This window comes from Phyllostomus discolor, chromosome 8, assembly GCF_004126475.2.
Source record: "Phyllostomus discolor isolate MPI-MPIP mPhyDis1 chromosome 8, mPhyDis1.pri.v3, whole genome shotgun sequence".
In the NCBI taxonomy this organism is placed as follows: domain Eukaryota; kingdom Metazoa; phylum Chordata; class Mammalia; order Chiroptera; family Phyllostomidae; genus Phyllostomus; species Phyllostomus discolor.
The window spans coordinates 101,514,958-101,652,021 of record NC_040910.2 but is presented as its reverse complement, the minus strand read 5'-3'; the positions used below and the strand labels follow the sequence as shown (position 1 = coordinate 101,652,021).

General features: G+C 56.8%; 6 protein-coding genes and 1 long non-coding RNA gene across 9 annotated transcripts in view; 4 read left to right on the top strand and 3 right to left on the bottom strand.

The window, feature by feature from the left end:
* Positions 1-3,531, bottom strand: part of DLX3 (distal-less homeobox 3) — a 4,743-nt gene extending 1,212 nt beyond the window's left edge. Inside the window, exons 1-2 of the mRNA XM_028520460.2 lie at positions 2,743-3,531; positions 1,495-1,685 (exon numbers count right to left, since the gene is read on the bottom strand). Of these exons, the coding sequence (XP_028376261.1) occupies positions 1,495-1,685; positions 2,743-3,067 (516 nt within the window). The 5' untranslated portion in view covers positions 3,068-3,531. The remainder of the gene's footprint in view (positions 1-1,494; positions 1,686-2,742) is intronic.
* Positions 3,532-21,053: 17,522 nt separating this feature from the next.
* Positions 21,054-21,430, top strand: LOC114504293 (transmembrane protein 230-like). Its single transcript, XM_036034450.1, has one exon. It carries the CDS (start codon positions 21,054-21,056, stop codon positions 21,399-21,401), a length of 348 nt encoding a protein of 115 aa, XP_035890343.1. The 3' UTR covers positions 21,402-21,430.
* Positions 21,431-48,228: 26,798 nt separating this feature from the next.
* Positions 48,229-77,736, top strand: ITGA3 (integrin subunit alpha 3). The gene is given in 27 exon segments (XM_036033771.1): positions 48,229-48,897; positions 55,957-55,972; positions 55,974-56,085; positions 56,403-56,482; positions 58,879-59,128; positions 60,448-60,534; positions 60,892-61,099; positions 61,558-61,754; positions 63,363-63,451; positions 63,574-63,710; positions 63,877-63,963; positions 65,086-65,153; positions 65,230-65,366; positions 65,938-66,087; positions 66,178-66,275; positions 66,608-66,755; positions 66,999-67,067; positions 67,674-67,753; positions 67,867-67,944; positions 68,711-68,813; positions 68,969-69,151; positions 69,350-69,472; positions 70,188-70,301; positions 71,512-71,610; positions 75,012-75,137; positions 75,520-75,660; positions 76,379-77,736. Coding segments are annotated over 26 exon segments (3,156 nt in total). The 5' UTR covers positions 48,229-48,691; the 3' UTR covers positions 75,631-75,660; positions 76,379-77,736.
* Positions 77,737-81,433: 3,697 nt separating this feature from the next.
* PDK2 (pyruvate dehydrogenase kinase 2) lies at positions 81,434-97,985 on the top strand. The gene is made up of 11 exons (XM_028520257.2): positions 81,434-81,747; positions 83,568-83,709; positions 92,881-92,952; positions 93,283-93,467; positions 93,739-93,828; positions 93,996-94,073; positions 95,006-95,082; positions 95,198-95,296; positions 95,487-95,594; positions 96,189-96,302; positions 96,860-97,985. Exons 1-11 carry the CDS (start codon positions 81,630-81,632, stop codon positions 96,998-97,000), a joined length of 1,224 nt encoding a protein of 407 aa, XP_028376058.1. The 5' UTR covers positions 81,434-81,629; the 3' UTR covers positions 97,001-97,985.
* Positions 97,986-98,248: 263 nt separating this feature from the next.
* SAMD14 (sterile alpha motif domain containing 14) lies at positions 98,249-114,376 on the bottom strand. 3 transcript variants are annotated; one of them, XM_028521873.2, is made up of 12 exons: positions 113,977-114,350; positions 110,615-110,669; positions 104,178-104,344; positions 103,406-103,694; positions 102,569-102,656; positions 102,389-102,463; positions 102,121-102,280; positions 102,076-102,081; positions 101,183-101,258; positions 100,981-101,102; positions 100,739-100,894; positions 98,249-99,936 (listed from the first exon to the last, which is right to left on the bottom strand). In XM_028521873.2, exons 1-12 carry the CDS (start codon positions 113,983-113,985, stop codon positions 99,781-99,783), a joined length of 1,359 nt encoding a protein of 452 aa, XP_028377674.2. In that variant the 5' UTR covers positions 113,986-114,350; the 3' UTR covers positions 98,249-99,780. The 3 variants fall into 3 exon arrangements, with proteins under 3 accessions (XP_028377674.2, XP_028377676.1, XP_028377678.1); XM_028521875.2 differs by lacking the exons at positions 101,183-101,258; positions 102,076-102,081 and having other exon boundaries at positions 100,981-101,100; positions 113,977-114,376; XM_028521877.2 differs by lacking the exons at positions 101,183-101,258; positions 102,076-102,081 and having other exon boundaries at positions 100,981-101,100; positions 104,183-104,344; positions 113,977-114,347.
* On the top strand, positions 101,072-112,679 carry LOC118502209. The gene is made up of 3 exons (XR_004904911.1): positions 101,072-101,156; positions 108,368-108,373; positions 112,668-112,679. It is a non-coding gene; the product is annotated as an uncharacterized LOC118502209 (long non-coding RNA).
* Positions 114,377-117,480: 3,104 nt separating the features above from the next.
* PPP1R9B (protein phosphatase 1 regulatory subunit 9B) lies at positions 117,481-134,079 on the bottom strand. The gene is made up of 10 exons (XM_028521872.2): positions 132,168-134,079; positions 127,960-128,092; positions 126,636-126,756; positions 124,705-124,809; positions 123,494-123,629; positions 122,767-122,919; positions 122,605-122,658; positions 119,674-119,903; positions 119,258-119,354; positions 117,481-119,082 (listed from the first exon to the last, which is right to left on the bottom strand). The coding sequence occupies exons 1-10, from the start codon at positions 133,539-133,541 to the stop codon at positions 119,029-119,031; spliced, it is 2,457 nt and encodes an 818-aa protein (XP_028377673.1). The 5' UTR covers positions 133,542-134,079; the 3' UTR covers positions 117,481-119,028.
* Positions 134,080-137,064: the final 2,985 nt, after the last annotated feature.

Sequence of the window (137,064 nt, the reverse complement as noted above, 5' to 3'; positions counted from 1 at the left end):
GGGGCATGCAGCCTGGAGAGGGCAAGGCTAGCACCCCCATGTCCCATGTCAAGACACAGGCAAAACCCCGGCATCCTGACTCCCGGGCCAGCATCCTTCTTCCCTCTGGGACAGAACGGCGGCAAGTAACTTTCAGCTGCCTGGGCCCACACTCCACTCTGCCGCTCACTAAGTGTGCGACTTGGGCAAGTTACTTAACCTCTCTAGTTCTTTCCTTCCTCACCTGCAAAATGGGATGGTCGCAGCACTCTTACTTACCTTATGGGGTCATTATGCCGCTCAAAAAAACGTTAAGACAGATAAAAACCGAGAGCAGCCTGGTATGTAGTAAGCACCCAATAAAAGGCAGCCCAGGTGGGCGATGGGCAGTTTGTGGCCTTTTGTTCACATTAGAAACTCAGAGGCACATAGATACACAGATAAACACACACCCACACAAGCATCTCCGTGTGCAGAACTTACCCACTCACAGCTTCACACACACGCACCAGGCTATAGATACACACACGCAGGCACTACTCCCAGATAAACACCCACAAGCGTGAGCACCCGTGCTCACACACCCAGGCGTGGAGGGACCTCCAGGGCTGTCTAACTCGGGTGACCTGGGGTCTCGGGAGCAGGTGAGCCTCGATTTCCCAAAGTTTCCCTGGGGTACCTCCTCCTCCCCCTGCTGCTCCCCACCCCATGACTGGTACAAACAATGAATCAGCTTCTCACCGGGTGACCCAGATTCCCGGCGGACCTGGCCCCACGCACGCAGCCGCAACCCAGGCCCGCCTGTCAACACCTGCAGGGAGCCAGGCAGCCGCCACTCCTCCCCTGAGCAGCGACAGGCTGCTGGGGGCTTTAGGGACAGGCTGAGGTGAGTCCCTGCCCGCCTTGGGTGGGAAGCTCTCCAGTGAGCTCAGGGCAGGGGAAGGGGTGGAGCATTTGGCGGCTGAGCAGCGATGCAGCATTTTGAAGCAAGAACACACTTTTGAACACGAACTCACCAAGTTCCCCAGTGTGCAGTCATGCCCATGTGCCCCTCTATCCACAAACACAGTGACCCTTGAAAGGTCACTCTCATGGGAACATTCTCACGTGGACACAGATACACTCGCATGTGTGCAATATGGCACATGTGTATGAACGAGCATGGCCCCCTCTACCCGTGCATGCCTAGCTCGAGGGGAAGCCACATGTGTGGACTCCTTTCAAGTGGGTGACCAGCACTGTGGGGACTGGGGTTTGGGGCTAGAGGGAGGAGGACACCTCTCCTGCTGACAGACATACGCGGTTGCACAGGTTCACAAATATGCATGCCCGTACATGTGCTAGTGCAGAAACTTCCGACAGAAGTTGAGAGTTGGGGGTCCCTCTACCCACAGGCAAGGGTTTCAAGGGCCTACTGGGAATTTAAAGGCCATTCAGGCTGGATACTGCCTGGGGAGTCCCGGGGTCCCGCGCGGCCCCCCAGAAGTCTCGCGATCTCGATCACCCCGAACTGACCTGCGTTTGCGTGAGGCCCAGCTGCGCCGCCAGCTCGGCGCGCTCGGGCAGTGCCAGGTACTGGGCCTTCTGGAAGCGGCGCTGCAGGGCGGCCAGCTGGTAGCTGGAGTAGATGGTGCGCGGCTTTCGGACCTTTTTGGGCTTCCCGTTCACCATCCGCACCTCGGCTTCCGGCTCCTCCTTCACCGAAACTGCGAGTAACACACCCGGCGGGGGGCGGCTCAGTCTTCGCCTGCGACCCCGGCGTCCTCCGGGGCCCTGCAGGACGCCCCACCCTCCTGCCCATTGACTCCCCCGGGATTTCCCGGCTGCGCGCCCCGCCGCCGGCGCCGCCGGAGCCCCGGGAGGGAGCGGCGGCTACAGAGCGACGGGCGGCCGCCCACGACGCGGCGCTCCCAGCTCCCAGCTCCGCGCCCGGCCCCGGAGCGCAGTCCCCGGCGCCAGCACCGCCCGGCCCGGGCCGGCCGAGGCTGCGCTCAGGACGCCTTCCCGGCTTGCCCCCCAGCTCGCAGCCCCTCGCTACCCGTACGCGGGCCAAACCCTTCTCTCCCTGTCTTGCTGTCTGTCACTCCTTTCCTCTTTCCTGTTCCCTCTTTCTTCTTTTTTAAAAACTTTTAATTTTAGGATAATTTTCTATTTTCGTTAAGTTACAAGCATAGTACAGACTCCTTCCTCCTTCCCTTCCTTCTTCCTTCCTTTTTTCCCGTCCTTTTCACCCTTCCTTTTTTCTGTCCTTTCTCTCACTTTGTCTTCACCTTTCTCTTCTGAGGCTCTTCCACTTCTCAGTCGCTGTGTCCCTGTCATTCCGGGGTGTCTCCAGGACCCCCTCACCATTCGCCCTCTCCCCAGCTCAAATCCAGAGGGTCGCTGGAGTTTCCAGTCCCTGATGCCCACCCTCAAGCCCTCTGCAGCCAGATCAAGGGCCGCCTACTGAGGTTCTCCGCGAAAGCACCTCAATGAGGAGGCTCCCTGACAATCCACGGCCCTCGCCGTGCCCCCCGCCCCCCAAGTCTCCCCGATCCTCACCGGAGACCGCAGCGCACAGCGAGCAACGCGGCGCGTGGTGGTCTCAGGGACCGAAAGGTAGTCTGTACCGCCTGGGGCCCTGTAGCCCACCTTCTCTAACTCCAGACAGTACGTGTTTTTTTTCCTCGACGCTCCCCTAGATTTCTGTTTCAATTCCCCGCCTTTCTCTCCCAGGAGAACCTTCCCGAGTCGCCCACTGTCCCGCGACCCCGCGGTCCTCACCTGGGTCCTGGGCGGGCAGCGGCTGCTCGCGGTAGGCTCCGTACTGGCGGTAGGAGGTTCCATAGGTATACTCCGACTTGGGCGAGTAAGCGCCCGTGCCTGCAAGCCCGTTGAGATTGAACTGGTGGTGGTAGGTGTAGGGGTTCACCGTCTGGCCGTAGGGCTGGCCGGAGTAGTAGTCGTGCTGCGGGGCGCTGTAGTAGCCCAGGTCAGTGACGGAAGACTCGGGCAGGGTGGGTGAGTCCTTGGAGCCCGCATGGCAGCTGAGCGAGCTGGAGATATCGGTGAGGATGCTGCTGAGCTTGCGATCGAAGGAGCCACTCATCCTGGCGGGAGCCGCGCCACCACCGGGCTGGCCTCGGCCGCGGGCTGGGGCGCGGAAGAGGCGGAGGAGCCGAGCGCGGGGTGTGTGTGTGTCCGCAGGGCGGGAGGAGGGTCCCGCAGCGTTTCGGGGGAGGGCAGGCCGGGGGGCGCTTAGACGAGCGCCGGCCTTCGGACGGTCGCTGCGCGCCTCTCGTCGCGTCCCAAGCCACAGTCAAATGCTGCCAGCTCCGCCCGGCCAGCCGGTTATAGACTCAGAGGAGTCGCGGAGGGAGGCTCCAGCGCTCTGATTGGCTGCAAGTCTTGCCTTCGAGGCAAAACACGCTCCTGCGTTCGCTCGCTCTCCGCTCTCCTCCATTCTTTGTTGTAACCAAAACACACACACACACACACACACACACGCACACGCACACACCTCTCGCTCCTTCTCTGGTGTTTTTGCCCCCCAGCCCCGATAAACACTGTCTCTGAAGGAAGGAGTGGAGGTGGGGGAGGTGACTGTATAGGGCTTCCAGGATCTGTCAGTCGGTCTGCCTGCCTGACTGGGGGGGTGGAAGGTGGGCTCAGGTGCAAGGAGGAAGGAGCGGAATTTGCCCATTGGGTATTTGTGGAGGGAGGGGTTACAAGGGATGTGTGTAACTGTGTGCACGCGCCCAGTGCAAATGACAGGCACACAGACCTATCCAAATGAGAAAGATCCAGGGCTCATGAAAATATTTTAATTTCTTTTAAAATCAAAGGAAAGGAAAAAAAGAAAATTTAGGTTGAAGAAAATGTTTGAATATATGCTACTACTATGCTATTCAAGTGTTGTCTTTACAACAGTGCAGTAATAAAATGTAATTTTAAAACATTTTTTCTTAATGGAGGAAGGGATCCATCAGGCAATTGTGCCTTGGGCTTACAAAAGTTATAATCCCGCCACGGAGGGCGCCGTTGGAGAGGACCTAGGGGGGTTGGTGTGTGTGGATGTAGGGGCTTATGGGGAGGTTGGGGGTGCCCAGTCTGTCTGTCTGTAGTGATATTAGAGCTGTCTCTGAAACTATGTGTGTGCAGCTTCAGAGGTCACCCAGGAGCAGGGGACCTGGGGTCCACGTGAAGTTGGGTGGGGCACAGGCTGGCTTCTGCGTGTTTCAGTGAATTTGGGGGTGATCCCGTGCATGTGGGACAGCGCTGGCCTCAGGTGTCTGGGACGGGTGGACTCGGGGTATGTGACGTGAGATTTGCTGTGTTCTGCAGAATTCAGGGGTGTATGTGAGTGCAGGAATGTGTGTGAGAATGCGTGTGTGGGGTGTGTAAGCCCTGGGAAGGTGTGTGTATGTGTGGTTGTATGCAAAGGTGTATAAAACTCTCAGCTCCTTCCCTAGCCCCAGTGCCTGGAAACCATGATGCTCTTTGAACCCCATCCCCACCCACAAAAGGCCCTAAAGAAGAGGCTCCCTTCCCTGGGGACTCTCCCCAAAGATCCTACTCTTGTTTGGCCCACAGGGCCAGGCGTTTAGGTCATCCGAGTTGTTCCCAACACCTAGCCCATTTCTCCATTCAACTCCCAGTTCTTTCTCGCCTGTCGTTGGGAGGAGAAGGAGCTCCCCCAAAACTCAATTCCTAGCCACATGCAACCTTCACACAAGGCTGCCGTGTCCCTTTTTCCCTGCTTGACCCATCCTAGGACAAACAATGCCAGCGCGCCACCTTGTGGTCACCTCTGGGATCGACAGCCTTCCAGACTTCTCCAAGGCGTGGGGAGGGGGTCTCCCTGGTAGACAGTCAGGCGGGCTCTGAGCACTTCTCCAAAGTCAGACTCCTGGGGCAGCCTGCCAGGGGTTCCAAGGGCTTTGAGAGCTGCAGTTGGTGGAGACTGAGGGTCGCAGTCTGTGTGCCGAGGGGCAGGAGTGCCCGCCAGGTCTGCGCGGCTCCGGGGAGGCCTCGGCATGGGAAAGGTGGGGGCGGGGGCCAGGCGAAAGGAGTGCTATCTGTCTGTCTATCTCCGCGTCCCCCCAGCGCCTATCGTCCGCCGCTCCGAGCCCTTGGCGGGGCGAGTTGCCACCCGCTCTGGATGCCCTCTGTTCTGTTGCCAAGAGGGCGCCAAGAGAGCCCGCGGCGTCGGGGGCAGGAAGGGCACTGGGCAGGCCGGTTCCCCTCCCAGGATGGGAGCAGGGGAGGCGGGTAGGGCCTGTTTTGGAGCCCCAGCTCCCCACAGAGAAGGGGCAGCGTCGGACAAGGCCCTTCTCCGGCGCTCATTCATTCTTTCTCTCAGCAGCCTTCTCAAAGGGGGCCGGGGGATTCAGAGATGGCACGGGGATCTACTCCTGAGGTCCTCACCCACCCCTCACTTCTCCCTCCTCATTCCCACCCATCCCTCTGGCTCTCAGCGAAGTGAATGAATGAGCACTGGACTGGGAGTCCAGGAATCATGAAAAAATCATCACGTTGGTGGTGGGTTACATTAGAATAATTTCTATGCTCCATTTTGCTCTGAAAGGCTGAGTTCTAGAAATGGACAAAAAACCACAGCATCAGTGACTTGAGTGAGCAGGTCGTAGTGGGAGGTTAGCGTCGGGTTCCCGGTGGCACTGTGTGCTCTGCGACACCAGGGGCTGTATCCTTCCAGTTCACTGCTACCGTCCAGATCCGAGGGCAGGTCCTGGCACACACCACCTCAGTGCTAACTGGTGTTTGATGAATGAATAAGTGAGACTCCCTGATGCTGGAGAGCAGCTGATTCATCTCAGCTGGGTTGGCTTTGCAGGGTCAGCAAAAGGGGAGGCATGGCGCAGGCACTGCTCTCCGGCGGCCCCACTCCGGGTAGGGGCAGGAGCAGATTCCCAGAGGAGGCCACCACAGCCTGAAAGGGGCCTGTCTGGCCGTGGTACTGGAGCACCAGCAGCTGGGCGGGCACCTGCGGCCCAGGGTGGCTGAGGTTGCTGGAGGATGCAGTGGGACCAGTGCCACCCACCACGCCTTGTCTGGGCCAACAAGATGAGCAGGTGTGGGCCTGATCAGAGTCCTGCCCCCGGTGGCCGGGTGATGCAGGGCAGTCTGCAAGGGCCTCTGGGAGGCGGGCAGGAGGGAGTAGGGGCAGTGTCGGTCAATGCCCGGGTAAGGGTCCATTACCCACTCTCTACCAGGCATGAGAAAAGGTACATTGTTGAAGCGAGCTGTTTCCTGGATTCCAAGTATCATGCCACCCGAGCACGGCTGCGGTAACTGGGTTCACAGAATGCCAGGTCTAGGGAGAAAGTCAGGACAAGGATGGAAGGAGAGGGTGAACAGGCCAGCCTTGCCCTCTCTGTTTCCTGGGGGTCTGGCGCCATCTAGTGGTCATTGTAAAGAGGCCGCAGTCCAGCTCCACTGGGTAGACCTGGGCAGGGGACCACACGCAGGGGCCTTGCCATCCTCCCCAGAAGGAATATTATCTTGATGTCTTTTAGGAGCCCTAGCAGCACTCAAGGTTCACTTTAATCAATACCTTGCCTTACTCTGCAGCTTCTGCCTCTCCTTCCTCTCACTCATCCTTCATCCTTGTCCAGCCAGTGGCTCCTTCCTTGAGGCTTCTCATTTGTCAATCAACAAGTGTCCTCCGAGGCCCCTTCAAGCTCTGATGTTCTCTGATTTTAAATTCTAGGACTTCTGGTAGGAGAAGGTACCTGCCCCCCCAGGCCTCCAGCACTTTGCAGCCTGGACCTCCCTAATTCAATGAGTATTTTCTGAGCCTCTGCTATGCCAGCTGCTGAGGATGAGTGATGAGCAAGACAGACACGATGTCCCCTCCATGGAGTCTGAGGCCCAGTAGGATGTGTCGAGGGGGGGGGCAAACACCCACCGCTGTAAGCCCTTCATGCAGGCGGTGGGGGGGGGTGGCACTGAAGATCTGGGGGGCTTGGTCAGGAAAAGCAGGGAGGAGGGGCAGGAGAGGGCTCCCAGCCACAGGGAAAGCCTGTGCAGAGGCTCCTGGGACGGCCGGGGACAGAGCATCGGGGGAAGGGCGCCCGGGGGTAAAGTCAGAGTGGACCTGGGACCCACAAGCAGCAGGAGAATGGGCTGTACCTGGAGGGTGTGGGGGAAAGCCGAAAGCCTTCAACCGGGGGGTGGAGGGGAGACATGACTGGTTTTTCACTCTCGAGGGGTCCCCCTACCTGCTGTGTGGGGGTGAGTCAGAGGGGATAAGCCTGGAGGCTGAGAAGCTACTGCAGAGAAGGCCAAGCAGGAGGGGAAGTGGGTCTGGGCTGAGGAAGAGGCGGCGGAGGTGCCCAGAAGTGGTGGGTCTGAGAGACAGAAGGAGGTCCGGTGATGGAGAGGGGAGCCGCTGGGAATAGCCCCAACTTCTGACGTGGGCACCTGCGTGGGAAGTTGGGAACCTGCCTGAGAGAGAACACTAGGACGGGGGTGGGGGTGCCTGATGGGGAAGAAGATGTATCTTTTTTTTTTAACTTTTCATTTGAATATGACATACACGCAGAAAAATGCAGAAATCATAATCAGTGAATCCGCATACACCCAACCCAGCTGTGGAACTAGCTGGGGAGATTTGCAGGTCCCCCCCTTTCAGCACGGGATGTGGGCATTCCATCCTGTGAATAGGCCACCACCTGTTTATCTGCTTTCCTGCCGATGGGCGTCGGGGCAGTTTTCTGTTTGGGGCAGTTTTCTGTTTGGGGCTATCATGAATAGTGTTGCTGGGAGCGCCCTTGCACGTGGCATTGGTGTACACACACACACACACACACACACACACACATATGGCTGTTGGGTGTCTGAGGGTGTGATTGTGGGCCACCGGGGGTGTGTGTGTTCAGCTTTAGGAGGTAGTGCCGATTAATTCTCCAAAGCGGTTGTGCCATGAGCTCAGTTTCGATCGTGTTTGAGTTTGTGCGTCTTTGAAACAACTAGGAGGAGCTGTCCAGCAGAAGCTGGCTATGTGGACTGAAAAATCAATAAAAGAAGCTGGGGCTGGAGATGTAACTTGGGGATCATTAATATCTCGTGGTAAGCCAAGCCACATGTGTGGGCAAGGTGGTCCAGGAGGGGAGGGAGAGAACAGAGGGCCAAGGAGGGTCCCAGGGCAGCACCTGTGAGACCGTGGCCAGAGAGGAGAGGGAGCTGGGAGAGCATTGCAAGAAGGAGGGGGTCAAATCATGTGGTGGACATGTGGTCCGGACAGAATGAAGGGGGCGATATGCTCACTGGCCTGCAACCCAGGCATGTGCCCTGACTGGGAATCGAACCTGCGATGCTTTGGTTCGCAGCCCGAGCTCAATCCATTGAGCTATGCCAGCTCACTGGACAGCATCTCAAGGAAGCATGTGGTGCCATCAGGAAGAGTGGTCTCCTGGAGGGGAAGCTGGAAGCTGTTTACCTGGCTGAGGGGCGAGTGGGAGGGGAGGGAACGGGGAGAACAAGTGCGGGCAAGGCAGCAGGGAGCAGAGAGGGCGGTGGCCGGAGGGCATTTGGCATCTCCAGAGGGGTGTGTGTGAGTGTGTTTTAAATGGGAGCAAGCCTGTTTAGATATCAATGACAGCAGCCAGCAGAGAGAGGTTAATCAAGAGTGCGGTCCCTGAGTAGGTGGGAGGGGAAGGATCTGGAACCCCGCCCGGGAGGTTAGCCTTGCAACGGACTCTCTCTTCCGTTGAGTCAGGAGGGAAGATGAAACAATAAATGCTGGCTTTCCTTCTTTTTTAAAAAAAGATTTTATTTATTTACTGTTCAGAGAGGGGGCAGGGAGGGAGAAGGAGACAGAGGTAGAGAAACATCTATATGCAATAGATATATCAATCAGTCGCCTCTTGCATGCCCCCGATGAGGGACTTGCCCCGCAACCCACGCATGTGACTGGGAATGGAACTGGTGACCTTCCGGTTCACAGGCTGGCGCTAAATCTACTGATCCATACCAGCCAGGGCCACATGCTGGCTTTCACTGAGCATTCGCTACGTGTCAGGCTCTATTTGAAACATTCTACACGTATGAATTAATACAGTCCCAACACCACCCTATGAGGTGGGCATGCTCATTTCTGTCTTTTGACAAAGGGGGAAACTGAGGCACAGAGAAAATAAGTAAGTGCTAGGTTTAAGATTTGAACCCAAGCAGTCCGACGGTTACCCTCTATGGGGTGGGCAGATTTGTTTGCGGGTTTGGGGGTCAGAAGATAATTCAATAGAGTTGGGTGCCGGACATACGGGTGTTTGCTATGCCATTCTCTGTATTTTCTGGATATTTGAAACATTTCAGAGTAAACAGAATTGTTCAAGATGTTTGGGGGTCCCTGTATGGGTGTGTACACAAAGGAGGTGTGAAGTTAATGGCTGAGGAGAGGGGAGGTGGTGGGACCAGAAGTTTAAGGAGAATGGGAGGAATTCCAGTCAAGATGGCAGCATAGCTAAACGGGGCTCGTCCCCCCACACCACATCAAAATTACAGCTAAAATATAGAACAGCCATCACTGAGAACTATCAGAAATTGAGTTGAACAGAAGTCTGACAACTACAAACTGAAAGAAACCACATCTATCCAAACTGGTAGGAGGGGCACAGACGTGGAACAGGCTGGTCCCTCACCCACATATGGTGGATAAAACTTCGGGAGGGAGCCCTGGTTGGCGTAGCTCAGTGGACTGAGCGCAGGCCATGAACCAAAGTGCCGCAGGTTCAATTCCCAGTCAAGGCACATGCCTGGGTTGCAGGCCACAGCCCTCAGCAACCGCACATTGATGTTTCTCTCTCTCTCTTTCTCCCTCCCTTCCCTCTCTAAAAATAAATAAATAAAATCTTTTAAAAAAAACACTTCAGGAGGGATATCTCAGGAGCAAGGAGTCTTGGCCCCACACAAGCCCCCAAGCCCAGGGTTCCAGGTGCCAGGAAGATAAGTCCCCACAACTTTTGGCTGCAAAAAACCAGTGGGGATTGAGCTGGTGGAAGGAACTTCTGGAATCCAAGCAGTTCCTCTTAAAGAACCCACACATGGTTGTACTTAGACTCACTCCCTCCGAGCTCCAGCACTGGGATAGCAGCTTGAAAGGCACCAGTGTCATACAGGGAGAAACTGAAGTGTCTGGCTTCAAGGCAGGAGCTGGGGGACAGCTTTCTCCCAGACAGAAAGACAGGCAGAGGCCATTGTCCCTTTTCTGGGCCCTTTCCCCACACAGCCACAGGTCTGGCAGGTGGGTGCCGTATCTGAGACTCCATCAACCTGGCTAACACTGTTTGTCCCACCTTGGAGATCACCTGAGACTCTGTCCCACCCAAATTAAGGGCCCACCCAAACTGTTAACCATGACTTTTCCATACGAATGGCTGGCCTTGGCTCATGCTTCACAACTTCCTAAATCCTATCAAACAAGCAACAGCTGGCTTCAGTGAGCCCCAGGCCCAGCACTAGCAGCCAGTCTAGATTCACAGCTCGGCTTCACCTGGGAATCTCCAAGCCCAGCACAAGTAGCAGCCATCTCATATTGCTTTATAGCTCAGGCAGGGTGCACTGGGTAAAACACAGGTGAGGGCTGATCTTGGCCTGCACCAGCATGGAAATCCCCAGGACGAGCACACCCAGTGGACAGCTACAGACCACGTCAGAGCACCACCACCCTGCCCTTGCACAGTTGCTTCTCCATGGAGGGTGGAGACTGGTGGTTAATGGTCACAGCCAGTCCTTGCAGCTGACTATCCTAGGTACATCCCTTCCATTCACCTGCCAACAGCAACCACGTCCCAACTGCAAGAGGAGGGTGTACTCAGACCACATGGAGGGCGCACCTCGAGTACCCAGCTTGAGTGGTAGGGCAGGCTGTGCCACTGGACCCTACAGGACACCTACTACATTAGGCCACGCTACCAAGACAGGGAGTCATAGCAGCTCTACCTAATACATAGAAACAAACACAGGGAGCCTGTCAAAATGAGGAGACAAATAAGCATGGCCCAAATGAAAAAAACAGATAAAAAACTCCAGAAAAAGAACTAAACAAAAGGGAGATAATCAACCTATCAGATGCAGCTCAAAACACTGGTTATAAGGATGCTCAAGGAACTTTGTGAGGACCTCAACAGCATAAAAAAGATTCAGTCAGAAATGAAGGGTACATGAACTGAAATAAAGATTAATGTAGCCCTGACTGGTGTGGCTCAGTCGATTGAGTGCCAGCTTGCAAACCAAAGGGTTTCTGGTTCGATTCCCATTTGAGGCACATGCCTGGCTTGCAGGCCAGGTCCCCAGGAGGGGGCTCATGAGGGGCAACCACACATTGATGTTTCTCTCCGTCCCTTCCCCTCTCTCTAAAAATAAATAAATAAATAAATAAAATTAGTTTACAGGTAAACAACAGTAGAGTGGATGAAGCTGAGAATCAAATCAATGATCTCGAACATAAAGGGACAACAAACGGCTAATCAGAACAAGAAGAAGAAGGGAGAATCCAAAAAAATGAGGATGGAGAAAGCAGCCTCTGGGACAAGTGTTCCAACATTTGTATCACAGGGGTGCCAGAAGGAGAAGAGAAAGAGCAAGAAATCAGAACTCTATTTGAAAAAATAATGTAAAAAACCTGCCATAATTTGGTGAAGGAAATAGACATGCAAATGCAGGAAGCACAGAGTCTTGTGCCCAGTAGGGGGCACAAGAGAGGCAACCACACATTGCTGTTTCCCTTTTTTCCTCCCTCCCATTCCCCTCTAAAACGAAATAAAATCTTAAAAAAAAAGTCCAATACCACTTGCAGTTTCTAATAAAAAAGAATAGAGAAAGAGTAATACATAGGTGCAAGTCTAAGCAACCGTGTAAGCAACCGTGTGCAGGGCCGCTAGTGTTTGCAACCGTGACATGCAGGCTATTGTCACCGCATCACTCGGAGGGACGGCCCGAAGTTGCGACTTCAGCGATGGCGACTTGAGTCGCCTTTGGCCTGTGGATTGGGATGACGCCAGTCTGATTTTTCACGTGGACACTGGGAGCGTGTTTCCTCAGAAATCAGATCGTGAAAGTGAGAAAGACGATAACATGATGCAACCCCAACGTCATCACGAAGACAAAAGGGCAGGATGGCTGTCGTTGTCATGACAGGTGAAAGGACACACAGCGCTGAATTGAGGAGGTGCACACCCCAGACAGAGAGGGCCGTACCATCTGCTGGAAAGAATCTGGGCTCAGCCCCCAGGAGGGAGGCGCTCGGGAGTGTGTATGGAGATTCGCACACGGGGAACCTCCCAAATGCAGGATGAGACGGACAAGCGCTCCTAAGTCGATCAAAATGCTTGTCATCACCCCAAAGACACCAATCCTCAGTCAGAACCAGTGGCTGCTGAATCAGCCTGGGCATAGCACACGGAGGAGCGCGCGACATCGCCCCATTTTCTTGATCGCTCTATGAAGCCGAGTGAAGTTACATTGTTCCGTTCGCAAGTCGCAGCCGAAATGCCGCGTGGGAGAACAAGGTGCGGAGGAGTGATAACACAGTGGCGAGCCCATGTCGTCGTCATCTGGCGCCAACAATTGCGCTGCTGCTCACGGCACCTCAAGTCCAAATCGTGGCCACAAAAGAGGTACCCCCCTCCCCGCAGCTCTCAAGTGCCTTGATTTGAAAAACGGAGTTTCGAACGGTCATCTTGGTTTCTCTGAAGATTTGAACAAATCCACTGAAAACACAAAACATGGGTGGTTGATACCCAAGTACACACCAACCTTGTTCACCTATCAGGCCTGTTCAGCAGACAGGGCAAGTGTACATTTTAGCAAACTCCATTCAGTCTATAAACTTCTTACCCAGAATGGGAGAGATCTTGTCTGCTCAAGGACCTGCGGGTTCTGTGCGCGGCGCTGCTCCGCAGAGCGCGCGTTACTGATCTGGGCGCTGAGGGTTTCCTAAGGAATGTTTTCCGTCACTCTTCAGCTCCCTCCACCGGCGCGGCGCGGGAAGCACTTAAAGAGATTATTGGCTTTCCGTAAATGGTAAATGGAAGGAGAGCCTCCTTGGCCCTGTGCCTACAAGAAGATGACTCAGTGTGTGTGTGTGTGGGGGGGGGGGGGGGGGGGGGGGCAGAGGTGTAAAATGTTGACCTTCCGTAAAGCCGTATTTTTAAAGGATGAGACAAAAAGAACACCCTTCCCTAATTTGGAAGTCCGTTAAAGTTGAGCACGGAGGAAGGGATTATAACAAAACAGAAGTTTATGTGCTGTGTTCCCAAAACTCTTTGATGATCTTTGCAGAGGCCGTAAGGAGCCTGGAGAAGGATGCACTGACTGCATCTGATTTGTTCAATGTCCTGTGGGGCCCGTGACAAAAACTCACGCAGGGAAAAAAAAAGACGTATTTGGGAAGTAAGGCTGCTATAGAATTAAAAAAAAAAATCTTATCGGAAAAGAACCTCCAAGTTAAATGAGGCTTTCTTAATTTTTTACTAACACTGTAGCTTACTTGAAATCTATATTAGTCTGGGTTTCCCAGAGAAACAGAACCACAGGAGGGAGGTATATACATGTATTTACTGTAAGAAATTGGCTCGTGTGGTTACAGACGTTGAGGAGTCTTGGCATCTGTCGTCAGCAAGCTGCAGACCCCAGAGAGCTGACGGTGTGATTCCAGCCTGAGTCTCCTGCGGCCCAGGAGAGCAGACAGTGGAAGTTCTAGTTCAAGCCTGCTACTCAGGCCTTCCAAAGACTGGATGAGCCTCCCACCCCACCCCCACCTTGGGGAGGGCAATCTGCCTCACCCAGTCTACTGATTCACACGTTGATCTCCTCCAGAAACACCTGCACAGACTCACCCAGAATAAAGCCTAACCACGTATCCGAGCACCCCATGACCCCATCTGACTGGCACGTAAAATTAACCATTGAAGATTCCGAGTTCCATTTCACCAGTGCAAACTACCTCTGTGCTTTAAAGCCACCTTCCCTGAGAAAGAAGTGAAATTGCCGATGACATTCCAGTGTTGAGAAATGAAGGACGTTTTAGACACTGACAGCGTACGTGAGGAAATTCCCAGACGCGAAGGACCCGGGTGATGAGCAGCTGGTCTGCGGCTCCAGAGTGGCCAGACCTTTCCGAAGAGCCGTAGCGTCCACGAGGCCGCAGACCGGCTGTCGCCACAAGTAAGCTCCCAAGGATTCCGTGCCCCGCGGCTTTTGTGGAGAGGATGTTCAGTTTGACGTCATCGCGCTGGACCAGCGCAAGGAACCAGCACCACGTGGGCTTGATAAGAGCAGAGCTGTAGGTCACAGCGAATGCTGAGTTCAACGGTCTGCTGCAGAGGAAAGGAAGCTGTCCTAAGTAAAGGCTGAGGGCAGTGCAGGGAGTGTTATTGGGAGAGAAAACAGAAAAAGTCAAATTATCCTACCATGTCATGGGACAGAGAGAAATGGGTCATTGCTCTTTTTAAAAATTAAATATGGGTAGTATCTGTTTGATTTGTCCTATTACATTTATATTCTCTTTAGAAATTTTTTAAAGATTGTGTTTATTTATTTTTAGAGAGGGAAGGGAGGGAGAGAGAGAGAAACATCAATGTGCGGTTGCTGGGGGCCGTGGCCTGCAACCTAGGCATGTGCCCTGACTGGGAATCGAACCTGTGATGCTTTGGTTTGCAGCCCGAGCTCAATCCACTGAGCTACTCCAGCCAGGTTAGAAATTTTTTATGTATTGATTTTAGAGAGAGAGGAGCAGGAAGAGGGAGAGAGAGAGATTGATTTATTGTTCCGCTTATTTATTTATTTATTCATTCATTGGTTGCTTCTTGTATGTGTCCTGACCGGGAATCGAACCTGCCCAGAGCTTCCTGGTCTCTTTTTCAGTAGGTCTTACATTTAGGAACCTTAAGAATACAAAAGAATATAACTAACAGGATTTAAATATCCAATACAGAAGTTTAAGGAGTTAAAATATGTTGAATCAATATGAAGTACCTCTGAAACTAATAAAATATTGTATGGCAATGCTAATTAAAAATAAATTTTACGAGAGTTAAAATAGATTTGTACAATCGTCTCAGAGGACAAAGAGAGATGTCACAAAGATACTGTTATATCTTTCTCCCACGTATATTTTTAATCAGTCCCACGGCCCATTAGTACGAATTGCTTCTTTCAACTGGTCCTATTGTCCTTTTGTTTAAACAGCAGCATTTATGGACCAGAAAAACAATAGAGAATAGCGTATAACTTCAAATAAGTACCTATTCTCATGTTGTTATGTTAAAGTCATAACACAGCTACACGTTACGTATTATATTGTCTGTGTGTGTGTGTCTGGATGGCTCTGTCCCAGACTGGCCTCTGAAGAGTGCACCGCAGTGGGGGAGGGGTTCGCTGCCTGAAGAAAGCCAGGCCCTGGACGCACTTCACAGAATTCAAATGATGTCACCGGGTCCACCCTGCCACGGTCTGTCGGCTTCCTGCGGCCCCCCTCCGCGCCCAGCTGACACGGTCCTCTCCCAGCAGTCTTAGCCGGAAAGCACTTCCCCAGACAACAGGCCTGGGTATGAGTCTCAGCCGGTGCCCTTGGGTCACATGCTTGCCCTTGAACTGCTTGCTGTGTTTAAAGGGAACGGCTCAGCCCGGGTCCTGCACTCGCCCCAGAGTGGAAGGGAGCGCTGGAGGGAGGCAGCTCCCTCAAACACACGTCGAGAGAGTGGAGGATGGATCCCTAAAGAGGGGCTTTTACCAGAAGAGGGAACAGACGCTGTGCAGGCAGAAGCCTTCTCGGCTGTCCATTACCCCCTCGGCGGGGAGCCAAAGTGCTTTCCGCTAAATTGTTTTTGGCCAGATCCCTGGAGCCAAGCAAACATGCATCCACTTTATCACTTCCCATATTGTATGAGATGATCTATTAGCATGTCTCTCTTATCGTTGAACAGGGAGTTTCTCAAGGACAGGGGCCGTGTCTGATTCCTGCTCCTGCCCAGCACTTGGGCTCAGCCAGGGCATCCCAGGATGATTCCCTGGGACCCTGCTCCTGCTCTCAGTTCAAGTGTTGCCCGAACCCTTATGGCCTTTAGAGCCATAGTTCGGGCACAGGCCTTCCCCTGAGTCCAGGGCTGGCAGTCCTAGAGTTTTCTGGATGTTCTACCTTGGACGTCCCACAGGCAGCTGAGCCGCCATCTGTTGGGAATTGAACTTGCCGTCTTCATCCCAAAACATTCTCTTCCGCTGCTCCCCCTCTTAGCAACAGCACCGTCAGCTACTCAGTTTACTACCCTCCCATGGGCCACAATCAGTCAATTCCCAAGTGTTACTGATCCCACCTCCCAAATACCCCTCCATCCCCCTTCCTTCCCCACCTCGCTGCCCTACCCCGCCCAGACCTCGCCTCCCTCTCCGGGCCAGTCCCTTCCTTGTTTTATTTAGAGCTGCTGAGCTCCCTGCGGGCGGGCTCTCGTGCGTCCCCATCGTGCCCTGCTCTGTGTGGTGAATGGCGGAGTGTGGCTCCGGGCCCCTGGAGGCCCCCTGGGGCTGTCCAGGCCCCTCACAGCAGTCTGGAATCTGTCCTCCTTCCTCTTAGGAGGAAGAGGTCAAGTTTCCCCACATTAATTGAGAAGCAGATGTGAACGACCCATCCTGGCACAAACCAACCAACTGAATGCCTCTGTAAGTGGGGGAAGAGGCAGTCAGACAGACACATAGACAGACAGACAGAATTCCTGCCAGGCCAGGCTGACCTCCTCCGGCTGGCCGCCCTGTCTGAGTGAGGGGAGGGGGGCCCTCTCCTTCTCTCCCTGCCTCGAGGACAAGGAAGGATGTGGGGGGCGGACATAAAGGGGAGGCCACAGGTGGTGAGCCTGAACGAGGAGCAAAGGTGAGGGAGGAACTCTTTCCCTGGAGGCTTTAAAAAGTGGCAGAAGACTGCCGGGAGTGTGCCGGGAAACAAGGTGGTGTGGGCTGGGGCAGGGAGGGGGCAGAGGTGGTCTCTGGATCAGTCTCTTCTTCTTCTCCTTCTCCTTCTAACATTCAATATTATTTCGTATTAGTGTCAGATGTAGAACGTAGTGGTTAGACAATTATATACTTTACCAAGTGACTCCACCAGTATTTCAAGTCCCCACCTGGCACCACACACGGTCATCACAGTGCTACTGACTGTATTCCCTGGGCGGCACTTGAGATCCCCGTGGCTGCTCTGTGACTGCCCATCCGTGCCACGCCCTCCCTGTACCCAGCCCCCTGACACCCCTGCCCTCTGGCAGCCAGCAGTCCGCCCTCTGTACCTGTGAGTCTGTTTCTGTTTTGTTTGGTTATTTCGTTCTTTAGGCTCCACATATGAGTGAGATCCTGTGGTATTTGTCTTCCTCTGTCCGCCTTACTTCACTTAGCATCATACCCTCTAGGTTCCTCCCTGCTGCCACAAATGGCAAGATTGGTTTTCCTTTTGATTGAGTGTGGCGAGGTGACACTGGCTAACAAAATCATCCAGGTTTCAGGTGCGCAAGTCCACAGCACATGGTCGCCCGCCGTGTGGCGTGCCCGCCACCCCAAACCAAGCCTCCGCCCATCCCCATTTATCCCCCCCTACCCTCCTCCACCTCCTTGATCAGTCAAGCCCCCCACCCTGTAATCACCACGCTGTTGTTCGTGTCCATGAGTTTCTCTTTTATCTTTGTTGTTCCATCCCTCCCCCCTCCCACCCAGCCCCCACCGCCAGCTGGCAGCCTGCTCTCCATCTATGAGTCTGTCACTGTTTTGCTTGTCGGTTCATTTTGTTCATTAGATTCCACATATGAGTGAAATCATATGGTGCTTGTCTTTTTCTGACTGGCTTGTTTCCCACTTAACATAATGCTCCAGGTCCATCCAAGCTGTCGCAAAGGGTAGTATTTCATTCCTTTTTATGGCCAAGTAACAGCTTGTTGTATATGTGTACCAGTACTTTTTTTGTGTGTGGATCAGTGTGAGTGGTTGCCGTTCAGGGGGTTAGCCCTGGGGAGAGGGCGATGCCGGGCGCGGACCATGAACTGCAGTTATCTCAATCGCCACCAGGTGGCAGGCCTGCCCATTTCTAACAGGCGGGAACTCTGGCTGCTGGGAACTCAGATTGGCTGATGAATTTGTTTATTCATCCATCATTTATTCATTCATGGTTTTTATTCCCCAAGCACTTTGGACTCCTTATATGCGCCAGCAGGCATTATGCTGGGTGTGAGGAGGAAACAAAAGTGGCCAATACGAGGCCTCTGTTCTACAGCCTTAGCACAACTTCTCCATACTCTGCAGCGGGTCATGCGCTCTGGCCAGGGTCGGGAACGGCTGAATGGTGGCTGTGGGTCAGGCTGCTGCTTGGGTCTGTTCCCGCTGCAACCGTGCGGGGTGGTGCCCCTGCCCTCTGTTCTGCAGCGAGAGCCAGCAGGCAGTGGGCCCTGGGCACGGTTTGGGTTTCCTCCCACCGGGTCTCAGGGAGACAGGCAGCAGGTCACAGGTGTAGCCACATGGTGATTCTGGGGCTGAGGTTTTCTCTACCTCTGCCCCTCCTCCAAACAGGTCAACCCTCAAACCACCAGCCCCCCAGGCTCCCCCCACACTCCTTTCCCTTTGCTCTGTTCTGGCAACCTGCCTCAGAAATGTCCATCCAAGGAACAGAGAATGGGTACCTGGAGCAAGCCCGGGTCCCAGGGGCCTTGAGGCTGTACCCTTCCCGCCCGCCTTTCTCAAGCCTTGTTCTCTCCCCTCTCTGCTTCCTCCGGGCTCCCAGTGCCGGTGTTTCCTGCCGGAGCATGTGCTGGAGTCATCCATGCCTTGGCTATTTGCTCTGTCCCCTGAAGTACAGCCTCAGGAAGGCAGGAACAGCCGCCTCGCTCACCATCAAAGCCCCAGGACCTGGCACAGTGCCTGGTGTGTAGTAGGGCTCAACAAGCATGGGCTGAAGTTCTCAGCGGAGGTGAGGAAACCCACGGAGCCACAGGAAGGCAGGGTGGGCAGGGGTAAGGACACATCTGGATGTGTCCGTGTGCCCAAGTAACTGCCTTGGATGGAACTACAGGACCCCACCTCAATGAGGACCACAGGAGCCCTACTCTGCTTCTTAGGGACTGGAACTCCAGACCCAGTGCGGGTGGGGCAGCACCCACGGCGGTCACTCTTTGGACAGGGCTCTAGATGGCTTCCTTGGAAGAGTGCCAGCCAATGGCTCTGCCTTGCTGCCCTCTCCCCTCTGCCCCTGCTGCCCTGGCAGTCGGGAACCCTTTCCTTCACCCAGGCCCCGTGCCTTCTGAGTCACAGTGCAGCTCAGCTGGGAAGCATCTGGCCGTGCCCATGGCCCTGGCAGCTGGCCCATTAGCCCTGCAAGAGGAGCACCCCACCCTCAGACCTTCCATGAACTTCTCCTTTAGGATATGGCCATCGAAAACTTCCTCACTGCCCCCAAAATCCCCTCCAATAAGTGGGGGTGGCAAAGCACCCCACCCGAAGTGCTTGGTGCCAGGTGGAGTGGGAGTCCCAATCTTATCAGCTCATCACATTCCGCACATTCCCCTCGGGTGGGGGAGGGGTGCCGGAGAGGAGAATGCTGCCCGACTCGGGTGTTCTGTGTCTCCGTTTGCTTGTCTCTCCCCAGCCCTGACGCGGGCCACAGGCTCAGTTCACCCCATGGGCCTCCCGGGCCCTTGCACCTTGGATTCACGTCTATGTCCTCGCTCTTTCTTTTTCTGGTCTGTTCTGTCCTTCTTTCCCCTCCAGCTCCTCTTTTGCTTCTGATCCCTCTTCTCTCTGTCACCCTACAGTCTCTTGTAGGAAGTGGGGGGACCAGGCCAGGGCTCTCTGCTGGGACTCTGTCTCTGTTCCAGGCATCCAAGAACTCCGGGTTTGACCCGCCCCCAGGTCCACACCACCGCGCTGTGTGTCTTCAGTCCAGGAATTGCCCTCTCTGGCCATTGGCTCTTCCCACTCACGGGATCCCTGAGCTCCTGGTGTCCAAGTGCTTGGCCTCGATGGCCCTTCCAGGCTGATGGTCTGAGTCCTACCTGGAGAAAGTTCCCCAAAGCCTTCTTCTAAACGGCACAGGGATAGAAATGAGGGCCAGCGCTTCCACCTGCCCCCACCTCCATGAGCCCTGAGTCCCCTTCCTCTCTGGCTGAAGGAGGCGCTGCCTGCTCACCTTCTTTACACAGAGACTGCGGGTCTTGGGCCCAGTGCTTGGACCAAGTTGTCCAGTTCCTGGAACTCTTACGCGCACATTGTTTTGCCCTCTGGCCGTCTCCCAAATCCTGACCATAGAGCCGTGGCCGGAGAGGGGCTGGCTCTTCATTCTTACTCCGACTCTGTCACTAACTTGCTGTGTGACCTGAGATTAGTCATTCCCCTGGTGGAAGTTTCAGTTTCCCTGAGGAACGACAGAAATAGATCGCTGGCCTCCTGTTCCAGAGCCAAAGGGGCGAACCCACTGACCCCCTCTACTGGACTGAAGTTTTAGCCAAGTTCTGATGGAGGATGTGGAGCAGAGTCGTCATGGAGTTGTTCCCCCTTTGGAGACAAGTCTGTTTTGTTTTCCGGGTGACGAGCAGGACCCTCCCGGGGGGTCCCCCAGCCCCTGCCCCCTGCCCCGTGCTCCTCAGACCATTCTCTTAGAAAAGTGTGTCTGAAAAAGCAGTGCTGTGAAAAAGATCTCCAGACAGCACACACACACACACGCAGAGTCAGCGCGAAGCTTAATAGTGGAACACGGACAGCTTTGCTGCTGAGATCGGGGACCACCCCAGGATCTGTCTATCACCACTTCCGCACTGCAGTGGAGGTCCCAGGCAGAGCAATAAGACAAGAAAAAAAAAGTTAAGAGAATTCTAAAGGGAGAAATAAAACGGTCAATGTGTAGATGGCATGATGGTGCACAGAGAAAACCCCCCAAACGTAAAAACTATTAGAACCCAGACGAGGATTTCTGGCGCTGACCTGGTCTGGGTGGGGTGGGGCGGTAGCAGGTGGGTGAGTCAGGAGCGGCTCTGTTTCCAGCAGCGAGTGCGCTGTTGGCTCGCCGGGGACTTGGCATGGTGCTCCCGCGCTAGCTGTGTCAGCGCGTTCCGATGCCATCTCGCACCGGCCTGGCTAAAGGAATCCCCATCAGGAAAGCGAAACACCCAAGGCTCTCCAGCACTAATAATGGCTACACTGACTTTCAGTTGAAGAAAAGCCATCCTCCTAAGGTCCCATATAAGGCCACTGGGCTTGGTGCAGTGCTGTTTTTGATTGGTGCCTTTCTCATTATTGTAGACTGCCTCCTGCTGGCAGGCTCTATCAGCAAAGGGGTGGGGGGGCAGACTGCCATCCCCATCCTGGTGACTGGCATCCCGGTGTTCCTGCCAGGAGTCTACCACCTGCGCATGCATTGCTGGCTGTGCATCCAAAGGCCGCTGGGGTTACTCCTACGGTGACATTCCAGACTTTGATGACTTGTACCCGCTTCAGCCCCGAGGAACAGACACTGAGCTCAATTTTAAGACATTGAGCAGAAACTCTGGCTAAGGGCTGAGGAATTCTGCGGTTTGCAGATGTTTAACAAAACAATGGCCAGGTTTTATGGGTCCATCGTGAAGATGTTAACAGCTTACAATTAGCTGAGTAGGGCATGCTCTGTTTTTCACCTCCTGGCCCAGGCAAAATGCTGACAAGCTTTTCCACGTGAACCTGTATCATAGAAGAATAGCAAATGTTAATCATATGGAAAAGCAGAGGTTATTCTATAGGGGGAAGTGTTGCTGCCACCACTCTGTTTAGGGTTGAGTATTTCTCTTTTTTTAAAGATTTATTTATTTATTCTTAGAGAGAAGGGAGGAGGAAAGAAAGAGGGAGAGAAACATCAATGTGTAGTTGCCTCTCACACCCCCAACTGGAGACCTGGCCTGCAACCCAGACATGTGCCCTGACTGGGAATTGAACCAGCAACCCTCTGGTTTGCAGACTGACACTCAGTCCACTGAGCCACACCAGCCAGGGCAGCATTTCTTTTAAATTGTCTTTATTGTCAGTTTGTTCTTGTGGCAAATGGAAGAATGCAGTATGCCAATTTTCTTATTACTGAGTAATTTATTTTGAAAATATCTAAGTATCTTATCCCCTATGCTCTAACTTCATGGTCTAGTGGAAGACCTTGGCAAAACCCAGTATTAGTGTGGATGCAGCTGTAATATCTTTTACTTGCTTTCTTATTACGAGCTATCAGGAACTTTAAAACCTCAGAGCAAGTTTTGAAAATGTAAACACTTCCTTGGTTCATCACTCCTTGGTCAGCTCTGAGCTGGTTCATCAAGTAATCTGGGGAATTCTACCCATTCTAGATGAAGGTGTTTTGTATATCATTGCTCTTAAGGACTGGGCTTTCGACTGTTTTCTAAGGAAAATGTAGGTAAGTGGTTGTTATTTAGAGTTTGCAGCCCTTTTCTTAGCGCCTTGTATTGTGATGTCATTTTGCTGAAGATCACAAGATTTGGCCTGGAGCCCTAGGGAACCAGACTACCTTAGTTTGCTTCCGTTTCCTAGCTTGCAAAAAGTGACTTATGTTCAAAAGAAATTAAAATATCAAAATCTAAAAAAATGAATAAATAAGTAAATGTAGTAAGGTCACTAGATACAAGGATATAAGATCAGTATGAGAAAGTAGCCCCTGCCAGTGTGGCTCAGCCAGTGTGGCCCGGCCAGTGTGGCTCAGTTGGTTGAACATCATCCCTTGTCCCTTAAACCAAAAGCTCAGCAGGTTTGACTGCCCGATTCCTCCCTGCGCCGCCCCACTTCCTGATTCCCCGCATGCCTGAGTTCCAGGTTCAGTTCCCCCAGGGCACATACAGAAGTCGACCAGCCCATGTTTTGCACCCTCTCTTTCTCCCTCCCACCCTCTCTAAAATAAAACGTAAAATATTTTGTTGTTGTTTGATTTTCTTTTTTTATTATATTTTATTGATTATGCTATTACAGTTGTCCCATTTCCCTCCCTTTATTCCCCTCCACCCTGCACATCCCTCCCACCCACATTCCCCCCTTTAGTTCATGTCCATGGGTCGTACTTATAAAGTTCTTTGGCTTCTTCTACATTTCCTATACTATTCTTACCTTCCCCCTGTCTATTTTCTACCTACCATCTATGCTACTTATTCTCGGTGTCTTTTCCCCCTCCCACCCCCCTGTTGCTAACCCTCCGTGTGATCGCCATTTCTGTGGTTCTGTTCCTGTTCTAGTTGTTTGCTTAGTTTGCTTTTCTTTTTGTTTTAGGTGTGGTTGTTAATAATTGTGAGTTTGCTGTCATTTTACTGTTCATTTTTTTATCTTCTTTTTCTTAGACAAATCCTTATAACATTTCATACAATAAGGGTTTGCTGATGATGGACTCCTTTAACTTGACCTTATCTGAGAAGCACTTTATCTGCCCTTCCATTCTCAATGATAGCTTTGCTGGATAGAGCAATCTGGGATGTAGGTTCCTTGCCTTTCATGATTTGGAATACTTGTTTCTAGCCGCTTCTTGCCTGCAAATTCTCTTTGGGGAAAACAGCGGACAGTCTTATGGGAACTCCTTTGAGATAACTGTCTCCTTTTCTCTTGCTGCTTCTAGGATTCTCTCCTTAGTTTTAATCTTGGCTAATATAATTATTATACGCCTTAGTGTGTTCCTCCCTGGGTCCAACTTCTTTGGGACTCTCTGAGCTTCCTGGATTTCCTGGAAGTCTATTTCCTTTGCCAGACTGGGAAAAGTTCTCCTTGATTATTTGTTCAAATAAGTGTTCCACTTGTTGCTCTTCCTCTTCTCCTTCTGGTACCCCTATAATTCAGATGTTGGAACGTTTAAAGATATCCTGGAGGTTCCTAAGCCTCTCCTCATTTTTTTGAATTCTTGTTACTTCATTCTTTTCTGGTTGAATGTTTCTTTCTTCCTTCTGGTCCACACTGTTGATCAGAGTCCCAGTTTCCTTCTCATCACTGTTGGTTCTCTGTACATTTTCCTTTATTTCACTTAGCATTGCCTTCATTTTTCATCTAATTTGCGACCAGATTCAACCAACCCTGTGAGCATCCTGATTACCAGAGTTTTGAACTGTGCATCTGATAGGTTGGCTATCTCTTCATCACTTAGTTGTATTTTTTTCTGGAGCTTTGCTCTGTTCTTTCATTTGGGCCTTTTTTGTTTTTGTTTTTGCTTTTTTGTTTTTTTTTTTGTTTGTTTCAGCATACGTATTACGTATAAGGGGCAGAGCCTTAGGTGTTCATCAGGGCAGGGCAGGGCAACCCACACGGCTGCTTTGTGACGCTGTATGTGAGGGAAGGGGTTGAGAGGGAACAATGGCACTTGCTCCACTCTCTGCTGGCTTTCACTCGCTTCTCCTGCTACCCATAAGCAAAGTGGGCCCTTCTGGTGCTGATTCCCGTGTGTGTGGGTTTGTGTACATTCTAGGACCCTGTGTGTCTCTCCAACAAATTCTCCTGTGATGCTGGGAGTTTCTCCCGGCACCTCAACCCCCACAGGTGTTTTCAATCGGTGGTTTGAGGCTTTATCACCGTGCTGGAACCCCAAGTTGCGCGGTCTGTCTTGCTCCCCAGACATTCATCTCAGTTTATCTACACATGAATGTGGGACCACCACCACCTTGCTGGTCCACCAGGTGCTGCCTTACCGGCCAGCTGCAGCCTTGCCTGCCCCACTCCATAATCTACTGCTTCGCTGGGCCCACCAGCCACCACCTTGCCCACACTGACCCTCCACCGCTGCTTTACTGCGAGTCCTCTCTGCCCCGGCTGCCCATCTCTGCCCCTCCTATTGGACTGGATGAATATTTCTTCTTATCTCCTTGGTTGTCAGACTTCCTATTTCCTGGCAGTTCCGGTTGTTTTTTGTTTTTAAATTGTTGTCCTTCTTTTGGCACACTGTGTCTACCTATGCCTCCATCTTGGCCGGAAGTTAAAACATAAAATATTTTTTAAAAAGAAATCAAATGTTCTTCAATATACTTCCAATGCATATTTATGGAAATGGATTAAAAACACAATCTTTTACAAATTTGCCAAAATTTGTAGTGACAATTTATAAGTTCTAAAATTGATATGGAAATGCAAAAGACTAAGAATAGCCAAGACACTCTTGAAGAAGAGCAAAGCTGGAGGATGTCTAGCATTAGGTATTAAGACAGTGTTGTATTCGTACAAAGATAGACCAGTAGAACAGAACAGAAAGCCCCGAAACAGATCCACACAAATATGGGCACTTGATTTCTGACACAGATGATACTGCCATGAATACTGGGAAAAGAATCTTCTTTTCAATAAATGATGCTGGGTCAATTGGATATTCATATGGAAAAAGTCATCTTGATCCCTACTTCATACCATGGCAAAAATAAATTTCAGATCAATTAAGATTTAAATAAAAATGATAAAATGACTAGATGAAAATATAGATTATTTTTATGGCTTTGACATAAGCAAAGATTTCTTAAACAGAACACAAAAGTACTAAGCATAAAGGAAAAAAATGTGATGGATTATTCTTCATTAACTTGAACAACTTCTGCTTTTCAAAAGTCATCACTAAGAAAGTAAAAGGGGATGTTGACTTCCGGCCAAGATGGAGGCATAGGTAGATACACTTTGTCTCCTTGCATAACCAAAGGAGCACAATCACAAATTTAAAAACAAAAAACAACCAGAACTGCCACAAAATTGAACTGTATGAAAGTCTGACAACCAAGGAATTAAAGAAGAAACATCCATCCAGACTGGTAGGAGGGGCAGAGATGGGCAGCTAGGGTCAGAGAGGACATGAGGCAAGGCCGTAGACTGGGCAGGTGAGGTGGCAGCTGGTGACCCCACATTTGCCTATGGATAAGCCAGGGAGAGCAAGACAGATTACACAACCCAGGGTTCCAACACGGGAAACTAAAGTCTCAAAAACTCTAGCTGTAAAAAATGTGGAGGTTGTGGTGGTGTAAGAAACTTCCAGCCTCACAGGAGAGTTTATTGGAGACACCCACAGGGTCCTAGAAGGTACACAAACCCACCCACAGGGGAATCACCACCAGGAGGGCCCAACTCACATGTGGGTAGCAGGGGAAGTGACTGAAAGTGGGGCAGGAGTCCAGCAAGCATCAGTGTTCCCTTTTGGACCCCTCCCACACACATATGCAGCCCACAATGCAGCCCACCCTGGTGAATATCTAAGGCTCTGCCCCTTACAGTATAACAGGTGCACTAAGACAAAGAAATATGGCCCAAATGAAAGAACAGAACAAAGCTCTAGAAAAAGAACTAAGTGACAAGGAGATAGCTAACCTATCCAAAACACTGGTAATCAGGATGTTCATAGAAATGATTCAGTATAGACACAAAATAGAGGAATAAGTGAAGGCTGTGCAAATTGAAATTAAGAAAAATATATACAGGGAGCCAATAGTTCAATCAACAATTTGGAACACAATGAAGAAACGAGAATTCAAAAAAATGAGGAGAGGCATAGGAAGCATTGGGATGACTTTAAACGTTCCAATGTCTGAATCATAGGGGTGCCAGAAGGAAAAGAAGAAGAGCAAGAAATTGAAAATTTATTTGAAAAAATAATGAAGGAAAAATTCCCCAATTTGATGAAGAAGATAGATTTCTAGGAAGTCCAGAAAGCTCAGAGAATCCCCAAAAAATTGGACCTAAGGAGAAACACACCAAGACAATCATAATTGCATTAGTCAAGATTAAAGATAAAGAGAGAATCTTAAAAGCAGCAAGAGAAAAGGAAACAGTTACCCACAAAGGAGTTCCCATAAGGCTGTCAGCTGATTTCTCAGAAGAAACCTTGCAGGCAAGAAGGGACTGGAAAGAAGTATTCTAAGTCATGAAAAGCTAGTATCCAAGATTACTCTATCCAGCAAAGCTATCACTGAGAATGGAAGGGCAGATAAAGTGCTTCTCAGATAAGGTCAAGTTAAAGGAGTTCATCATCACCAAGCCCTTATTTTATGAAATGTTAAAAGGACTTATCTAAGAAAAAGAAGAAGGTCAACATTATGAATAGTAAAATGACGACAAACTCACAACTATCAACAGCTGAACCTCAAAAAACAAAAATGAAAACAAACTAAGCAAACAACTAGAACAGGAACAGAATCACAGACATGGAGATCACATGGAGGGTTATCAGTGGGGTGGGGGCAGGGGAAGAATGGGAGAAAAGGCACAGGGAACAAGAAGCATAAAAGGTAGGCACAGAATAGAGAGTGGGAGGTTAAGAATAGTATAGGAAATGGAGAAGCCAAAGAACTTATATGTACAACCCATGGACATGAACCAACCTATGGTGGGAGGGGTGGTGCAAGGTGGAAGGGGTCAAAGGGGAGAAAAAAATGGGACAACTGTAATAGCATAATCAATAAAATATACTTTAAAAGATTAAAAAACTAAACAAAGGATAAAAAAGAAAGTGAAAGGTGCCCTGACTGATGTGCCTTAATTGGCTGGGTGTTGTCCCTGCAAAGTGAAAGGATATCAGTTCGATTCCTGGTCAGTGAACACATCTAGGTTGCGAGTTTGGGGACAAGAGGCAACCAATCGATGTTTCTTTCCCGCTCTTCCCCTCTCCCAAATAAATAAATAAATAAATAAATAAATATTTAAAAAGAAAGTAAAAGGCAAGACACAGAGTGGGTGATGCTATTAGAAATACAAAGAGCTTGTATCCAGAATATATAAATAACCCTTACAGATCAATAGGAACAAAATGGACCCTCCAACAGAAAACAGGGGAGAGGCTTGAACAGACCTCTCACAAACAAGGCTTTCCAAACAACCTGCCAACAGATGGGAGGATGTGTGATATTACCCGTCACCAAGGAAATGCAAAACCCACATGAGCTAAAATGAAGATGACTGACACTGCTAAATACTGGCAGGAGTGCGAAGCTTGTAGCACTCCGGGACCCAGCTGGTGGGAGTGTAAGTTGGCACAACTGACTTCGGAAAACTGTGTGACAACATCACCTAAAGCTGAACATACTCGATAGCCATGCCCCAGCAATTCTACATCACCTGGGCACGCATCCAACAGGAAAGCAGGCGTTGTGCTCCAAAGACACACAAGAGAATGTTCACCACAGCGTTGTGGTCAGCAGCCCCAAACTGAAGGAAATCAGGTGCCCATCGGCAGTAGAACAGATAAGTAGGGGGAGGCCCAGTCCTATGTCGATATACTATACGGCGATGGGAAGGAGCAGACGGCAGCTACGAGAACAACACAGATGGATCTCACAAGCTTAATGAGAATACAAAGTAACACATATTATATGCTCTGTTGATAGAAAGTTCAAAAACAGGCAAAACTACTGTGTAGGGGGGAGAAGTCAGAATGGTAGTTAACCTTCCGGGGAAAGCAGAGATGGGGAGGAGGCCCGAGGGAGTGTGGGGGGCCCTGGAAGTATTCCGTTTTTCAGTCTGGATCTGGTTACACACATGTGTGTGTTTTGTGAAAACCCACCCACTCCTCTGTCTGTATGTGACACTTCAATAAAACCTTCAAGCACAATAAAATACAATAAAATAGTGGTCCAGAGAGACTCATTAGCTTGCCTAGAGTCTGCCACCGCTTTGAGGCCAGTAAAAGTCCCCGATTCTTATTCTTGCTTTGTTGCTCACTGTGGAAGGCCCTTGGCAAGGCATTTTCTCTTTGGGGGCTCAGCGTTCCCATCTAAGGGGATCGGAAAGAATAAAAAAAATCACATTTGCTATTGTAAGAGCTGGCAGCAGAATTCCTCAGAGGGAGGGAGCTCTGCCTGGGAAAATACTTTGCTGGGCTCTCTCTGGATTTGAAATGAAGAGAAGTGTGGCTCCAGCTAATAGCCTGGGAGCGTGCTGGGTTTCAGGAGAGAGTTCTTGACGGAAGATGTGGGATGAGGGGAAGCAAAGCATGGAGAAGAGATAGAACGAGAGGGAGGGAGAGAGAGAGAGAGAGAAAGAAGAGTGGCTGAGAACCAACAAGACGGTAGGAGAGGGGGGGAGAGAGAGAGAGAGAGGAGTGGCTGAGAACCAACAAGACGGTAGGAGATGGGGAGAGAGAGAGAGAGAGAGAGAGAGAGAGAGAGAGAGAGGGAGGGAGAGAGAGAGAGGAGTGGTTGAGAACCAACCAGAGGGTAGGTAGCAACCCGGGCGAGATGAAAACACGGCCCTGTGAGGACAGGGCGCTGCAGCACTTGAAGATCGGTGGTGTCTTATATTCAGTAGGCCTCCTCCCTCCTCCATCAGCCCCACCCCTCAGGAACGATCCTCTAGCCTCACTACCTCGGCTGAATAGTATTTAAGGAGGAATTAAAGGGGGGGGGGGTTGCATTCCACACCTGGGCTGACAAAGCACAGAGCCAACAGCCCACAGGTGAGACGCAGAGACTTGGAGAGTTCGGCAAAAGCCAGAATCAGAGGGAAAGGGGAGCACCCGGGGCCTTCAGGGTGCAGGGGGTGGGGGGCTCAAGCTTAAAACCACAATATGGTTTGAGTCCTTGACAGTGAACTTCCCTCAAGCTCCTTCCTGCGCTGGCGCAGGCTGCAGAAGCTCAGCCCCTCTCAGCCAGACAGACACAGACGTGTGGCCAAAGGCCAATGTCGTCAGAGGAGGCCACAGAGATTCACCTCACTGATATCCAAAGGCTGGAAGGAGAGACTATTAGGGTGGCGGGTGACACAAGCTGTGAACGAATTCACAAAGAGAAGCGAGTGCAGAGGGCAAAGTTCTTTAATTTTTACCTTTCTAAGGGAGGAAAAAAGCTGGGTGTGAAGATATGCACCAGCCCAGCACGGAGGGGCTAGGGCTTTGAGTTTTTACTGGGTAATGGGGTGGTCGTGGAGCAGGGTGTTTCTGTTGGGCTGCAGCTTGTTTCAATGTCATCTCTGAGTGCAGGGTTTGGTGGTCCTTGCGGTCTGGTGTGTCCTGTTTCAGGGGTTCCCAGAGCCTTGGCAGCTTCCAGGCATTTCCAGTAAATTTCTAGCCCTGAGCATAAAGGCCCAGAAAACAATTAGGGTCAGTCATGCTTTATGGGGTTCAGCCAGCTCTGGGAAAGAGGGCCTGAAAAGGGGGCTTATGTCCTATTATTCCCCGCTCTGGTTTTTGAGGTGAATTTATTCTTTTTTTTTAAGTTTCTTCTTTTTTTAAAGATTTTATTTATTTATTTTTAGAGAGGGAAGGGAGGGAGAAAGAGAGAGAGAGAGAAACATCAATGTGCGGTTGCTGGGGGTCATGGCCTGCAACCCAGGCATGTACCCTGACTGGGAATTGAACCTGCGACACTTTGGTTTGCAGCCCGCGCTCAATCCACTGAGCTATGCCAGCTGGGGCTAGAGATGAATTTATTCCTAATGACCTAGACCTGTTCTGGTTCTGGGGTATAGGGATGAAAGTCTTTTCTTCTAGAAATACTTCCTGCAGATTGTGGACATAGTCCCTGCCCGTGGGCCTAGGTGTGGGTCAGTAGGAGGGAGAGGGTGTTAAAGCATCAGGCGAAGGGGCAGCAAAGCAGCTTGGGTTTAAGGTGCCACTTTTTTCTCTGCATCAGGAGGCAGGCCCAGTTCCCAGGACTGAGCAGCGCCCAGGTCTCCAGAGAGGCAACTCAGGGTATTTTGTGTTTTATAGTCTGCGGGGGAGAGGGTTGGAGGGAAGCAAATTTGACCGAGAGGCATGGTTAGGAGAAAGAGGCCTGGAATCCCCAGCATTCCTGCTGAAGGTTAGAGTCTTGCCTGCTCTTGAGAACAAAACCTAAGTACGGGATCCAGAAGGCAACGATAAAGGTCAACTTGGAGGACAGTACTGGAGTGAAGAAACCTGTCCACGGGCCGGACATCCTGGTCGCCCAGTTCGTGTGGAGGCCGGGCAGCACTGCAACAGACAACCGAGCGCTTGGGCTTCGGTCGGTAAGTCCCAGAGCCTGCACGCTCTTAAGCAGACATCCCGGTGGGGAGTCCCTGGGCAGGGCCAACGGAGTGTTGCCCATGATGAGAACCACAGAAAAGGGGAGGATATCCCAGGGATGAGAACAGCTGAGTGTGGGTGGCGGGGGGAAGGTTTGAGAAGGGCGTCCCCAACCCAAATGACCCAGAGGTCTGCGGCCAGAGCTGAGCATCCTTGAGCCTGAGGGCAGACCGAGCGTGAGGGTCTGCCCTAGAGCCAGGCACCCCTGGACCCCGGGGGCAGATGGAACCTGCAGGGAGACGGTCGGAGGTGTCCCTCCCAGCCGACACCCTGTGCACGTGGTAGTCCCAGCACCAGGGTTTAGGACAACAAGACAAGGGGATAAGCTATCCCTATGATAGGATGTTTTTGTCCCGAGATTCAGAGAGACTTGCCGATCGCTGGCTGTGAAGGCGGGTGAGGAGGAGGCTGTCTGCAGAGTCCCGAGAGATGGTGAGGGGTTAAAACCCTCTCTCCAAACCTCACAGAGACAGGGTTAGGGGGTTATGTCCTATTAGAGACCCCCTTCTCAACCCCCTTTCCAGGCCGGTCCTTGGGGGGAAGGATTCAGATCCCAAAGAAACAAAGGGTTAAATGCTGATTCCAGGAGAGAGTCAGCCCTGAAGAGCTGGGAACAGTGACCTTGACCTTGGGGGCAGCTGGTGATGGGGAGCTGAGACTGAAGGCCAGGGGTCCTTAGCTCCCCTACAGCCAGTGGGGGATAAGGACATTTACCTGCAGCATCTCATTTCCCTCTCCCAAGGTGGAGTGCCCAACCCTCTGCTGTCTCTGCTGCCTCCCCACGGGCCCAGGTGTCCAGAGGGGTTACGTCAAGCGGGCCTCGCTTCTCACGGAACTGTTGGCAGCATGACCCCAGTGCATCAGTAGGAAGACCATGAGAGGCAGCATTTTACTCCGTCTCACACATGGGGCTGCAGAGGTTCCATCCCAGACTCCGGGTGCAGGCTGGGAGGCGTGGTGGAGGAGGTAGGGGCTGCAGACAAGAGGCGGTGCCCTGGGTGAGCCGGCGGGAGGCTGTGGAGCGTGCTTTGCTCCCAGTGGTTAAGGAGGCTTCTGGTCAGGACGGGAGTGAGGGGCCTCCAGGGGTGGACCTAGACACCGAGAGAGAGGTTCCTCCTTGCCAAGGCCTGTCTCCAAAAGCCACCTCCTCCAGCAAGCCATCCCTGATGCCTTCCTCCAAGAGACTGTCCCCTTCTTCATCCTCACCCCCCAACCTCCCAGAACATAGGCCACCCCAGCCGCCACCTTGAGGGGGGGGCCTGTTCTGCCTTGTCTCCCCACTTAATACTGACTGACATCTGAGCTACAGAGGTGGGGGCCCCTCTGGGTCTCCCCCGAGGCGCCCGAGTAAGCTTGCCCCAAGGAGGTGCTCACCAGCACTTGGTGAGTCAACCAGAGAGGGGTCAGTTCCTCCTAGAAGATTTCCCGAGGGGGTGGGGAGCCTTTGAGTTCAGGAGTGGTGGGAGGGTCTTCCAGAGGTTGGGGGAAAAAGAAAGGAAAAAAGAGGGAGCTTAGCTCAGGCCAGAGCAGCTTGGTTGAGTGTCATCCAGCAAACCGAAAGGTCTCAGGTTTGACTCCCCGTCAGAGCACGTGCCTAGGTTGCAGGTTCAGTCCCTGGTTGGAGGCAAATGATCAATGTCTCCCTCGCTCTCTCTCTCTCCCTCCCTTCCCATCTTTCTAAAATCAATAAGCAGGTCCTCAGGTGAGAATAAAAACATAAAAATAACTTTAAAACAATTTTAAAATAAAGGAAAAGAGGCAGTTCTGCTCTTCCACGGGCACCCCATTTCGCCCCCCACACCCTGTCTCTAAGGTGGACCTGCCCTTGCTGGCCTGGCTGGGAGCCCCAAAAGGTGTGGAAAGACCAGCCCAGTCTGCTGATCGGTCCCAGACAGGGAAGCCCAGGTCTGGGAGAGGAGGGGCTGTGACGGGGCAGAGGGTCCATCCCTTACTGGAGACCTTCACGCCAACCTCCACCCCCCACCCCCACCCCCGGGGTCTGGAGTCTCTCAGGCCATCGACGGCCCCTCCTCGCACTGGCTGAGAGCAGAAAGAGGTCTGTGCAAGGAGACAGGTGGGGCCGCCTCCCTCGCAGTCTCAGGGGCATTTGTTGGGAAGTGTGGCCTTGGGAGAGAGGGCAGCAGATGTTTACCTGGCTGGGAGAGGCTTGGCTAAAGTTCAAGCTTAGCTACTTAAACCACACCAAGAGGGCGAGAAGTGCGGTCTGTTCCTACGCTGCCGCCCCAGACCTTTCGGGGTGCGGGCGAGGACTGGAAGGGAGACGGAAGGCTGGTAGGCTGGGCTCTCAGTGCTGACCACGACCACTTCTCCTGGCCGAGACCCCCTCCTCCCACCAAACCCCTTCTAGGTGGGCGGCACCTGGATTCCTTCCTGCCCCAGCCTGTCTGTTCAGAGATGAAAGACAAGGAGAGAGAGAGGACGGAGAGAGAGACAGAGGGAGACAGGACAAGGGGGCAGAGGGGGGTGATGGCAACACAGGAGGGGGCAAGGGAGGAGGCCCCAGAAGGGCCCTGGGAGTGGGGCAGGCTGCCTGTGTGCTGCTCCGGAGGGAGGGAGCTACGCTGGGTGGCTCCCGGGACGTGGTCCAGACGGTATCTTAACTCCATACCCGCGGGTAGCCCTGGGTGTGTGTCTAAGAGCTGCTGTGTGCATGTGACGTGATGGTGAGCTCTGGGAGGTGGCTGCTTGTCAAGCAAGGGAGTGACAGGCCCAGGGCAGAGCCCCCACCCCTGTCAAGCTCCTCCATTATTTTTTCCTGTCGGCTCTGCCTCCAGGGACTGCTTCCCGCCCAGGATGTCAGGCAGGCCACAGCTTGTCTGACCCAGCCTGGACCTGGGGCAGTCCAGCTCTTGGGGGGCTGGATAATCCGAGCCAGGGGAAGAAAGATGAGCGACTGCCCCCACCCCCATCCTGGGCGCCTGGGAGGGCTCCTCCCTGCCTCCAGTTTCTCAGCCTCTCCTCCGAGAGCAGGCTCCAGCCTTTGGGATGCAGCCAGATTCCTGCCAGGCGGGTGGGCTGTGGGAGGGATCCGCAGGCAAGGCTACTGTTCTGCATGGCCCATCCCCCCAGCAGGGCGAGCCAGGCTCCCGCCTCCTCCCGCCTCCCCTCCCTGTGTCCAGGGCCTGCTTGCCTGAGTGAGACAAGAGTAATGGACGCAGTCAGGGCCTGACCCAAGGGCCTTGGCTGTAGGCCCAGCGCTAGGAACACAGTCCGTAAATATTTGGGGAGTGAATGGTGCCCACCCCTCCACACACAGCCGACTCTTTCCTGCAGGCGCAGAAGGCTTGCAGGGGGTGGAGAGGGGAAGGAGGCCATGACGTCCATCCCTTCGCCACTGAGCTGGGATCAGCATCAAAGACCCTGGGGTCCAGCTTGCTGGGCCCTCAGCCAGGTCCAGCCACCGACCGGAACACCGTTTCTTCATTGCCCAGGGCAGCTCCGCTCCAGCCCCCCCCCCCCACCTCTAGTGTCAGCTGCAGCCCGGGGACCCCAAGCCTTGTCTTTCGGGCACAGAACCAATCCTCAGGGAAGTTCTTTCTGCAACATAGCTTCCGTCCTGGCGGGACCCCTGTATTTGGCCTTGGGACGGAAACAAACCCTGTCCGACGTTTGGAAAGTTAACAGTGGCCCCTCTCACCCTGCTCTTCTGGACCCTGGTCCAAGGCTGTCACTGGTTCTGAAAGGGCTCAGCTTGGGGGTTCACTTCCCCATCCCCCCGGGAGCCTGGAGGGGTACACACAACCCTTAACCTTCCCTGATTTTTCCTCTCTTCGGCTCAGATTGAGACAAGGTGTCTTTTGAGGAAGTCAGCAGCTCGCGCACCAGGAAGCTGGGAATGGAGGGAACCGCCAGCCGCCTGCTGCGGGGAGCTGGCTGAAGGAGCCTTCTGCCCCCACGCCCAGGGCCTGGGGAGAGGCTGTGGAGCAGGGAAGCCAGGGTCGGGGCTGGGAAGAGAGCAGTCGGGCCCGCTTTTCCAACCCTGGTCTACAACTGGATATCTCATCTCTTTTCATGAGAGCCCCACGGCTTGTTGTGTAATAGCAGGGCAAGTTATTGCAATCCTCTGGGGCTCAGTTTCCTTATCTGTAAAGTGGGAATAGTAATGGTTCCCACTGCACAGGGTTGTTTGAAGGCTCGGATGAGCTGATGCTCACAGGGCACTCAGCATGGGAGAAAGCAGAGAGTAAGGGCTCAATAAATGTTAGCCCTGTGATGAAGACTTTTAAGACTTAAGGGTCAAGTTTTCCAGGTTCTCTCGGCCCTGAACTCGGAGTATGTTTCTCAGTGCCTGGGGGGAGGAAGGGTGTGTGGGAAATAATGTGCTCTGGGACCAGATAGATCCTGCTTCAACCTGCCTGGCCCTGGCCAGGCCAACCTGCTCCCACCCCCTATTACCCTCCCCACGGGGTTCTCACGGGCCCACCCCCTCCCTCCGGCCCGGCCAGGCTGGTGCCCATCCCGCTTCCCGGAAGAGGGACATAAACACAGCCCACACGGCTCGGATGGACGAAGGCCCCTGGCATCCTCTCCGGAAGCAGCAGGGTGGTCAGAACTGCAGTCTGGGTCAGGGACAGAGGCTGGGAGTCCTTGGGTCTTAGGTCACAGAGCCCAGGGAGGTGGGGGGAGCACCCTTTTAGAAGCTATGGGGGGAGGGGCAGGGGGTAACCCCCAAGTTCATGCCCAGACCCTGCCATCCCCGCCTGCATGCCTGGTGTGCATGAAGCGATCTCACTGCGGTTTCGGTTTGCATTTCCCTGATGACTGAAGATGTTGACCATCGTTTTAAGCACTTTTAAGTGCGTATTGGCCATTGATCTATATCTTCTCTAGAGCAACGTCTGTTCAAGTGCTTTTCAACCACCTTGCTGGACCCAAGCCCCTGGGTCGTCCTCCCTGCTTCATTCCCCCCCGCCCACACACAGCCCCTCTTCCCTCCGGGTGCAGCAGCAGCCAGGCCCTTAAACCCCTGCTCCAGCCCCCACGGCTCCCCATGGCTCGCAGCCAAACCTGCCAAATTGGGCTCCGTGGACAATGTTTTGCGAGAGGCTAGGAGAGGTTCCCCTGAAGATGGTTCCATGGTCAGATGACGGTCAAGGTTTTGGGAAATACTGCATATTCTAATCCACTCCAGGAATTTGGCAATGCATGTTGTCCCAGAGAATTATCCACCCCCCCCCCCAGCCAAAAAACAGTCCCCTCTATAACCCAGCACTTCCCCAGTGAATGTGATGATAAAGTCATACCCTTCCCTTTATATCTGCTTTTGCACAGCTTTATTGAGGTATAAGTCGAGTATCAACAATAAACTCATCTATGGTATACAGTTCAATGGTCTACAGTACATTGGGGGTCAGGCAGCCATCACTGCAAGTGATTCTAGAACATTTCCATCATCTCCCCACCCCAAACTCCACACCTGTAGCTCTCACTTCCCCCTGTGCCCCTTCCTGTCTCCCTCTCAGCCCTAGGCAACTGCTAACCTGCTCTCTGTTGATATTTGCTTGTCCCGGACATTTCTCATCAATGGAAGCACACTATAGGCAGCCCTTTTGTGAATGGCTTCCTTCACTCAGCAGTGTGTGTTCGCAGTTCATCCGTATCAGTGTGTATCAGTGCCTCGTTCCTTGTCTGTGGCCAAGTAACAGCCACTGTGTGGATTAGCTACCTTTCGTACATCCGTTCATCAGCCAGTGGACATTCGGGGTGGTTTTACTTTTGGACTATTGTGGATAATGTTGCTATAAATATTCATGTGCAAGTTTCTGTGTGGATACATGATTTCATTCTTTTGGGTGTATACCTGGGAGTGGAATTGCTGGGTCAAACAGTAACTCCGTGTTTAGCTGTTTGAGGAAATTCCAGACTTATTATTTTTTTTTTTTTAGCCATTGCATCATTTTACATTCCTGCCCGCCGTGCATGGTGGCTTCAGTTCTGCCCTGTCTGTCTTCACGTGTCTGACCGCTCGGTTCTGGCCGTCCTGGCGGGTGTGAGGGGGCATCTCACTGTGGTTTGGATTCGCCCTGCCCCAAAGATTGGTGATGTTGAGCATTTTTTATGTGCTTATTGGACGTTTGTACGTCTTCTTTGGAGAAATCTCTATTCAGATCCTTTGCCCATTTTTAAACTGGGTTTTGTTTGTCTGTTTTTTTAAGATTTTAAAAAAGATTTTATTTATTTATTTTTAGAGAGGGAAGGGAGGGAGAAAGAGAGAGAGAAACATCAATGTGCAGTCTCTGGGGGCTGTGGCCTGCAACCCAGGCATGTGCCCTGGCTGGGAATCGAACCTGCGATGCTTTGGTTTGCCGCAGCCCGTGCTCAATCCACTGAGCTATGCCAGCCAGGGCTGTTTGTCTTTTTAATTATTGAGTTGTAAGAGTTCTTTATGTATTTTAGACACAAATCCCGTATCAGAGGTATGATCTATAAATATTTCATTCCTTTCTATGGTTATCTTGGAGGTTTCTTGAAGATGTCCTTTGAAGCACAAGTTGTTTTTTTTTTTTTAAGCACAATAGTTTTAAATTTTGATGAAGTTCAGTGTCTTAATTCATTTGGGCTGCTATAAAAATTGTAGCTTATACACAACAGAAGTTTATATTTCATAGTTCTGGAGGCTGGAAGTGTAAGATCAGGGTGCTGGCAGGGCTGGGCAAGAGCCTTCTGGGCCTTGAACTTGAAAATTATATGCATATAAATATACATATAATTTTTTTTTGCTTAATCCTTTCACCTTTCATCCAGTCCCCCAACGCCCCTCCCCTTGGACAGCTGTCAGTCTGTCCCACGTGTTCCTGCCTCTGTTTCCGTTTTGCTCATTAGCTTCCACAGCACTGACCCCAGTCCTGAGGGCCTTGCTCTCATGATCGAATAACCTCCCAAAGGTCCCATCTCTTAAAACCATTACCTTGGGGATTAGGACTTCAACATGTGAGTTTGGAGGGGACACCAACATTCAGACCATAGCATCCTGTTCCTCTATTTTGTTTCTTTTGTTGCTTATGCTTTGGGTGTGATATCTAAGAATCCATTGCCAAATCCAAAACCACAAAGATGTAACCCTATTCCTGGCTCAGTTGGTTAGAGCATCGACCCAATACGCCAAGGTTGTAAGTTCCATCCCCAGTCAGGGCACATACAAGAATCAACCAAGGAATGCATAAATACGTGGAACAACAAATCGATCTTTCTCTTTCTCTTCCTCTCTTTCTCTCCAATCAATAAATAAAAATTAGCCCTATGTTTTCTTCTAAGAGTGTTATAGGTCCCGTTCTTGCATTTAGATCCATTTCGAGTTCCTTCTTATATATGATCTGAGGTAGAGAACCAAGTTTATTCTTCTGCATGTGGACAGGCAGTCCTCCCTGCACCTCCCTTGTATGTGCACAGAACCTCCAGCAGCACCTCATGTGACACCGACTGGGAACCGCCCACCAACTGGGAACCGCCTGCCAATGAGATCAGGCCCAGGTTTTCCGTCTGGGCATGGCCTCTCAACATCTGCCCCACCACTCGCCTTCTCCCCATGTATCTGGGCTGGCTTCTTGGGGTTCCGCAGACTTGCCTTGTTCCCACGCTCTTTACCCCCACCCCCCACACACCACCCACCTTCGCTTGATGAAATCCACTGTCCTCCAAGGAATAGTAATAGTTTTCTATGTATCAGACATTTTCATAAGCACTGTATGTGTGTCATCTCATTTACTTCTTATACTAACCCAGGTATTATATGCCCCTATTACCCCCATCTTACAGGTGAGGAAGCTGAAGTTCAACATGGTTAAGTAACTTGCTCAGGGTCACGCAGCGAGCAAGTAACGGGGGGAGCATTTGATGCCCGTGTCCCTGCTCTCGACAAACCCCTCCCCTGCTGTCAGCATCGGCTGTTCACCACCGCTCTGCTCACCACTTCATTGGCACCGAAACATATTTACTGAGCTCCACTGCATGTTTCGCTGAAATAACAAGTTAGCAAGTGAGTAGAAGAATTAATAGAACTGCGTTGTTGGGGCTGGAAAGGACCCAAGCGGAGGCTCATTCCAGGGTAACGGCTCGATCTGATGCAACGGGAGGCTCTGTGGCATCTCCACAGTCGCCAGGTGGTGCGGGGGCCATGCCAGGGCCAGGTCTCTGCTCCTGCCAGGTGGCTCTGACACCCCGCCTGCTGCCTCTCTGTTCAACTCCCATTTATTGAGTGTCTCCCTGCGCCAGGCCCCAATCCAAGCTCCGTCTGAGGCAAACGGAGCAAGAACCTTGGAGCCCTGCCCTGTCTCTCTCTGCAGATAACCCTGGCTTAGGCCTGGCAGGGTCCTTCCTCCTGGCCTACAAGACCTTCCTGACCTGTCCCCCGTGCAGGGCCATCCTCTGGGCTTCGAGGACGTCACTGTTCCCTTGGAGGGAGCACTGGGAATGGGAGGCAGCCAGCAGCCGGCCAGGGGCACAGGGCGGGCCGGGAGGAAGGGCCCTGGGTAGGGTTCATTTCCTGGCACCCTTGTTTGCCGCGTGCCCCTGGCTTCTGGTGGCTGTTTCCGCCCCGCCCGCGGCCTCCCTGGCTGAATGGGCAGCTGGCCTAGGCCTGGAATTCCCCACCATCCTCAGTTTTAGCTCCCTCTCAGCTGGGCCCTCTCCCTGGAGCCCAACAGACCTGGGTGAGAATCCTCTCCCCCCCCCCCAGCAGCTGTGTGACCTTGGGCATGTCTCTTTGCCAGTCTGGGCCTTTCTTTCCTCTTTAGAGAAGTGGATAATTGACTGACCTCCCAGGCTTGTGGTGGGGAATAAAGGACATAATTTACATAAAAGGCTTGGCACAACGAGACTCTCAGTATAAACCATTATCCCTTTTCTCTGCCTAGCTCTTCCCATTTTCCTCCTTTAGGAAGGCTTCCAGGATGTCCACTTTCTCCTGTCTCCCCATTCCCATGTTGGGTCCCCGTGTGAACCCCGGGGGATGCCTGTGGTGGGGATGATACGGTGCGATTCCCCAGGTGCTGATACTTCCCCCAGCTCTTGGGTGTCCGTTTCCCTGACATAGACATGCCCGTGTCCCACGGTGAATGGGACCGAAGGGGACCCTCAGGGAGCCTCATCAGTTTTTCAATGGACCAGATTCAGTTTGATGCATAACCCTGCCCTCCGCTCCAAACAGAGCACTGTAGTGGGAGCTGCTGGCACAGTGGAGCAGGGGCGGGGTCTGAGCTTGGTCTTCCCGGAGAACAGGGCTGCGGAGGCTGTCTCTGTAGCCACTGCCACTGCCCCCCGCCCTCCGATAAAAAATAACGTTGATTGAGCCATCGCTATGTGGCGGGCACTGTGCAGCTTCTCCTTTACTCTCCACAACGACTCTATGATTAGGGTACAATTAAAAGAAATTTTTAAAAATCCTTATCCGAGGATATGTTCATCGACTCTAGAGAGAGAGGGAGAGTAAAACATCGATGTGAGAGAGAAGCACCCACTGGTTTCCTCCCATACGTGCCCCAGCTGGGGAGCGAGCCCACAGCCTCGGTCTGTGCCCTGACCAGGAGGCACACCCGCCATCTTGGGGGTACGGGGTGACGCTCCAACCAGGTGAACCACCTGGCCAGGGTTAGGGTACAGTTTTTAACTCACTTTTAAAGATAGAGAAACAGAGGCACCAAGAGCTTAAGCAACTTTGCTGGAGCTAAAAGGTGGCATCTGGCCAAATGGGACAAGTGCTCTATCAGAGGGAGACACGGGGTTATGTTGGAGCAAAAAGCACCTGTTGAGACCCGGACACCTGGGGAGGGGGAAGGGGAGCTGTCGATGGACAGGAAGAAGCTGGGGCGTTGTTTGCAGGCAAAGGCCTAGAGAAAGGGGCCAGCAGACATTTGGGGGATGATGGCCCACCCTGTGACTGTAGGGGAGGATGCGGGTGTGGGGGACAAGGGCCGAAGGTAAGCAGGCAGTCACAGAGGACCTCAAGCCCTGCGCTAAGGAGCTGGCCGAGGCATCCAAGGTTGGGTTTTGGGTGGAGTCAGATCAGAGGCAAGGAGGAGAGCCTCCTGGGGCCAGGCGACAGTCGTCTCAGGGAAGAGAGGGGAGGGCCCAGCGTGCAGCCTGGTGCCTGCTGCTCCCTTATACGATCTCAGTTCACCTTCCTACAGCTCCCAGGTTAGGCACCATCATCTCTGCTTTACAAATAAAGAAACTGGGGCTCAGATCTGACCAGAGGTGAGTTAGAGTCACTGAGGTAGGGGGACCCCACTATCTGGGATGGGGTCAGGGCCCAAGACATGTTTGCGCACTGGCACCGGAGGTGGGCGCACAGTGCTATGGGGTCCTCTCAGTGCATCCGCAGCTGCAAAGAGGAGGGTGGGCATGGAGTGAATGAGGGGGGCCCCTGGGGCTATACCTGGGTCACAAAAAACGCTAGGGCAATAATGGTGCTGGAAGGAAGGAAGGAAAGAAGGAAGGGCAGAGCTGAGGGGCTGGAGCCCAGGTTCAGGGGGTGGGCAGCCCGGGGTAGGTGGGGCCCCGGGGCTGTCTTGGGTGAGCCGGCTGTGGGTCCATCTGGATCTGGAACCGGGCTGGAGTGTTCTGGTCGACATCAAAGCCAAGGCTGGTGCTCCTGCTGGTGGGTTTGGGGGGCACCACCTTGGGATCCCTCCAGAGCTCTGATCTCCTTATCTATCGCCACCCTTGTCCTGGGGCCTCAGGCAGTTTACCAGCCACAGCTGCACCTCCACCCTGGAGGCCCTATAGAGGTCCCAAGACTCTCCAGCTGTCCTCGATGCTGACCTGTCCCCTGCATCCCACAGCCACCAGCTCCAGCCCCCACCCCTCTCCCACATACCTCTCAAGTCCATCTATAGCTCTACAACAGGGCAGCCCTCCCTCCTTCTCATTTGCATCCCTGGATCGACCCCAGACAGGTCTCCTGGACTCCAACCAGATGGAGAAAGCTTTTGAACCCACAAAGCCTATCAGCTCACTCTTGGGTGTGAACCCATCAGTTCCCTCTGATCCAAGGCCAGCGGGCTGGAGCCCTAAGTCCTGGCCCTAGGGCTTTCTGGGCCGTTCCGCACAGCTGGTTGCGCTGTGGCTGCTGCCCCACTGCCCTGGCATCTCCCTGCCCTCTTGCGCCCTCAGCGTATCTGGCCGTCCCCTCTCCCCCCAGAGTCCCCTTCTGAGCAGTGGAGGGGGCTGCACCCTCACTCTGCCTCACAGCCATGCCTGTCCTGGGCTGCCCAGAGCAGTTCTGCCACTGAAGGAGTGGCCCGACACCCCCCAACCCCCGACTCCTTCCCTTGGAGGAGCCCCTAATGTACAGGACAAGTTGGGGGAAGGGGGCCCACAGAGGGAACAGGACAAGACCCTGGGGGTTCGTTGTGCAGGAAAGTGGAATGTCCTTCATGCCACACCCATCACGCTCCCAGGGAAGCGGGCAGGGCCAGAGGCCTGTCTGGACCCCTGCCCGCCCCACCCACCTGCACTAAATCATTCTTTGTCCGGCTCTTCCCTCAGCACCCTTTCCTTCCCTGCCCCCGCCCCCACATGTGCCTGAGTCATTTATACCTCAGGGCCCTGGATTCTAAGGGTGATGTTGTCATAGGCTCCCCACCCCTGCCAGGTAGGGCTGCCTGCATTTCAGCAGGGACATTCTGGGGAGGAAGCCTTAAACTTTGCAGGGCTGGCCAACCATGAGAATTTCTGTGATCCCCCTCAGGAGAAGAAGGGGTCACTACCGCTGTCCCTGCCAAGATCAAATTCCAGAAGGGTGCTCTGCTTGCTCACCAGAGAGTGGAGCTGGTGTCTCCCCATCGGCCCTGTAAACTACTCCTCAGCTCACGAGCAGGTTTCAAATAGATGGTAACTGGCTTTGCTCCCCTTCTGCTCCTGGTCCCTCACAGCAGACATCTAGGATGAAGAGCTAGGGGTGGGGGGTGGCCAGGATGAGGGGCGAGGGTAGAGAGGAAGCTACAACCTGTGTTACTCAGGGCCCTGGCCCGTCCGTCCGGAGTGGGTGTGGAGGAGGAAGTGAGTCAGTGGGCACAGCGATTCATGCCTCAGAACCCTGACTTTCCTTTTCAACCCACTAAGCCAAGACATTTGTCCCAACAGGATCCCATGTGGCGGGGGGGGGGGGGGGATGGGAGCAAGAAGCTATTTACAAGGCAGAGGTGGCCTCCCATTCACCCACTGAGTTCCCTTTTTAGGAGCATAAAGGCTATGCGGCAGCTGGACACACAGTGATTGCAGACCTGCCGTGCAGGAGGGCATGTCACGGCTGCTGGAAATACTGGTGTAATCAACGCTGAGCACAACTACCAGGTCCCAGTTCTCCTTCTCAACGTACCTGTAGTTGCCATCTTTAGGTCCAATGTACAGTGAGGAAACTGAGGCTAGGAGAGGTGAAGGGGCTTGTCCAAGGTCGCAGCCCTGCCAGTCTAGAATCACACTAAAAGCCCAGGTTACGAGCCAGTGCCAGGCCTGGAATCTTCAAGAGGTACTCTGCGCAAGGGGCGGGGCTGGGGGAGTGCAGGTGACGTGGGGGCTCAGGAGTGCGGGAGGAATATGAAACCTCATAAAAGTTTTCAAAGAGCAAGTGGATATTTTCCAAGTATACAAGCGGGTAAAGGGCACTCCAGGCAGAGGGACCAGCATGTGCACAGGTCATGTGACATGACTGGCCCCGGTGTGTTTGTGGAATCCTGCTGGAGGCGAATTGCCGCTGCAGGAGAGGAGGCTGTGGGACCAGGAGGAGATGCTGAGCCCGTTCTACACACACTCAGCATCTGAGGAGCCTGCGGGTGGCCAGCCAAGTGGCTGGTGAGAGCTGAACATCAAGGCTGGAGCCTGGCTCTGGCCGGGTAGCTCAGTTGATTAGATCATTGCCCCGATATGCCAAGGTTACAGGTTCGATTCCCGGTCAGGGTGCATACAAGAATCAACCAATGAATGCATAAATAATTGGAACAACTCAGCTATTGGCTGGCAGGGAAATTTACCGATATTTGGGGTCTGCACACCAGGTCCCTCTGGGGGTCACTGCCCATTTACTCCCAGAACCCCTCTGTTCTTTCCCTCTCCCACCCTCCACATGCCCTACCACACCTGCACCTGAAGTCCAAGTCAAATCTGACCCGGGGCCTTCTCAAGCACGCTCTCTCCCTCCACCCCTTGCCCACGTTACTACAGCAGCCCCTCCCTGCTGGCTCGGTCTCTCTTAGCAATGCTAACTCCGTGCTGTAGTCACAACGTTCTTTCTAACGCCACCCATTGCCCCACCAGTGAGGCAGAGGTGGCCTCCATTTCACCCACTGAGAGCCCTAAAATACAATGTAACGTGGGTTTAGCCTCATTAAATCTGAGAGCTTTCAGAACTTGAGGCCAGGATGACTCCCTGGCCTCTGGAACGTGCTCTGGTTCATCTCTGACACCCCTGGGGGTCCCCAGCTCCGTGCAGGTAGACAGTAGTTCGTCCTTGAGTGTTTGAGGCTGACAGGTTCTGAGCAGGGACGTTGCCAGCACTCAGCACCTGCCCCACCCACCCCAGGCCTGTATCTGGGTCATTGGAAAGAGGAAATCTGATAAACCCATTCAAGCTTCACAGCTCCTCCTTATCGCCTCAGTTATTTGCATTTTCAATTCAAGTCAGAGATAGAGACCTGAGTCTTAGTTCAACAGAAGTTATTTGGTTCACTTAGTTCAACAAACACTAGGGGACTTGGGACACAAGGGATACCGTTAGAGAAATAATGAAATAATTTCTCTAGCCCTTTCCTTTCACTGAGGAGAAAATCGAGGCCTGGAGCAGGAAGGTAACCTGCCCAAGGTGAGAGGGTAGAAGGTAGTTCACATTAGACCCCTGTGGCGCTGCCGCAACCCCACTCTCTGTTCACTGACTGCCTGTGCGCATCACATCCGCGCCCTGGCCTTCCTGTGAGAAGCAAGTGAGCAAGTGGCGTGGTCTGGGCTCTGGGAGAGCGAGATGGGGTGTGTGGGGGAGGCCGGCGGAGCCAGGCTGGTGTGAACACGGCAAACACTGAAGAAACAAAGGTGCTTCTATGGGATTTTGACATCGTTGTTGCAACTGGGAACACTTCAGCCCCAACAGGGCCCCAGCTCTTCTGTTTCCTTCTTTCCTGTGGCCCCCTCTTGCTGGTCCTTTCCTTCTCCCTTATCCAGATACTCCTCCTCCAGGAAGCCTCCCTGACCCCGCAGCAGCATCCACAGTTGCACGTTGTTGTGGTCACCTGCAGAGGTAGATAGACCCCATCCAAGATTTGGTTCAATGTCAAGACTGATGATGCCCCATACATACCAGGAGTGTGTGATGAATTTTATTTACATAACTGAGGTCTCTGGGGGAGCAGAGCCAGCCTCTCCAGCAGGTCTTAAATGGCCGGAGAGAGCCAAGAAAGGAGATTGGCCCAGGATTTTTACTGTGGTTAGGGAATGAGGTCAGGGTGAGCATTTGTGTGGGACGGGCTTGCATGGTTCAAACCTCCCACGGATGCCAGAGGAGGGAGCGCAGCGCCCAGGCTTCGTCAGCTTTGCCAGGCACAAGGGGGAGAGGGAGAGGTGACAGCTTAAAAGCCGTTAGCAGCCAGGCATCAAACACTGGACTGAGACTCCTCGTTACATGTTTTATTCATGTGCCTTTATTTCTCTCTCTCTGTGTCTACATTTCTAGGTGAATCCCCTCTCCGTGGGGAAGAGTTGACAGGATGGAGCCACTGAGGGATGAGGCGAGGGATGAGATTCAGGACGATGCCACTGAAACTAGAGCATTTTAGGTGTTTGGCACGAACTCCCCAGCCCAGAGGCCTTTCCGGCTTCGAAGCCTCGCTCCGTCTCCCTCCGCCATCCCATCTCCATCCGATCTGCCCGATGCTCCCCCACATTCCTCAGCTGCGGCCCTCCCCCTACCAGGCGCTCAAGCTCCCGCTCCCACATTCCCTCTGGACACTCCCCTGGAGTGGAAAAACCATCCCTCATCCCTTTCCTGCTCCCAGCCCTGGGATCGGACATGCCGGCCGTTCCCGCTGGGCATGGCCAAAGAGATAAGGTTTGGCATGGAGCCCGCCGTGTCATCGCAGGGCTCTTGAAGCTGTTTCAGGCGGGACCCCGGCCCACACTGAGTGTCCACCCTGGCCGCTGAGTTCCTGGCCCTGGATGACTCCCTTTCTCCCAGGACAAGGTGGAGGACCCAGTGGCCAGACAGAAGGAGAACAAATTAATTGTTTAACTTCCAGCCAAGTCGGCTTCCTGTTCCTTGACCCTCAATATCTCCTAACTCCTGGAGGCCCAGCCACAGGTGGACCGTGGAGAAAGGCTGGGTGCTTCTGGGGGTCACAGCTTGGGAACAAAAGCTCTCTTAAGGGCAGAAAAGGACCTCAAAGTCACCGAGAACAGTGTTAGCTCAGCTGCTTTAGTTTAGGCATATCTGGCTGTCGGATCGACCTCTGCCTGGAGCTTGCCTCTTGCAGACACAGCTGTGGGAAGTGGCTTCCCGTCCTAACTGCCTCCATGAGCCTCGTGATCTTGGACATCCAGGTCCCCTCATAAATCACGTGGAGATGATAATCCTGACTTCACAGGGAGGCCGGGGAGATGAAACGAGTCTGCGTGTGAAATGAGTCATCACGTTGGGCCCCGGCCCTTCCCGAGCTCTGACTCTAATTTTGTATTCTTAATTCTTTATTCTTTTCTTTAAAGAGGGCTCCAAATTGTACAAGCCCTGAGTATCATACAAAAACGTTAATTATTAGCTTAAGTGGTTGAGAAAAGCTCTGGGGTCAGATGACACGGGATTAAAATCTGGGCCGTGTGGCCTTCACCAAGTTGCTTAACCTCCCCAAGCCTCAGTGCGCTTCCCTGACAGCAGAGATAACACCTAATCAGTGGTTGTGAGGATTTTATTTAGTCGTATTTGTAAAGCAGCTGGCATAGTTCCGGCTGCATAAGGACACCACATGTGAGTTTCTTTTTTTATTTTTAAAGTATTTTTTAAAGACTTATTTATTTATTTTCGGAGAGAGAGAGAGGAAGAGAAACATTGACATGTGAGACAAACATCAGCCAGTTGCCTCAGGCACACTCCCAAATGGGGACGTGGCCCTGCAACCCACGCATGTGTCCTGACAGGGAATTGAACCACAGACCCTTCGGTCTGCAGGCCGGCACTCCATCCACTGAGCCACACCAGCCAGGGCGGCATTTTTCTTACGATTACAAACTCTCAGAGATAGGAATACGAAACTGAATTTGAAGGGAGTGAGCGTGGAGGGCTGAACTCCTGGACCAAAATAGGAAAGCTCCTTTAGCGTAGTGAAAAGAATGCTCTCGGGAAATGGGTCTTCATGTTGTAATAAGGGAAATCTGAGTTAGACGGCATAGTGACCGTTTCAAGTTCCCTTTCAGTAGATTCTTTGCAAATAACCTTTAGGCCCCGCCCACCTAACTCCAACTGGCACCACCCACTACACACCTGTCGGGGCTGGCATCCCCGCCTAGTCTCCACTCGCCTAGTCTGAGCCCGGGTGGGAGAAGGGCAGCTTTGGGATTCTGCTGGGCTAGTCCCTGGAGGCAGGGGTGGTTGAGAAATGGCTGCAGTCTGGGTCCAGTCCCCTGGCCACGCAGGGCACGCTTAGGAGAAGGGATTCATTTCCACATCGATAGGCTTATAAGGGATGCCAGAAAGTGGGGTCTTTCGGGAGAAACGCTGTCTTGTTGCCAATACTAAGAATGCTTGGTGAGTTACCACTGCTAAATATCAGTCTGGCTTTGCTGAGGGACCATTCCCAGCTGGGATCAGGGCGGATGCGGGCGGGTGGGCAAAAGAAACAAAAAATCTCGACGAGGACAGAGAGGGGGCTGCGTACCAGAAAGAATGCCCAGAGACCGCCAGCAGCCTCTCAGAAACTCACAGCACCGCAGAGAGGAGTCGGACATTCCAGGCAGCGGCGCGCGGAGCTCAGTTCGCCCGCGCTCTCCAGCCAGGCGGGCAGAGGTGGCCGCGCCTGCAACGGCCTTTGCAGCAGCAGTAGCTGCCGCAGCAAACCGTCTGGACGAATACCAATCCCGGCCCCGCCCGTCCAATCTATCTTGCTCAAAAATGCGACGCTTCTCAGGAGACGCAAGGGGCGGGGAGGGGAAATCCTAGCCTTTGGGGGCCCTGGACAGGTGTTTGGGGGAGAGGGCGGAGCCATTTGGGGGAGGATGAGGAGGGAGGGGCGGTGCTGCCCCTTTAAGAGGCGGTGGCGGAGCCGGGACCTTTTCTCTTTCCCCGGAAGGAGAGCGGAGCCGCGGTTGGGAGCGCAAGGTGGGGAGGTGCGGAGCTGGGCGTGGAGAGGCGGGGCACGAGCGGGGGCACCCCTCCCTCCCGCCCTCCTTGCGGTCTACCGGTCTGCCTGCCCAGCCAGATCCGCCACGGAGCCAGGATCGAAGGCGACAGTGCAGCCAAGGGGGCGCGGCTGGGACGAGCTGTGAGGCATGGTGTCCGGGGCAGGGGCGCGGTGACCCAACGCGGGGCCGGCGGGCGAATAGATCCGCGGATCTCGGAGGGGAATCTGAGGGCGCAGACCTTGAGCGGACGTGAAGCCGACCAGGGCTGGGAGCCAAAAACTATCAGCGTTACGGGGCTTAACGACGCGGCGGGCCAGACTGTCTTCCAGTGGTGGCGAGAGCAGGTGGACAGGTCCTCACTCCCGCTCCACGTCCTCACGCTCGCTCGCCCCGGCTCCGCTCCCGCTCGCAGCCATGGGCCCCCGTCCCCGCCGCACCGTCCGTGTCCTGCGGGCGATGTTCTGCGCGCTCGCCTGGATGGTGGCCCCTGGCGGTCACCTCGCCTCTGCCTTCAACCTGGACACCCGATTCCTGGTGGTGAAGGAGGCCGGGAACCCGGGCAGCCTTTTCGGCTACTCGGTCGCCCTCCATCGGCAGACGGAGCAGGAGCTGCGCTACCTGTGAGTGAGGCTGGCGGGGGTGGGGAGAGAGAGAGCGAGGGAGAGAGAGAGAGAGAGAGAGAGAGAGAGAGAGAGAGAGGGAGGGAGCGCGCGAGAGCGTGAGCTGGGTGCGGATCCGGAGGTGAGTCGCGGGCCGCCGGCTACTGTGCACGAGGATTAAGGGGGCGGGGACCTGGGCGCCCTCCTGTTGCCGAGGTTTGGCGGGAAGTGGAGTGATTAGGCGTGGGAGGAGGGGGGGGGCAGTAATCATTGGCAAGCGCTGACCCAGCCAGAACCTGCCTAGACTCAGCCCCTCTGGAGAGCAGCACTGGGGTCCCGCTTTCCCGAGCCCCCCTTCCTTTCTCTGAATTGAGTACCTCTTCTCTCCAGGGGTGGGAGCTGGGGGAAACTGTAAGATAAACACGTAGTAGCTCCCCCTTACTCGTTTCCCGGGAAGAACCTATGGGCGCACGCATTTAAGCTCTCTCCCTTTACACCTCGCATTTAGTCTGCGGCCACGTCAGCCACACCCTTTGCCGAGCTAGACTGGAGGGGTTCTCAGCCCTTGGTGGTTGGAGGGTGAGGTGATGAGTCTGGGTGTTTGGAGCTGTCCAGGGGCTCCCTCTGCTCCTGGAGGCAGGGGAATAGAAGAGAGAGGAGGGGCTGTCCCAAATCCCGCTCATCTCCTGCCCCTCCAACCCAGCAGTGACACCCTCCCACCAGATAGCTTTCTTGCATTCCACAGATTCATGTTGGATCTTCAACCCTGAGTGTGTTTGTTTGGTTTCAAGAGGGAAATGGTGTTTTTCTCTCTCTTCTCCTCTCCTTCCCCGACAGCTGCAGAAAGAAGGGGAAGAGCTAGGCACAGGAGAGCGAGGGGAAGGTGACTGCATCCAAATGCTTGTGTCCCCTGCCCCCCACTGCCATCATGCACGCTTACGCCCAGAGGGGTATGTCCAGGTGTCAGATGTTTCTCTGCCATAGACTCATGAGATCAGCAGGTCGGGAAAAGGACAGCTGGGGGAGGTGAGGCTGTCCCTGGAGGGAAGGTGGTTAGGACAGGTCAAGCAGGCCCTATCACTTTGAGCTGGGTGACCTCCTAGCCGTCTGCCCCTAACCGGTGTCTGACTCCTGCTGAGCAAGAGGATACGGTCAGAAAAACGGTGTGTCGAAACCTCTCCCAACTCTGGCTGGGGCCTACAGAAACCTGAGGAAGGCTGGAATGCCCAAACTCCAAACTTGGCCCCTTCCCTGCTGGCCTAGCCCTGCCCAGTCTACCTATCTGAACTTGGCCTCCATTCCATTTAGCTTCTGCAGAGGCTAGGGCCACCACGCCCTTCCCAGCCTGGCCCCACGAACTTCGGTCTGGCCTTAACCAATCCTCCATCTTTTGGAGGCTCTAAGTAACCATCAACACAAGTTCCTATATTAGTGCTCTTTCTGCCCCCTTCCAGAAAAAGGTGTTCCATTCGAAGGCAACACCGTGTTAAGAGAAGATCAGGAAAGCGAGAGGAAGGGGGCAGGGGGTTGTTTTTGCTATATGACCTTGAGCAAGGTACTTCTCTCCTCTGGGCCAGTTTTCCCCAAAGAGGGGTTGGGCCTGGATCTATACGCTCCTTCCTGCCTCAGTTGCCCTATAAGAGGCAACTTGGCATTGTGGAGAGAGAAGAAAGCTTCAGCGTTCCACTGCCGATGTCACTAATACCTGAGCCTTAGTTTCCTCAGGTGCCAGGGCAAGGGGAACAACACACCTTCTGCAGGGGGCGATAGTGCGGCTCCAGTGAAATAATGTGTATAAAACGCTCTGCATATGCCAAGGCCCAGCAGAGGGCTCTTGTACCAAAGCCAGGACCTGGAGGTACCCTCACTACCCATGGGCCTCGCCCAAGACGGCTGAGCAGAGAAGTCCTGCTTTCCTTCCTGGGCAGTAGAGATGGCATTAGGCCTGATGGGAGCCCAGAGGCTCTGAAACTGAGGAACCCCAGAGAGGCAGGCAGTTGTAGACAGACTTCTGGGCCACTCTCCCCCGTCTCCTCCGTCGTTCCCACGGGCGGTTCGAGACCTTGGCTCATCCCCTCGTCTCATTGAATTCTGCTCCGTGGCCCTTGGCGAGAGCCAACTGGCCCAGCTGGGCTTCGCTGCAGCCAGCTGCATAGCCAGATGTGAGCAGCTGCCTGGGTGCACAGCTCAGGGGAACCAGCAACTCGGATCTCAGTTGGGTGCCTCTTAGCCTCAGAGCCCCTTTGGGAAGGAAGGCAAGGATTCATGGCTCTGAACAAACTCTTAGCCCGGGGTTCACAGGAGGTTTTCTGGCCGTGTAGGGACCCCTGAAAGCATATGTTAAATCGCGTGTGTCTGTGCATGTTCCAGGGGCGGGAGCAGGGGAGAGCATAGCTTTCAACAGGTTCTCAAAGAAGGCCTCATTCCAGAAATGCTTAAAAGCCCAGGTGTGGGCCTCTTTTGTTCCCCATCACCCCCATCTCTGGACTGGGGTTCCCTGCCCGCAACATCAGAGGCTTTCCCCACCCCAGGCTACAGTTTCTCTGTCTCTTGATGTGAGGGACGGTGAGTAGGGCAGGGGGCCAAGGTGCACTGGGCTTCTCAGCGACATGCATGAGGCCCCCCCGGGGAGTAGAGGGACTGTCCCCCAGGGAGACGGCTACTGACTGACTCCCGAGCCCCCAGCCCCTGCTCTTTATTCCCTCCCGGGAGTCCAGGTGCCCTGGTCTGGCTGAGCTTTTGGGCTATAGGAGGAACCTCTGGGGCCCTCTCTCCCTTTCACCCTGGACTGGCCACGAGGGTTTCTGGGAAGTCTGCGGTGGGGGTGGCTGGGGCTCCTGGAAGATGAGGTCATACCCGAGGGAGGCAGGAACAAGGATTACCTGCTGTGCTCTCCTGAAACATGTTTCCCCGGGCGGACTAGCCACCTGGCGGCCTCCAGGGCTCCCGCCTAAGGAGACGTGCAGGGCAGCTGTGGCCGCAGGCAGAAGGCCTGCAATCCCAGTGGCCTTTGCCTCTGACACTCCGCGACAAACAGCCCAGGCCAAGGAGCTTTAAACTGGGCCGGAGGCAGGGGAAGCCTGATCTTGTAGCAGAAGAAAGGGGCTTGGTCAGAGTCGAACAAAGGAGGAGGAGGAGGAGGGCGTCCATTGCAGCAAGAGGAATTGAGGTTAGATGACATGAAGAATGCCCTAAGGGATCAAATATGGAAAAAATACTAAGGAGCAAGGGAGAGGGAGAAGCAAGGAGAAAAACAGCCTTGTTCTCTTTTTATCTGAGGCTTCGGCCAAGGCCTCTTTCTCCTGTTCACTCTCATTCTATCGCTTTCTCCAGCTTGTTGCTCTGGTTCTAGGGCTGAGTCACCAGAGGGGAGAGGGGGCTGGGTGGGCGGCATGAGAAGTAGGGGGAGGACAGAAAGGGCTGCAGTTTCAGCTACCACAGGAGCGGCCTCTGGGGAGACGTCTAATTTGGGCAGCAGGGTTGGCACAGAGCTGGGATCCAGGCATCTGAGAACGGCCACCACCCCACCCCCCGGGCTCTGAGCTGGGGCAGCCCCTTCCCCAACCTGCTCCCCATCCTGAGGTGGAAGGGAACCCTGAAGAGTAAGGCATAGGGGGCCCGTTGGCTTGAGGGCTGGACCCTCTGGGCCTCTGCAGGTTAACTGAAATCTCCCCACTGGAGCTACACCAGTGCCCTGCTGAGGTTGGGGGTCTGGGAGGTTAAGTCTTACAGGCTGTTTCTCTGAGCATCACCCCACCCCTGTGCTCCCAGGGGGCCGCCTTCTCTTTGGGGTGCGCCAGCCTGCTGCCCTGACCCCCATGGGCCTCGTACCCCAGCCCCTTCCCCTTCTACTGCTTTCTAGTTGGCTGTTGCATTAGCCTTGAACTGAGCCATGGGGCCTCGCAAGGAAGTGCTTTTCCAGAACCTGGAGCTCAGTGGGCCCCCCAGAGGCCGGGAGGGACTGTCTGGCTGGAGTCAGAGGAGAGGGTGAAGAGGCAGCTGGCTGTCCGAAAGCCCTTAAGAGGTCATTTTACCCACCCACCTACCTCCCGCAGGGGCTCGCTGCCCACCCAAGCCCCTGCACCCCCCCCACCCCGCAGCTCAGCCTGAGTCCAGGAGAGGTTTGGTCTGATCTTTCTTCCTTGCTCCAAGACGTGGGCAAAGCCTCCCACCTAGCCTCCTCCCTTCTGACTGCTGCTGTGGGGCTGGGCTCATTGGTGCTCTAGAACAGATCAGCTTTTAGATTCTCTGATCTGGACCAGATCCCACGGTGAGCGGCCTCGTTTGCATATTAATTTTCATGTCGGTAAGGTCTCTCCCACCCTCTGGGTTCTCCCCACACCTGGCTGTGGCTGGAGGCGGCTGGACCTGACCCTCCACACACCCATCTCCCCACATCCCCTCCTAGCCCTCTGGCTGTAGACCCATTGGATCCCGGGCTGGGAGCCAGAGGGCCTTAAAGGGCCTCTGAACAGGCCAAGTTGGAGCTAAAAATACTCCAGGGGGGTGGAGGGGGGGCGCTCCCTGTGGAATCTCTGGGGAGGGAAGGGTTTAGGATGCGGGCCTGGGATTAGGGCATCGGCTCTGCCCACCGCCCATCAGTAGGCACAAGACAGGGGTGGGGAGGGTTGTAGACGGTGAGGGGATTTATTTCAGTCCAGTTTCCATTTGCGCTCAGCTCTGCCTGCTCGGTTCCCCAGGAGGCTAAAGGGAGGGTCCCTCAGCCCATACCCTTGGACATCTCGGGTAGGCGGCAGTGGAAGCAGCAACACGTCCATTTCATTGCACGCTCGGGAAGCAGCCTGGGCGCCTCTCGCCCGCGGAGGCCTGGACCCACCCCTTCACGGTCATTGTAGCAAGCCTCTAGCCTCTACTTCCAGCCAACTTGAAAACCCCACTGTAGAATGACTCTAGCCGCCAGGGCCCCACACCCACCTTAGTGGCTGCCTGGTCTCCTCTCCTTAGGCATTGGGAATGCTACCGTGTCCCATCCTCTGCTCCATCTAAATAACCAGATTAGTCTGCTATTTGCCCTCTGCCTCAGGCCTCCTAACGGGGGCGGGGGAGGGGGGAGCAGAAATTCCTGGGTTCCTGGAGGGAGACCTAGGGCTGTGCTTAGGGCCAGTCCTGATGTCTCAGGAATCAGAACGACAGTGTTCATGCTGACCATGGCTTTGTGGTCAGAGAGCCCTTTCAGAGAAAGAACCCATCTCCCCCCAACAACCCTGGGGGAACTCAGGGCTTGCACCGGCCCCTCGAGGCAGAACAAACCTTACAACCGGGCCCTTAGGCTTCCAGGCTGAGATGTCTCTTTCCTGGGTCTTCCTTCTCTCACCTGTCAGGCCCCCCAGGGGTGGCTGTCCGTGGGTGGTCAGGCAGCCACTCACCAGGCACCCTCCTGAGCCTCGAAGAGGGTGACTACCTGGGCCTGGCTGCCTCACTGGCCCCCTGCCAACCTTTCTGGCTAGCAGTGCCTAGCAGTGCCTAGCACTTCCCCAGGCCAGAGTGAGGTCTGAGCAGAGGTATAATGTACAGGCAGAGGTCCCACCCCTTTCCCTGCACCCCCAGGCTGTGCATTCCTGACACCCAGTGGGCGGAGGCACCCAGGCCCTGGCATGCCTAGGCCCCCACCCTGCCCACTCCCTGCCTCCCTGCAACCTTCACTCCCAGGTCCCAGGTAGGAGCAGCAGGTGGGGTATGGCTCGGCACTGCCAGACTCTGGCAGGCGGCCTGGAGCCCGAGTTCTGAGCTGGGAGCCGCATTGTGACAGCGTTGTTGGGGCCAGGTGGAGGGGTTCTTAGGAGGTGCCTGCCACCAGGAGGCTGGGTCCTGCAGGATCAAGGCGGCGATCCTGGGAGGAGGTCCGCAGGCTGCCAAGAGAGGACACGGTGCTGGGAGAGCAAGGAGTGGGGGACCCGGGTCCTCAAACTGGGTGTAGGCCCAGGTCTGCAAAATGCAGGCGCCAGAGCTCCACCCCCGTTCGGTTCAGGTGGCCTGTGATGGGCTGAAGACTGTGCCCTTTTAACACATACCCCAGTGATTTCTGGTGCGGGTGGTCTGAGGACCCTCTAGAGATGTTATTCCAAGGCTGGTCCCCTTTCTGTCCTCTGGTCACCTCTCTGGTATGGGATGGGTTGCCGGGATCCTAAGCAACCTTGTAGGAACTTGCGGTCAGTGTCTCTAACGATGGACAGGCTGGGAACAAGGTGATAGTCCTCACCCGTCCCCACTCTCACGCCCCCCTCCCAAGAACGCTGCCCTGGGGCCACATTGTCCAAAACGCCGGGCACCCGGTCCCACCCAATGCCTGTGTGCCTGTCTTAAGGGGGTAGTGTGGGGGGTGAACATCACCCAGATCACTCCGGGGTCCATGTCTCCTAGATCTAAGTCCTCGGATGGCTTAGAGTGGAAGGACCCAAGAACACACCCCGCCCCACCCGACCCCACCCCTCGTATGTTGTCCCCTGGGGCCGCCTGGAAGTTGAACCCTGTGCCAGGATTCTTCCAGTCTTACTCTCTCTGGGTCTGCCTTCATCTCAGAGGCTGCAGCATTCCTTCCAAAACTCAGATCTGACCGCGTCATGCCCTTGCATAGCCTCCCGCCAAGGCTCCCCCTCGGCCCGTCCCACCCTGCCCTCTCCTCCCGCTCCAGGTGCCTGGATTCCAGTGGTCTCAGGGCCCTGCAGATCCCTACGTCACCCTGCCTGCTCACGCCTTCCGGCCTGTGCACATGCCGGCCACGTGCCTGAAGTGCCCTCCCTCCCCTTCCCCGGTGGACCCTGGTCATCAGACTCAGGCCTCGTCCCTTCGCCCTGACTGCTCCTTGTGCAGAGTCTGGGCTGGTTGGTTCTCCGCTCTCCTCTCACGAGGCACCCGCTGCGGAGGGCTGCTTCCTTGCCGGCCTTCCCCTGCCCAGGTGCTGCCGGAGGGCGGCGGCTGGGATCCGTTCACCTCCCAATCCCAGAGCCCGGTGCAGAGCCTGGCAGAGCAGGTGCTCAGTAAGTGCACGTTAAACAGCGAGTTGTTTGAAATGGGCTCTGGGAAGTCTGAGCCCCGCCCCCCTACCTCCTTGGCCCCCAGGCTCCTGGTTGGTGCCCCCCCGGGACCTCGCCGTGCCTGATGGCTACACCAACCGGACCGGTGCTGTGTACCTGTGCCCACTCACTGCCCAGAAGGACGACTGCGAGAGGATGGACATCACAGAGAAAAGTGAGGGGAAGGGGCCAGGGAGCACCACCGGACCAGGAGCCCAGGGGGGGCAGGTAGTCGAGAGAAGAAGGACCTGGAGGGGATAAAAGGCTTGTCTGGGCTGTTTCTAGTCACTTCTTGAACAAACGGGAAGAGGGGATCCCAGAGGAGAGTGGGACCCTGTGGGGTTTGTGGGGCTCAGACCACGAGGGGCTGGAGAAGGGGAGTGGGGGTGGCTGCAGTGCTGGAGGGGAGGGTCCATGAGGGGCCAACCCCTGCCTTCTGCAGGCTCTAGGCACTGGGGGGATGGGGTGCCTGGCTCATGATCCCACCCACAGGTGACCCTGACCATCACATCATTGAGGACATGTGGCTTGGGGTGACTGTGGCCAGCCAGGGCCCTGCAGGCAGAGTCCTGGTAAGTGGGCACTCAAGTCGCCTCCCCTCCCCGATCCAGCCCTCTCCTTCATCTCCCCCGGGCTGGGGTGGGAGGCTGGGGTGGGGAAGCAGAGGACAGAGGGGTTCCTCAGTGCATGAGCTGGGCGTTTGCAAACATCCATTTCTGTGGCTATCTGCATCCCTCAATCCTGCCTTTGTGGGGGGCGGGGTCTGGCACACTGCCAGACCCAGCATGGCCTGGGTCGTGTCTGAATCACACTTCCTCCCTGCCCCACCCCTGCCCCGCGTTGAGTTGCTCACCCTTCGTGTGAAGGAGCTGAGCTGAGCTGCTGGATCTGCAAGAGGAAAGGGCAGATCGGGCCCCGGGCGGTGTGGCCTGATTTCACCCCTCCCTGGGAGGCTGGCCGGCCCCAAGAGGCACAGTCCTCCTGACCCCAGCTCACTGGGACTGGGTTTAAGGGCCACTTCCTGTTGTCAGTTGTCACCTCCTGCCTGCATTTTTCAGTGCTGGCCCCCTGGTGGGGGGGGGGGGGTCTCAATTTCTGAGTCCCAGATAGACAATTTTTAAAAATTGATGTAAAATTTACATACAGTGAAATGTACAGATTTTAGGTTTCAATGAGTTTTGAAAAGTATACACCTGTGTAACCAAGATCCATGAAAGAAATAGCATCTGTACTTCACTCTGGAAAGTCTGCCCCTTTAAACCCGTCATCACTCCTACCGCCAGGGCGCAGCCCTTGCTGCTGTGCTCTGTCACATCCGAACACTGTGAAGTTCCGGGTTTGCATCCATTCACTCAGGCACCTCTTCAGGCCACGGTCATGGGCGGTGTGCGTCTAGGGCCCACTGAAGGCGGTTCTAGATCCTGGGTCCTTCAGCATTGGCAGCTCATTCCTTCAACAAGTTTTTTTTTAAAGATTGATTGATTAGCCCTGGCTGGCATAGCTCAGTGGATTGAGCGCGGGCTGTGAACCAAAGCATTGCAGGTTCCATTCCCAGCCAGGGCACATGCCTGGGTTGCAGGCCATGACCCCCAGCAACCGCACATTGATGTTTCTCTCTCCCTGTCTTTCTCCCTCCTTTCCCTCTCTAAAAATAAATAAATAAAATCTTAAAAAAAAGATTGATTGATTTTTACAGAGGAAGGGAGAGAGATAGAGAGGAGGAGAACCATCAGTGTGTGGTTGCCTCTCGAGTGCCCCCTACTGGGGACCTGGCCCACAACCGAGCATGTGCCCCGACTGGGAAGTGAACTGGCGACCTTTCAGTGTGCAGGCTGGCACTCAGTCCACTGATCCACACCAGCCAGGGCCCTTTGACAGGTTTTTAGTGAGCATCTACTGTGTGCTGTGCACGGTGCCAGCACTAGGAGCTTAGTGGTGACGGTTCCGGCTCGGCCGGTGGGAGTGAAGCTCACAGTTGGAAGGGGCAGAAGGAGTAAGCCGGCAAGAACTAGGCCCGGTGCTGGATTTCTGCCTGGCCCTTGGCTGTTTTACAAACACCCTATTCTGACTGATTTGCCCAGTAACTATTTATCGAGCCCCTCCAGCCTGCAGGGGAAAGTGCGAGGCAGGCAGCCCGGCCCAGTGCTGAACAGCTTAGACTTCAGAGCCGGACGGCCTTGTTCGAACATCCCCTGCCCCTCTCCAGGTGTGAGACCTTGGGCAGAGACTTAGTCTCTGTGCCTCAGCCTCCCTGTCTAAAGGGGAGGAAGCAATTGTCCCTACTCCGTAGTGTTGTTAGGAGGCTTGAAAAGGTTAATATGCGAAGAGCTGACAACTGTGCCTGACATGTAGTAAGCACTCAGTTTTAGCTGTGGTTGTTGTTATTGTTGTTGTTGTCAGTGGTCCTTTCAGTCAGAGGGCAGGGTTAAGCCCTGGCTGGTGTGACTCAGTGGCTTGAGCGCTGGCCTGCAAACTGAAAGGTTGCTGGTTCGATTCCTGGTCAGAGCATAAGCCTGGGTTGCTGACTAGGTCCCCAGAGGCAACTGATATCTCTCCCTCTCTTCCCCTCTCTCTAAAATAAAATAAAATCTTAAAAAAAAGAGGGCGAGGTTATAGGGAGACAGCAGAGAAGCAAGTCCCTTAATTCGCTCGGTATCCAGCTCCTTTTTGACCAGCGAGCCTGAACCCACACCCCCTCATCCGTTCCCGTTGTGTTTTGCCAAGATCTCTGAGCCCCTCTCCAATCCAGTAATGTTTGTCCTTCTAAAAGGTGTTTCCAACTTTCAGAGCAGACTTCTAAATTCTGGAAAGGAGATGCAGGTCCAGGCATAGCTGTAGGAAGACAAAAAAGCTAGGAGACACCTTTCAGTGCCTCCCCCGCAAAGCCAGAGGTGCCCAGGACCCAGGAGACAGCTGGCCCTGGGTCCCCGCTGCAGGCTCAGGCTGCCTGTTGGGGTGGGGCCCCCAGGTCTGCGCCCACCGCTACACCCAGGTGCTGTGGTCGGGGTTGGAGGACCAGCGGCGCATGGTGGGCAAGTGCTACGTGCGGGGCAACGACCTGGAGCTGGACGCCAGCGACGACTGGCAGACCTACCACAACGAGATGTGCAACAGCAACACCGACTACCTGGAGACCGGCATGTGCCAGCTGGGCACCAGCGGCGGCTTCACCCAGAACACCGTGTACTTCGGCGCTCCGGGGGCCTACAACTGGAAAGGTGAGGACCGTGAGGGAAGAGGAGGCACAGAGACTGCCTACCCTAGTTAGCCGCTGGAACGGCTGGCCGAGACTCTCCACACCGGGGGGCAGGGGGGTGGGGACAGGGAGGGACAGAAGAGACGGGACCCTCTTGCCCAAGTCAGCAACCACCACCACTTCTACTACTTGAAAGCAGTTCATAGGTGCCGGAGGCTTTACACGTATCATCTTATTAATCTTAAAAGACTCTGTGAGGCAGGTATTACTATACCCATTTTGCAGAAAACTGAGCCTCAGAGAAGTGAATAAATTGCTCAAGCCAAGAGCAAGTTATGAGACGTGAGTTAGAACGCAAGTCCATCGGACTCCAGTTTAACCACTAAAAACTGATGCAGAGAATGAAACACACTCCTGGTACAACTACGAAACGGTCCAGGAGGATGTGGTAAAGTAAAGAGTAAAAGCACCCATCCTCTCACCCCTGCCCCTCCCTCCCATCTCCATCGTCCCATTTCCCAGTGTGTATTGATTCTTGTGGCTCATCCAGAACTTAGAATACACAGCTACCTTTAAACACACACACAAAGAGAATCGCATGGAACATGCTGTTCTACTTCCTCTTTTCACTTTTCAATACACTGTGAGCCCTTTCTTTCATGTCAGTGCTATAGGGCTATCCTGTGGGAGCTGCGAAGTGTTTCCTTGTATCCTTGCTTTTCGTAACAGCCACAGCACACGCCCCTCCATCTCTGCTTCCCTCCACCACACAGGTTGTGACAACAGCGATCCCTTAACTGCAGCCTGTAGTAGAATCAACAGGTAGGGGGAGCCCGGAGCCTCGCCCTCCCGGCGAAGGTGTAATCACAGCTCTAGACTCCCTTGAGGCTGAGGCCTCTGCCCGCTGCAATGACCTGCCCTGGTCCTTCAGAACCTTGGCAGGGGGGCAGGTACTCTACAGCAGCAGCCCCGGGCGGCAGGGGCCAGGAGGCAGCCCGAATGTGCGGGCGGGTCCAGGAGGAGATAATGGCCTGAGGTCTGGCCTCAGGTGTCGAGACTGGGGGAAGTGTCACCTAGCAGCCAGGAGCCTGGTTGACCGGATTCCAGCCGTGTCTCTGCAACCAGCTCCCCCTGTCCCTAAGCCTCACTGTTCTCATCTGCAAAACAAGGGCCATGATTCTACCTCACAAACTTATTAAAGGAAATAGGAAGTGATTTGCACATGGCAAAGTGCTCACAAATTTTTAAAAAGGTCATTAACATCCTCTTCCGGGGAGGGGCCTGGACGTGGTGGAGGAGAGGGTGGTGACTTACGCTCCCTCTCCCCAAATCCTTGTGAAGGAAACAGCTACATGATTCAGCGGAAGGACTGGGATTTGTCTGAATACAGTTACAAGGACCCAGAGGACCAAGGGAACCTCTATATTGGTGAGTCCAGTTGTGGTGGCCCGATGGGTGGAAGAGGAGGGGGTGCTCAGTCCCTGGCACACTGGCCCTCTCCCCGTCGGTGCCTGATGGAACAGTGAGGCCAGGGTGCCAGTGTGAATAGCGGTATTTAGTTCAACTAGCACCTCATGAGCGCCAAGATGCGAAGTCCCTGCCCTCATGGAGCTCACAGTCCAGTGTGCAGAGAGGGCTGGGGATGGGCATCCAGAAGTCACTTGTTTGCCCAACTTAGAATAGAGGAGAAGAGGATCAGGGGGTGGCGACCCCCAGAGTGGGTCCAGAGTAGAAAGCAACAACATTTACTAGGGCATTGATTGACCACCTTCCCCCCCATCCCAGGCTACACGGTGCAGGTGGGAAGCGCCATCCTGCACCCTACAGACATCACCATTGTGACGGGTGCCCCGCGGCACCAGCATATAGGTGCAGTCTTCTTGCTGAGCCAGGAGGTAGGCGGAGACCTGCGGAGGAGGCAGGTGCTGGAGGGCACACAGGTGGGCGCCTATTTTGGCAGCGCCATTGCCCTGGCAGACCTGAACAATGATGGGTGAGAATCCAGGCACGTTCTCTGGGGCCAGGGAGAATGGTGAGGGGGGCAGGCTTGCCAAGGCAGAGATCCAGAGGCTTGCGTTTGTGTGCTTGTTTGCGTGCTATTGCGGGGATTTGCAAATCAGTTGTGCTTGTTGATTTGCCGTCAGACTCTGTGGGATTCTGGGTACTTGCATGTCAGTTGCATGGCACCTGCATCTCTGTCTATGTCTGTCATTTCTATGGCCCGAGTGGGTGTGGGCTGTTTGGGTGTGATCTGTACCTGCGTGGCTTCCCCCCTGTGTTTTCTATTAGATGGTCGTGCTCGAATTTCCTTGGCTTTCCCAAGACCTGTGGCCAGAGGTGCCGCCTGTACAGCCATGCACCCTGGCACACTGTGCCTGCTGAACAGGAGTTGCGCTGCCTGTTGCAAGCTCAGCTCACACTCCCGTTTCCCCCTCCTTCTCTCCTGTGCAGGTGGCAGGACCTCCTGGTGGGTGCCCCCTACTACTTTGAGCGGAAGAAGGAGGTAGGGGGCGCCATCTACGTCTTCATGAACCAGGCAGGCACCTCCTTCCCTGCCCACCCCAACCTCCTTCTCCACGGCCCCAGTCGCTCCGCCTTTGGCTTCTCCGTGGCCAGCATTGGTGACGTCAACCAGGATGGATTCCAGGGTATGAGCTAGCACTCCCTCCCAGCAAACCCCGCCCCCGCCACCGAGTGCCCGCTGCGTGCCAGGCTTGACAGGGCTCCGAGAGGAGATGGGATGGGGCCCAGGCCCTGAGACGCTCACAGACGTGCTAGAGAGAGGAGGGTGTGTAGGGGGAGCGTCCGTGGGTGAGGGGTGAACCTACTGATGGGCATCAAGGCTGGGCTGAGTGTGCACGACGGAGGCAAGCAGAAGGGGCACAATATGAGGGTGGGGTGCTTGCCCGGTATGCCCAAATCGAGCGAGTGTGCGGTGCTCGTTTGAGATGAGACTAGGGAGGTAGTGTGGGGTGGGGAACTGGGGCTTTCTGTTTGGGTAACAGCAGAGGGGTGTCCAGAGAGGGTCTGGGGGCAAGGATATTGATATGATAGCTTGGTAGCTGGGCACCCTGTTACCCTGAGAGGTCATTGTGGAAAGGGTTGTGGGATGGATGGGGGAGCAAGGCTGTGGTGTTAAAATCAAGGGTGTAGTGCATCAGTGGGGGAAAGTATGGGCTGGGACAAGGTGGGAGCCCTGGGGATAGAGGAAGCCATCAGAACTCTGCAGCACTTAGGGACCAGTCAGACGTGCATGTTGGAGAGAGGGACAGATCACGGGGCCGGGCCTGGTTATCATGAGAGCGCTGGGCTTATCGGGAAGTCGCTTCTCTGGCATCCTCAGTTTCCCGGAACATAGTGGAGAACCCAGGGGAGGCCATGGAGTCGCTAAAGAGTCGGAACAGGTGACAGAGTTCGGTTAACAAAGCGCCTTCTGACACGCGCCGTCCAGCTTCCACGCAGGACCTACGGGTTCTTCCCGAGCATACTTTTTTAACAAGCTTGGCATTCTGGTTACTTAGTCCTCGTCAGGTCAAAAGCTGCACACGAAGAGTTGAGTAAAGCTTAAGAAGCGAAAACATTTTGGATTGATGTGTGGAAATAATGGTTAGAATTTTAGAAGTCTGGACATTTTCACAAGTAAAGTTCCCTACAGTGTTTTGATTACAATCGCAGCCCCCCACGTGAGACAGACAGGGGCTTCCGTCGCCTGTCCTCTGCTCACTAGCTGTGTGGCTTCGGGATTTCCCAGTTCGTTTCCTCCTCCATAACGTGGGGACAGCAGTACTCACAGCCAGCACCCTTGGGAGGGTTAAACGAGATGAGTACTTGACAACCGCCTGGCACAGTCACCAAAGGGACACCTGCCTTTGTGCCCCGGCTGGTGCAGGACACTGGAAGGACCAGGTGTTTGCAGGGGAAACTGGGGGGGGCCAGGGCAGGCACTGGGATAGGGGAGAACGAACACCAGGCGGTGGTGAGGAATCTGGGGTGTGGGCTGCCTGAGACACTGACCTGCTGCGTAACTGGGTCACTTCCCTCTCCTGGACCCACTCTTCCACGTATAAAAGGAGGCCTTTGGGTGCCCGATGGTCCCAGTTTTAATCGGAGCCACAGGGCTCTGTTCCCTGATGGTGTGAGTACCGTCTGGCAGGGTGAGGTCAAGGGCATGCTGGGCTCGGTGGCTGGAGCACAGGGCTGGGGAGACGGGGGGCCCACAGTCCCTGTGGTGACCCCCTTCTGCCTCTGCTCCCCAGACATTGCCGTGGGAGCCCCATTTGAGGGCTTGGGCACCGTGTACATCTACCATGGCAGCTCCAGGGGTCTCCTCCAGCAGCCCCAGCAGGTATGAATGGACGGGGACTGGGGGCCTCTCCTCTTCTGGCTCACTCGCCCCCTCCTTCCCCATGGTCCTGACTCCCCAGCGCTGCCCTAGAGCCTGTCTTCAGTGCTTCCCCCCGCCCCCAGGTAATCCACGGAGAGGACCTGAGACTACCTGGCTTGGCCTCCTTTGGCTACTCCCTGAGCGGAAAGATGGATGTGGATGAGAACTTCTACCCAGACCTGCTAGTAGGGAGCCTGTCAGACCGCATCGTGCTGCTGCGGTGAGCCAAGGCGACGGTGAATAGGGGCCGTTCTCTCTTCCAGCCCTGCCTGCGTGGAGCCCCGTCTCTGTCCACCTTCACCACCAGGTCCACGCAAGCCTGAGCCCTAGCCTTGCCTGGCCTGGGGCAGGCAGGAGGTGCTGAGGTCTGCGTGTCTTCCCCACAGGGCCAGGCCTGTCATCAACATCCTGCACAGGACCTTGGAGGCCAGGCCGTCTGTGCTGGACCCTGCGCTCTGCACAGCCACCTCCTGGTGAGACTCTCTGTCCTTCCTCTGCCCACCCATTCCTCTTTACGTACGGACGAACCAGGAGGGGCCCTGGCTCCCAAACCTCTCCCCTGGCAACCCCTGGTACCCCACCATGAGGGGGTTGGTTCTTGGGGTAAGCATTGTCCAGCCTACCCAACCTCATTAAAAAGCAAAATTCCTTGCAGGAGGTAATGGATGAATGGGGGGAGGGCATGGTGGTTAGGAGGGGGAGCTCTGGACCTCCTGCTTCAAATACAGCTTTGCCCGCTGTAGGGGTACAGGTGGGCTCTGGGGGTGAGATCCCAGGGGAGGAGGAACAAGGGAGACACTTAGGATGTAGGGAAGAAGAGAGCCACTTTTAGCAAATGATTAATCTTTCTGAGTCTCAGATTCTTTTTTTTTTTAAAAAAAGCATTTTATTTATTTATTTATAGAGAGAGGGGAAGCGAGGAAGAGAAACATCAATGTGTGGTTGCCTCTCATGCGCCCCCTACTGGGGACCTGGCCTGCAACCAGACCTGTGCCCTGACTGGGAATTGAACCAGTGACCCTTTGGTTCGCAGGCTGGTACTCAATCCACTGGGCCACACCAGCCAGGACAGATACTGTGCCTATAAAACAAAGTTAATAATAGCCAATTCGAAGGATTGTTTTGGTAATTAAATGAGATAATGTACAAAAAGCCCTTAGCATGGCACCCTGTATACCTTAAATGCTCAAAGCACGTTAGTTGCTAAGACGGTGACTCGAAGTCTTCGTGTGCACCAGGGGGTTGGATCAGAAGGCAGAGGGAGGCAGAGCAGAGCGGAGGGGCGGTGAGAGGAGAGCTGGACCGGAGACCGGGCTGGGCCACAGCTTCGGGCAGCTCCTTCTGCTCTCAGGGCCTTGGTTTCCCCACCGGTGACTTCTCTCCCTATTCTGTGGCTCTAACTGGAGTGGGGAGGCAAGAAGCCAGGGACACCCCAGACCGGTTCTGTGGGTTCCCCGGTTTTGCCCCTGCCTTTCCCCTGAAGGGCCCTGTGTCCCCTTGCCCAGGAAAAGAAGTAAGAGCTAGGGCCTGGATATCCAGATCCCACTGTGACCAGGTCCTCCTGTATGTCCCCTGCCCCCCCCAACCCCTAACAGTGTGCAGGTGGAGCTGTGCTTTGCTTACAAACAGAGTGCCGGGAACCCCAGCTACAGGCGAAACATCAGTGAGTGCCGGGGTGCAGGGTGAGGAGGGGCACGCTCACCTGCTCACTGGCTGACCACCCTGTGCTCCGCCCACAGCCCTGGCTTACACCCTGGAGGCCGACCGGGACCGCCGCCCGCCCCGGCTGCGCTTTGCACAGAGCCAGTCGGCCATTCTCCACGGCCTCTTCTCCATGCCCGAGATGCGCTGCCAGAAGCTAGAGCTGCTCCTGATGGTGAGCGAGCCATCCCTCCAAGGCATAGCCAGCTCCCCCCCGGGTCAAGGGCGAGGGACTGGAGTCTCCCCGGTGACAGCGATGGGGGAGGTTGCCTGGAAGGCCACAGGTCTCGAGGGGGACAGTGCACGGCATCCAGCATGTGGTAGAGGAGAGACCCTTGGAGTGGGGATGGGGCCAAAGGTCCCCTCACCTCTGAGAAGAGTGAGGGCTGTGAGACTCAGCTCAGCTCTGGGGGAAAGGGGTCCAAGAGTGGGGGGCAAGCTTAGCCACTCTCTGGGACATCAGAGTGGACAGGGAGAGTTCAACCTGCAGATCCCTGGGATGAAGGGGGACTCGAACCTCTTCAAAAAGATCTCTGGGGAGGACGAGCTCCATCTCCTCACTTGTCGATCAAGGTGGTAGGAAGGGGGTCAATTTGGTAATAGGACAAGAGGAGGTTCAGCCATACTGGGTGGCTTTCGAGGTGGAGGGGAGACCTAGGCTTTTCCCTGGGGCCTCAGGATGGTGTGAGGTTTCAACTGGGCAGGGAGGGCAGGGCAGATAATGGCTCAGCTTGCGTCTTTCCCAGGACAACATCCGCGACAAACTCCATCCCATCGTTATCTCCATGAACTACTCTTTACCCCTGCATTTGCCGGAGCGCCCCCGGCTGGGGCTGCGGTCCCTGGACGCTTACCCAGTCCTCAACCAGGCACAGGCTCTGGAGAACCACACCGAGGTGGGTGGGACCAGCAGGGCCGGGCCGGAAGGGCTGTGGGAGGAGAAGGTGCTGTGGGTGGTGCGCTCCTCACACCACTGGCCACCCCAGGTCCAGTTCCAGAAGGAGTGCGGGCAGGACAACAAGTGCGACAGCAACTTGCAGATGCAGGCGGCCTTCGTGTCGGAGCAGGGGCAGCAGCTGAGCAGGTGCACTCCGGGCCGCACCGATTGGCCAAGGGTGGGAGGCCTTCATTGGCTAATGGGAATTGAGGGGCGGAGATCTGAGGGGTGGGGCTTCATTGAGAGTGGGGGGGGCCTCAGAAAGAGGCGAGTCTAAGAGGCTGGACTTTTATTGACCAGGTAGAATGTGTGAGGCTGACCTTCACTGACTACAAAGTGGTTTTTGTTTATTTTTTCACTAGGTGGGACTAGAGGGTGAGGCCTGGGTGTCTAGAGAAGGGGCTTTCCTGACCTAGTAGACCCGAGGGGCGGGTCCGGGGCGGGGCTTTGGGCTCAGTCCTTGGCTCCTCCCTTTCCAGGCTCCAGTACAGTAAAGACCTCAGGAGACTGCTTCTGAGCATCAACGTGACCAACACCCGAAGCTCGGAGCGGCTTGGGGAAGATGCCCACGAGGCGCTGCTCACCCTGGCAGTTCCCCCCTCCCTGCTGCTGTCCTCAGTGCGCCCTGTGAGTGCCCAGCCCGGGCTCTGCCGCGCATTTGCGTCCTTGTATGCGTGTTATTTACAGCGTTGTCATTTGTCTTGTGGCCCCTCTTCTCTGGCCTGGGCCCCTCAGGTGCCTACGGCATCTCTGGTGCTAGGGGAATCCTGTTCTCAAGCATCTGGGGCTTCAGACAGACCCCGAGCCAAAGGGAAGGGGAGGGTCAAGCTCTACTCTGACCACCCAGACCTGATTATCTTCTTTCCTCAGGCTGGAACTTGCCAGGCCAACGAGACCATCCTCTGTGAGCTGGGGAATCCCTTCAAACAGAACCAGAGGGTAAGCCCTGGCCACGCCCACCCAGACTACTTATTCTTCTTGCTTCTGCCTGCCTGCCTGCTTCCTGGCTTTCCTTGAAACAAAGAGTCAGAGTGGGTGGGAGAGGAGGAGGAGGTAAAGTAAGGGGTGGGGAGAGATCCAGAGAGGGAGAAAACTGCAGCTGCTAGGGAGCAATGCACAAAGACACAAAGCGAGAGGAGGTAGAGGTAAGGAGCCAGTTTTGCTGAGCACCTACTATATGCCACACCCCAAGCCCAGCACTTTGCTTCTTCTATGATATAATTCTCACAACCTTCTGAGGTGGTAGATGCTGTTTTACAGAAAGGAAACAGGCTTAGAAAGTTGTAGTGACTTGCTTAAGGTCACACAGCTCAAAAGTAGTAAAGTTGTTATTGACAGAGAAGGGGGAGAGGGAAGCAAAGAGGAGACCCGGGAGGTAAAACAATGGAGATGGGTGGGGAGGTGGAGACCCCTCACCCAGAATGGGGCGGGGAGAGGAGGCCAGAGAACCAACTCTCTAGCATAGTACTCAGCACCCCCCGCCCCATGGCTTCACCCCTGCCTGGCCCCAAACACCCCTCCCGACCTCACTGGCCCTCATGGCAGATGGAGCTGCTCATCGCCTTTGAGGTCACTGGGGTGACCCTGCACACAAGGGAACTCCAGGCGCAGCTGCAGCTCTCCACGTAAGTGACTTTGCAAAGCCAGTCTGTGTTGGGGCTGAGGTGTCCTGGGGCCTCCCCCAGTCCCAGCCTCGGCTGCCGCATCTCCTTACCGACTCCCTGCACTTCCTTCCCAGGTCCAGTCACCAGGACGACCTGCGGCCCATGACCCTGACTCTGCTGGTGGACTACACGCTCCAGGCCTCACTCAGCATGTGGGTACCCCACCCCCACCCCCCACCCCCCACCCCGCCAGTCTGCTCCTCCTGAGCTAGGGCCTCCCTGTCCTCATGGGATCTCCCAGGCTTCTCTGACACACCTCCCTTGGCCTGGTGTCCTTAGGCCTGCACTTCCCCTGGGTCATCCCTCCCCAGAACGACAACCACCACTGTCATTACTGTTATTCTCGTTCCCCCTGTGAAGCTGGCAGCAGTGGGGGAATCGGCCACTCTGGGGAGTGCAGTGTTAGTGTGGAGCTGCCATCTCTTGGCCGCTCATTGTGCTAAGGATTTTACATACATCCTCTCCTTGACTTTTTACAACAGCCCACGATATAGCAATGATTATTAAACCCCTTTTCTAAAAGATTTTATTTATTTATTTTTAGAGAGAGGGGAAGGGAAGGAGAAAGAGAGGGAGAGAAACACCGATGTGTGTTTGCTTCCCATGCACCACCCCATACTGGGGACCTGGCCCGCAACCCAGGCATGTGCCCCGACTAGGAATCAAACCAGCAACCCTTTGGTTCGCAGGCTCAAGCTCAATCCACTGAGCTACGCCAGCCAGGGCTAAATCCCTTTAACAGAGAGGAAGCTGAGGCTCAAAATGGATAAACAGCTTGCTTGGGGCCGCACAGCTATGGTGGGGCCGGGATCTATCTCAGGTCTGCCTGGTGTCAGAGGCAGTTAACCAGCTACGGTGCCCACCCCTCTGCCAGAGCCCCCCCTGTTTCCTGTGACTCCCGAGTCTTTCTTACTGTAGGGTGAGTCACCGGCTACAAAGCTACTTTGGGGGAACAGTGATGGGTGAGTCTGGCATGAAAACTGTGGAGGACGTGGGAAGCCCCCTCAAGTATGAGTTCCAGGTAAGGGGACCGCTGGAAGACTGGGCTGGAGACTCCTGGGAAGGGTGATGGGGTGTTCTTTCTGGGTCTGGGGTCTCAGGTTGTGAGGTTGGGGGCTGGTGAGATGGAGGTGGTTTTCTATGAGACAGTAGCCTTGACACCCCTTGTGCCCACAGGTGGGCCCAATGGGAGATGGGCTGGCATCCCTGGGGACCCTGGTCCTAGGGCTGGAGTGGCCCTATGAAGTCGCCAATGGCAAGTGGCTGCTGTACCCCACGGAGATCACCGTCCAAGGCAATGGGTCCTGGCCCTGCAGACCACCAGGAGACCTCATTAACCCTCTCAACCTCACTCTCTCTGTAAGGACACCACAGGGATCTTTCATTTGCATCTCATTTGCATTGTATCTCATTTGCATGCTACAAGGCAGAAAGGCCAGTGTCTTCCATCCCTCCCCTCACACCCTTAGGGAACCTGCCTCTCCCCTTGCCCTTTCTTTCTCTCCTCCCCTCTGCTCTCGTTCCCTCCTCCCAGCAAAGCTCCTCTTCTCTCTTCAGGTCCCTGGGGACAGACAGTCATCTCCACAGCGCAGGCGGCGACAGCTGGACCCAGGGGGAGGCCAGGGCCCCCCACCTGTTACTCTGGCTGCTGCCAAAAAAGCCAAGTCTGAGACCCAGCTGGTGAGTGGCCTGGCTGGAGAGGATGACGTCCGCACGCTCAGGAGGCATGCAAAGCTCGGGGTTAGGGGCTGCTCACCAGAAGACCCCAGTCTGATGAAGGGATGTGCCTCCTGCCCTCGGGAACCCCCAGCCAGCATGGGCAGGCTCACCTCCTGTCCTCAGAGGGAACCTCAGTGCCCTTGCCCTGGGGAGCAGCCAATACAGTGGACCAAAGGAGGCGACACGGGCTCTGTTCCCAGCAGGAGCCCCAACCCATTGGGGTGATACAGCTGTTCAAAGCCTTGAACATTAGGGCTGGGGAGTGGAAAGAGCAGGACAGGGCAAGCCAGAAAGAGGCCTGGGAAGTAAGCTGAGGCCTAGCCGGGTGGAGAGGTAGCCGTCAGTCCATGTCCTAGGTGGAGGGAACTGGCATGAACACGGGCCCAGCAGGGGAGGGGCCTGGGAAGGGGATGTTGTGGATTGGGTCCACGAGCAGGGGTCAGATGTTATGTTATCCGCATCCCTGGCATCTGTATGTACTTGACCCAAAGAAGGTGCCTCACGTGTGTAAGTATGGGGGGCGGGGCATGTGGCTGAGCTGAAGAGATGCGGTCGGGCTCCCTGGAGTCACCCCTGGGTGAGACGAAGCCAGGGGAGGCATCAGAGGCAAGGGGCGAAGCGTGAGGAATCCAGAGGCCCGGCCTGTCTCACGCGCCGTGTTCCTCGCCCGCCTCAGAGCTGCGGCAGTGCCCACGCCCGCTGCGTGTGGCTGGAGTGCCCCATCCCCGACGCCCCCGTCACCACCAACGTGACCGTGCAGGCCCGAGTGTGGAACAGCACCTTCATCGAGGTCAGTGCCGGGTTGGGAGGTCTCCACCCTGGTGGAGAAGACAGCGGGGAGAGGGTGGGGCCAGGGCCACAGCAAGGTCTCGTGTGTGTGTGTGTGTGTGTGTGAGGGACAGCACTGTGTTTTATGTGTGACCAGTTACACACCTGTCACTCATGCTGTGTTAGTCTGTGCACCTGTGTGCGGACGTGACATGTTTGCCTGCAGACAGAATGACCTTCTCCCACGTGTCCCTTGTTCTGCATGTGTCCACGGCTTTCCCACCTGTGCCTCTGACATGCGGCTCCTTCCCCCTGGAATGCCAGGTCCCCCTCTCTTATCTCTCCATGCAAACTCCTATTCGGCTTTTTTAAAAAAGATATTTGTTTATTTTTAGAGAGAGGGGAAGGGAGGGAGAAAGAGAAGGAGAGAAACATCCATGTGTGGTTACCTCTCGCACACCCGCACCTGGGGACCTGACCCGCAACCCACGCATGTGCCCTGACTGGGAATTGAGCCGGCGACCCTTTGGTTTGCAGGCTGGCACTCAGTGTACTGAGCCACACCAGCCAGGGCTCCTGTTCAGCTTTAAATGTCTCCCTAAGGTGCTTCCCCACCAGTGAGGTCTTTTCTAGCTGAAAATGATCTCTCCTCCTAGATTATAAGCATCTTCAGCTCTGTGGGCCGTACAGTTTCTGTTGCAACTGCTCTGTTCTGCCATTGTAGCACAAAGCTGCCATAGACTGTAGTCAATGATTGGGCGTGGCTGTGTGCTCAAAATACTTTATTTACAAAAGGAGGTGGCCCCTGGCCTGGTAGCTCAGTTGGTTAGAGCATCGTCCTGACACGCCAAGGTTTCGGGTTCAATCCCTCATCAGGCATATACACGTATCAGCCAATGAATGCATACGTAAGTGGGACAGCAAATCACTCTTTCTCTGTCTCTCTCAAATCAATAAAATTTTTTTAAAAAGCAGGTGGTAGGCCAGATTTAGCCCACACACCTGACCTAGACTGTGACCTTCATTGTGTCTGTTGTCCTCAGCATCCGACACAGGATCCGATGTGCAAATGAACGAATGCTGTGCATTTGTGTGCGGGGAGGTCTGGGTGTCAGATCTTTTGGGATGCTGCTTAAGGATGCGGTGTGGTGGGAGGGTTCCCTGAGGGATGGGAAGCTGAGGCTGGGAGGGAGGCTCAGCTGCTTTTTTTGACCCACCCCTTTGCCCTCCAGGACTACAGAGACTTCGACCGAGTCAGGGTAGCCAGCTGGGCCACGCTGTTCCTCCGAACCAGCATCCCCACCATCAACATGGAGAACAAGACCGTGCCGGTGAGTGAGCGTGTCAGCTGGCCGGGGCAAGGGAGCGCAGGGCATCTGTTTGGAGCACTTTCACACGCTACAGCCACGTGGTTCTCAACCTTGGCAGCACATTGGGATCCTCTGGAGGACTTCTGGTGTCTGGACCACAACCCTGAGCGATGAAATCTGAGTCTGTGGAGCTGGGATCCAGTATTGTTGGCTTGTTTCAAAGCTTCTCTTACGCCGACCCTAATGGGCAGCCATGGTTGAGAACCTCTGCTTGAGCCGAATTTGATCCACATGACATCTTCATGAGATGTCCTGTCTCCATGGCAACTTGAAAAAAACTTCCCGAACTTGATTCTGAGTTATATCTGGAAGAATACATATGAAAAAGTTGCCAATAATTTGTCGTGAAAAGGATGTAAATGTAGATATATGGGAACTACATACAGAGGACGAATGGAAGGTTGGTTAAATAGGTTGTGGTACATTTCCTAAAATAAGGTACTGGAGGAAGGGCCAGAAAGACTGATGGAACAGTATAGAAATTTTATTATACAGATGGTATTTAAAATTTTTATTTATTTATTTTTAGAGAGAGGGGAAGGGAGGGAGAAATAGAGGGAGAGAAATATCGATGTGCAGTTGCCTCTCGTGCCCACCCCCAACCCAGGACCTGGCCCGCAACCCAGGCATGTGCCCCAACTAGGAATCGAACCAGCGATCCTTTAGTTCACAGGCTGGCACTCAATCCACTGAGCCACAGCCTCCAGGGCTACAGATAGCATTTTTAATCAGTAGAGAAAGCTGGATTATTAAGTCGTGATAGGGGAACACATTTGGAAGGTAAAGATAAACCCCTACCTCACACCATAAACAAAAGTACCTTTGAATTGGATTAAATATTTAACATAGGGAATAAAACTTAATATACCAGAAGAAAATTCAGAAAGCAATTTAATGATAATCTTTAATTATGTGGAGAGGGAGTTCCTTTACCAAACCCAGAAGTCCCAAAGGGAAAATGTGAAAAACGAGACTAGATGAAATTTTAGAGCTAGATGCAGACACTCCTTGGAGACGCTGCAGGTTCCGTCCCGGACCACCCCCATAAAGCAAGTAAAGTGAGATAGATAAAGCATGATCAAGGGAGCCACACGAATATTTTGGCTTCCCAGGGCACAGAAAAGTCCTGTTTACACGGTTCTGCAATCCACTCAGGGTGCACTAGCATTGTATCCAAAAACACAATGTACCTGCCTTAATTAAAAACTACTTTATTGCTAAAAATGGTAACTGTCTTCAGAGCCTGTTGGAGACATGGTGCTGAGAGACCTCCAGAGGCAGGGTTGCCACCCACCTTCAATTTGTAAAAAACGTAATAAATATCTGCAAAGTGTAAGAACGTGACTCGCACGCACACGCAGCATGCCTGGACAGCGTAGAGGCAGTGAGGAGACCCACAGGACACAGGGCACGTGATGCGCTGCTTCTTAAAACATCTGCAGCACCTAGGGCAAAGTATGGATGCGTGTTTCACACACAAAGGGCAACATAAAAACAAACAGACATCGCACCTATTGCAAAACACAAACGTATCACTAATAGCAAAGAAATAAAAATGACAGCAGCAAGACTTTTTTATCCTGTCAGGCTGGCAAATATGAGAGAGAATGATGCCGTCTGGTGCTGATGAGGCGGGAAGAAATGCTTTTGATTGGAGTGTATGTTGATGGATTCTTTTTGGAGACGAATTTGTCAATATCTGTTAACATTTCAGATGCCCATTTCCTTTGACCAGCACATGACAGTGTACCTTAAGGAGCTAATAGGACAAGTATGTGAACATAAATATAAATATATGGGGATATTTCAAAATTTTTATAATGGCATAAAGTTGGAAACAATGTAAGTGTTTTTCAGTGGATTGGTTCAATAAATTATGGTACATATCTAAGTGACTATACAGATAGCAGAAGAGATTAGGTTGGCCTTTATTAATTGGCATCCAGAGATAATGATATTAAGTGAAAAGGGAAGCAGGTTGCCGAACAGCGTGTGCAGTGTACATAGATCCCATTTATGTGGAAGAAAAAAGTATATATTTAACATATGCATTAAAAATATGGAGAGAGCCCTGGCTGGTGTGGCTCAGTGGACTGAGCACCAGCCTGCAAACAAAGGTCGTGGTTCGATTCCCAGTCAGGGCACATGCCTGGGTTGCGGGACAGGTCCCCAGCAGGGGGCATGTGAGAGGCAACCGATTGATTCCATGTTTCCCTCTCTTTCTCCCTCCCTCCCTCTGTCTAAAAATAAAATAAATAAAATCTTTAAAAAAAATATGGAGAGAGATTCACTAATATGTTGAAGATAGTTATTTCTCAGGAGTAAAATTACTAGCAATCTGATTTTCTTTAATGTATTTGTATTTTAGCGCTGGCCGGTGTGGCTCAGTGGATTGAGAGCTGGCCTGTGAACCAAAGGGTCACCAGTTTGATTCCAAAGGGCCTCTCACGCCCCACCTACCAGGGACCTGGCCTGAAACCCTGGCTCGTGCCCTGATTGGGAATTAAACCAGCAGCCCTTTGTTCGCAGGCCCGCGATCAATCCACTGAGCCACACCAGCCAGGGCGAACGTCTGTATTTTATGAAATAGCAATCAAAGTAATTTTAAAGAAATGATCATGACTAGTCAGGAAAAACTTTCTGTCTGTATATAAAGTACATCATAATACAAGAACCATATAAATATATTTCATATATATCTCCATTGTAGAGGAAGAAAAAAAGTAGTGCTATACATTATGTGTTCTTTATTTTCTCGTAAATATTTATGGACCACTTGCTGTGCTCCAGGCATTGCTCAAAGCAGTTCACTCATGTTAAATCATTTAATCCTCCCAGCAACCTACTAGGTAGGTATTATTATACAAGTCCCCCTTTTACAGATGAACAGAGAGGTGAAGCAATTTACCCAAGGAAACACAGCTAGTGAATTGCACAGCTGGGACTTGAACACAGATAGTCTGGCTCCAGAACACATGCTTTTGGCCACTCAGTTACATATTATGAAGCAGGCATTATGATCTTCTTATCAGAGACCATGAAGTGGAGATTCAGAGAGGTGAAGTTACTTGTTCGAGGTCACACAGCTGGTCAGGAGTGGAGCTGGTACCCAGTCCTGGGTGTGTGGGTCACAAAGCCAGGCTCCAGGCTGCCTCTCGGGTCTGAGGCTGCTCCTTCGGAGAAACAGAGGATGGATTGATCTACTGCTGCCAGTGGTCAGACAGGCGCCCTTTCCAGTCCCTGAGTACCGCCTACTGGCGGCAGGTCAAACGGCAGCGTTGGAGACCAGGCCGGGACAGGAAGGAAGAGCGTGGGGTCTCCGGTGGCAGACACAGGGCTGAGCCTCTTCTCACCCTCTCCAGTTCTCGGTGGACATTGACTCTGAGCTGGTGGAGGAGCTGCCCGCTGAGATCGAGCTGTGGCTGGTGCTTGTGTCTGTGGGCGCCGGGCTGCTGCTGCTGGGGATCATCATCCTCCTGCTGTGGAAGGTCAGGACCCAGCCCCTGCCTGGACTCCTGCTTTGGGACCTCCTGCCGGCAGACCCTCAGCCACTCGCCCTTCCTCCCATTCCTCATATCCACCCTCCCCCACCCTTCTCCCATGCCCTCCCACCTTCTCCCCAGCTTTTAGTCTCACCCCCTGCCCATCGTCACCTCACCCACTGGGATGCTTCTGCCCGGGTTGATGGGGGGACCAGCAGGCTGGAATGGGGAATCCAGGAACTCTGGCTCCTGGCCACACCACCCATCTGGGGCCTGGAACCCAGGCCTCCAGGCTCCCCAACTCTAAGCCCCAGTCCATGAGTGTTGCTGGCAAGGACCCCCCAGCATCTCCCCCTGATGGCCCCTCCCCGCCTCCTCCCCTCCGTAGTGCGGCTTCTTCAAGCGAGCCCGCACTCGCGCCCTGTATGAAGCTAAGAGGCAGAAGGCGGAGATGAAGAGCCAGCCGTCAGAGACAGAGAGGCTGACGGAGGACTACTGAGGGGGCGGCCCCTGCCCCCATCCCACCTGGGTAACGTGGCCTCCGGGCCCTCTTTCCTGAGCCCCCCAGCTGGCCGGGGCCTCTCACTCTGTCCTGTCTGCTCCTCCTCCTTCATGGGACCTCTCTGCACCTCGCTCTGTCCCCAGAGAGCACCACCACCCCAAAGAGCAGGCCGCTCCGTCTGCTTCCCCTCCACACCCTGCGAGCTCGGGGTGTCCTCTCTGACCAGCCTCCCCACGGAGCTCCTCAAGGACTTAGGACCCCCACAGGCAGCCATAAAACCCTCCCCATGCTTTCTGGGAACTGGAAAAGTGTCAGGACTAAGGCTAGACCCCGTCTCTGTCATTCACAAGGCAAATTTCTGGAGTGCTTCTACACCCCCATTCCCACCTCCAGAGAAGGAGGGGACTCGTAGAGTCCTTCCTCCTGGGACCCCCCGCCAGGGTGAACCCCCACCAGGGTGAAACCGACCCCTCCCCACACAGGTCCGGATAGATCACCACCCACCCTCGCCATCCCATCAGCCACCTCAGCGGCTGCCCCTACCTCCACCCGCTTCCCCGTCTCCTCTCGGCCTTCCTCAGCTCCTCCTTCCTCTGGGGACTGGCGTGCGGAACCTCATCCTCTGTCTCAGGCGTGTGTCTGCATCAGAGGTCCTGGCTTTGAGGACCTCTGGGGGCGGGGCTTATCTTCCAACCCACTCCAGAGCCAGACGCTGATGTCTTTCCCCTTCTCCCCCCACCTCCAGTGTGACTTCTTTAAGCGGACCCGCTATTACCAGATCATGCCCAAGTACCACGCGGTGCGGATCCGGGAGGAGGAACGCTACCCACCTCCGGGGGGGACCCTGCCCCCCAAGAAGCACTGGGTGACCAGCTGGCAGACATGGGATCAATACTACTGATGTCCTCCCAGATCCCACCCCTGCACCCCCAGTGTCCCCTTCTTCTGTTTATCATGAGTTATGCCCCAACAGCCCACGGGGCCACTGCCTTTGGCTGGCACCGGTAGGTTCCGGCGTACACACCTCTCCGAGTACATGCACATGCCCCCCTGGCCATGGGCTTCCCCCTGCAGGAGGGCTGGGGCCGTGGCCCTCGCTATGCCGAGCATACCGCAGCCCCGTGTGCCGGACACGTGTGGACAAATGTGGGTCCCAGTCTTTGTGGACTGCGCTCGTGCCCCACGGATGGTGTGTGGACATGCGTGTCCCCGCCGTTGCCTATGCCAAAACCAAGCCAAAGGGCCTCTGCCAGAGGAGCCAGGAGGAAAAGGCCTCCGAAGTGGTGACACCTCCCCCATTTACACTGGCCCCGTCTTGAGCCACAGTCACTGGATGGACTCTGCTCTCGGGATGAAACTACTGACACGGAAGAGCCCTCCAGGCCTCCAGCTGCAGTTCCCGGCACCTGTGCCGGAGGACAGGGGTGGGGGTCTGCCTGAGTTTGTCCGGGACCTGGCCTGCTCAGACTTGAGAGCAGAATGAACTAGGAAGAAGGCCCCCAGGGCGGCTTTGTGCCATGGATCGCCGCGAAGCCTCTGTCCGCAGCCATAGCATGCACTAATGGGGAATGCAGCCTAAAGGAGCAAACCGCGGGACAGCCGGGGCACGCCGCCCTGGGAGCGCAGTGGAATCCTCAGCAGAGGAGGGGACCGGTCCTGGGCTGAGGAGATGTTGGAAGGACACAGCAGAAATACCACTGCTCACCTACCACTATCCTCCTGGCCTCTGGAGGGCCTGGAGAGACCCCCAGGAGACCGCAGAGGGAGCGACACTTGAATGTAGGACAGGGAGGGAGCCCTGTCCCTGCCCCGTTGGCCAAATTCCACTCTCTCCCCACTGACCACGGGTTAGAAGCCTAGAAGTGGGATTCTTGGCTGTCCTTGGCTTTCATCACCAACTGGCTCTGCCTTCTCCCCAATGGGCAGAGTCCCGAGGCCCATTCTAGACGTTGAAGCTGGTTCCAGAAACCCTCTCCTGCCCGCTGCCTGCTGGCGGGCCTCCTGCCCCTTCCACGGTACTGTAGCAGGGGAGCTCCCTCCCCCCCTCGTGCCTTCTTTGTATATAGGCTTCTCACATCAGCCAATAAACAGCCCCCCGTTTGTTTGTACGCACTGCATCTGCCTCCACCCCTGCGCCCCTCACCAGCCTCGCTCGTTCTGAAGGATAACGAGCCCCAGGTGGACAAAGCCTGATGCGGGGGGGGGGGGCGGCGCTGGGAGCTGGGGAGGGTGGAGATCTAGGGCGCAGATCCTGGTCCCTGCCCTCAGGGAGGCCCCAGTCCCAGGGCTGGTCATAGACGGAACTGAAATGCAGAACATGGGATGAGGGGAGAGACCTGAGTAGACTGGATGGAATCAAAAGTGGCTTCTCCGTGGCCAGCGAGCTGGCTCTGGGGAAGGGGGAGGGGAGAGGGTGATATGCCGGGTCGGGAAGAGGAGTTCTACATAGCGGGGGAGGGAGACTGGGTGCAGGGGTGGGCAGCCGAGAGTCCCAGCCTGGGGGCTGAATTCTGGTAAGAACCTGCTCTTCTGCCTCACATTTTCCGCCACCACCTACAGGTATCCTGGTGAGTAGATAGTTAATCATAAGGTGACCAAGTGACTCTAGATGGAAGGTCCCAAAGGTCATAGTTCTGTTCCCCAGCCTCCAGGCCGGAGTGCCTGGAGCCCTAGTCCCCGGGGAACTCCCGCAGGGGAGCCTCAGTTGTGAGCCCACGGAGCCACCCCCCACCCCCCAGCATTGGCTCAAGCCCTCCATTTCCTCCTCTGTGCTGAGGTTGTCCCCTCCAGGCCTAGGGAATGGGGCAGGGCTGCTATTCCCATGACTTCATCCTAAACAGTGGTAGCAGGTCCTTCTGTTAATTTTCCCCAAGGCTGTGACCTTTGGCAAGATTTTATTACCCAGAGACGTCTAGAGACAGGTCTTCAATTAAGCTGCTCCGAGAGAGCCCGCAGACCCAGGCCAGTCTCCCGGGAGCTGCTCCTGCTGTCTGCCTGGGTATCTCCCAGCCCTCCTCGATGTGGCCGCTGCCTGCACTCTCCCCCCTTCAGGAGAACCCACCTTGCACAGAGTCATGGGCCCAGCGGCCCACTCCTCTTGCCGTGCTGGAATCTGCTCCTTCCCGGGTTGGCTGACGGTGGAAGGCCCAGCTCCCCTAGGGAAGGAAAACCTCAGCCCCCACCCAGAGCTCTCAAAACCAGTCATAGCAGGTCTCGGTCTGTTTTCCAGAATCTGTGTTACTCACTCGGTCAGCAACAACACTACATGTAGGTCATCAAAGTCCAGCTCTGGCTGCGCCAGCTCCGTCCAGTTCTTCCCAGCCACCTTCTCTTAAGAAAAAGGTGAGATCTATATATATCCCTCTGGCCAGCCTCAGAGGCCCAGCCCCGGTCTCCCATGAGCAGCTGTGTGGATGAGCACACTGTCACACACGCACGTACACATGCTCTCTCGTGAGAATACGTATTCACTTTTGGATTTGGTGTCTCTAGGCTTTTGTGCAAAAAAACATTATGGCAGACACGCAACAACGCCCACTTCCTACAACAGGACCCTCTGCTCGAGCTCCTGGAGCTGCGGCACCTCCCGGGTGTCCCAGAAGAGGGTCTTGGCTCTCGTATCACCGAAAGGCCTATGCTGAGACAAAGCTTCTGTTGGTCTGAGTCCCAACCCATGTTGTACACATAGCCGGGAATTTGGGGTTGCGGAGGTGATGCTGGTCCCCTCGGCATCACCTAGCCTGGCTGACCGATCCAGCACACCGCACCACTTCTGTTACTACCCTGCAGCGATCTCCGCAGAAGGAATTGTAGTCAAAGCACAGGGCCCACATCATGGAAGTCCAGCTCTAAGGGGAGGATCGTGGGAAACCTCTGTCCCTCTCCCACACCTGCCTCTGAGATGACTGCCTTTTCCTCGTCACTTTAGTTTTGACAGTGATAGTAGTAATAACTGTCATTTATTGGTTGTTTACTATGAGCCAGGCACATGGCTGGGCTTTTATATATAGTATCCCATCTACTCTTCTGGGCAACTTCAAGACTGCACTCACCGACATCATCAATGACCCAATTGCTAGCTGGAGGGATGTTTGGTGGTCCTCCCAATACCTCTATGGCATGTCTCCCTGGTGACCCCAACTCTTTTTTTTTACCTTCTTTGCCCTTCTCTGTGCTGAGTGCAGCTCCTGGTGCTGGAGACAGTGCAGTGAATAAGACAGACACAGCCCTGCCCTCCTGGAGCTCAAAGTCTAGTGGGGCAGATAGATCAGTCGGCAGCTGATTACGACTCAGGGTGATAAGAGCTACAATGGCGCTGAGTTCAAGAGGTCTAAGGAACCCTTGGAGGGAGCCCATAACCCAGGCCGGTAGGGTCAGGGACCTGAAGAATGGGAAGCTGAAGGTGAGATAAAAGAATGATCCAGAAAGGAGAGACAGCATTTTGCAATAGCTGGGAGGTTGGAGGCTGACTCAAGGCAGTGGAGAAGCATGGCCTGCAGCTGAGCAGGACAGTGCGGAGAAATGAGGCTGGAGAGTTAAGCCAAAGCAGATCGTGTGAGAACTTGAAAGGCTCCAGTAAAAAGTGGACAGTCAGAGAGAGAGAGAGGGAGAGAGGGGGGTGGGGGGAGAGGAGGGGAGAGAGGAGTCACTGAAACGCTGTCAGCAAGGGAAGTCAACAAGTTCCGATTTGCTGTTTACTGAGCCTCGCTTCCCTCATCGATAAGATGGAGATACTAATAGCACTGTAAAGCTGTCTGGAGAATTCAATGAGAACACGCACCAGTGCCTGGCACATAGGTTATTATTCATTCAGTTAAAGCCTCTTCCATGTGAAGCCTTGAACATAGCTCAGTGTTGTCTGTAATCACATTCTGTTATAATGATTCGTCTGATTATTTACTTATGCAGCTATTTCCAAAATAAGGAATGACAGGATCGAGGGAAGAGACCGTGCCTTAATCCTGTGCGTGTTGCCTGCTCCCAGCACAAAGCCTAACACGCATTAGGATCTTGGCAAGTGCCGGCGGCTGACTCAACAGTGAAACAGCAAAAACAACAAGAGGGAGTCAGAGGAGGAGACATACCACGTCCGACCGCAAGAGGGCGCACTACGCCCCTACCAGAGAGCAGGTGCGGCTGGGGAAAGGGGGACTCCCAGGCCTTCAGCACCAATCACCTTTTAGGACCTTTCTCCAAGGGAGCCTAGTGAGGAGAAGATTGCTTTCTCAAGTCAAAGGAGCTAGGGAATAATAAAAGGTGTTTTGAAAACTGCACTCGTAGCACTGATGGTAGAGCACTGATGGCACTCGCTCCACCTTCCTTTGTGAGTGGATCTAGTGGAATGAGTAGGCTGAGTCTGTATGAGAGAGTACATGGGCTTGCATCCTGATCCTGAATCCTGAGCAAGTTAGAAACGTTCATAGTCACTGTCATCTGCACTGGGAACCCACTGAAGCAGAACAGGTAGGGGACCAGGACAGGTGACACAGGACCCTCTGGGAGCACAGGGATTCTTTGAAAGCTACCAGGACAATTGAAGGGGAGGCAAGTGATGGAGATTCGGGGAAGGAGCGAGGAAAGGAAGAAGTGTTGAAGCAGGATGAATAATAATAGGCTTCTGGAAGGGAGGGGTTAACTCGGTTGGACCCCTGGCAGGAGGGAAGAGGGCGGGGTGAGCCGAGGGGGCGGGGCTCTCCGCGCGGTCTCAAGAAAACAACAGGCCTCCTCCAGCCAACCCGGGTGAACGGGGTGGGCCGGGGGAAGCCACGTGCCGGAGCGGGAGGCTATAGGCTGTCCCAGAGTTGTTTGTGAGCGGCCATTGGCGGCGTCAGGGAGCCGCCTCCAGCCGATTGGCCAGGTTCTGGAGGACGGCCAGGGCCGGGAGGGGAGGAGGCGGTGAAACCGCTAGGCCGGGCGAGGCTGGGCCGAGCCGAGGCGAGCGCGAGAGCCACCTGCACGGGCACAGGAGCCCGAACTCGAGCCGCGGTTCCGCCACCATGCGCTGGATCCGCGCGCTGTTGAAGAATGCGTCCCTGGCAGGGGCGCCCAAGTACATCGAGCATTTCAGCAAGTTCTCCCCCTCCCCGCTGTCCATGAAGCAGTTTCTGGACTTCGGTATGGAGTGGGCAGGGGGCGGCTGGACGCCGGGCCCCACGGGGGCTTGGGTGGGGCGAATGTAGGGATCTTGGCCTAGAAGGATGAAGGGAGAAGTCACAAGGAAGGGTTGCTTGGAGGGGAACAGGCAGGAAAGGGTTACCAGGGAGGAAAGGAGCCCTGGGCCTGAAAGGGTTTGGGGTACCCCAGCTGTAGAAACTCTCCACTGGACTATTAATGGGAAGTGAGGGGCATTGCATAGGAGCTTTCTGAGGTGTCTTCCTAGGCTTCGTGAGGGGTCTCCGAGAGTAAGGGGCAGCGAAGTGGTGATACTAAGGGCAGGAAGGGAGTAGGATGTGTTCAGGCATAACGGATCCTGTGGATTCTTACGAGTGGGAGACCGAGGAAGTGGGGGGATTGCTGGTGGGAGTAACAAGGCAGCCTGGGAGGTGCAGCCACCTGGCAGGAGACCTAGGCTGGGCCCCCAAGGGGTCAGTTGGAGAAAATGCACCCAGGAGAGAGGCGCTGACCAGGATACCTCCACCCATTGAAGGAGCCAGCCCCCAGCTGTCACAGTGGGCAAGGACACTTGAAGATCAAATTCCCTCAGTCCTGACTGCTTGTTCTCAGCTGGGCAGGGGCCCAGGGCATCATGAGATGGAGTCAGGTGGCTTGTACCCACCCTCGACTGCCCCTGGGTTCCTCTGCCAGGATCACCCACCATCAGCATCCTGGGGGTGGCTCTGGAGCAGGAGCAAGGATGTGCCAGTCAGTGTGGTGACTGAAACAGACACTGTGTGCGCCCTGTCTGTCCACGTGCTATTTTCATAGTGCCACGAGGGGATTAGGAGGGGATGCCCAGGACTCTCCAGAGTTGAGGAGACAGCATCTGGCTCAAGTTACAGCTGCGTCATTGATGGGAGGGGGCAGGGAGGCGGCCGCGGGGACACAGAGTACCTGTTTCCCTGGCCTTGGCGGCCTGCCCTCTGCCCTGTTTGAGCTGCCCCCATGTAGGAAAGCCTCTTGTGCCCCCTCCTAGCAGCTGATGAGTCCAGATTGGGTGGACCCCAATTACAGAAATGTCACCGCTGGGAGGGGCTCACAGTGGAGTTTCGTCCACTTATAGTACAGTGGGGGATACTGAGACTTTTAGAAGGATGGTGGCATGTCCTGGGTGACAGGGTTGGAAACAGAACCTGGACTAGAACCTAAGTGTCCTGACGCTGGCCTGTGGCCTCATTCAATCCATCACCCTCTTCATCTTGAAGCCAGGCCGAGGACCAAGCTATGTGGGTTGCCATCCTTTGTTCCTGTCTGCCTCGCAGGTGGGTGGGTATTAATACAAGGCAGGCAGCTCTACCATGGGCATCAAGACCAGCCTGGATGAAGATGGGCCAGGCCAGAGATGATGCTGAGAGCTTGCAGCTGCGGTGGTCCAGGGCTTAGCTCCCCTCGACCATCACCCAGCCCTGGGGAGGGATGGATTTCCCAGGCTGCTCTGCCCTCCTGGATCAACTTCCCCAAAGGGGGGGTCTGCTGGATGGGAAACAAAGAGAAGTGAGGTGACTTAGCGCCTGGGAGTGGCCCTGCCCCCTAGAGCTGCGGGAAACTGGGGTTCAGCTGGGAGTAAGGAGAGGATGCAACTCCCCGAAGGGTTAGACTGGGTGATGGGGAGGTCAGAACACTGCAGGGCCTCGCTGCCTGCTCTGTGCCCCCTGGTCACTTCTCCTCTGAACCCTCAGGCAATGAAGGATTTTATCAACCTGACCCCTGAGATGTCCTCCGGCTTTGATGGTTTGCAGCTATGTGGGCTCACCCCTCTCCCCCCTCCCCCCCACCAGGCTCCAGTAATGCCTGTGAGAAAACCTCATTCACCTTCCTCCGGCAAGAGCTGCCTGTGCGCCTGGCCAACATCATGAAAGAGATCAACCTGCTTCCTGACCGGGTGCTGAGCACACCCTCGGTGCAGCTGGTGCAGAGCTGGTGAGACCCCTGGCTAGGTCCCCACACCTCCCACTCCATCGCCAGAGGCCCCGGGCTCAGAGATGGAGGCTCCATGCTCCCAGCAGCCTTGACGGAGGCGGGGACAGAGGGGAGGCACAGGACTTAGGGAGGCTTGACTCAAAGTCACGCAAAATGCTAGGCCAGAGCAGGGACGAAGATCACGCTCTTAGCCTTGTGTCTGGGGGATGGCCCCACACTCACCACCCTCCTTTCTGTGGAAACCCCAGATCCACCTAGAAAATCGTTCTCACAGCCAAAACCCCAAAGCAGGCTCAGGTCAGCCCATTCGCCCTCAGCCCTGGTCCCGAAAACCCAGCTTCTGCGGGGTAGTATTTACCTGAGGCAGCTTTATGGGAAACAGAAAACCAGGAAGAAGCAAATCTTCAAACGTTACCATCCTGCCTACGGGTCAGACCGTTTTGGATGTCAGAAAGCACTCAGATAGACAGAGGACCCACGCCCAAAGGGTTTCCGAGGGCAAAGATCAGACGTTTATGGCACACAGCGGCAGTCGTGGAGGAAAATTCTCAGTAAAGCTCACTGCAGAACTCTGTCCAGGGTTAAGTAACTGGATGACATGAGCCCATGCCAGTCATATGAAAAGCAAACACGTTTGCTCTGTAGCTGGGCATGCTCGTGGCTAAACGCGGTCAGCCCTTAGCAGCACCTGTGCAGAAATCTCTTCCTGGTCCTGGCCGTAGTGGGTGTGGCCCGGCTGGGTTTCCTTCTGGGCTCGGGACTCCACTCCGCCTCTGAGCCCAAGGGCAGACTGAGGGAGTCTGCAATTTCCAAGGGAGAGTAAGAGAAGGTGCAGTAAGTGCTGCATGGACAGTGGTAGGAGCAGTGAGCTGCCGAAGAGTTAGTTTTACTTAAATTAAGAATAAAAGCATTATTTAAAGGTAACATCGATTGGGGTTTTTCCCGCCTCATCGAGGAAGCGTAACACGTTCACTTTGACATTTGGAAAACAAAGGAAAGCAGATAGAAGAGAACGCCAACCACTACCAGCCGAACACTGTTAAGGCTCCGTAAGGTTTTGTTGGTGCTCTTCCAGCATTTTTTCTGTGCGCGGATCTGTATACGCACGGCATGCTGATTAAATGAGATATGGGAGGGAGAGCGTTTTGCGTGCAGTGAATGTTAGTTGGACCAGAAAGTTGCGGGGAAGCTGACACGGATATGAAATTCGTAGGGGAGGCCACGTGTCCCTGGGCCTGACAGGGTGCCTCGGTGAGCCAGACTGAGAAGGAAGGGCAGGGCAGTCCGGGCCAGAGGAACTGGGTGTGCAGAGGCGTGGAGGCAGGACAGTGCCCAGCTAGGGCATCGGAGAGCTTGCTTTGTTCATATGGTGCGATAAGGGAAAGCTGCGGAGGTGGGGCTGGGGGGCAGAGATGATCTTCATGTGGCCCAACCAGGTCACCCCTCGCTGAGCCCGGTCCCTCACAGGTGCAAGACCTCCGCACTCACCAGCTTTCCCCACGGGGGGGGGCGGTGTGGCAGTCGTGGGGAGGAGACAGAAGGTGCCATCTGTTCTCCCTGCCGCTTCTCTGTTTCTGTCCGGCTGATGGACGTGGCTGCCTCTCCAGCTGGTCCCTGACTCCAGGACATGGCTTCTCAGGCTCCTCCGTGGACACAGCCTTCCTGGGAGAACCAGGGGACTGCGGGGAGGGTGGGGCGGGGAGCTGCTGGACCGCCCATGATGTCCCTCAGCCCCCGCAAAGTCCCTTCCTGGAAATGTTCCACATGTGGAGGCTCGGCCCAACTTACTCCCCTCTCGGTAATGCCAGCCAGCAGCAGGAGGGAGTGGAGTTAGACAAGAGAGGGCACTTCCCAGTGGGAGACTCTGCTCGGAGGAGAACAGGCGAAGGGATTGCTGCAGTGTCTGACCCACTGAAGAGACAGCCGGCCGGCATTGTTTCCAGAATGGGCATCCGCTGCAGCCAGAGAGACCGAGGTGTGAGGGAAGGAGGGACTGCCTGACAGGGACGAGGCGGCTGCCCTGAGAGAGTGCAGACCTCCTTCTGCAGGAGATGCCCGGCCAGCTTGGGTGATGGAGGCGGCGGAGGTGGGCAGAGTGTGCATGCAAGGAGGAAGATGACCTGCTCGGGAGTCTGGCAAGAGGGCCTTGGCTCAGAGTCTGATGAATAAGGAACAAAACCTCCCCTTTGGAACATGGGAAGGTCCTATACGACTGCCAGTAGGGGTGGTTAATAGTCAGTATGGGGTAGTAGCTAATGCAGTTTCTGCTCAGCTGGGGAGGGGCGCTGGGCGGGAGCCACTGCCAGCAAGTGGAGAATTCCTGCTTGTAAATGAACCTGATAAGCTACCTCAGCTGGACAAACTTGGCGTAGGGAGACCCTCTTTTAGAAGTGACCGGAAGGTGGTGGGAAGCCCTGGGTGTGGCATCGGCATGCTTGACTTTGAGGCTTGGCTTTGCTGCTTGGACCCTGAGTCCTTGGCCAACCGTGTGGCCTCTGCGAGCCTCGGTCTCCTCGTCTGTAAAATGGGGATCCAGGCTGTTTGCAAGGGCCCAATGCCACCACTCGATGTGAAAGTGCCGGGAAGTCTCTAAACACGAGGGACGTCCCCAGCATCACTTCTGGGCCACACCACCTCCAGGCCGGGGAGGATGAGGTCGAGCAGAAGTTCTCTTTGACAGTGTCCAAGCAAACACACCTGGAGGGCCTGCTGCGCATCAGAAACCGTCCCAGGTGTGGCCACGTATTAACTGTTTCACCTTCAGAGCAGCCTGAGGGAGCAGGCCTCACTATTATCCCCATTTTATAGATGAGTGACTGGGGTTCGGAGGGATTAAGAGCCTTGTCTGAGATCACTCGGAGAGTGGGGGGGGGAGGGGGGCGGGATTCCAGCCCCGGCTGTGTGAGCCGGAGGGCAAGGCCGAGCGCTGCATGCTGGGGCAGTGGCCTGGAGTCAGAGATCCCGCTCACAGGTCTGCGGGAAAGCAGGACTCACATCACAGAATTTCGTGTGATGGCGGGTGTCGCTGGGGCATGAAAGGGGCGACTTTGACTCCTCCTAGGAGCAAGAGACAGCCTGAGGGAGGGTGTGAACCCGGTGGGGATGTGCACCTGAGGGAGAGCTGTGGAGTAGAACCCAGTGACAGCCAGTCACTCCTGTCACCAATAAGAGTGTTTGTAGGGGTCGTAAGGAGAGGGTGGGGGGCCATATCGCATGGTCAGCACCTTCTTAGGGACCTTCTTTGCCTGCCAGCTAGAAGTATAGACCCCAAGCCCCGCCCAGGGAGGACCCCCATCCCACCCTGCAGGAACGAGCCCTTGCCCTTAGAAAGAATAACCACCAGCAGCACACAGGCTCCCAGCGTCCAGAGCCCGCTCCGCCAGGCACAGAGCTGGGATTTCAGCCAAACCCTCCCATTGGCTCCCTCCGCCGCTGCTTACACAATCAGAGTGGAGACTGGCAACGTGCATCGCCTCCGCCGAGTGCCGACTGCCGTGGACCCCATTCTACACATGGGGACCTGAGCGGCTCAGGGGCCTCTTCAGGGCCCAGCCAGCTACGGGGCACAGGTGTGCCTGGCTCAGGGCCCCCTTCTTCCCTTCCACACCACCCTTCTGCAGGGTGGCTTCCAGATGCAGGACACACCTGTCACCTCTCCCCTTCTGGCACGGCCATCGCCTGATCCACATCCTCATCCCAGTGGCTATGTACACTAGTGCATGGTGCACACACACTCGCATACACCTGTGGCACACAGAATATGCACACGCCTCCAGTCACTCAGTGCTCCCTCCTGCGTCCATACGAGCCTCTGCACACCTCCTCCCCACAGTGCTTGCTCATTCCAGCATTCCTACACACACACGCACACACACGCATGCCCACACTCACTCCTCCTCCTCCTCCCCTGCATTCCACCCCTCCCGCCTCCCCAGTCCAGGGCTCTGGACTGGCTCGAAAGCCTCAAAAGGCAGGGTTTAGGGGCTGGGGTGGGTGGAGCTCCAGATCTCATCAAGGGAGTCTTGGGAGGCCTTGCTTACTGCGGGGTTGGCCGGCCCAGGCCTTCCCCACACATGCACGCACGGTGTCAGGGCCCCACTGCCTGCTCTGCCTGCCCAGGGCATGTATAAACCTGAAGTGACTCCTCTGTCATTGCACCACTGCTCCCAGGCCTCCCGTGTCTGAGGGCTGTTCTTTCTCTGGCCCTCCGCGGTCCGTGTCGCCCAGTCAGTGTGGCTCCAGCCCCAGGGACTGTCCCCTTACAGCCAAGATCTGGCCTTTAGCCTTGGGTGTGCCAGGCCCATGGCGGGGCTTCAGGCCAGGACTGGAGTCCCCTGGGAGAATCCTTCTCATCCTCTGCTCCCCCTTCCTAGAGGATCCGAGCACTACTCCCCTGCAGGCACCGCCCTATGAGGGAGCTGGGCCAGGACCCTAAACCCTGCTTCACAGCCCCGGAGCCGGAGGCCAGGGGCTGGCAGCTCTCCCCATACCTGCACCGGCAGGCACTGCCTGCTGCCAGTCCACCCTGGTGCCCTTTGCTGCACTTCCCTGGCCACGTGACCGGGCCCTGTTTCTGTCCTCTCGGGTTCACTAGGCAGACACGGAGGGGTGGTGCTAGCAGCCAGAACAGTTACACACACACACCCTTGGGTGCTGGGACTTTGACCCCACCCCGCTCCCTGCACCTGGTCAAGCATCACCGAGCTGGGCAAGGCCTCCTGGCTCCTACCCCTCTCTCTCTGCCTGCCCTCTGGGTCTCAGGAATGGGTTCCGGGACCCCCACTCTCCAGCTGGTCTGCTCGCCTTTCCCTCTCTACTTGCCCCCAGCATTGCACACTTGTAGGTCCTCCCCCCAAACCCCCTCTCCCTCCAAGAATCACGTGAGCACAAGCTTTATCCTGGGCAGGATCAGGGAACAAGGCATCGGAGTCACACATGCCTGAGAGAGAGAATCCTCACTTTACAGGATAACTTCCTCATCTGTAAACTGGGGCTACCAGTAGCACCCACCTTACAGGGTAATGGTGGAGGAGGAAGTGGGGGAGCAGGGGAGCATGGAGCAGCACCCTGGCACAAGGCCGGTGCCCAGGAAATGCTGCCTGCCATGACCATTGACATCAGCGTCACTGTTGGGGGCCAGCGCAGACGACGAACAGTTGGCCGTGTGCTGTGGGCCTGACATCAGACAGACCTGGGTTTGAATCCCGGCACAGCTGCTGACTCTGTGGCCCGGGGCCTATCCCCTGCCCTCTCGGAGCTGGTCTCCTTGTCTGCAGAAAGGGGACTATACTGCAGGTCCTCGGAAACCATTGCTGCATTCTGTGTCATTTCATTATGACATGGATGAGATGCTGTAGGAATTCAACTCTTGTTTACCTCGGTCAGCCTGTGGTAAACTGGTTTTGCTACCATGTTTTGCTTAAAGTCACAGACAATGTAACCACGTTAAGTGAAGACTTCCTGGGCTGTACGCTCATCAAGACGACCCATCAAGACAACCCGGAGATGAGCAGCCCAGGGTAGATTCTGAGACAGGTGGGCACTGATGGATACTATGTAACTATTGGCTGTCATTATCCTCCAGGAGGCAAGGCTCTAGGAGTGCCACTGTGTCTGCTGGGGCTGCAGGGAAGGTGGGGGCTGCCGAGGGGAACCCGATCTCGCCTGCTCTCTGGGCTTCCCCCATCAGTGTGTGTGCTGCCCCCTGTCAGGGGTGGGGCGCACCAGGACTGGGACAGCACCGTTCCCGACACCAATGGCCGGCTGGAGCACGATGGATAAAACACGGCATGATTCACTGGTCAAGACGGAGGCGTAGTTAGACATGTGCTTCGCCTCCTTGCACAACCACAGAAAGAATTACAACTAGAGCGCAAAACAAATTAACACCCGGAACCGTCAGAATATTGAGCTATGTGGAAGTCCGGACACAGCCGAGGATTTAAAGAAAACACGTTCATCCAGATGGGTAGGAGGGGCAGAGTCATGGCAGGAGGCAGAGAGGGGCGGAGACTCTGTGTGGCCCGGAGAGGCAGAGGCAGGATGGATGATCGCATATCTGCGAATGGTGGGTGAGTATCAGGAGAGAGACCTTGGGAGCAAGCAGTCCCAGCCCCAAGCTAGAAGGAGAAACTGACAGATTTTCGGGAGACTCAGCTTAAAGGGCCCGCGCAGGCTTAGAACATATGTAAACCCACCCACTCTGGGATCCACCAGCAGGGCAACAGCTGGAAGTGTGCCAGTCGCATATGGAAAGTGGGCGAAGCGACTGGAAACGGTGTGAGTGCCGGGCACTCCTCCAGAAGCCAGGCAGCGGCACTGTCCCCTCTCCACGTCTTCCCCCCACACAGAGCCGTAAAGTGGTGAAGCAGGTTGCTCCACCCTGGCGATGACCTAAGGCTACACCCCACACACTTTGCAGGTGTCTTTTCTACAACAGGCCACGCTACTAAGACAAGGAGTCAAAGCAGCTCTGCCTAATACACAGAAACAAACACAGGGAGGCTGCCAAGTTGAGGACACAAAGAAATATGGCCCAAATGAAAGAACAGAACAAAGCCCCAGGAAAAAGAACTGAACAAGATGGAGATAACCGACCTTCAGATGCCGAGTTCAAAACACTGGTGGTCAGGACGCTCAAAGACCTCATTGAGTGTGGCAGCAACACAGAGGAAGAAATGAAGGTCACACTAAGTGAAATAAAAATCTACAGGGAACCATCAGTGGAGTGGGGGGGGCAGGATTCAAATCAATGATTTGGAACATGAGGAAGAAATAAGCATTCAACCAGAACAGCAAGGAGAAAAAAGAATTTTTTAGAAAACAAGGATAGTATAAGGACTCTCTGGGACATTTCCAAACCTACCAACTTCTGAATCAGGGATGCAAGAAGAAGAGGAAGAGCAAGAAATTGAAAACTTACTTGAAGAAATCATGAAAGAAAACTTCCCTCATTTGGTGAAGGAAATAGACATACAAGTCCCGGAGGTATAGAGAATCCCAAACGAATTGGACCCAAAGAGGACCACATCAAGACACATCATAATCAAAATGCCAAAGGTTAAAGATAAGGAGAGAATTCTAAGAGCAGCAAGAGAAAAGCAGAGAGTTACCTACAAAGGAGTTCCTGTAAGACTGTCAGCTGATTTCTCAAAAGAAACTTTGCAGGCAAGAAAGGACTGGCAAGAAGTATTCAAAGTGATGAAAAGCAAGGACCTACCACCTAGATCACTCTACCCAGCAAAGCTATCATTTAGAATGGAAGGGCAGATAAAGTGCTTCCAGGACAAAGTAAAGCTGAAGGAGTTCATCATCACCAAGCCCTCATCATATGAAATGTTAAAGGGACTTACTTAAGAAAAAGAAGAAGATCAAAACTATGAACATTAAAATGGCAACAAATTCACAACTATCAACAGCTGAATCTAAAAAAAACAAACTAAGCAAGCAACAAAAACAGGAACAGAATTACAGAAATGGGGATCATTTGGAGGTTTATCAGCTGGGAGCGGGAAGGGGGAGAATGGAAGAAAAGGTGCAGGGATTAAGAAGCATAAATGGAAGGTACAAAATAGACACGGGATGTTGAGAACAGTATAGGAAATAGAGAAGCCAAAAAACTTACATGCATGACCCATAGACATGTACTGGGGGGGGGGGTTGCTGGAGGGAAAGGTGGGTACCAGGTAGAAGGAGGCAAAGGGGGGAAAATTGGGATAACTGTAATAGCATAATCGATAAATATATTAGAAAAGAATAAAACATGGTGTGATTCAGAGCCTGTGCCCAGTACATTCAGGAGGAAGGTGTCACATGCCACCTGGGGACTCAGAGGATGCACTCAGCTGTTGACAATGTTTGAGCCACCATTCGTAACAAGAGCAAACTTTTAGAGAGTGCTCACTGTGTACTAGGCATTGTGCTGCTGATCACATTCAGTCCTCACCAAAAAGCAGCGATAGCAGTAAGTCTAAAACCGTCCCTTTTCCTGATGAGGAAACTCAGGCCCAGAGAGGTTCCATGACTTCCCCAGGGCCACACAGCTCAAGGTGGAAGAGGGAGGACTGGGACCCAGCAGAGCCAGCTTCAAAACGAGCTCTCTCACCCTCTTCTCTCCTGTCTTAAGCAAGAGAGGGTAGGGCCTTTTCTAGAGAGACTGGTAAGCCCCAGGGGCCCTCCCTGCTCAGGGCTGCAGGCAGCTGCTCCTTCCTATTGTCTCAAGTGTTCCTGCCCCAGAGGCTCAGCTCTCCGGCCTTCTGCAGTAGAACAAGCTGCAAGCTGGGCGTGTTATCCGGGAAGGGTGGGTGTCCTGGCTCAGGGGGGTGGGGGCATGGTTCCAGGTTGTTACCACCGGCTGCCTGGGTAGGCCTGACTCCCTTGCAGAAGGTAGTAGCCTCCTGCTGCCTGAGAGTCAGGGCTTCCCTGCACTCCCTTTGGTTGGCCCGCCCTTTTCTAGATCCTGACCAGGCCTACCGCAGGAGGGGCGCAGGGAGCGAGCCTATCCCTGCTGGGTCCTTTGGAGTAGAGCGAGCCCTCGGGCCTGCAGAGCTGGGCCTGCAGAGCTGGGCCCTCCCACCCCACCCTGGGTCCTTCCTGCCTGCCATTTAACCCAGCGCCCTAGGCAGATGGCACGACTCTGGTGTCCAGCCCAGACCCACCCTGTCCGGAGTCAGGGGTGTGGTCTGCCATCCTCCTCCCTGAATCTCTGCTCTGGGGGGGCCCTGGGCTGGCCACGCTGCCTGCTGTGCCCATGGCATGCAGCAGCCTGTCGGACAGTGAGATCTGTTCCCCTGACGGCGCTCGGGGAGGTAGAGTGACTTGCCTCCACCTTCTCTCACTGCTGGCCCTCGGTCAAGTGTCCCCTGCCCCATCTGGGCCTGTCTGCTCCTCCGACACCCCGTGGATGGCATGGTCTGCAAGGCCCTTCTAAGACTCCCATTCTGGGATTCCAAAGCCAGGGCCCTCTAAGGGGATGACCACATCGGAGGTTTTCTCGCCTGCCTCGCTGTGCCGTCAGGGAGACCCACACTCAGATGGTGGAGAGGGAGAGAATTTGTGTGCAGCTGGCGATCAGCCGGTGCAGCTCTGGGTGGTGCCCACAGGAGGGGCACAGCCGAGCCAGGTGGGCAGGGGGCCCGCTCAGAGCTGAGGCCATGTCCCTCTCTGCCCCAGGTATGTCCAGAGTCTCCTGGACATCATGGAGTTCCTGGACAAGGACCCAGAGGACCATCATACCCTGAACCAGTGAGTGAGGGCCCTGGTTGGGGACAGGGTGGGCAGGTGCACACGAGCGGCATCTGCGACCCCAGTCCCAGGGGCAGAGGTGCCAGTGCGATGAAAGAAATGACCCCTGCCCCTGGGGAGCCCCCCGTCTCTCAGGCAGGCAGTGGGAGAGTCAGGGTGGGCTTGGAGTGGGGGGAATGGGGTGGGCGCTGCGTGATCGTCTTTGGGGTGGGAAGGGTCGAGTGGGTGAAGACGCCGTGCGGAGGGGGTCAGAAGTGGAAGAGAGTTCGAGGGGCGTCCCCAGGCCCAGGACTGGGCCTGGGTAGGGGCCGACGTCTGCCCTCCCCCCAGGTTCACCGAGGCCCTGGTCACCATCCGGAACCGCCACAATGACGTGGTGCCCACCATGGCGCAGGGCGTGCTGGAGTACAAGGACGCCTACGGCGACGACCCCGTGTCCAACCAGAACATCCAGTACTTCCTGGACCGCTTCTACCTCAGCCGCATCTCCATCCGCATGCTCATCAACCAGCACAGTGAGCCGGCGGGCGGCCCCCACAGTCACCGCTTTCACTGTTGACAGAACGCGAAACGGCGTCCCCTTTAAAAAGTGTTCAGTGTGGCAGACACAAAACTCCTATGGGAGGGGTCAGGGTTAGAGGAGAGAGCGGGAGGGTGGGGAGGGGATGCCACTCAGGGTCAGAGGCGTTAGGAATAGCGGTGGAGGGGGAGAGCCCCGGGGGGGAGGAGGAGGAGGAGCAGGATGGCTCTGCACCCCCGGCGGCAGCACCCTCCTTCCCGCCGCAGCCCTGATCTTCGACGGCAGCACCAACCCGGCCCACCCCAAACACATCGGCAGCATTGACCCCAACTGCAACATCTCCAACGTGGTGAAAGGTAAGCCGTCCCGGGCGTGCCCGGCTGGAAGGTAGCCCATTCTTCAGCGGGCGGGCGTGGGGCCTTGTCCCCGTGGGCTTACTGCAGGTGATGCCTAGTGGTGCTGCCGAGAGGACCACGTGCCAGTGGGCCACCCCATCCCCTGAGTGGCCTCTCTCTCCTCGTAGATGCCTATGACATGGCCAAGCTCCTGTGTGACAAGTATTACATGGCCTCACCTGACCTGGAGATCCAGGAGATCAATGGTGAGCGAGCAGGGCTCTGTGTGTGTGTGTGTGTGTGTGTGTGTGTGTCTGTCTGACACAGTCAGACAGGTAGGTGCCCGCCTGTCCCAGCTGCACCTCTGTGTCGCACTGTGTGAGTTACAAGGGACCAAGACTGACGGGCAGAGATAGGCCACTTTCTAGACTTGAGTTTCTAAGGGGGTAGGGCTGAATGTGGTGTATCTTTCTGTCCCCACCGCCCAACACAGGGCTTGAGAGTCAGTCCTTCACTCACCCATCCTCGGCACTTTTGTCGAGCTCCTGCTGCCCACAAAGCTCTGTGCCAGACACCAGGAAGATGTGGTCCCTAACTCAAAGAAACCCCAGGCTAGTGTGATTCCCGGGGAGCAGGAGCCTGGGGGCGGAATCCCCTGTGCAGTCCCCCTGCCTGCCCCCCGCAGGGTGCAGGAGCTCTCCAGGGGATGCTAGTGTCCAGGCGAAGGGTAGTAGGCTGGATGGAGTACAGACAGATCCTGCTGGAATGTGTGAATGGTGAATAGATGGGTGGGTAAACGGGGTGAATGGAAGCACGGATGTGGACTCTGAATGGATAGGTGGGTGGTGAGGGTAGATGTCTGAACAGATGCTCAGACTGAAGGACCATTGGATGGTTGAGTGGACACTGGATAGGTGGGTAGCGGAGTTAATGGATATTGAATGGACACAATGGGTGGATAGACGGACGCACGGATGGACATTGTGTACTGGACAGTGAACATTGTATAGTGGATAGATGGTCAATGGGCCCTGAGTGAGTGCGTAAGTGGAGCAGTGAGTGCTGGGTGCACGGATGAGCCGGTGGATAGCTGACAGGTGGTGGCTGAGTGCTGGGTGCCAGCTGCTGAGTGAGTGAGTGCTGATTGGTGACCTCTTGACAATCTCCTGATCAATGAATGGCCTTGACTTCCCGGCAGCATCCAACTCCAAACAGCCAATTCACATGGTTTATGTCCCGTCCCACCTCTACCACATGCTTTTTGAGCTCTTCAAGGTGAGGAGGCCGGGGATGGCGCTTTGTGGTAGTGGTGGGGAGCTTGGCCTGGGGTGGGGGCGGGGCAGTCAAGGCTGGGCTTCTCTCACCCCTCTCTTACCCCTTCCCTCCCCAGAATGCCATGCGAGCAACTGTGGAAAGTCATGAGTCCAGCCTTGTTCTCCCACCGGTCAAGGTCATGGTGGCCTTGGGCGAGGAGGATCTGTCCATCAAAGTATGTGTCCCTGGACTTCAGAGGCCAGAGAGCAGTGGTGGGGGTTGGTGGTGGGGCTTCCCTCCTGCCAGGAGATGGACTCGGGAGGACTCTGGGGGCTAGGAAACCCAGCAGAAGGTCAAGGGGCTGAGGGGCGGAGCTACGTGGCACGTGGGTCTGGAGAGCCCCTGACTCGTCTCTTCTCCCCCAGATGAGTGACCGCGGCGGGGGTGTCCCCTTGAGGAAGATCGAACAGCTCTTCAGCTACATGTACTCCACAGCACCCACCCCCCAGCCCGGCACCGGGGGGACCCCGCTGGTGAGGCGGCTTTCTTCCAACTCCCTTCCTGCCTCCTGCAGGGTGCCCGCCTGTCTCTTCGTCTCTTCTTTTCCAGTTGTCACTCTTCCCCGTCTCTTGCTTCCTTCTCTCCTGTGGTCTCTCCATTCTCACATGGCCGTGCGATGTCAGTCGCCTCTGCCCAGCCTGCCCCACCTGTCTGGGGGGGTCTGTCTCTGACCTTCCCTTAGCTCTCCCCATCTCCCCCACAAAGTCCCTGATCATTGTTCACTAACATCTCCCTGTCCGTGCACCGGGGAGTAGAGCTGGGTCTAGGAGGATGAGACTCAGAGGAGCCCGAGACCCACCCAGACGCCCTCTCCCTGCCCTGCTAACTCCCCTGACCCCCGCTGTGCCTCCCCAGCTTGCCTCCTTCCCCCCTGCCCCCTGACTGACTTCCCTCATCCCAGGGCTCCCCTCTTGCCTCTCTTGCCTCGGAGCCTTCCCTCCTGGTGTCCTCTCGCCCCGCCCCGCCCCGCCCGGTTCTGGGAACCCCCCTGCACTCCGTTCAGTGTACCCACCACCCACCACTGCAGCGCCAGCCTCCTCATTGCGCTCCCTTCCTGCCCCCTGCAGGCTGGCTTTGGGTATGGGCTCCCCATTTCCCGCCTCTACGCCAAGTACTTCCAGGGGGACCTGCAGCTCTTCTCCATGGAGGGCTTCGGGACGGACGCCGTCATCTATCTCAAGGTGAGGGGCCTGGCCCGCGGCCAGCGGGGCTTGCTGATGGGTCCAGCAGGGTCGGCCTGCTGGCAGATCTCTTTGCCGTCCCTGCGGCCCCTTCCCGATTCCGGACTGAGACCCAGAGCAGAGCTGCAGGCCCCAGCCCCCAGGCGCTCCGGGGTTGGCAGGCACCGCCAGGGAGCTCACAGTCCGTGACTGAGACCCCTGTTCTGGGAGCCCAGAGGGAAGGGGGAACCGTGGAGAATTTGTCACTCAGCTCAGGAGGAGATGCAGGCCCGGAGTTGGTGGCCTGCAGGAATACGCTGCCCAGCCTCCTCCCTCTCCCTCCTTGACCCTTTAAGTGAGCAGCCACCTTGAGTGGGCGGGAGCAAGACTCAGAGGGACAGGCCCTTCTGAGGGCCTTCCTGGGTCAAGGTTGGGAGTCTCAGCCAGGGTCTCCCACTTGGTGGGGCTGCCGCACGGGCCGCAGTCAGAGGCTGCCGCAGCCCACCTGGGGGCCAGGGTGGCGTGCTGGGTGGGCAGAGCACAGGGCCGTGGGAGAGGCTGAGCCTGCTGCTCCCCAGGCCCTGTCCACGGACTCGGTGGAGCGCCTGCCCGTCTACAACAAGTCAGCCTGGCGCCACTACCAGACCATCCAGGAGGCGGGCGACTGGTGTGTGCCCAGCACGGAGCCCAAGAACACGTCCACGTACCGTGTCAGCTAGGAGTCGCCCTGCTCTTCCGCAGCGGCGAGGATGGACTGCTTGCCGTCTCTGGGACCAGCCGCCGCGGTTACCCTCCCCACCCCACCCCAGGTCGGGGAGACTCCTCCTGGTGACCAGCTTCTGTCTCTGTGGAAGTCACTGCAGTGACCAGTTGGTGGTAGCCCCTAAGTGCCAATCTGCGTCTCTGTGGAGATCCTCAGGTGGTCTCCCCAGTGTCCGATCTCTGTGAGCAGTCCCTGAGGGTCGGGGGATGTGTCCACCCTGCTGAGGTGTCCCAGAGATACGTTTCCACGGCAGTCCCCCTCTCTGAGACCAGTGTTGCCACTGTCCTGCCAGGGGTCCTGGGTCCCCCTCACTGCCCTCCACAGCCGGGTCTTCCAAACAGATGCCCCTACTTGCCTTACTCCCTTAGTGTGCCCAGGTACCCCAGGTACCCCAGCCCGGTCCCGTGTCAGTGTTAGTTACAGAGGCGCTCGGCGGGTGGGGAAAGGCATTGCACCCTTGGGCCCCAGGCAGGGCAGGGACCTGGAGTGCCAGCCACTCCCTCCTTGACCTCTGAGCTTCAGGTCAAGATCAGGAGGGAGGGGGGGAGTTCTTACCAGGACCTCACCCTTGAAGTGGAAGAACCTGGGAAGACCCAGAGGTACGCGCCCAGCCAGGCTGCTTGCAGCCCCGCAGGCGGCCCCCCCAGTGTGTCTGCAGCCCCCCAAGCCCTTCCTCGAACGTCCTCATGTGCACACACCCGCCTGCCCACCTCACATCCCCACCGTCCGCCTGAGCCCCAGACCCCAACTCCCACCGTGCCCGGACACGTGCGTGCATGGGGGGGCCCCTCTCCCTAGAATGCTCTGTGTACATAGCTAGTTTTATAGCCCCCGAGTGCCCCTGTCCCTCCCCTTAGCACACAGGGGGTTGAAGTTGTGTGCCCCTCCCAGTGGCTGTGATGGTGACAGTGACATCCACAGTAAAGAGGAGAGCCAATGAGCATTTGGCCTGGCTGCCTTCCTGGGGGCCGGGAGATCCACGACAAAAGACCAACGTAAGCGGACCACAGTCCCCGTGACCAGCATGTGACCCGTGCATGCTCCAGACACCCTGACGGGGCGAGACTCAGAGTGCCACGAGCGCAGCAGCTGCCGCACAGCCGCCTGTTCAGGACAGACGCCCGACAGCACAGTCACCCCGCCACACTCGGGGCGTGGCGTAGCCCTGCCCCCAGCCAGCCCCTGCCTAGGACAGACAGACAGATCACTGGCACGTCGTAAGTGTTTATTGAAAGAAACTCAGTACTGCCTCCCCCCTTCACATGCACGTGGGCACCCACCAGCTCCTGGTAGTTTCAAGGACCCAGGTGCCCTCCAACCTTCCCTCCAGCCCCTCCGCCGGGCCCGGGTCATGCCGGTGCCCCCATATCTCGGTTTCCCTCTATCTCAGTTCCCCTCGAAAGCCCCTCTCCCAGCCCAGAGGGCAAAGAAGAGGAAAGGGCTGGGTCTCAGGGACAGGGGTGGCCCTCAAGCCACAGGCCCTGGGCAGGAACGAGGGGAGTCAGCATGCACTGGGTCCTGTCTACCCCTCCGGGCCGATGGGAGGACGTGGAGGGGGACTTCTAATCGGAGGCCCCATTGGTAACTGGCCAGCGCTCCAGAAGCAGGGCTAGCTGCTGGCCAGCACAACACCTGATTCGCCTTCCCTGCAAGGACGAATGCCACCCACAGGCTGCTGGGACTCGCTCCATGCCCACAGGGGTTGGCCTGGCCCCACCCCTCCTTGTAGTCAGAGCTTGCAACTTCCAGTTCCGGAGCTCACTGAGACCTCGCTGGGGCCAGGGCCGGTGGGGGAGGGCTGGCAAACCCTTCCTGGATTTGCCTCTGCCTGGCTGCGGTGAGGATTCCCTAGTTCAGGCCCACACAGGCGTCGGTGCATTGGTAGGGGGTGCTTTCATCTCTGCCAGCTCCTAAGTTTGTTCTGTGCCCATGGGGGAGGGCTCAGGTACCTTCTGAGGGCAGGAGGAGAGGTGGGCCTGCCTTAGTGGGCCTGACGGGGCCCCAGGAGGGGCAGGCCCGTAGGGATGTCGTCTCGCCATTGGGACCACAGGACAGGGAAGGGAAAAGAAGGAGGGCTTCACCCTCCCTTCTCCTGAAGTCCTACAAAGACCGCGTGGGATGATCGTGCTGCTTCCTCTGCTCTCCCGTTGAGGAGGCAGACCGGGAGTCTACTCTGAGTGCAGCGTGCTGCCAAGCCCACCAGCCTCCCTGGGAACAGAGCGGAGCTCTCCGCACACACAGCCACCTGGGAGAGCTGGAGAGGAACGTCTCCATCCGCCTACTCCTGCCGAGACGCTCAGCCCCCTCTCTGAGCCCTGTGTCCCTGGCCCCATGGCAGGGCCTCTGGAGGGCAGACAGGCAGGCGTCCCAGCTCACTGCCCGCCCCCGCACCACTGTGACCCCAGGACAGAGCGTCAGACCAACCCAGGGGCCTCTGGGCTCCCGGGCTGGCTTCAGCCCTCGCCTCTCTGCCCTCTTCCCATAATCCGCTACCTCCCCCAGGAACTCCGTGCCGGAAGTCCTCGAAATTGATTTATTACTGGGCCCTCTCCCTGGGGTCTCCCTTCCTGGGGGATCTTGGTCCAGGGTGACGAGGTGAGATAGGCCAAGTACCCCTGAGAGCATGGGGCCAGGCCAGCCCAAGCTGGGTGCCCGGGCCCTGCTTCCCTGGGGAGGCCTGTGCCCACCGAGCCGGCCGCTGCCCGTGCCTGGGCGCCATGCCCGCCTCACGCTCCTCTAGCTCTTCTTGGCCTCCTGCTCCCTGCGCCGGAGCTTCTCGCGCTGCCGTGCAGCCTTCTCCTGGGCCTTGCGCTCCTTCTCAGCAGCCGCTGCCAGTTCCTTCACCTTCCGCTTCACCAGCGCCCGGTCATGCGAGCTGCTGAGCCCCAGGCTCTGGGGGAGGAAACTGAGGGTGAGGGAAAGCACCCCAGGTCCTTTGTGCCCCGGCTGTACCCTCTCTGGAGCTCTACCTGCCCTCTCCTCCCAGACTTGCCAATGGATCAGACCCTTCAGAGCAAGAATTCTGAATGGGAGGAGCTGGGGGAGATGAGGGTGGAGAGTACCAGGCCCGTGACCACCACCGCCCACCATCCCCTGCTTCCCATAATCCTTGGCTCCCATTCCTGTACTCACTTCACTTTGGGCATACACAGCCAACCCCCTGATGCCCAGTGATGGGGAGCAACTTGCCCAAAGTCACATAGCTGGTCACTTGGTAAGGCCCCTCCCCACTCCAGAGACTTCCTGGGGGGACTCTCCTCTCGACTCCTTCCCCAAGCAACCCAGCAGGGGGCGGAAACAGACCAGAAACCTTCTAGCACAGAGGCCAGGAGCCCCCTCTGATCCACCCCCCCACTACTACCCCCCTCCAAGACTGAGAATCAAATAAGGTGACCCAGGGAGAGGCCTGCTTCCCATGGTACCAGAGGACTCATCAGAGTCAAGAGTCAGATGATATGAAATCCTAGAGGTCAAGGTCTGGAGCTTGAAGGTCAAACTGAAGAATTGGGCTTGAGTTTTAAGTCAGACTGAGCACCCATGCCCGAGGACAGAGATTGGGCCAAGGACTTTGCCCAGAGGTCAGAGGTCAGGGGCAGTGGCCTCAGAGGAGTGACAAGGTCAGGCTGAGGGGATCCCAGTCCTTGAAGGCTGCCTCGGGCTCCGGCCGGCCTGGGGCCCTCTCACCCCCACCCACCTTCAGTTTGCTTCCATCCAGCTGCAGCAGCTGCGGCCCGTCCACCTGCCGCGCGGCAAACTCAGTGGCGTACTGCTCCAGGTTGAGGCTGTGCAGCCACTGGCCCACCTGCTGACTGGTCCAGTGGTGGATCGTGGGGAGAGGCTCATCCAGGAACTGGGGAGGAGACCGAGGAGGGCGAGGGGGATGACGCGGCCTGTGGCCCGCACACAGGGCAGAGCCGGGGGCCGGAGCTCACTCACCTCGTCCGAAGACTGGGACAGCGTGTGGTAGGGGTAGGAGCACTTGGCCTCCTGCCGGGGGCCGCTCGGGATCTTGGGGCTGCTGCTGGGGGGCGTGGAGTCGTCGCTCAGGGTGGATTCCTAGACAGGAGGGAGTGCATGCTGCTGAGGAGAAAGCTTGCCCCCAGCCCAAGGGGGTACCTACCCCCCATACACCCACCCCCACCTAGATGGATGGAGATGAGGTCCTGGATTAGGCACCAGGAGTTGTGCAGTGCACCCTGTGCATGAGCCAGGAGCTGGGCAGGCACATATGACAGGGTGATTCGTGTGAGCGTGAGGAGCTGAGGCCTCGGGGAAGACAAGGGGCCAGAACTGAGCCAGGCACAATCATTAGCAGGAATGGAGGAGGTCTCAGGCCAGGTGTCCATTCCTACAGGGAGTCAGCCAGGCTTCCCCAGGCTGCGTCAGATGTGTCTGCCTTCTGCTTCTCCCCCATGGCCTCCGGTTCCCTGGCTGTAGGTACCCGATTAGAGGTCCCTGTCCTCACTAGACTGTGAGCTCTCTGAGGGCCTGGGCTGTGTCCGTTCCCTGGGGTACCCCCAGGGCCCAGCACAAGGAAGGAAGAAAGGGAGGGCATGCTAGGAAGGAGGAAAGAAGGCAGTCTTGGGTGAGAAGGGATCCCTTCTCCCCTGAATTCCTAGCATCCCGACCTCCTCTGCCCCAGCTGCATGCAGGGAACAGAACCATAGACCCAGCACTGGGCTGGGGGGTCTAGAGCCTGGCAACTCGTCCATGCACGTGTGTGTGGGCAAGTCCCTTCTCCTCGGACAGGATATGGGGCTGGAACTGAGCCAGGCAGAAAAGTTAGTGGGAATGCAGGAGACCTCAGGCTGGGTATCCGCTAGGGGAACCACAGTGCTCAGTGACGTGTGCTCAGTGGATGAAGCAATGAATAAATGAGCAGATGAACCGCTCAGAGTATAGACGTGTGAACAAGTGAATGCACAAACTCAGAGGTGGATAAACGAATGAATCACTGAATGGCTCAGCGGACAGACTGTCGGAATGCCTGGGTGCCAGCCCAAGCCAGGCTGGAATATGCCCTCATGTCACCTGAGCCTAAGGGCCACTACACGGACAAGAAGGCCATGGACTTACCTGAGAAGCTGACTTCTTAGGGCTGAAGCTCTCGTGTTTAGGCGAGCAGGCAGGGGAGGTGGTGCTGCCAGAGGACGCCGAGCCCTTGCCGCTGTCCGTGAACCAGGAAAAGGGCAGGAACGGGGAGCCCCCTGACCTGCCGGACCCCTCCACCGACTCCCTGTGGACAGAGCGCCCTGCATGGGTGTGGGCACTGAGGGGAGGGCCAGGCCCGAGGGGACTCCAGGGTGGAAGCTGGGCTGAGGCGCTCGCCATGAGCACCTCTTACCTGCTGCCCATGGACAGGCGGTTGCTGCCCTTCTCCTTCCGGCTCTTGCTAGTGGATGCTCGGCGTAAGGTGACCCTGTGGGGAGGGGAGGGGGTCGTGGGGCAGTGCTGCCCACTGCACTACCCTGTTCCCCTCCCCGCACAGCTCCAAGCCTGTGGTTCCGGCCTCTCCTGCACTCACCCCAGGTCCAGGAACTTCCGGCGAGTCTTCTTATCCAGGCCAATGGTGGGGCTAGCAGGCTCAGGTGGGCTGGCGTCTCGGCTGTCATCTTTTGGGGAAGAGGGAAGGAAACAGCCAGTGAAATAGCCTCCTTCAGTAGCCGGTGTGGGGTGGGAGAAATTCTCTTCACTTAGAACCATGCAACCTGGCCCTGGTGCCCTTCACCAGCTGTGTGACCTAGGACACGTCACTTTAACTCTCTGAGCTTCCTTCGTCTCAAATACGGGGATAATAGCACCTGCCTCTCTCACGGGACCGACTGGGATGTTGATGAAAGCCCTAAACAAGCCATAAACCACTCTGAAAAGGGAAGGACCACTGCTACTGAGTGTTAATTTTATCTTGGCCAACTTCTAACCAGCCTTCCAACCTGTTGGTTGTCACATGTCACTTCCTCGGGGAAGCCTTCCAGGATGCTCTCAACTAGGCCTTTTCACCCTTATATGTGCTTCCCCACCACCGTGCTCTTTTCTCACACAGCACTTACTACAGCTTGTAACTATACGTTTAATTAAGGGATGATCTGATTCCTTCCCCCGCCCCCACTATAAGGAATTATTTCTTTGTTCCTCCGGGGAACTACAAGCCCCCTGAGAATGAGAACTGCATCTGTTTGCTCGCTTATGTGCCGAGTGCCCAGCAGTGCCTGGCACATCGTGGGCGTTCAGTAGATGAATGAATGAAGCGCGGTGTTAACTCCCCGCAAGCCACCACTTCCCACTCGGTCCCGCCCTGCGCTTCGGGGCCGCCGCAGTCCCCGCACGCACCAGCAGGGGGCACCGGGTGGGCCGCGCTCACCTTCGCTGTGCGGCTCTGCACGCAGGTGGCGGCGCACAAAGCTGGGCGAGCTGTCAGAGGAGGGCGCGGAGCGAGGCGGAGAGCTGGAGGCGGCGGCCAGGCCCTCGTGCGAAGCGGCGTTGTGCAGGGGCCGGTAGCGGGTGAGCGGCGAGGGTGGTGGCTCGTCTTCGTCTAGGCTGCGCCGCAGCCCCGGAGGATCCAGGCAGAACGAGCCCACAGCCGGAGACCCCGGACTCGAGTGCAAAGGCGAGCGCAGCCGGTGCAGGGGGCTCCCGCAGCCGTCGGTCACCTGCGGGAGGGGGCAGCCGCTCACTGCCATCCCTCCTGCCCGCCTCCCGGAGGGGCTGGGAGCCTGGTTCACCCAGTAAGCGGCAAGGGAGCCTCCGGATGCATGGAGCCCAGACTCCTGGTCTTTCTGGGAACTGGAAGGAGGGTTTCCCCGAGTGACATAGAGTGGTGGCTGGGCAGTGAAAGGTGGGAAAACCGGGGACTTTCAGCCACAGAAGCTGGGATTGAATCCCACCTCTTTTACTGTGTGGCTTTGTTTACGGAAACCCTAAGCCTCAGTTTTCTCATCTGTAACATGGGGATGATAATCCCTTCCACGAGAGGATGAAATGAGCCAGAAGTGAAGGCAGCTGAAGTTTGTGAGCATCATCATGTCAGAAGCCTGGGGGGTGGGGGTGGTTTCCCTGGAAGAGCAGTTTGGAGGGACTACCCAGGGGCAAGAAGAGTGCGTGGGGGTATGTGTGATTGCGTGGGTTGCCCCAACCTTGCCTCCAGGCCCGTCGGAGCCTTCGCCATCCTCCGCAGAGCTGGCGCTGTCCCGGAGCCTGGAGCGGGAAGGCCGATGTCTGCGGCCCTTGGCCAGCAGCTGGGCCCGGGCTTTGTGTAAACTGCTGTCCAGTCTGACAGTCTCTGGCACGGCCAAGTCCAGGTCTACGAACCGGGTGAAGGGGGCAGAGAACAGACACGTGAGGTCAGCAAGCCCAGAGGCCCACCGGCCACCTGCGCTCACACCCCAGACAGTCCCCAGATGTCTCCGAGTGCCGGGCACTGGGAGTGCAGCTGAAATGGGAAGCAGTATCTCTCTGTCTCCAGGGAGCCAGACATGTCAGCACAGAGACACGGCAGTGCGATGGGACCTCTCCCAGGCCCAGAGGGGGACAGGACCACCCTGTGTTGATGGGTCAGAGAAGGACACGCTGAAGTTGGGTCTTAGGGTCTGAGTGGGAGTTTATGAGAGAGGAGGTTAGCAAGACTGGGAAGTAGGGAAGCGGGGTAAAGGGGGTGTCCCAGGGCAATTGGAGGGTAGGTTTGTGGAGGGGAGAGCTGGGGGATGAGGCTGGAGAGATCACGGAGATAAGGGCTGCCACTGAAGAAGTGCCTACTATGCTCCAGACAATGTATACATATATCACCTTGTCTACCCAAACCCAGCCGACTAGGGACAGTTATGCATATTTTAGAGCTGAGCAAACTGAGGCTCAGAGAGGTTAAGCCTCTTGGCTGAAGCTGCCAGCTAGCAATGGTCTGGGATTTGAGCTTGGCTAGTCTGGCTCCAGGGACTGGCCCCGCTGGGGACATTGGCTTGCTGTGCCATGCTCACATGCTCAGGGTCACACTCAGAGAAGCACTATTGAGCACCTGGAGGGCTCTCCGTTGAATGGAGTGGAGGGATTCCCTCTCCCCCCCCACCCCCACCATACACACACCCAGGCCGGTGGCAGTGGCAGGGAGGAAAACCCTCAGTCCCCTGAAGCCTGTGTCTCCTGTCCTGGGGACCGCGGCCCAGGGCTAGATCCAGGATGAGGACATGGAGGCACAGTGGGCAAACCCAGAGGATCGTGCACAAACCCCACCGCTCCTCCGCTCCTGGTTTCCCAAGCCCTCACTGTGCACGGGGGTCTCCAGGCAGAAAGGGTTCTTCCCAGACTCCAGCTTGTGTTAAGACCTTCCTTCCCCACCCCACCCCCAGCAATCTCGGGGACCCCCACCCCATCACCCATGCCCATTCTGAGTTGCCTGCTCCTCCTCTGGTCCGAAGATACCCTCTAAGCCACCCTGGCGGCTCTCCTGGTTTAGCTACTGTCCACATCTATTTCCAGCCCTGACCCCTCCCTCCCCTGAATTCCAAGCCTGGCACCTCAACACCTGCCAGGGAACTTGTCATATCGAGGCACCCAGAACCTAAAACTGAACCCATCACCTTGCCTCAAACTGGCTTCTCCTCTGTTCCCTGCTTCAGAGGAAGGCCCCATCCTCCACCCAGCCACCCCATTCAGACAGCACTAAGCTGCCCTGCTCCCCCGTAGCCCCAGACCCCATTGGTCATTCGTGTGTCCAGCTGCCTACTTGACATCTCCACTTAGATGTCCAACGGGCGTCTTCAACGTGCGTGCCAAAGCTGGATGCCCCACCCCCAGCTGCTCTCCCAGGCTGCCCAGCTCAGCAAATGGCAGTTTCATCCTTACAGTTGCCCAGACCAAACCCCCGGAGTCATCGCTGGCTCCTCTTTCTCCCTCCCGCCCGACAGACCGATCCGATCCATCCACAGTTCCTATTAGCGCTGCTTCTGAAATATAGCTAGATGTACTGAAATATTTATGGTGAAATGACAAGATGTTTTGGATTCGGTTCAAAATAATCCAGGGGAAGAGAGGTGAGCGTGCGAGGGAACGGAGACGGAACGGGACTGGCCGGGAGCTGACGACGGTTGAGGCTGAGTGACCAGGGCGTGTGTACAGTGGCGGGTGAGGGCTACTCTCCCCACTTCTGATTTCCCACACGAAAATATTGTTCATCTGTGTCTGTGTTATTCTCACACATGAATATGCACGGGGAGGGAGAGGAGAGAGGGTGTACAGGAGAGGAGGGGAGAAGGAGGTGAGAAGAGAAGCAGGAAGGCGGGGTGGGGAGGGGAGGGGGCATGAGAAAGAACTCACAGCCTGTCTAGGTCACCGTTGCCTCTTGCCTCGCAGCTGGTATTCCCTCCTCCTTTTCCCATTTACAGTCTATTTCCAACACGGCGGCCAGGGTGATCCTGATGAAACCTGTCAGCCGGGGTCACTCCTCGGTTCAGAATCCCCCAGGGACTTCCGTCTCTCTCAGACTAAGAACACAAGTCTCCCAGTGGCCTGCAGGTTGAGTCCTGGCCGCCTTCTGAGCTTCCGCTCCCTCCCTCCACTCCAGCCATCAGGCCTCCTGGCTCTTCCTCCTGCAAGCCCGACCCACACCTCAGGGCCTTTGCACGTCCCCCTCCTGTCCTGCAAGACTCGAGCCACAGATTTCTGCATGGCCCTCCCCCCACCTCCTTCAGGTCTTGGCTGAAATACTTTCACTGGTAACTTCCCTGACCAGCCAACTTACAATACGCCCAGAATCTTCGCACCTGTTTCTCCTCTGTCATTTATCATTCCTTAGCTCATTAGCTATTTTACTTACTCAGTGTGTTGTCTCTCTCCCACCCTCTAGAATGTCAGCTCCACTAGGGCAGATGGCTCTAGTTTGTTCACCGCTCTAACACAGGCGTAGAGCAGTGCCTGGTACACAGTGGTTAGTAAAGGTTATTTTAATGAAAGAACAGATTTGCCTGCTCACATCCCTGGAACCCAGCCTCTCCTCCCCAGTAGGACTGAACGGCCTCAGCTCAGGCCTGCACCAGCTGCTCACCCTGCCTCGCCCTCCCCCACCCCCGCCGAGCGTGGCCTCAGCATCGGTCCGTTCTTAGTGCCCTGCTCCCAGTGCGTGCCAGGCTCTGTCCTGCCTCCCTACCCACTCTCCCGAAGCTAGAAGAAACTCCCTAAAGCGCATTCCTGACTGTGTTTCATACTCTCCAGCTTTCAAACCCCCCAGCAGAGGGTCAGGGGTCGGGGTGAGGAGCCTAGTCCCAACATCAAGTTTGAGCCCCTAAGCCTTCCACTCAAGCCCTGAGGGGCCCACACCCTCACGTATGGCCCACAGCCCTTCCTGTGCACAGCACGCTCTTAGATGCGCGTCTCTGTTAAGAGCAGAAGCCCTGGAGCCAGCCGGCCTGGGCGGAATCCAGCTCTGCCACTTGCTGCCTTACATTTAGCTAACAGCTTCCTTATCCGTAAAGTGGGGTCATCATAGCAGTTCCGTCCCTACAGGGTTGTTGCGAGCACTAAGAAAGATAATCCACAAAAAGTGCTTCGCCGTAATGCCTGCGACTTGGCAAATGTGCCCAGGCGCTGGCTGCCGGTGGCGACAGTGGGAATGGCAGGAAACCGCCTGGATACCCGCCTCTACCTTTGTTTCCGCCTCCTTCCCCGTGTTCCTGCTGCTCCCTCTGCTCCGTCACTCTCCCCCCACCCCCCTTGTCTGGCCCTCAACTCCAACCTGTCACCTCGCCACCTCCCCCCACTCTGGACAGCCACACCTCCTCAGGCTCCCCCCTCTGATCTGGGGAACGGAGTCCCCCACGCCAGTCTGCACAGCAGAGGCTGGCACCCTTGGCTGTCCACCGGGTACCCTGAGGGCCTGGCGCGGGGCCTGGCGCGGGGCCTGGCAGAGGGTAGGTGCTCGGTAGGTGCTTGACAGATTGAAGCAGGGCCGCACTTCCGAGGACTCCATACACACACGGGTGCCCGGCGAGGGTCATGATGAGCATGCGCCTGAGTCCCATCCCATGCCACATTCTCGTCCTCGGCACAGCACTCCTCCCACCTGACATTTCCTTGCTTAGTCACGCGTGCCACAGTGTCGGCCCCCTGCGGGCCCCTGTGCTAGAATTCGAGCTCTGTGAGGGCAGTGACTGTGCCTGGCTCGTTCCGTGCTGTCTCCCCAGGGCCTAGGACAGAGGGGCGCACAACAGAAGCTCTCATGTTTGTCCAACGGAGGAAGAGGACAGGGAGTGACTATGGGGAACTGCTGTGTCAGATGAGGTAGCCAGGCCAAGGCCCGGGAGACAAGAAGGAGCCTAGGTTGTGGAAAGAACAAGAGGGGACCGTGTGGTCACGGGCTGGGAGTGTGGAGGGTCAGCAGGGGCCGGTGCAGCCAGCAAGGGGAGGGGACTGGCCTGGCTGAAGGGGAGGGCGGCCAGACAGGCAGGTGTCCAGGAGCAGCTGGCAGTGGCATGGACAGAGGAGCAGTCCTGCCAGAGGCCTGCTGCTGTCTTGCACTCCCGGGTGGACCCCACTGCTCTGGCCCCTCAGCCGCCCCTGCTTCCGGTCTGCTGTTTCCAGGCCCCGGGGCCGAGCCAGGGGGGAGGTGCCTTCTGCCCCCTGACACGGAATCTCCAGGCACTGCCTAGAGGCATCGAGGAGTGAGGACGGAGGGCTGACGACAGAACAGTGGCCATCACTTCCTCAGTTCTCACTGTGCTGGGCACCAGTCTTCACAAGTGCCAGCTCGCCCAAACCTGACCACAGCCCCGTGAGGAAGAGGCCCCGGAATCCCCGGGCAGCCTTGATGTGGCTGGTGAAGAGCGGGCTGAGGTTGCAGGCAGCCTGGCTGCAAGGGGCCCAGCGTGTAACTACCGAGCCCCCGCTACCTCCTCTGAGTCCCAGGTGGGGCTGAACCTCTGAGCCCAAATCCTCGTTTTACAGGTGGGGAAACTGAGGCTGGGAGAGGAAAGGTTTGACCCAGGGTGCAGAGGTCATTAAGGCAGCGCCTTTGCCTCTCTGGGGGAGGTGCCAGGACCAAGCTGGTGCCTGGCCACCCCGAATTACACGGTGGCCGTCTCTCTACTCTTGATTTCCCACAATAAAATGTTGCTCCTGCGTGTCTGCATCACACAGACTCACACATGTGCACACTATGGGGAGAATGAGGAGGGCCGGGGAGAAGGGCCCGTTTCTCCTGACTCTGGGCCACACCGGGACCCTGGTCATCTTACCTGGGAGCATCTAGGGAGCAAGGTGGGGCCAGTCTCTCCCCAGTCCCTTGGTCTGCCAGGCCCCCCTTACCCACTTCCGTCCTTCCCTGTTCCCTGCGGACCCCTCCTCCCCACTCCCACTGGGAGTTGCTCTGTCCCAGAGCAGTGGGAAATCTTGAATATTTAATTGCCTTTCTCATCAGGAAGCAGGCAGGGCTGGTGCTGCTACCTCAGCAGGTTGGAGAGAAGGAAAACAGGAAGGGGTGGGTCGGGACGAGGGGGAATGGAGGCCGAAAAGCCCCACAAAGCGGAGCTCATCTGTGTCAGGCCAGAGGTCAGGCCAGGCCTGCGTGGAGAGACAGCGGCTCAGAGCCTGAGAGGCCCAGCGGCAGTTCATGACTGGGGGAGTCCCAGAGGCCAGCCCTGCACCCCGCAGGCCCCAGGGAGGGTGAGTGGAAAGCAGCGATCCCCAGGAGCTCCTGGGGAGCTGGGAGGAGGCAGCAGTTCCTGGCATCCCCAGGGCATGCGGTGGAGCCAGGGGAGAATGAGGGAGCAGGGGAGGGGCAGGAGGAAAGGGGAAGGGAAGTGGAGGTGAATAGGGGAGGAGAAGCTGGGAGGCCCTGTGGCTTCCACATGCAGGAGCCCCTCAAGGTCATGCACGCAGGGTAAGTCCCGAAAGCCGCACACACGTTACAGGCTTTAGGCGCTTCTTTCTGTCTCCTCCAGGTCCCTCCATGCTGCTTTGCTCACTGACTCCTCCACCCAATCCAGTTGGGAAACAGCCTCTCTACCCCACTGCATGCTGGGAACTATGCCCGGCCTGGAGGTTTTTCTCCAATCCAGGGCGCAGGCAGGTGTGTGCCTGCACCTCAGCGTGTGCTGAGGCTGAGTGCATGTCATATATTTGATTTCTCTGCACGGCCCTGCTGATGGAGGTTCCTTATTTGTGCAACTGAGAAGTAACTGTCGCGGGTACCGGGGGACACAGGTGGCCAGCACGGAGGCTGAGAGCAGGGAGTCGGGCAGTCTGGTGTCCCAGCTCTGCCGCTCACCTGCCGTGTGGTCTCTGAATCAAGTCCCGCCAGCATTCAGTGCGCTGGGGGGCTCCTTGCCTGTGAAGCAGACACGCGTCTTCACGTGACTGTGGGGACTCGATGGGACAATGCGTGTGAGGTGGGGGTGCAGCCTAGTACCCAGCACGAGACAAGCGCCTAATAAACGGGGATTCTTACCAACATCGCTGCTGTTGTCACTGTCCTGTCACTCAGACAGTTGTGACAAAGAATCACGCTGGAAGACCCCAACACACGCGCACACTAAAGTCCCCGAGGGACTCCTGCCTCCCCGCTCCCGCAGCACAAAACAGAACTTACCAAAAACCTCATCAGCAGGTTCTCGGAGCTTTGAAGAAGCCATGACTCCAGAGAGCTGGGAAGGATAAGGTGGGGGGAGAGAGAGAGAGCAGGTGAGAGGGTCAGGTGGGTGGAAGCCAGGAGCGGGTCCTGGCCTCTGGTCCCTCACCTTCCCTCAGGACTCTTCCTCCGACCCCTGGGAGAGGCGCTCTCTGAACTCTGAACTGCAGCCCGGGTCACGGAGGCTGTGGCGGGAGGGGAAGCAGAGGGCGGGGGCAGAGGCAGGTCCGGGGTGCAGACCGGGCTGAGTCCTGCGCCTGGGCCCATCTGATGTGCTGTGTGCCTCCACGCGGGTCACTGACCTGTTCCCCACCCCTCTCCTGGGCCTTTCGGTTCCCGGAGAACCTTTAATCATCGTCCATTGTCCCCCAGAAAATGTGGGAGAATTCTTGGAGTTTCGTAAATCCAATCCTCCCGTTTTACAAATAAAGAAACGTGAGCATGACTGGCTGAAGACCACATAACAAGTTAGTGGCCATATCAGGACCAGGACTCAGGTTCTTACATCCATCCCTCTCCTTGGGCATCCATCCATCTTTGCATCCATCAGTTCATGCCATCTGCCCACCCATCTCTTAGTCCATCACCCAGTCGTGCTCCCCCTACGCCCACCACGGGTGTGCTCCCCACTTGCCTTCCTGAGCACCGAGCTGTTCAGGAAGCTGGCACTGTCAGCAACAGAGCCCCTGTTCCCGACAAACTCCCTGTTCTAGACGCACTCACACTCACAGATGCTGGAGGGTATGCGGTGTGCTCACAGCACAACAGTGGACAGCCAAATCCCTGTGATGCATCCAGGATGTTCTCGGAAGAAGTGTGCGTGGGTAGGAGGGCTGGTTTTGTGTTTTTGGTGGGAAGCAAGAAGGAGGGCAGGTGGGGAAGTGGGGTGCGTGCGGCTGAAACACTTGGGGCGGGCTTCCTAGCAGATACTGGGTTGGAGCAGCCAAAACCAAGGCCTGGCTGTCAGAGGGGCAGGAGAACACCCGGTGGAGGGAGAGCAAGGGAGCTCTGGGGCAGGGACACACTGCACTGCTGGGACACAGTCTTCAGTTAGTCCTGCCTCTCAGGTCTGTGCGCGAAGGGCAGGGCACTGGGCTGGACCATGCAATGGCCTGGCCATGTAGGAAAGCCATGCACCTGCTGGGGTCTTTTCCAACCCCCTGTAATTACACGGACGTCATTTCACTGGTTCTGAGGATTCTCAGTATCTCCCCTTTACAGAAGGAACCAAGATGCAGGAGATAATGGGCAGACCTCAGCGGTGACCCCGGTCTCCTGCCCCTCAGCCTTATCCCGGGTGATGATCTGCATTTTTGGTGGGTGCTCTTCAGGAAAGGACCCCGAAGGGAGAAAGGGAGAGGGAGGGGAGCTGGTGCATGACGGCTAGACCCGGGAGAAGTAGGCTGCATGGACGCCTGGGGCTGCCAATAGGAAATGAGGTGTCAGAAGGGTGCAGAGACATGGGCCCTTCAAGAACCCTGCTGCCATTTTTTAACTCTGGGTGTGAGCAGCAAAGAAGTTTTGGGGCCCCTCTTCCTGTCCTGCGGGGCCAGATGGGAAAGGACCCTGCCCCTAAGAAGAAACCAAAGTGCCTCATTCAATCACAAAGCTTCATCTGACCAGGGCACAGCTGCCACCACCTCCAGAAAGCTGTCCTAGATAGCCCTCCCTCCTCTCGTTTGTCTTCATCATTTCTAAACCCACCCTGCCCCAACCACTGGGAAATGAGGGATTTTTCACGCTTTATCGATTCCCTAACTGGGTCAGGTCTCCCCCATATCAGATGGGAGCTGCCCGAGGAGGGGAGGGGCAGTGTTCCCCACCAGACTGGGGATTCTCTGGAGATCAGGGTGGGGGCTCCCCAGGGGCAGCTGTGGTGCCCCCTCTCTCAGACAATGGGGAAAACCTGCGTGTCCTTTATTTGAGGTCCCGCCCAGGGTGGAGACTTCTTGTGAAAGGAGTCCTCTCTCAGGTGCCCTCTGGGGCGGGCCGTGGCCTCTGGCTCACACCTGAGCCCAGTCCACCCTGATTCAGCACAAACTGCTTTCTTTCCCCTCCCTTCAACAAGTACCTCCCTGGGGTGTGTGTGTGTGTTGGGGGGGGGGTCCTCCTTACTCTGGGAAGCAGGACTTCCAGGAGACCACCAGGCCCCTCCCACCCAACCCCCTCATTCCCAAACTGAGCCATCACACTCCTGCACACACACACACACACACACACACACACACACACACACATTCAACCAGGTAACTTCCACGGGGTGGAAATGAACCTGTCCCTCTGCACAAAGTCTGGGCTGGGATTTGACTGGGCTACTCCTTCCAACTCCCAGAGGAGGAGCACCCATGACCTTTGACCCTTCTCTGGGAGAAAGGGAGGCAGGGGAGCTCGACGCTTCCTGGAACCCAGGGGGGAGGAGAAAGAGAGAAAGGGGCGCAGCCTGGGAGAGAGAACGGGTAGTGGAAGCAGAGACAGACAGGTTGGAGGAAGCGGGGCGGGTGTCAGTTCGCAGAGCCGCAGGAAAAAGGAAGAAAGGGCACGCGAGAGAGGAGACGGAGAGCGGGGCCGGGGGAGCGGGAGCGAGCGGGAGGGCCGCCGGCGGCGCTGAGCGAGGCCCGAGGGAGGGAGCGAAGAGCGAGGGAGACCGCTGCCTGGAGAGGGGCGGCCCCCAGAGAGGAGACGAGAGGGAAGGAGCTCTGGGAGAGCAGAAAGGGACCAAGAGAGAAGAAGTGCAGCGGGGAAAAGCTGGGGAAGAATGGCCGGGAGCGGAGGCTCGGGGCAGGGGGAGGCAGTTGTGCAGCTACAGAGCGCGGAGCCCCTCTCCCATAGGCCCAGGCTCGGTCGGGGCTTCCGGCCAGCGTCGGTGTCCCCACCCCCACCTCACCCATCAGCCCAGCGCCGCCGGACAGGGGGAGGGGGTGGGGGTGGAGGGCAGGGCACCCACTGCACTCCCTGGGCCCCTGGGCCCCCACCCCCCACGCCATCAGAGCCTCACGGCCAGTTTCTTTCCGATCCATCAGTCCAACTCCGCGCTGGGCGAGAAAGAGTTAAGCCCTCTCCCCCTCCTCCCACACCAGTTTTTTAAATTAATTTATCCGGGTGGCGGGCGGGAGGGAGAGGATTAGGGACACAAATCCGATCTCCGCCCCCTCCCCTGACAACCCAGCACCCTAGCTCCCAGCAGCCCCCTGAGGGACCGGGGAAGAAAGGCCCTGGTGGCTTCACTCCATCCAACCTGACTCGGGGTCCCACAGCGAGCCCGAGTACGCTCCCGGCTCCGCTTCCCCGTCCACCTCCGGGTCCTTGAGGTCCCGGCCCCTCACCTCCAGCATCAGTCATCTTCAGCGTCCGGCACCTAAGGAAACCCTCGGGCCCATGGTGCTCCGGGCGGGGGCCGGGCGCGAGAGGGGCGGGGGCCGTCACCCCGGCCGCGGGGGACTCCGGGCTGGCTCGATCCGCTCCATCCTGGGAGTGGGGTGGGGGTTGGCAAGGAGGGCCCGGGAGCTGGAGGGAGGGGGGCGTTTTGTGGGAGAGATGGAGGTTTGTAGGAAGCAGGAGGCGCGGGTGGGGCTGGACCAGAAGACCTGACGGGAGGATGCTCCGTGCGTGTGCGTGAGTGTTGTGTGCGTGTGTTGTGTGCGCGCGTGTGTATGTGTGAGAGAGAGAGAAGGGGGAGAGGGAGAGAGGGAGAGAGAGGGAGAGAGGGAGAGAGCACCACCTCCCCGCCCCGCCCCCTAGGCCCCACCGGACGCGGGTCCCCGCCTCCCAGGCCGCTGCGTGTTGCGTCGCGCCAGCGGGGGTCCTCGGGGGTCCCCCGGAAGGGGCGATGCGGGGGCGCGTGGCGGGGGCGCGTGGCGGGGAGGCCGGGAGCCCGGGAGACAAAGAGAGGGAGGAGGGGGGAGCGGAGGGAGGGAGCGGAGGCAGAGCGCGCGGAGGGACGGAAGCGGCCCGCGTCGCGTCGAGCCCAGGCGAGGGGATCCCGAGTTGTTGCTACTTCTCAGCCCGCGGGAGTTGGGGCTGGGGGAACGGCCCCTCCCTAGAACCCACGGGGCTTCCACCTTCTCTGCCAGGCCCGTGAGGGCTCCTGATTCAACCACTCAACAGACATTCACCGAATGGTCGTTTGCGCCGAGGCCCTAGGGGCGGCGGGGAACAGAACCCACTGGGTCTCCGCCATCGGGGCTCCCGGAGTAGTCACGGGGAGAGGCCGGTGGGGAGGTCCTCACAAGCCCGGGGGCTACGAGGCCTAGTTCACCGAGGAAACCTCAGCGCTGGGAGAGCGCAGGGGATGGGGTGCGGTGGGGGCAGAAGGGGCGCTGGGCCTGACGGGGGAGGGGCGGGGGGGGGGGTGGAGGTGGTCCGGAAGGGCTACACCTGCAGACCAGGGCGGGGTGGAAGTGCTAGTGGGGCGTGGGGGGTAGGGGGAGAGACCATGAGTGAGACCGCAGAGATGGGGGTGAAGGGGTGGACGGAGGGCCTGCACTTCATCCTCAGCCTTAGGGAAAGAAGTAACAGAGGGAGGGGCTCAGACTTGCACTTCAGCAGGAACGCTGGGCTCCTCTGTGGAGATGGGACCAGAGAGGGCAGCACGAAGGCAGGGACATCCCTCCTGAGGCTGCTCGGGGAGGATGACAGTGCCATTCAGGATGTAGGAGTGAAGGGACTGACAGCACATGGGGCCTGGCTGGCCACTGAGGGAGGAGGAGGGGTCTGGGACAGACTGCAGGGCTGGGCCCTGGAGTGGAATTGACAGGAGCGAGGAGGGGATGAGAGGGATGAGGTCAGACTTGGACCTGGTGAGCTGGAGGTGGAGGCAGGCCAGCTGGGAGAGAGAATGTAAAAATCAACAACTAGCTACCACACTGGGATGGCTGGGGGGTGCTCGGCCAGCATTGTCCTCAGCACTTTCCTCGGATTAAAAATGAGACAGGTGTTCTATCAGCCCCGTGTGGAGAGGGGAAACAGACTTAGCAGTGGTGAGGCTGGACGGGGGTCCGCAGCTCGGGAGGAGGGTGTGGCCTGTAGGAAGGGTTCCCCAGCAGCCAGTGCCTCTGCATTTTCGGGTCTCCGAGGAGCTGTGCAAGGTGGCCGCTGAACCAGGATGGTCTTGGGTCTTGTAAAGACAGAATCAATAATTTTAGGGACTGCAGGTGTCTAAGGAGATCTGTGGGAGCTTGTGGGGGTGTCTCTGGGTGTCTTCAGCATCTGCTGGCAGCCATGGGGTACTGGTTAGATTGTGGAGATCTGGGGAGGGGGTGGTGACTCTGGTGACAGCCTATCAGGGCTATGCCTGGGGTCTTTATAGAGGGCACAGCTTGCAGGGATCTGGTGAGATCTGGGTGGTAGGCCGGAGTGGGGAGATGATAAGTATGTAATGTCAGTACTGGGGGTGGGGGCAGGGGTGTTCTGTGGGAAGGGGTGTGCCAGGCCATGGGACTTGGGAGGACCCCCTATTCCTAGTAATGCCTGAGCTTCTGGGAGTTAAGAAAATCCTTATCTGATTTCCCTCCCCTATGGCAAGTGTTGGGGTTGTGGCACACCTGCCCCGCCTCCTAAGAACTAGGCAGGCGACAGGGTGGGCAGGTGACAGTGCTCATAGCTGCTTGACACACAGCCCCAGACATGGACATCTCTCATGGGCTAGTCACATCTCAGGCCTGAGAAACTCAGCAAAGTCACAAACAGCACCCTCAGCCACATACCATACTTAGGCTCAGACATTGGTTTTGGGGGCTCCTTGGCCCACCACAGCATACAGGGTGCAGGCCCCTCCCCTGATACACAGGACAGGGGAGGGCGGCGGGATCCCAGCAGCAGGATGTTCAACCCCAGTTAGACCAGCAGAAGGCCTCCCCACAACCCCCAGACCTGCCTCCCCACCCAGGGAGGTCCAGCCACTTCACGTCTGGGGACTTCTTGGTTTCCTGAGCAGGGCCCCAGTGACCTCTAACTTTGGAGCCAACACCTGTGACCTTGTGGTCTGGTGGCCTCTGATCCTGGGGTTCAGTCACCTGGGTCTTCCCAGGAGTGTCCCAAGGGTAATCCACTTGGAGAGGCATGGCCATCAACCTCAGGTTTCCAGGTGCCCTCTGGTGGGTGACAGGACTGGGTGGGTCCTATATGGCCCTGAGGTGCAGGACTGGGATGTTTGAGAGGAAGCTATGGGAAACCAGAATCTGGCAACATGAGGGAGATTTGTGTGACAGAGCCATCCACAAGGATGCTTCAGGAGGTGACTGTCACTGGGAGTTATGGTTGGAGGCCACTCATCTCGGGTGTTGTTAGGGACTCGCCAAGGTGGCCTTGAAGGGTCCTGATGTCGGGACTTCCATTAGGGCAAAGGGGAACATGATCACCTCCATGGGGGTCAGGCCGATGAACACGAGTGCCCTGTGCTTTAGTTCTCACACGTGTGCCCACCAGCACGCAGAGAGCTCCGTGCCGGGAATGGCCATGCTTGCCCTGACTCTCACTTCTTTGGGACTTCGCCAAGGTTTGTCCCCAGCTGCCACCTCCTAGAAACCTTAGGTTCTTCAGGGTGTCTTATAAGAGAGGGGGCTGGGCTTCCCCACCAGGTTAGAGGAGTTCCCCATGGAAGGACTTGGGGTTCACCTTACCACATCTAACCCACCCTGGAATTCCATCAGAGGCCATGTAAAAGGAGGAAGGCAGTGCACCTAAGGAACTCTCTAGAAACCCCAGTGCTGCCCAGTTAGAATGGATAAAGCACGGGTGCTGATGGGGGCCATGGTAGTAGAGGGTGTGTGAGACTGGCATCTGCCCCTCCCTCCGCCCCCCTCCTGCGAATCAAGAAACCAGGCAGCGAGGCTCTGGGGGCTGCTTTTATGGGGACAACCTGACAGAGGGCATGGTCCGTACAAAACCGGGAACAATACATACATATATATATTATATACAGAGACGCAGTCCTGCGGAGGGCGGGACAGGGATAGCCACCAGCCTGAGAAACCGGAAGTGCCCGCGGCCCCACCACCTGGCCCCGCCCCCTCCATCCGCCTGGGCGTGGACTTGCGCGGGCCGGGGCACTGAGACAGCCAGCTCTTTCAGGGGGTAGGGAGACGGCTGGGGACAGGAAGGGGGAGGGAAGAAATACTGATCGATGGCATGGTCTATTTATAGGGGACGAGGAGAAGCGAAACGGTTGGGACAGGGGGTTGTCTGTTTAAAAAAATGAACAAAAACCCAGGCTGGGGCAAGGGCATCAGAAAGGGGCAAAACTAGAGATGGATTCTGAAAGGGGAGGGGACCTGGGCAGGGGTCTCACCTCCCTTGGTCCAAGCCCCAATTTGGGGTTAAAGTGAGGAAACGAGTCAATTCCACTTAGAAAGCAGGCTGTCAGCAGGGCAGCCCTGGTCTCCAAAAAGTTTAGTAGTAAAATGCTGCCCTCCAGTCAACACGTTAGAAGGGTGTGGTTGTGGGTAGGGTGAGGCTGAACCTCTGCGGTGTTAGTACAAGGCTTTCCCGTGTGGCCCTGGGCAGGGCAGGGCAGGGCGGGGCCTGGCTCTCAGTAAGAAATGCTCCTTTGCCTAAGACCAGGTTCTCTGCAGCCAGGCCCTCTAAGCTGACCACCTCTCCTCCCTGGCACTCCCAGACTTAGCCAGGAAACCGGATGCCAGAGAGGCCACAGAGCAGTTCCAGGAAGAGGTTATGGCTATTTGGCACCAGGGAAGGGCAAGGGGGAGGCACAAGGAGAAACTGAGGGCTGCTGCCCCTCTTTTTCTACTTACTCCCCTTTTCCCAGAAGGATATATGAGAAATCAGTGCAGGGCCGGGCCCAGCCTCCAGGCTCTGGGGTGAACTCCACCCCTCCTGGGAGGGGAGACGGGGAAGGGAGGAGGTGTGGAGGCAACCCCTCCCAGCAGGAGGATCAGAATGAAACAGAGACAGCACAGTGATGGGGGAGCAGGAAGGGCCAGGAAGGTAGAATCTCAAGTCAAGGAGCCCTGTGGGCAGGGAGCAGCCTCCAGGTGGTGAAATGCTGGGAGAGCCCCCAGCCCCATTCCAGTCCAGAGACAAAGGCTGGAGGTTGTAAAGTCTGGCAGTTTGGTCTGCAGGTCCTTGTGTCTGTCCGTCCACCACCCAGGCCAGCCCTCGGCATCCCTCGACCTCTGTGCCTCAGCCCCATAGGAAAAGAAGGAGGCCATCCTTCCAGCCACCTGTCTGCCTGGGGCCACCAATAATGGGGCCTGTGACATGGGCCCTCTGGTCCCTGAAGCTGGTGGAGGTGGGGCAGAGGGGTGGGGGAGTCGGGGCACCTGTCCCCAGGCTGGTTGGGGGTGGGGTGGAATATTGAGGACGGGGAGGGAGGACAATGGGAGGGGATTAATTATTGTCTGGTCAAGGAAAGATTCCTGTTAAGTAGAATTGGAATTCCTCAGTGTTTGCAGGTTTCCTTCCAGTTCTGAGATCTAGAAAACAAAGGGGAGAGGGGGTCAGGCCCGGGCGCCAGGCTTGGGCCCTGCCCCTTCTGTCCCATATGGCCCTGAGCTCTCGGCCAGCAGCATGACCCCCCTGCTACCCTCCAGGACCCAGAGTGGGCACAGCTCCCCCCACAGCCCTGCCCTCAGGCATCCCTGGGCCTACCTTGTCCAGGAGCTTGTCCATCTCCTCCTTCCTGGCCAGCTCCGACTCCTCCAGAACCCGGCGCTGTGCAGTCTCCTTTTTCAGGAACTCAATCTCCCTGGTGACCAGTGGAGGACAGACGGTGGGTAAGGGGGTGTGGCCTGGCCTCCATCCAGGAAGTATCAGGATCCTCAACCCTGTCCTCAGCTCTAAGTGGACAGCCCTGCCCTCTCCCTGTTCTCAGGTCAGGGGTGCCCAGGTGTTCCCAACGCCCCTGGGGCCTGGTCATGCTGGGCCCAGGTACCACCACCATGGGGCTCTCCAGCCTCTGTGTTTTCACCTCCCTACTCAGCTGGGGGTGGGGAGGGACTGCCACCACAGGCCCCTTAGCCTCCCTGGGTCCAGGATCCCCAGCCCCCAACCCCACAGCCACATACTTCTGCTGGTAGTCCTTGATGAGGCGCTTGGCCTTGCTGTACTTGCGCTCCAGGGCCTGGTACTGGGCCTGGGTCTCCCGCAGGTGCTCATCCACGGCTTGGCACAGGCTCTGGGCTTCGCCCCAGTAGCCCTCCAGCTTCTCCATGCGTTCCTTGTTCTCCTCCACACTCTGCTCCAGCTGGGCCTTCTCCACCCGCCACCGGCCCTTCTCCTGCTCCAGGCTCTGCAGCTGAGACAGGAAGAGTGGCCCCTGGTTAGTGGGGGCCAGCAGGGACCCAGGTGCACCCTCATCCTGCACTGGTGCCAGAGCCTCTGGATGTTTCCCGCAAACACAGAGCCCGCTGCTCCCCAACTACTCACTCCTTGGCTGAGCCTGAGACCTGAAACCGGAGAGGGAAGAGGCGGGACCTCAGCCTCAGAGCTCCCAGCCAGAGTCCCTGACACTGGAGTGCATGCACTCCTAGAAAGTAGTAGGCCTGGGTTAGTTGCTGACTGGCCCTGTGACCTGGGGCAAGGCAACTTCTGTTCTGTCTAGTCCTCTCATCTGTAGAACAGGAGGGACTCCTGCCTTGCCAGGCTCACAAGGGCCTCAGTGAGGCGGCAGATGTGAAAGAGCTGGGCAGGTGAAGGTCACCACGGCCTTCCGTCCCCTCTCTGCACTGCTGGCCCTACCGACCAGTTCCTGCTTCTGTAGCGTCTCCAATAATCAGCCTGGCTCCTCTCCCAGCTCCCAGGCTACCCCAGTGCCGCCGAGACAGCTCAGCCCTGGAGGCCTGTTCTCTCTCTCACCTCCCACACCCCGCTGTGCACTCAAGAGCCCCGAGTCCTGAGCTCCAGCCCAACATCACTTCCAACTCCTCGTGGGCACCATGCCTGACTCCAACCCCACCCACAGGAACCCATTCCCCCTTTCCTGCCTAGCCTACCTCTACTCAAAGATGCCATCATCTCACTGCCATGCCAGCACCCAGCCTCAAGCCCCTGCCTGACCCTCCAACCCTGCTGGCTGCAAACGCCATTCACTCCCTAAGCTCCAGCCACACACGCTTTCCTACAGACCCTCAGGCTTGCCAGGTTCCCTCCTGGCACTTAGTGTTTGCCTGTGCTCCCCCCTCTGCCTGGAGTGCTCCCATCCCCCCTCCCTCTCGCCTCATCATTTCCCACTAACTCACCCTTGGGCCTTCTGCTCAGAGTTTCACTTCCCTGGAGAAGCCTCCTGTGAGCACCTCTAACCACACAGTCCCCCGCCCCCCTCCCCCAGCCAGACCAGGTCTTGCTTGCTGCTCCAGGAGCTCAGTAGCCCTGTCCTCTGCTATTGAAGCCCCATGTCAGTCTGTAAAGACACAGCCATCGGCGTGCAGACTCTCAGCTGCACGAGGGCAAGCATCTGCTTTTGCCCATCACAGGGGCTGGAGCAGTGCTGGGCACCTAGAAGGCACCCGACAGATGTTTACTGATGGAAGCAGGAACAGACCTTTGACGTCCCAGTCCCCTTCACGCTCTGCATCCACCCAGGAACCTGGCCTGTCACCTCGACCTCAGCAGTGAAGCTCCAACCCACCCTTCCCTTCCATACCCTCTGCCTGCCATACTCTGGGCAGCCCTGGCCCACACATGCCTCCAAGTCTCCTGGCCTCCACATCCTTCCCACCTACTCTCGTGACCTCTCACTTCAGAGGCAGTGACCCCCTTATGGCCCTCAGGCGGCCACAGGTCCAAGGCTAGAGTCCTTAGGAGGAAGCTGGGACACCACAGCTACAGCCCACCCTGGCAACCCAGTTCTGCTCCCCCCCTCCCCCAGCGGAACGGCTGCACCAGCCCACGGGCCTCCTCCCGAGCCAGCCTCCAAGCTCAAGCTTGTCTCCTGCCAGCGATGCCTTTCCTCTGCCTGTCATCGAAACCCTGCCCTGCCCCCAAGGCTCAGCCCCGTGTTCCCCTCTCCCCATGCACAGTGGGTGTAAACCCGCGTGTAGGCGTGCATACACACGTGTACCTGGCTCGCTGTGTTCACAAGGCTCTGCATACCCCTGCCCCTCCCCACCACCCTGGAAGCCCCACGGGAGCTAGGCCTCCTAATGTCCAGGCCCAGCAGGGGCCCAACACAGATTTTTAATATGAATCCTGTGCATCTCCATGCCGGCGAGCGTTAGCTTCCAATGCACTGGTGTGTGTGGCTGTGCACAGTGCATGTGTGTGACTGTGCATGTCGTGTGTGTGTCGCCATCTGGGAGCATCAGCGTCTCTGTGAGAAGGCACATGTCCTGTGACGATCTTCCTGCGCGATGGCCATGCCTTGCGTGTCTTACATCAGAGTGTCTACACATCCAGGCCGATGCCCCTGGGTGTGATGTCACACAAAGCAAGGGTCTGGCATCTCCATGTCCTGTCTGTGTAGGATGGGTAGGCCTGTCTGGGTGGATGGCTCAGGGGGTGCTATGTGCCTGGGGCCCAGGCTCGTGTGTGCCTGTGTGTGTTTCTGGGCAGTCTGCATGTACCCCTGGCCCTCTATGTAGAGGACACGTGTGAGACAACACCAACACGAAGACATCTGGCGTGTAAGTTCGTGCGCCTCAGTATAATACTGTAGCTAGCTGTACAACCTCTGATCGAGCACCTCGTATCAGATGCCGTACTAAGGACTCCCCAGGTATCATCTCATTTAATCCTCACAACCATCTTGTGGTGCTGGTGGTATTATTACCCCATTTTATAGGTGAGAAGACTGAGACCCAGAACAGCAAGTGGCTGGTGGGGCCGATGGACCCAGAGCTCAAGTTCCTGTTGCTGCCCTCCCTTGCCTCAGAACAGCTTGCCCTCTCGTGCTTGTGGGGGGAGGGGGTGGCAGGCAAGTGTCAGTGTGGCAGGTGTGAGGGCAGGGGGTCGTCCCTCCAGCCCTCAGACCCCGCTCCTCCCGCTCCACACCCCCTCACCTTTCTTTTCAGCTGCTGGATCTCCGCCTCGGTCACAGCATGCTTGATCTGGAGCTGCGGGGACAGGGGCGGGTGCTCAGCGCTCGCTGGGGTGGGCAGCGCTGCAGAGGGGGTGCTGGCCTGCCTTTACCCTCCACCACCCCGGGGACCCTCTCCTCCCACCTCCTTGAACTTGTGCACCAGCTTCTCGGGCTCCATGTCGACAGGGGACAAGGCATCCTCATTCTCCGCCAGCTCAAACACCTCGATGGCCATCTCGCCACCTGGGAACGTGGGGCTCAGCTCCTCGTCCTCATCGGTGGCGTACTCTCCTGTCTGTGAAGGACAGAGGAGGCCGTGCACCCTGCCCGCCGCAGCCTCCCTCCGGCCCGACACCCGGAGCCCAGACTGGCAGCGGTCTGCCCACGTCTGCCTGGGAGCTGCTTAGGGGGTCTCAGGACTCCCCCATAGACTGGGGGCCGTACCAGGGGCCTGGTCTGTGTCTTCCCCCGAAGGCGTGGGTAATTTCCCCCCTAAGACTGAGACCCTTGAACAAACAGCCTGTGCCTTCCCCCTCACACTGCGGGTTCCCTGAGGTCTGGAGCTGTCTCCTTCCTCAGGTTATATCCCCTGGGGTTAGGGGCTATGGCTTCCCCTCAGAGCGGGGGCTCTTTATTTCCTTGTAGGACCAGGAAGGCTCTTTGAAAAAAGAGGGTGTGACTCCTCTATCATACTCGAGGCCCCTGCAGGGAAGGGTCTGCATCACCTCTCTGAGACCTGGGGCTCCCCTGGGATAGGGAATGGTGCTCTTCACAAGGCCTGGGGAAGGGGTAGAGGCAGAGGATGCCTGTAAACCTCCATTCAGCCACCAGGGGGCGATAAGGCTGGCAGCCAGGCCAGGAGTCCCTACCTCCTCATCGTCCTCCCCATACTGGGCGTATCTCTGCTCCATCATCTCCCGCTGCCATCGCTCCTGCTCCAGGGTCTGCTGTATTAGCTGGGCCACCTCGCTCTGCTCGCCAGGCCGCTCCCGGCCAATCATAAACCTGTGGGGGCACCAATGTCATCATCCCCTTTGCCTCTGTCCTCAGCCGGGTAAGGCCACCATCTTCCCCGCTGGTGCTCTTCTCTCCATACCCAGGCCCTCCCAGGGGAGGTGAAATGAGAGGGCTGAGTCCAGAGGCTGCAGAATGTTAATAATAAATGGAGGAGCTGGGGGCCCTTATTGGGTTTCCTTCCCAGGAGAGGCAAAGGCCCACTAGCCCGCCTGGCCAGTTTTGGGGGGAGGGGTGATGTCAGCCAAAATCCAGGCTGGGCTGCAGAGGCCATGAGTTCAGGAGCTGCCAGCGCAGGGGTTCTGACCCCACCATGTGGGAGGAAACCAGACAGGGGATGCGAAGCTGACCTCCCCCCGCCCCCAGCCCCGGAGGGCAGGGGCTGGAGAGGGGTGTCTGGTATAGGCTCCAAGGCCCTGAGCTTCAGGAAGGGGCGGGATGATGGTGACTGGAGATTAGGATGGAAAGGAAATAGTGGAACTTCCAGGCACCAGCCCCTCCTCTCCGTGGCCACCCACATCCTGTTTCTCTCCACCACCCTTTCCTGGTGGCAGTGCCCCTCTTGTAGGGGGGCAGGGAATGGTCCCTAAATGTTTTTCCAGAGAGGGACACGGGGAGCTTCTAACACAACCCCCTCAATCGACAAGCCCAGGGAGGAAAGGCTCCCAGGATTCCCCGGGGCAGGTGAGGAGGAAGGGGTGAAATGCCCAGGGAAGGGACCCCCATTTGCATGGCATTCTCCCTGCACATCTCGGTTCTTCAGTGAATGAGTCAGGATGGGCAGGGGGGAGAATGAGCCCAGGAGGCCAGTTTGGAAGTGCAGTGGACAGTGGGCCTTGGTGGCCGCAGCAGTCAAGGGCTCAGGATGGGAAGGCAGGCTTGAGGCAGGGGATGTGGGCATAGCAACTCCTTCAGGCAGGGAGGAAGTGGGGCCTCCTCTCTAAGTGGGACCACCCAGAAACTTAATCGTGCGTTTTGGGCAAGTGGGCAGAGTGGCCGAGTGAGGGCCGAGACTGCTGCCCGCTCCCACTCCCACCCCCACCCGCCCCATGCTCCCGGCCCTCACCGCACGCGGCCCTTGGTGTTCCGGAGCACGGAGGCCGCGAAGCTCTGGGTCACTCCCACCAGACTTGTTCCATCCACCTCCACCAGGAGGTCGTTCACCTGGATCCTAGGGGAGGTGACACGGTTAGGGGGGTCAGGAGGGGAACCGTGGCGCTGGGATAGAGGTAGCCCCTTCCCATCAGAAACTCAAGGCTCAGTCCCCACAGGGACCCGGTACTTTGTCCACCTGCATAAAATGCATGAGGCCTGAGGATCAGGTACCAGCCAGACTCACCACCTGTGGGCAGTGAGACCTGGGCAAGCAAAGCACACTTAGGTATCCAGGACCAGGAGAGGTGGCAAGCTCCCTTCCCGTGACAATCACACTCTCGTCCCCTCCTCCATCACGCCTGACAGAGCAGTGTGATGGCCACAGAACTCATGACCGCCGTGCACTCCCATAAGAGCCCAATGCCCTTGCACACACACATCTGCTCAGACCTCAGTCTAAAGATTTCCCTCCAAACCTTGAAGACGTGCGTAACACACTCGTGTTCACATTCTGTCCCACAGGGTCCCCTCACCCTGACACGGGTGCACAGCCCCCGAGGCGCTGCAGCTGTGGTGCTGGAAGCCCTTGCTTTCCACACAAGGAGGAGGGGGACGGGGTGGCCTGGCCTGGCCTGCTGACCCCTCCCTCCCCCACTCCCACCTCCCCTGGAGCTGCAGGCCTCCTCTCAGGGCCCCCATGTGGAGACGGAGGAAAGGGCCTACTGTGAACACTGCACCGCCACATGCCCCAAGAGTGAGCACGAGCTTGTGGACACACTCTCTGCTTGCACACACACACTCCCCAAACCTCCAACCAGGGAGCCAGGGGAAGGTTCTGGAAAGCCCAGATGAGGTGGGGGTGAGGGGAACAGCAGGGGCTCTCACCTTCCTTTTCATGGTCCCTTGTCCCTGCCCCATGCTCCAGAATGAGGCAACCCCACTGCCAGCAACACGACCCCAAAGTCACCCAGGCCCCACAGGAACACTCCCTCACCTCTTGTCCCACGGAAGGGGCCTGGGTTTGGAGGTGCCAGCACAAGGCACCCGATGTCAACCCCCAACTTATAACAACCGTGAGGTGCCCTAAAGCCCTTCCCACTTCCCTGCTGCAACACACACACGGTGGAGCGGTCCACGAAAGGGTCCCTGGGCTTCCCAGAACCTTATGGCCCAGACACCCCTCCGGCCTCCTATGCCAAAACACAGGCGCACACCAGACACGCAAGCGGCCGTTTCCTCCCCAGGCACACGCCCGCCAGTCTTTCCAGCCAGGATCCCCTTGCTCTCCAGGCTCCAGCCGTAACTGCCTGCAACCTCCTGCACATAATACTCCCTTAGGCTAGCTAACTTCTGTTCTCCTTCAGGTCTCAGCTCCTATGTCACTCCCTCCAAGAAGCCTTCCCCGATACCCAGAGAAGTCAAGCCCTCCTTTCTATGCCTTCAAGGCACCCTGTATTTTTCCTCCATTTCACTGTTTTCTGGGCGTCCCCTTGAATGTCTGTCTCACCACACGACATGCTTCACAAGGGCAAGGTCCTCATCATTGACTCCCCAGGGCCTGGCACCAGCCCCAGGACAGAGCCAGGGACTGGATGTTTGCTGAATGCAGGAAAGAGCGCTCAGATGCACCCCACCAGGCCCAGCGCCTCCACGCTCATGCTCCTGAGACCACAGCCCAACACCTCCCCCAAACCAGCGCCCATCTCCAGCACCCCCCCCCAAGAATGCCAGCGCCACGAGAGTGGGGCTCCACCTGTGCTGATCACTGCTGCAGCCCCAGGCCCAGGCCAGCGCCGGGCACAGGACCGCTCTGTGAGCATCCGAGCCCCGCACAGGGAGTGGCTCGCCCCGCCCAGCGGCCCACCCTACAGACGGCGGCTGCCGGGAAAGGCAGAGGCGTACCTGCCGTCCCGATGGGCCGCGCCGCCCTCAGTGACCGTCTTGACGAAGATGCCCAGCTTCTCCAGGCCCATGTCTGCCCCGGCCCCCATGCCGATGATGCTGATGCCCAGGCCCTCGGAGTCTGTGGAGCAGAGCGGGGGTGAGAAGGTGGTGGGGGGCGTGGAGAAGGGAGGAACAAGGAACTCTAGCTCCGGGCTTGTAGGAGACAGAGTGAGAGAGGTCCCCCCGCCCCAGCCCTCACTCGGGGACATGGCCCTAACCTCGGGAGCAGTCCCCCATGCTTCAGAGTGTCCCGCCACTGCGTAAGGGTGCGGCTCTGTCTACCCCCTCTGCCAGGTCAGCGAGGACACTCGTGGGTCACTCCGCCCTCTGCCCACCCGGAGAACTGACGGGCAGGAGGGCCAGAGACTGCCCTGCACGCAGCCGAGAGTATGTGGAGGGAGGGGGTGGGGCGGGGGTGGCGGCTGGGGGTTGTCTTCTCCGAGCTCTCTCAACCACACTCACAGCCTCAATGGCTGAAGCTTCTGCTCCTCTCGCCCCTGAGGCCCACTCCCCTCTCCACAGCTGCCCCAACCCTGGTCCCATGGGCCTCTGACACCCAAACCCACGGTCTTCCCCCCAAACAGGCTCTTCCTGTCTGCCACTCCCTCGTGGGGCCTGGGAGAGTCACCTGGACGCCTCCTTCCCCAGCACAGCCTCTGCCCAAGCCAGTCACTGCCAGACCCTGCCATGCTGCCTCTCCAGGGCCTCCGAGGGCCGCCCGCGGCCTGCGCGGCCATCATCCTGTCCACGCCACCGTGCTCTCGGCACCTCCCTCCCGCATCACTGCCCGAGGTGGTCTTTCTAGAACACCTCTCCCACACCTTGCAAAGGCTTCCAGTCCATCTGGGAAAACAGCGTCCTTCACGCGGTCTCCACAGCCTTGTTTGTGCTCCCTTCTTCCCCTCACTATCCAAACCCAGCCTGTCCTGTCCTCTCTTTCCTGCGCACGCCCCTGGGGGCCTCCTCTTCAGAGCACAACTCAGGCACCACTTCCTTGGGGAACCCCCCCCTCCCCGAGTCGGGTCAGGTCACCTATAGAATGCTGTCACTGTGGCCCCTCCATGCCTCCCGGGCACCCTTATGGCGCTGAAGGACGTAGCCGTGTGTGACTGTCCCACCCACGTCTGCCGCCCCCACAGGCCTCCCCTCACGTCTGGCCAACACACAGCCCACCACACAGCCCACGGTGCCCTTGGGAACCTGGTGACTGAGGGAGCACAGGGGCCCGGGGCAGAAGCTGGAGCCAGAGGGAAACCCCCGCAGCCTGGCCCCGGCCTCTCACCCTTCTCCAGCTCCACAGGGAACAGCTCCAGCCTCTCCACCCGCTTCTCCAGTTCGTACTCCGCAGAGGCCGCCATGGGATCCACGTCCTCGTTGCGCCGATCATAGTCCTCGTTGGAGTAGGTGCTGAACACCTGGGGAAGGGTCACTGGTCAGAGGGCAAGGGCAGGACGGGCTTGGGGAGGCCGAGGGGGCAGGTCGCGCTGTCCACTGATGCCACCCTGCTACCGCAGGCCACCTCCACCCCGGACGGATGGAGATGCGGCCTCCCCTGGCCCCACGGTAGCTCCAGCTGGGAGAGAAGGTCCTTCTAGTCCTGGGGCCCACGGGGCAAGAGAGAAAGGGGCAAGGCCTGGTCCAATCCGGTCATTCTCTTTTGCAGCCCAGACGGCACGGGCAGGCCCGCAGCAGGAGGACAGGACGGGCTGTGCTGGAGCAAGTGTCAGACTCGGGAACCCAGGTCCCCAGGTCAGACGGAGAAAGACACGTGGACAGCGGGGAACAGAAGGTGGGAGATGGGGCCCAGGCCAGGCGGCTCGGTTGGTTAGAGCGCCGACCCGATACGCCAAGGTTGGGGGCTCGACCTCTGATCAGGGCACGTGCAAGAATCAACCAATGAATGCCTACCTAAGGGAACAACAAATCAATGTCTCTCTCTCTAAAATCAATACATTAAAAAAAAAAAAAAGACAGTGAGAGATGAGGGAGGACCAGGCGAGGGTGGACAAAGACAGAGACGGACACAGACGGCAGGACGGTGGAAGGGACGGGCTGCGCAGGAGGAGAGGGAAGAGGAGGAGGGGAGGAAGAATGGAGATGCTGAGGATGCCAGATGGGGAGGGAGGAGGGAGCGGGTGTGAGGCACCGGGAGGGGGCGGGGAGCAGCGAGGCAGGGATGGAGAGGCAGAAGGGCACCCAGGATCCAGCTGACATGAACCTGAAGTTGAGGCCAGGGTTGAGGAGGCAGGAAGGACCACCTCCACCCTCATGGAGAACGGGCAGGCCTTCCCCTGAGGTGCCCCTGGGGCTGCAGGAGCGGGAGAGAACCCCACGGCCTTGCCTGCCTGGCCAGGCCTCGGTCTCCCTCCAGGCCCGAGGCTCAGCTCTCGGGGGTCGGCCCCTACCCCCAGTGCACTGGGTTCTGGTGAGACAAGGACGTGTGGGAGGTGGCAGCCGCTCTGACACTGTCCGCAGGAGACCCAGCCTTCGTGGTGGCCCCAAGGCCAGCTCGGCCTTGTTGTCCCCCTGTGCCCCTCTGCTGTCACCCACTTTCCATGTCTCTCAGCAAACAGGGGCTTCCCCAGCCCAGCCCTCCTCCGAAGAACAGAGGAGACAGGGCAGGGCTCTGTGGGGGTGCCCAATTCTGGGCCCCGGGCAGGGGGCCCCAGTGGGAGGTTAATGAGCACCATTTGGGGCGCCATGTTTCATCGCCTGCAGCTATGACAGTCGGCTAAGTGGGGGTGAGGAGCAGCTCTGTCAGGTGGCAGGACCGAGGCCTGAGGGGCTGGAGTGGGCACTGTGTGCCCCCAGGCCCCTGCTGGGGCCCCCTCCCCTCCCGGGTCCCATGGCAGCAGACAGTGGTACTCCTGTGTCCCAGCCTCAGTGTGGGCGCCTCTGTGTCCTCTCCCCCCACCCCGAGGCTCCCTCCCAGGGCGCCGTTCACAGGACTAGAGGTGCGGCTGGGGCAGGGGGCTACGTGGCCACTAAACTCACTGTCCTCCATTTCACAGCAGCAGAGACTCAAGCTCAGACCCTGAAAGCTCATCGCCAGCTGTGCAGCGGCAGCTGGACGGCCCTCCTGACACCTGGCCAGCAGCCTCCAAGCCCCCTGGGGGAGGGCAACCCCTGTGCACACGGTGCAAGATGCCAGGCCTGCTGCCCTGGGGTAGCCAGCAGAAGGGCAGGATGAGACTGTGCCCAACTAGGCCCTGGTGGTTGGGTGACCTGTGACTTTGTCCCCGTTGCACATGTGTCCCCGGCCCTAGGACAAGAGCTGGTGTGAGCCTGGACACGGCCTCAGTCTCTGTGGTGGCCCAGGTCACCCCCACCACACACACGTGTGTGCATGTGTGCACATACTAACACACACACAGTAACCTCTAAAACACCCTCACAGCCTGTCCTGGGTTTTGCCTTCATCTCATCCTTTTTAAAATCCTGCTGCTTTGCAGAAAATCCAGGCCTCAGGCTGAGGCCCCAGACCACCTTTCACATTGCCCACCATGATGCACCCAGCCTAGAGAGGGCCCTGGGTCCAGTCCCCTGCCCCACCTCACCCCCCCACCCCCGCCCCGGTAACAATCTGGAATCGGGCTCTGTCCTCAGCAGAAGCCTCCATAAAGGCAATAACTGGGTCATCAGCAGGACACATGGCCCAGGACTCAGTATCCGTGCAGGGCGGGGGCAGGGAGCAGGAAAAGTGGGGACTGCTGCGGGGCTGGAGAGAAGAAATCCCAACAAGGTCAAAAGTCAGACACAACAGGGCAGTACCACTTGCCACAGCTCCCACACTTGGGCCAGCGACAGTCACCGGGGAATCAGGAGCACTGCTCCAAATCAGGTGCTATTTTTACCCAAAATCAGGGTAAGGTGTCAAATATAGACAGTCGGAGGCCCAGGACCGACGGACCAAACGCCACCTGCGAGGGGCTCAGGGGGCTCAGAGAACTGGTGGTGGAGTTGGTGACTGGGTCCTCACTTCCTCAGGGTCCCTACCCACTTCCTTAGGTCCCAGAAACCACCATCGTCCTCAGTTCCCTCCAGGATCTGCTGGCCTCAGGGGGAGAGGAGGGCTGGGGAAGGACTCGGAGGGTCGATGGGGGAAGGGGCTGGCCAGGACTCTTGATGGGAGGGACAGGTTACCACACTCTGGCTGGTGAGAGGAAGCAGGACAGCTCCAGCGTCCAGGAGCAGGTATGGGAACTGCGAGCAGACAGCTGAGGGTTTGACCCAGGAGGGTGAAGGCAGGATTCAGGCCGAGGCAAGTCCAGGGGCCTGGCCCTCTCACCCCACAGACCTGGCCACTGAACCAGGGGAGGTAACAACAGGCCCTCTGGGCTGAGTGTGCCAGTCAAAAATAGGAGGGTGGAAGGAAGTAGCCGGGGGCCTGGGGTTCTTCAGTCTCCCCAGGGGATGCCTCCACCCCTCCCCCCACCCAGGACCGTCCTGAGGAACTTGGGGCACTGGCCCGCTCTACGAAACAATCACCAAGAGTGGTGGTGGGGACCGAAAAGGGCAAACGGGGACCTCCCAAAAGGGACAGCCTCCTTCCCTCTTCCAGAGAATGTGACCAGAGCACCTGGGGCCTGCCCAGGCCACGGAGTCTGTCCTAGTGAGCAGTCAAGAGCAAAGGCATGCAGGCTGCGGCCAGGTTCCCTGGGGGTTCCCAGCCCCACCTTCTCCTCCCTGACCTGCCGAAGGCCTGGCCCCCTGGAGGGCCACACAGAGTGCCTACTCCCCCTAGAACCCAACACTACCCCCCCTCCAGCTCACACAGACTCCAAATAACGGCCGCAGCCCTGGCCTTCCCCCACCCCCAGTCACACGGCCCCAGGCCAGCTCATCTTCAAAGAACTGCTTCCCTGTTTCACTTCTGCAAAGTTGGAGTGGGGGCTACAGGCAGGATGGCGGAAGGACTACCTGTACCTGGGTTTCGGGAAGTTCCTGGCTCCTCCCTCCCACATCCTTTACAATTCCTATACAGGGAAACGCTGGGAATCGTTCTGGGCTCCCCCGCCGCCCTCCCGCCCGCAGCGGGGTAAAGACCATTGTGGGAGGCTCTCCTGACGACACACACGGACACGCGCACACGCACACGCACACCTTCCCACCACCCAAGCCTTTGCCTCTGGCACTTCTGGAGAAAGAATGTCTGGGAGAGAAAGGGAAAGCAGGTGTCTCAGGACCCTTGGGGCGGTGGTGGGGGGCGTGGGGGGCAGGGCTTGTGCGGCGTGAGCGCTGGGCGGGGCAGCAGGCAGAGGAACCTAAGGGCAGGTCGGAGCAGGCCACCCCCGTCTCAGGCCTGAAAATTATCCCTTTCTGACAAACAGCTGGAACTCCCCCACGCCCCCCTCAGGGTGGTAACTTGTGGGAAGGGGGCTGAGTGGCAGGGGCTGACTCAGCCTGCCGAACCCCGCTGGCGAGGTGGGGGGTGACAGCGTGCACTTGGCGGGGGGGGGGGGGGGGGGGGGGGGGGGGGGGCTCACTCACTTGGATCGGCGCTGTGCTGAAATGGATCTTCCGGCTTGGGGCAGGGTCCTCTTCCTCGGACAGCCCTGGGATCTCCACGCACCCTGACTCGGGCTCATAGGGAGGCTCCGCATCCTCCTCGTCGTCTTCATCGTCCTCCTCCAGGGCGCTGCCCCCAGAGTCCTCCCCCAGCCCACTGTAGGCGCTCACGTCCACCAAGTCTGCCTCCGAGAAGTCCTCCTTCTTGGACTCCTCTGCCTCCTCCCGGGCCACATCCGGGGCCCGGCCATTGCCCACCCCTCTTTCAGGCGCCGCCACGGTCGCCGCCTCTTTCTCGGGGGCCGCTTGGGCCTTCTGCTCTTCGGGCGCGGGGCTGGCTGTGGTTGCCAAGGCGCTGCCATTCTCCAGGGCCGCGTGGACCGTCACCTCCGCCTGGATCACCTCCCCGGGCGCCGCCTCGGCCTCCGACTCCCCGCTCTCCTCCACCTCCACCGGCTTAATCTTGCGCACCTCCCGGGGCTTGGGGGGCGGCCGGGTGGGAGCCACTCGGTGCTGCGGGGGCTGCTGCCCTCCGGGGCCGCGCTCTTTCTCGGCTGGCGCATCCCCCGACGGGGCGGGCGGTGGAGGAGGCGGCTGAAACACCCGGGACCGCTTAGTGACCAGCTTCGAGTTGACCTGGGGAGCCCCGGTGGCCACGGCCCTGGGGAGCCCGGGTCCGCGGTGGAGGCCGGTTCTCGAGTCGGCCTTCTCAAAAACGGCGCTGAGCTGGCTGACCGTCGGCGACACGGCGTCGGCGTCCAGCTTGTCCAGAGCCTCGGTGCTCCCGTTGAAGCGCACCACGACGTCCAGCTTCCGGTCCTGCAGGCCCGCGCGCTCCTGCCTCAGCAGCCGCCGCGCCGCCGCCTCCTTGTCGCCGCCCGCGGCCGCCGAGACGCTCCGTTCGAACAGCTTCCGCGTCTCCTGCAGCCGGGACGGCGGGTGCGGCGGCGGCGCGGGCTGCGCGGAGGGCGCGGGCTTGGAGTCGAAGCGGCTCACGCGCTCGGACACGCTGGTGCCCAGCTTGAGCAGGGCGCTGTGGTCCACGTTCTCGTTCAGGCTGCTGGCCCGGGGTAGCGACAGGCGCACGCCGCGCTCCGACGCCCGCGGGGCCTCGGTGGGGCCCGCGCCGCCGCCCGCCTCGCCCGGCGGCCCGGCCGGGGTGCCCATCTGCAGGAACATACTTTTGATGCGGTGGACGTTGGAGCCATATTTCTTGTGGTGGGCTGCCTTGGGTGCATCGTCGGGCCCGGGCGCGTCGGGCGGCTTGAGCGCCTGGATGCCCGCCTCGTAGGCGCTGCGGTGCGGCGAGGCGCTCCGGAGGGGACCCCCGGGCCCCCGCGGCTCCGTCTTCATCATGGTGGGGGGAGCCGGGTTCGCATGCCCCCGCTGCCCGCTCCCCCCCTCCAACAGGCGGCCGGCCAAGTCGGGACCACCGCCCCCTCCCCCCGAGAAAAGAAACCCCGAAAGGCCTTTTATAGGCTCCCCCCAAAAGCAAGCTGCCAAAGACAGTTAAGGCCGCTTAAAAAAAAAAAAAGGGGTAAAAAAATCTCCGAGCGCCCTGTGTGGGTCGCCTCCCCCAATCAAGCTGCCAAAGACAGCCAGCCCCTCTTCCAAAGCCCCAGCGGCCTGGTCCGGTCGCCCCCAACCAAATGAGAAAAGCGGCGGCGGGGCCGGTGGCACCGCGCGCCCTGCCCGCGAAGCAGCGGCAGAGGCGCCGGCTCACATCGTCCGCGGCGGTGTCAGCGGGGCTGGCAGCCCGGGCGCCCCCCACCCCGGCCAGGGACCTTGGCTCTCGGGGGGCCCGGCACCCCGGCACCCATGGCTGATCGGCCGTCCCGGGCCGTTCCGCCACCGCTCCACCCTCCCTCCCTCCCTCCCCCCCGTGCCCCGAGCCTCGGTCTTTCTCTGGCTCTGCCCGAGCGGCGGCAGCCGGAGACCGAGCGGCTGCCCTTCTCGCCGCCGCCGCTGGGGAACTGGCACCTCTGGGTCCTAGAGGGATCGGATTTCCGGGGCCGGCGTTCGTGAGCCCTCCCCTTCCCCTCCACCCGACCGCATCCCCTCCCGGTCTCTCGCTCGTCCCTCGCCGACAGCCTTCCGCTGACCTCAGACCCTGGCCAGTCCTTTTCACCGCATCCATCCCAACCTCTGACTGCGGCTCTTCACAGACCTCATAACCGCACCCCTACTGTATATTGAGGAGAGGCAATCCAACCACAGTGGTCTCAGTGCCGCCCCTTTTCACCCCAAAAGTGAAGGCAGATTAGTGGGGAGGGGCAAAGGATTATTTCCTTCAAGGTCTTTGAGTCCCTAGCATGGTTCAAGGCCATCAGCGTCAAAATCGCTCCAGGATTTTAAATTTAAAAAAAAAATCTGTTATGTGGGCCCTCCCCAAACTTTGGGAAGCAGGATCTCAGCGGCCTGGTCCCAGGAATCTGCATTTTTAACAGTTTCCCACGGGGAACCTTTTGCACCCACCCTCCAAGGTGTCAAACCTTGGCCCCAGTGTCGTTGGCCTTGTGGTGGAGGAGGAAGAGGCCTGGAGAAATGAAATGGTCCTCATCACCCACGCTGGCCTTCTTCCCTTTGGAAGTCTGAAGAGGGTGTGTGTCACTTGCCTGCTTTGCACTTAGGCTAACAAGGAGGGGGCAGATCCCTGTCTTCGTGCCCCTCCTAGCATCTTGCCTCTCAAACCGGGAGAAGGAATTTTGGAGGCCTGGGGCCAGATTTTACCAGTGAGAGCTCTCGAGGTCAGGTCTAAAGGATCTAAAGGATCTAAAGGATCCTGGCCAATCTGCAAGTGGGTGCAGGGGGGAAGGGCCACCTTGGCGGTGACCTACACATCCTCTGTCTTGGCAACCCAGAAAGCTGTTTTGATGCTCCCCCCCAGCCCCCACGTGCACAGGGGCCTGGGACCCTCCCCAGCTCCCTCCTGGGAGTGAAGGTCCACCCTCTAATCATGACAGGTCCAGATGCACTGCTTCACTCCACACATCCTAGAAAATGGTGAACATTGTGGACCCTAGGACCCAGAGAATAGCTCAGGCACAAAGCCTCCCCCCCCCCCAACACTCCCAGCTGCTTCCTGCATTTTAGGCCTTCCTGCGGCCTCTGCCTCCTCCCCCGCCCTCTTCCCTTCCATCCTCTTCCTCTTCTTCCCAATCTCCCACTCTCTTCACCCCTTGCCCAGAAGGGCTGTCAAAGGGAATCCTCCCACCCCTCCAGCGTAGGAGTGTGTGTGGGTTTTGTGGGATATAAACCAGTTAGCACGTGTAAAAGAGCGTGGGGGATGGTGTGGGAAGCCGCCTGGGAACCCTGAATATTGGGACAGGGAGGGGCGGGGAATCACAGGACTGAATCTTGAGCCTGGCGAGCCTGAGGCTAAGTGAGAGGGAAGATTTGGGTTCTGAGCTGGAGCTGGAAGTGGACCCAGACTCGAGGCTTTCCAAGGCCACCTGCTTCTTTGCCCAGCTGCGCAAGTAACTCTCCCCTCCCCAGTCTTACACTCTGGCCCCGAGGGCAGAATGAAGAAGCCAACGTCGATCTCCCCTCCGTCCTAATCTGTCTCGAAAGACTGCTTTCAGGAACAAACTTTGGGACTCGTGATTCCAAGCTCAAGTCTGGAGCTTGACTGGCCCCCCACAGCCCCCAACCCATCTGTGGATGAGGGTGAGACAGAAATGGCAGGTTGCTGGGGCTTGGGGGTTTGGGCCCAGTGTCCTCAGAAGCTCTGTGTGTATTGGAGGAGGGTGCAGGGCCTTGGGTGTTCTGCCCAGAATCTCCCACACCCTTTGGTGAGTCATCTTAACTGGTCCCAGCCCAAGGGGTCTGTGCCCACGCTTCTGGCCAGGTGGGAAAGACGGCTCCTAAGGGTGGGGGGAGGAGCTGAGAATCAGCTTTCGGGCCCAGGGACCCTAGGATCCCCAACAACATCGTCAGCAGCACCTTGGAGCGAAGTAGAATCCTTGGGATGCGTGGGTCCCCCTTGTCCTGAGATTTCCAAAAGCAAAACCCCTTTAAGGGCCCTGGGATACAGGAGGGTGGAGCCAGCCCAGAACTTGGATGACTGAGGCTAATGAGTGGGATTATTTTTTTCACGGACTCCTGGTTAGCTCAATGACACTCCCAGCCAAAATTCCGGAAGAAGCTTTTATGGAGCACTAAGCGCTTTACCGTCACTCCTTGCCTGGAATCAGGCACCGAGCCGGCTGGCCTGGGAGATGGGTGGGAAATGGTCTGGTCTCCATCACTCCCGGCCTGCCTTCAGTAGTACTTTTTTGGCCACACCTCCCACGCATGGGATAAGGAGGAGGACTATTATTTTAGGGAGGATTATCCTTCAAATTGGAAGGTTTAAATCTAATTTTTATTCCTCAAGCTGTGGTCCTCACCTGATTCCTCCAGTTGAGTACCCCAGGGTAATCATTTAACTTGCCTTTTCCGTTGTCCTTTGTGGAGGAGGCCTTGATGGCTAAATGCCTGGTGGTCTTTGAGTGAAACTTCCTTCCTTCCCTTTGCCCTGGAATGGAGGGAGGAGCGGTTCCCCAAACTGACCCAGAAGCTGGGCTGTCGGAGTTCAAATCCTGGCCTCACCATTCACTAGTTGTGTGACCTTGGACAAGCCGCGTAGCCTCTCTGTGCTCTGAGAAGATACACTGAGCTGAAAGTGGCTAGAACACAGTGGCTGTGAGGGGAAGGAGATGCCTTTCCTAGTCCTTGCTAAGAAGCCTGGAGGCTTAAATAAGGACAGGTCATCTACCCCCACCCCCACCCCTCTTGATAAAGCCCCTTCCTGGTTTCCCACCTACCCCCAAATCTGCTGAGGACCCTCTGACCTGTTCCTTGAGGCTTGCTCGTTTCAAACGCTAGGCATAGCTGTAAA

What these genes read in the sequence shown, in the direction of transcription:
- LOC114504293 (XM_036034450.1), top strand. Translation starts at nt 21,054, where the DNA reads ATGCCATCTCGCACCGGCCTGGCTAAAGGAATCCCCATCAGGAAAGCG.
- PDK2 (XM_028520257.2), top strand. Translation starts at nt 81,630, where the DNA reads ATGCGCTGGATCCGCGCGCTGTTGAAGAATGCGTCCCTGGCAGGGGCG. An exon ending in GAAGCAGTTTCTGGACTTCG is followed by an intron (nt 81,748 to 83,567) that starts GTATGGAGTGGG and finishes CCCCCCCACCAG; the next exon opens with GCTCCAGTAATGCCTGTGAG. An exon ending in TGCTTTTTGAGCTCTTCAAG is followed by an intron (nt 95,083 to 95,197) that starts GTGAGGAGGCCG and finishes TTCCCTCCCCAG; the next exon opens with AATGCCATGCGAGCAACTGT.
- SAMD14 (XM_028521873.2), bottom strand. An exon ending in CGGAAGTTCCTGGACCTGGG is followed by an intron (nt 102,464 to 102,568) that starts GTGAGTGCAGGA and finishes CCCTCCCCACAG; the next exon opens with GGTCACCTTACGCCGAGCAT. An exon ending in CGCCTGTCCATGGGCAGCAG is followed by an intron (nt 102,281 to 102,388) that starts GTAAGAGGTGCT and finishes CTCTGTCCACAG; the next exon opens with GGAGTCGGTGGAGGGGTCCG.
- PPP1R9B (XM_028521872.2), bottom strand. Translation starts at nt 133,541, where the DNA reads ATGATGAAGACGGAGCCGCGGGGGCCCGGGGGTCCCCTCCGGAGCGCC. An exon ending in TCAGCACAGCGCCGATCCAA is followed by an intron (nt 128,093 to 132,167) that starts GTGAGTGAGCCC and finishes ACCCTTCCCCAG; the next exon opens with GTGTTCAGCACCTACTCCAA. An exon ending in TGGTGCACAAGTTCAAGGAG is followed by an intron (nt 122,659 to 122,766) that starts GTGGGAGGAGAG and finishes CTGTCCCCGCAG; the next exon opens with CTCCAGATCAAGCATGCTGT.